The following is a 144179-nucleotide window of genomic DNA, read 5'->3' as shown; positions in this document are numbered from 1 at the left end:
CTAAGACAAGCATTCTCAACAAATGTATTTTTAGCTTAGGCCCCTTGTTGCATTCCTGCAGGACAAAGGAATTGTAGATCTGCTTGCAAATATTATGTTACTTCTTTTAGTTGTCTTTATGCAATTGTGGATTAGGCTTTCAGTATCTACCTGCAGGGAATTCATGCTGAGCCATAAAAGCCTATTACAGCAGTGACTGGTGAGGCACTAAAAATACCTTAGTCAGAAACAGCTTGTTTCAGCTCTTTATCAGGCACTAAGAAAAGTGTGATGCGTAATACCTTACTGGAGAAGGATGATTTCCAGAGGAGAAGCACAATACTGGAAGTTCAGAAGGAGAAGAAAAGAGATTGTGACAATCTAGGCACTGGATGTTCCCTTCTACATAAGAGAAAAGTCTTCTCAAAGTAGCTCAGAACACTTAAGAGAAGCTACCCTGAAAAAAGGTAGTCCTAGTCCCAGCTCAGTGCTCTTACTCGTATCAACCATTGCTCTTACTTTTTCCCTAAGTCATCTTCAGGTAAGTCCTTCCTCCCTCTGCATCTTAAATTTCAGCTCTCCATAATTTCCAACACATTTTGTTTGCCATTTCATCTGTTCTTTCTCACCTTCCAACCCTCTCTCCTACTAGCTGATCAGTGATGCATCAGGTTTCAATCTCTAGCCTTGTCTTGTCTGTCCTTCCCTCCCATTATAAGACCCTTCCCTTCTAACACATTTTCTTTCTGATCCCATCCTCTTGAATGCCCCTAAGACTAGCATATCTTCCTCCACATGAATTTGCTCAACCTCTTCTTCTATATTTTAGCATTCTGTATATCTCTGTTTCTCTAATATAGTCAATAACTGGGTTAATAGTTTCAGGTACCAGTCCAGCATCACCGTTGTACTTCTTAAGCCCACTGTATGACTTTGTCTTGCTTGCTTTCCACACCAGTTCTCTTTCTCCCTTTGTGTAATTGTTAGACATTCTTACATTTGCACTCTGCTGTGAGTCTTTGTCTCATGGTGTTTATGCAACGTCAATAGCAGGTTATTTGTAGAGGCTGAGGTGTAGTGAGTCACAAGATGACTGGGAACTCAAGATGCTCTTCCACACTAACAATCCTGTTGCCCAAAACACAGCTGGAGTTTTCTGACTCTTCTTTTCCGTTCACAACCCCCTTTACACAGAACTCTTGTGTGTTTTCTTTGCTTCATCATTTACTAAATCTTGAAGTCTGTGTGTGAGTACTGATGAAACATACAGTCACAGGGTTTTCATCAAAAACAATGCTTTAAAGTTTTAGCCATTTAGGAATTATAATAACTCCTGTCTATACTTTTAATTCAGGTCTTAAGCTTGGGCTTGGAGTGAGATTAAATATCAATCTATCTACTTATTTCTGCAATTATTCCTTCCAGGTGTCAAGTAGTGGATAAAAAATAAGAGTAGCCATGAAGATCAATAATTCTGATACAGCATCATTTTTACCTGTTATTACATTGCATGACATGATTTAAACCTGAGTTTCTGGCTATGCAGAAACTATTCTCCTCATTTTTTTCCTGTAGCGTGATGTTCCTACACTTCAGAGGCAATGCATTATGTAACTGATTTTTCACAAGGAAATAAAGTTGACAACAGCAAAAAGGATATCTGATGCATTGACTGTAATAATTACTCAGAAAGACTATTTTAAGCTGCCTAAATCAGTGAGCACTGAAGGACTGATGCTCTAGCACGTGCCCACTCATAGGAAGAGCTGCCATGGTGAGTTGTAGGCCTTCCACTGAGGAAAGAGAAAGTTCTGTAATCAACATGCTTACTATGCAATTATTATTAATAATTATTTTTTCAAGTATTTCTGGTCAGACAAGTGTCTGGGAGATCAAGTCAGTCTGCTTGTTGTCACATTTCCCTGAAGCTCAAGCTGTGATTTCTAGCTGCTCCCTTGTGGTCATTCCTCCAGCAGTGGAGCAGTTGCCTATCAACCTTTCATAGGCTCCATCTTGAGTAATACTCAACTGCACTTGAGTTAGCAGGACTTAAAGGGAAGAGGGATCCCTGAGGGTCCAGGACAGCATGCTTTTAAAGATATGTCTATGCGTTGAAGACAGGCCTTAATCAACTTGTCCTTTGGAAATTGCTGAAGGTCTTCGTGAAGGGTGACTGACCCTGGAGTGAAAGAAAGAATAATAATATGAGGATCAGGAGTTTCTTAATGCTCTGAGTTCCATGAACTGGAAGCTATTAAAAATCATAAGAAAGGAAATGCCTGAGCCCCACACAAAGTCCTCACAGAGTTCAGAATATACAAGCTAGAAATTGTGGAACACCAACAGCACAGAAGTGTAAATAGAATTAGTTCATTTATTAAGTGGAGCCTTCCTTCTCTACTATGTTTATGTGAAAACATCTTGTTTTCTTTATAAATGAAAAGTAAACTACAATCCCTCTATCACTTCCTTACAATTATTTTTCCCTCTTCCAAGAAGCAACTCCTGAATACAGACCAATTCAATAGAGCAGCTCATATAAAGCACATTAATGCAGTAAACCTGTTACATGGTGCTAGCATGGGGCAATAGTGGAAACTCTGATATCAATAAGTAAGTTTCACATTATCCATGGAAGAGCTCAATAAAATGCAGAGACTCAGGCTTCTTTGTTCCTGCTTACAAGGTGACAACCCCAGAACTATCTATATTTAATGCTGCTTCTAACTGAAGTAAGTGGAAAATCAAATTTGAGGGAGTTTTGATGTTTGAATGAACATCAGAACTGAAAAAATAAGGCAGGAAAAGAGCTGACTGGCATTGTGCCGCCAGCCTGGAAGCCCAAGATATTATACAGTCCTGAACAAAATAACTGAAGAAGAAAAAATATCATAGAATATATTGTTATCAAACTTGATAAATATTTATCTCCTCTTTGAGTACTTCTACATTGCAGCCTTTACACCTATGAGCACAATTAGAGTAAGCTGGAAAGCCAGCAGCATCCAGAAAAAGCATGAGACTTTGCCAAGCTGTGCTGAACCTAATGGCAACAATCATATTATTATCTGATATTGGTATTAAAGAAGCCTTTACCACAACGAGCACTTTAAAAATCATCAATTTTGTCCTCAACAGTCTGCTCCATGTTTTTAATGTGAAGATATCTAAAGGGATCCTTGCGACGGATCTCATCTGTAATAGTTCTTATTTAAAAAAAGGGTTCCTGTGAAAAGACACGTCATTTGGAGTTGAGTCTGACTTCTCTGACACACTTCTTCCAGTTCAAGCTCTTGTCACTGATGTTTAACTGACTCACTGGACACTCAGTCCTGCTTGGCAGTGACTGATGGCATTCACTATTAGGAAATTCCCATAAGCTTGCTTTAGCACATCTCAGGCTTTGCCCATTGATCAGAGAATGAATCCCTGGACACTGCAGTCTCTGTGGAGGCAAGAGACTTTAAGTTGCTGAGCAGCTGTGAAAATGAAAAATTAGCCCTTGTTCAGAATCTGATCAGGATCAAATCTTAAGCTGCAGAGTTCAAATGAATCCAAGAATTCCCAAGATATTTATTGGACTGAGAAAAACGAGCCTACACATTTGAGGGTTTAGGGGTTTCTTCTGCTTATTGAGTTCTGTTTGGTTTCAGGAGCATTTAAAAAAAAAAAAAAGATTTTATTATAAACTGACAAGTGGTGCTAATCCATGGTCGCTGTGGCAAAGCCTTCTTGAATAAACAGCTAAATATCTAACTAGTTCCTAACTAGGAGCTCTAAATTTGAGTGTACATATCATGAATGATTCCTGGAGGAGGAGGATTTGTCAAAACTCTGAGCCATAGCTGATGAGGACACTGAAATCTTGCAAAAAAAAAACTCCTTCAGAAATTGTTTTGCCAGAGCTGCTGTACAATTCAAGAAACTACCCTGAGAAGAAGAATTTACTGTTGTAAAAATCTCTAGCAGCTACCATTCAGTTTAAAATGGCATATAACCATACATTTTGTCTTAGACCTTTTGCTTAGCATTATATACTACATCTGTTGCTTCATTCTCATAAACCTTACCTACTCATGATGAAAACCTTCATAGAACATCCTTAGCAGGAAATGACTTATTTTACCTGCATTGGTCAATGCTGTCACTTAGTGTCTGGCCACTTTCCAAGTATGGCTTGTTCAGAAGATGAGAACTGATCTTTTGTGAAAATTATCAACCATATGAAAAATCTTCAGGATAAAATAATCCAAAGGAAGTGCCTGCAGATATCGGTCCTTTCATCTTTCTGATTGTTTTGTTCTGTTTTGTTTTAAGTACATATTGTGGACCTTCAGCTAGACAGGAACCAACAAGTTCACTGAAAACTGAGTGAAAGATGAACAAGGCAGCAAGAACCATCTACCTGGCATTGCTGGCAAACTATGCCACATTTCATGCAAGGTTTCAGCCACCTAGAGTACTGATGTATGGTAGATGTACCATACATGTACACTGATGTATGGTACTGATGTATGTAGAGTACTGACCATGGAAAACAGCTCTAATAAGGCCACTGCAGACTACATGTTTAACAGCCACATTTTTCCAAGAAAATAAGAGAAACCATTAAGAAGAAAGGAAAATGCAAGAGCTTCCTCAGCTCTGAGCCAGTCACACCGCAGGAATTACATATACTCGTGTACTGGTCAAAGAGATTCTCTTATCTCTGAGACTGTCTTCTGCTGATTTACTGTCTTCTCTATAGAAACCACATGTTGCCATGTTTTTCATCAAGCAGCTGAGGGGACTGTTTAAACTACTGGTGTGGGAGAAGAGAGAAGAACAGAAGATCTATGTAAGAATTTATTTTATTCACCCTACCTATACAGCTTATCTTTGCAAAAAAAAGAGGGAAATGCTGCAGGAGCCACGTGTCAAAAAACAAACAAAAAAAAAAAAAAAGAAAAAAAACAAGCTGAAAATGCAAGGCTAGAATGAATGTGGTGACAAAGAATCGTTTCTGTGTCTGGTTATATATGAGAGCTTTGAAAGATCCAGTTGGGCTGACATCTTTTCAAAAAGGATGTGCTCTGGATCTTTTGAATCTACCACAGAAAAAGAGAAGGGGGTTCTTTCAAGCTGAGGAATGATCTGAAGCCACAAGCCATCTTGTTCTTCCTTTGATCTTCTTATTAAGTGGTAGAATTTTCACTTAGATAAAATAAGACTGAAACCTTTGTCTGCATTTGTCTTACCTTGTTACAGAAGATACACAGAGATTTCAGTACTGCACAAAGACATGGCTGCTACGTATTTGGCAAAACTGATCTGACTGTCTGTCTCACAATTCCTTAAGGACAAGCTCCAAGAAAAACATTTATGAGTGTAAAGAACTACTCAAGCAGAAAATCTGAAGGTCCAAGATAGGGATTCAAAAAGAAAACAATCTTACCTCCCTCCCCTCCTCCGATGCCTGGAGTCTGTCTGTACCTAGCCTTATCCAGAAGACTTATTTGGGTGCCAAACACTGTGCTCTCCCAGATGGATGGAGATACTACTTTCTTGCTTGAACTTAACATCTGATATGAACATATCTCCCATCTCAGATTCCATGGAACTCACGAAATAGGCATCCTAAGAGACCCATATGCAGGCCTGATCTGTGTGCACTACAGTCACTGAATTTAATGAAAAGCACAGTGTCAGTGGTAACTGTGGTGACAGGGATGGCTGTTTATACAGTGCCTTAATGATTAGGCAGTTGCCAAGTTAAGAGGAGGCCAAGGACACAGCACTGTATTTTGCCTCCAGGAGCAACTCGTAGGTCAAGCACTCCATTGCATCCTGCCAGCAGACTCCTGGGGGAATGCAACCTGGAGCAAAGGTGGCTCAGGAGAGAACACAGCTGGTGAGAGCTCTCAGGCTGTATTCACCTGTAAACTCTTTCTTTGTTTCCATCTTAGATCACTACCAGAACTTCGAATTTTGGAGTACTCAGAAAAGATGTGAGGAGTTACGGCCATGGGCAGCTGCTGTGGTACCACAAAGGACAATTCTGTAGCAACAGGAGATATGAAACGAGCCTTAAGTTTCTTACATTGGCAGAAATGTGTTGCCAGAAACAACAGGCCTGTGAAAGCCCTGGTGGAATTAATGTGTCAGGAACCATGGCACTTTCAATATTTCTGATTTAAAAAAAATATACTTGCAGGAAATAATACAGAAATTGCCAAATATTTCAGGCCGAGTCATGTTTCCATAAAAAGTCAGTGGGAGACTTGCCATGGACTTTTAAAAGACAAGGATTAGACTCTAAATAGCTCGTTTATGAGGAACAGGCGATATTTTAATGTAGCAGTATTTTTCCAAACTGTTTTAGGAAACTTATTAATAACTGAAAAAATCTTTAAAACCCCAAACCTTGAAAAATGCTTAATTACCATAGCAACGCCTCTATTACATACTGTCAGATATCATAATTCGAATGAGACGCAGAGCTGCCATGAGCAGACGGCTCCTTCTAAAATTCCCTGATTACTAAAATCAAAGAATTGCACTGCGTAATCCTCTTTAAACACAATAACAAAATCGGCTTCTTTTGCCATTAGTCACAGTTAGCAAACAGGTTTCCACACCTTTCCATAAACAGAGATCACCTTTACTTAATGCTCTTAAAGATCTTTTAGCTACAAAACTAAATGTGGAATTGAGTTATAATGAATGATATTGCAGCATCTGTAGGGAACTTTTCCTTGCGTAACTCAGTCTCACTGAGGGAGGCAAACAGTCTGACTCCTGTCAGCATGGAAGTTCATCATGTAATGTAAGGTTGGAAAATTTGTCTACTTGGTGTTGGCGTGCCTGACCTACATCACTGTTCGAGGGGGAAGACCACAAAAAGTCCTGGTGTTCATACACAGCATTCATGTGTCTGTTTAGCAACATTAGCCCCACTGAAGCTAAGGATACACACTGCAGGTGACAGCGGAGGGTGAAGGTAGCAGGTGGGCTGAGGGGAAGCAGCATGGCCATGATGGAGCAGGGCCATATTTGCACAGCATGCTCTCCCAGCTCAATTCTTTCCAGTTGTTTCTACCTGCTGAAGAGCAGAGACCCTGTTATAACAAAGGAATCTCCTGATAAACACAGAGTGCCATAGGGAGCAAGCATGCAACTTTATGGAGGAAGCAAGCCATACTCTTGTTTTACTTTATTTCTGACTATTTATAGCTTACTTGAACATTCTGACAACTGCAAACAATGCTGTAGGCTAGCTATTTAAACCCCCTGCTGAATGAATCCCGGCAGGAATGAGAGGGCTTTATTAATTTTCTAGCCAGAGAGAATTAAGCTTGTGATTCACTGCACAATATGCCAAAACAAGTCAGCCACTGAATCTTTAAACTTTTACTTTTTAAATATGATCTTGTAGACTGTTACCCCAATTGCTTCTCTCCTTTTTGTGCATGAGTCAATCATTTTAGACACACACACACACACACTCAAATCCAAATAAACACCAAAACATCCCAAAGCTCTCACCATTTCAGCAAAGAAAGTAATGTATAATTGCAGAGGGGAAAAAGAAGAAAATTGCAATGCTGAGCTATTGGATCTTTGCTGCACTGGAAATCTGTGGGTTATTGAGCAGCAGGTTAAAAGAAATAATGCTTTGGAGGGGTGACACCACAGAATCATAGAATCATAGAATCCTTAGAGCTGGAAGGGACCTCTGCCGGCCATCTAGTCCAATCCCCTGCAGTGAACAGTGACACCACAACTTGCCCAGGGCCTGATTCAGCCTCACCTTGAAAGTCTCCAAGGATGGAGCATCAACCACATCTCTGGGCAGCTTGTTCTAATGCTTCACCATCCTCACTGTAAAAGATTTTTCTTGTTATATCCAACCTAAATCCACCTCTTTGAGCTTGAAGACATTTCTCCTTGTTTTACCACCACAGACCCTGTCCCCTTCTTTCCTGTAGCACCAACTTCATCACGCTACAGGGAAACTTTAATTCTGCCAATTCTGTAACCAGGGAAATTGAAGTTAATTCTAGCTACCACCTTCTCAGACTTATGGTAAAAATGGTATAGCCTATTTTTGAAACCTCTGTAAATAACTCTAATGACTTTTACTGCTGCCTATATCAATTTCCTGACTAGCACACTCTAGATAGCCTAAATTAAAATATGTTCGATATTATGTGTCATTAGAAAGTGAGCACTCTTACCTTTTTATATACAATACATCATTTGCATTTGAAAAGAATGAGCTATTTTCAGCTCTGAGAGAATTTAATCCACATTATTTCTTCGTAATTTTGCATTCACCTTAAAAATTCTCTTTCTCCTGCACACCTGTCCTATCTCTTATACTGCCACTTAGTCCGTATCTCTCATGAGTACTGCTTGGGAGCCCCCAAAAAGGGAGATGAAAGCTCATTTCTGCTCTGTTTTTCATTACAGCACTTCATTGTCTGCTGGAATTATCCATGGATACTAATTTAAGAATATATTTACTACATATAAGGCAAAGACAAAATAAAATTGATCTTCTGCTAGATTAATATTTATGCTAATTTAGCTCTCAAAATTTTTCTTTCAATCAAATTTTCATCCCCCATCTTTTACAGAGCTCCACACAACAAAAACTAGTTTTTCTAGACCTTCTCATCTTCATTTTACTTTTTTTGTAGTAGATTTGTTGTCTGCTTCTTCTCCATCCCTTCTTAGTCTGTACATAATGTCCTAAGGCAAATAAAGGCAGTGTATATGATCTGACAGTGAACATGTTTTTCAGTCCTATCTTTATAACTGTTTGCACCGGTGAGCTTATCATTGTTTACATAAATGACACATACGTTCATTTTTCTCATATTATCCAACTGCAATTCTTCCTGATTTCTCAAAACTTCATGTTAATTGTTAAAGAACAAGCTGTGGTTTGAAATCTCCAGAAATATAAGTATACAGCACTCGAGGCCATTGAAGGATTGTTTTCATTACCTTGAGAAATTAAAGGCACAATTCAACCCTATTGCTTGGGCAGCTCTGTGCCTCCAAGGGCCTTACGGTTTGATTCCTCTGAATGATGTTCAGGGTTACTTTACAAACTGTGTCTTCAGCTTCCATGCACATGTATGCAATGTAAGCACACACAGAGCCTGCTCCTGGTTAAGCCACCTAGGTACCATCACATTGAGCCCCATGCTCCCATGAGGACATTTCTGCAGGTGGTAGCAGTCACAGCTCATCTCTATCTCCATTGTCTCACAGCATCTGCTTGTTTTATTCTGTTGAGACTGAAGCAAGCTTTAGAATGGTTCTTTGCATCATTTTCCTCTTAAAATTTCCCATAAGTTACACCACCCAGTAAAGAAAAAGAGTTCAAACCCATACATTCTATCAGGCATGTGCAACCTGCAGCCCAGTCCAGCCCATCCCAACCACAGGATGACTCTGCCATGCAGTCACAGCAGCAGCTCTTCCTGCTGAGCAGCATCCCCCAAAATATACAACCATCACTCAGCATCGACCAGACATTGCTGTTTGCCCCATCTGGGCTGAGAACAGGGCACAGGCTGCAGTTTATTCATGCATTTTTCTCAGTTCTCATTTATCTGTGTGTATGACGTGTATATATGTGGTAGGAGAAGGAGTTCCATTTTTACTCTTGCTTTATGCAAAACCTTTTGATGTCTTGTGTGCTGCTACTTCAGAGTTGTGGATCCTGCACTACAATAGGCCACGTGGAATCTTTCTGCTGCACCACCCAAACCTCTGTAGATTTGCTGTTCATAATTAATAAATGTTAGTGACCTTGTCACTGAATTCCTATAGGAATGGTTTGTGTTACTACCCCATTGTCAGAAATACCCACTGCTTTTAGACAGCCAGCTTGGAATTCGTATTTCAGAGCACTTAACCTTTTCATAAAATGTAATGCATTGGGAACTGGCTCCAGCTGGAGTACTCACTATGACTGCAAATCATCCCCAGATGTTTCATGTTAGATACCCAAACAGTAAGGAATGCATAACTTGTGGTCACATTGAAAACTGTGGTTTGGGTGACGTTCTCAGCATCAGACAGGACTTGAATAGAGAAGCAAGGACAGAATCCCAGATCCCCCTGTCCATGTACAGATTTGGAAGAAAATAGGCAGGTGTCTGGAGTAGCACAGTCTTCATTTAACATAGGAAAACATTGACCTCATGCACTGAACGTGTCAGAATTCCTGTGGAATTGATAGTAATTGACTCCATTGTCACACCTTTTTCATAAAATCAAAATACTACTAGAAGCAGTGGTAATCCAGGAGTAGTCCATCTTGTTCCTTCTGAGTGCTAGGTATTCCTATGCATGGCAGGAGCTGTGACACACAATCAAATATCAGCCTACCAACCAAGCTGATAATCTAGTTAACTTTATAGCAATTAAGGGGATGTGATAGATTAGCCAGACACAAGTCCAGTTTGTGTATTCTGAACCTTAGAATCTAAAGCCTTTTGGCTTGCCTGGTTTACACTGCACTCAGAAGAATTGCCTAGGGCCACATCTATGAAGGTTGCTCTGAAAGTAACACCTCCTAATTATTTCAATGGATACTACAAGTAATACGAAGAGCACAATGACACCATTTGATAGAGCAAATTCTCAGCTACAAAACACTTTTCAACACAGTCACCACCAGCAGCGCATTCTTGCCAGTGATGAATAAAAGCCTGCATGCTGAGCTCATGAACAATCTGTGGAGGTAACCCACTGTTGCTGTTGTCACTGCTGTAGCACACCTTCCACTGCCTCTTTGTGCTCACATCCACCGTTTGATCTCCAAAAATGTTCAGCAAGTGACAGTGCTTGTCAATGCATGCCATTTTTTACACATGGAGGAATCCAGTGAAAAACAGTTCCTTCATATGCCCTTCCATGTCAGATGCCATTCTGTCTGACTGCCCCTCTGCTGCCATCTGTCACATGGAGACAATGTGTAATGGGATACTGGTGAGAAGGTTCAACCTGCCATAACTCCAACATCCACCTCTGACACTGTGGGCCAACATCATAAAATAGGAGGCGTTATTTTCTGAGTGACCCTCATTAAATATATATTATAATTAATGTGTATAAATGACAAAACATTTTAATTTTACATTCTTTTTAAACTGAAACATATAAAAAAGAGAGCAATGAAACCATCAAAGCAGTGGGATATGTGACTCTGTCATGGTGAAACTACCACATCAGGATGGTTCAGTGGCAGTGGTTGCCATTCTCTGTGAGCTCTCAACGTGTTCATTAGAGAGTTTTGATGAAATTTTGCTCTTCTGCACTGTTCATAAATGTTCATAGTGCCAAAATGGGGTGACATAAGGAAGGTGTGACTGCAAAGTGAGGGGTATTTGTCACTGGTGAATGAAGGCTTATTACAGTCTGGTAAAGGTCAGGTTTTGGATTTAAAAATTCACAAGTAATGTATTAATGTTGACTGAAAATAGAGTCACAAACAAACAAAAAACTCAATGATTTTTTTTTACAACCTTGAAATCTATTCTCAAATTTCATTATCAAAACAGAAAGTACATCTGTATCTTTTTTGCTGTTCAAAAGACTGTGCTTAGCAAGTGCATCAAAATCCATGGCCTTATTTGCCACCCCTTGAGTCTAAACTACACGCAGATATACATAAATGAGAACAATTACTGCAACATTGCAAGACAGGCCTCTTTCAAAAGTTTGGTGTTTCTTCAGTTCTAAAAGTTCATGATGCTCTGCCTCCCACAGGACAAGAAGAAAGAGAGGCATCTTCCAGCATATCCAGGTTACCTAAAGCCAGCATCCAAACCATCAAAACAGGGACAACTTGCACATTTCTGGGTCTGAGTCCTACTTTGGTGCCTGTGTCCCCCACAGACAAGACAAGAGGCCCAGCTCTTTGAACCCTGATTTCCATTGAGAGGAAGCCCAACTGAGCACCACAGAGGCAACCATGATATGTTATAAATGTCTGGTGTTAGTAAAGGGATCAACAGTTACACATTGACATAAGACCTATCTATCTCAACTAAAACATGGCAGGTCTGCATTAAATTCCTTCTACTGCTGCCTGAGGGAATCTGATCTGACATCTCCCACATCTGGGCAAATATTCTATCACTAAGTTGGCTATTTTAAGGCACATAGGTGAGGAGTCCCATTATTTCTGTTCCAACTGTTTCACTTTGCATGCAATGAATATTCATTAGGCTCACCAGGGAGTGAAAGGATGAAAGTAAGTCTCTGACTGGCTTGTTAGGATGTTCAGCAGGGAAAGGCAGGTAAACAATAAGAAGGGATGCAAAAAGTGAGGAAAAGTGAGTCTAGTCCTTGCTTGAATTCCTGCAACAAAAGCAAAAAAAGCTGTTCTCTTGAGCAAGAGCACTCCCCTAGATGAATGCACGGACCATTAGCTTTCTTCTTCTTTTTTCTTTTTTATCTAATCAGTTGTTAGTTCTTGTGTGCCCAGAAGATCTATTTCACCAATATAAGCTTGTACCATGACATGGTGAACACCTTCATCTCCTGCTCTCACTGCTGGAGTATTGGGCAGTGGACACGTGCAGGAAGAAAGGCCACTCATTCCCTGACTGTGGGTTAAATAAGCAATACAGCTTAAATGTGTCCGGAATTACCTAGTTAGGCAATAGCAAGGGGTTTTGGTGATCAGTGTTTTGGCCTGAGATGCTCATGCTGGCAGTAAAATAGAGCTTGCATGCTTGAATCTGATTGTTGCAGCTGCCCTTATAGTACTGACACAGCTTCATCAAAGTTAATAGCTGTGTATTTAGTGCTGGATAATGTGAGGAAAATGCAGTGTGAAGTTAGTCACAAAATGATGAGAGTGATACTCACAGTGAGAATCAAAATTCTCCTTCTCAACTACCCATATATATAGATCTAGGAATAAAAATGATCCTGATATAGAAGTAATTAAATGACTACAAAGGTCTGATGATAGATGGTCCTAACTTCAGTGCGTAGCCCTTCATCCAGATGTGCTGAAAATTAGATTAAATAACCGCTCATAGGATCTTGTCCATGAAGGTATTTTTTTGCCTTTAGACTTCTGCTGTAATGACTATGTAATTATTGGAGTGAATTGAGTTTGAAGGAACATTAGCACTTTTAACACAGGTTTTATCAGACAGAAAAGGTATGTTTTGCCTTACTGTAAATTTTATTTTGACCCTTTGACACCTTCCTGCTGAATCAACCTTTTCATTTGTGAAGAAGGAGATAAATTCATCCCTGGTAGAAAAAGATTCATTTCAGATTGTTTGCAAGGGCTGCTCCGAAAATAATGCCTCCCATTAAACTCTGTTGGCCAGTGACATCAGAGGAGGATGGTGGAGGTATGGCAGTAGAGGTTGAACCTTCCCACCAATATCCCACTACTTTTTGTGGCTGTGTGACAGGTGGCAGCAGAGGGTCAGTCTGACAAAATGGCGTCTGACATGGAAGTGCATAAGATGCAAAGATGTGTCAGTAGATTCCTCCATGCAGGAAGAATGGTACCCACTGACACTGATGCTTGCTGAGTGTTTACAGAGACCAAACAGTGGATGAGAGCACAGTGAGGCAGTGGGTGGTGCACTTCAGCAGTGGTGGCAGCGACAGTGGCTCACCTCTGCTGGTGCAGATGTAATGAGCATGGCACGAAGAGCACAAAGGCTCTTTTTCATTGCTGGCAAAAATGCACAGCTAATGGTGGTGAGTGAGCTGAAGCTTTACCGGTGTGTGTGTCACTCCAGTTTTCAGATTTCATTTCAGATTTATGTCAGATCTTCTGGCTACGAAAACCCTGTAGATTTTCTTACGTTTGCATGTTTGTAGCTGATTTGGGACTGCAACTTCCTTTCACATATGGTGTTTGGTGGTCGTTTTTTGGTGTTTGTTTTTAAAAAATGCAGATTGCCAAGGAATAGAATGCAACCAGCAATTAGACGAGGAACAGCAGTAGCAGCAACTGTCTTCATATGAACTTTGCTGTTTTATTAAGCTTTACCAATAAAGATTGGAGGCATCAATCAACTCAATAACTTCTTACTTATCTTGCAGGCTGGTAAATTAGAGTTGTGTTTCTGTGTTTCTTATATTTTTTTAAAAAGTTCCTACATCCAGATCACTGTTTTGATGCCTTTAATACACCTACAGAACTTTTATGCCATTCATCTTCAATAAACTGTACCTTTTAGCTAATAGTGATGCCCTGATTTACATCAGCCAATGATCTGGGGACTGCGTAGGAAGAATTTAGGTTGGATTTTTCCAGGACACTTGAGAATAAAGATCTGGGGCTTGGTGTGCTCTCATATATTCCAAAAGAAATATTTTGAATGCCCAGAGAGAACACATCTCTAGCAAGAATTATTTAAGGAGATTCAGAAAGAAAGCATTACATCAGAAGAGGGAGATCGCTCAAAGTTTTCTATTTGCTGCAGAAGTCTGGCCTACCTCAGGCCTACCTCAGTGACTGACTTCAGTGTGGCATCAGCAGGTTTTATAAACTGCAATTATGCATTAAGAAGTATTTCTTTTGTTCCTACTTATAGATCTTTGTCCCATGTAGAGGTTGGTTAAAGCGAACTTTTTCTCTTAAGAGAGAACCATATTTTTATTTATATTTGTCTATGCTGGAAAAAGGATACACTTATTTCACTGTAGAGGTTCTTTGTCCTAAAATAAGAATCTGAAAAGGACTGCAGGGAGCTACACTGCTATGGCCCTGCAGTGTCCTTAACAGGTATTGGTATGAACTGGTATTAAACATACTCAGTAACAGACGTTCAGCTGTATTCTTGAGACCTAAATCCAGTATTTCAGCAATGAGAATATTCCTTCTTAAAGGGTTTATGGTAAATATTCCCTGCTCTAAACTGTACTGATTTCTTCTTGTTCTTCCTCGTTGTTCTTGAAAAACTGATCATTATTATTTCTATAGTTATCTACTTTACATACTAGAAGACTGATCCCTTTTAATCGTTTCTTTTCTAGCCTAAAGGATCAGAGATACCCTTCCTTATAGACTGTGTTTTCTAAACCCATTACAATTCTTTTCACCCTCCTCTGGATCTTCACCAAGTTATCATCTTTTTTAAAATTCAGTGGATACAGCGGTCTGAGATGCATTTGGCTCCCAAGTAGAGCAGAATAATTACTTCTCAAGGCTTGCATGCTGTATTCCTGTAAACACATATTAGACTAAGAAGTCTTTTTTTTTTTTTTAATATAGTGTTGTTACTCATGGTCAGTTTGTGATTCACTACAACCTCCAGATCTTTTTCTGTGTAAAGTAACTTGTGTTACATTTGTCTGTTTGCATTTGTCTTTGCTGAATTTCATCCGCTTTTAAATGGTAGATATTATTATTTGATATTTATTAATTATAAATAATAAATATTAATCCATTGATCAATGTATTCATTTCATTATTTGATGATTAATGATAATACTCAGAAGAAATGAGTCTCCATGTGAGATGCCACTCCAGCTCAACACTAATCACTGCAAACTATTCTTGTCAGTAACAATGACGTGCAGAGGACAGGGTTCAGCACTTACTTTGTTCAGGTGTGGGCAAACCACCCTGGTGGCTGGGGTAGTTCCCAGCTCTTTTGCAGAGCAGTGACATTTATCTGAACATCTGTTAACTCTTATTCCCAATACATAACCTTTCCAGAAAGGTTACACAATGGAAGAGATGGAGCTGGGCTCTTCTCATTGATACACAGTGACTGTCAGAGAGGTAATGTGTGCATGAAATGAAATACAGGAAATTCCATTTAAACATAAGGAAACAAACAAACAAACAAACAAACACATTTTACTTTGTGAGTGGTCAAAAATTGTAATAATTTTTTTGGAAGCTTTGTGCAATTTTCACCTTGGAGACACTTAAATCCTGAATGGGCACAGCGCTGAGAAACATGCTTAAACCAACCTCATTTGAGCAAGGGGACTGGATAGAATCCTTCTGAAGTCTCATTTAACCTCAATCATTCTGTGATTATTTGAATTTATGAGAAAACTTTTATTATTATTATTATTATTATTATTATTATTATTATTATTATTATTATTATTCTACACATTCTTTTTTTAATTTGAACACTGACTTTTACAAGCAGTTTTCACTTCTTAAAATAGTAATTTTAAATAGCCCGGAGTCACAGTTTAATCTGCAGTCATTCTGTTGAAAAAAAATCTGGAGGTGAGTCTGAGGATTAGACTGTATGTTTTGCTTGTCTCTGCAATACTCTGAATAAGCTATAACACTTCAAACAGCATTTGAAACTATAACTGACTCCTCTGGAGACTGAATGCATGTCCTTTTTTAACTCCTGATCTAAGGCTTTCTCCCAGAAATTGAGCGCTGGTATCAGACAGCTTCTCATGCAACCTCCCTCATCCCACCATTCCACCTTTAAAAAGCAGCATGTTATTTTTAAGGAAGCTGAAGCCCAGTGCCAGCACTATTAGTGAAAAATCTACATTCATCTTTGTGACTCATTTGACCCAGCATAGGCCTCTACAGTCAACTGGGAGTATTGGCAAGTATTACTTGTGACCTGGACTCTGTCCCCTGTGTTCCCAGAACCTCGTAGTCATTTCATTAGTACCCACATGGATGAGTAACATGAATAGCATGAGTCACAGTCAGGGACTGGATATGCCCCAACAGTCTTTCCGCTGTGCCTAAGGTTTTGGATTAGACAAGAAGCCCAGGTCCTGGCAGGAAGGTCAGACTGGCAGATGGGTGTCTTGGCCCCGTTACAAGAGCTTCTTCTAATCACCTGCTGAGAAGTTTATCACCAGAGCAGAGAATACAGCAGATAACATGATTGTACCTTACCAAAGAGCTGAGCCAAAATGTATTTGTCTTGAAACTGAATTTTTTCAACACTTATCCCTCCTGAAATATGTTAATTTTTCATCCCTAGTGTGGTGGGGAACCTCAGGCTTCTGATTTCACAAGGTATGGAGCCTTACACGTAATGAACAAGAAGTTTTCCTGATTACTGATTTACAAAACTCCTGGACTGGTCAAAATACTTTCAGCTTCTCTTATAACTTGATTTTGATATTTGGCAGAAATTTAAGAAGAGTTTTTACTCCTTGCTTTTCTATTTACCAGATTGTTCTTCAGCACTGTTCCTTTTTCACATCAAGTTTTCTGATTGTGAATCTAAATATAATGGAGAGTTTTAAACAATCTGTTCAGATGGGTTTCTAAAACATAAAACAAGAGCATGTTCCTGTATACCAGTGCAATAGCAGGGAGTGGTGAAGCAACACTCAGCACATCTCCCTGTGTACAGTTCTCTTAGTTACACAGTTGAAATCCACACCGTGTCAGCTATGATGTAACACTGCCAAAGTGCCTCTTATTTTTCTCATTTGCGAATATTATGAACACCATTGTTTTCTCACTTATTGGTAAAGCTGACTAATCATTACCTAAGACAGATAACTAGAGTTTCCTAAATCCACTGGGATTTAGGTATTCCAAAATACATTTCTTCTACTGACAGAATTTCGCATTTCCTCACCCTAGAAGATTACTGTACGTAAAGATATCAGTACTTCTGTCCTCTGGCTGAGATACAGATGGGAAGGCCTCATGTGGAAGTCTTGCCAGAGCTGGTTTGGAGACACAGGCTAGAAGGCTGAGCATCAATTTTTCCCTTTTTTTTCCCATTTTTTCCATTACCACTAAGATACCAAGGGACTGTAGATACATACAGAAACTCATAAGAGTTTTAGGAAACCCTTAATGATGTATGATTTGGGCACCTTGAAGAATAGTTAGGTAACAAGTCCTCCAGTGAATCCAGCCTTTTATCCCAAGTATTTTATCATACCAGAAAATCTTGAGGTATGTGGGGAGATGGTGAGGAGGTAGCCCTGCCTGTGAGGAGAAGCAGAAATGATGTAGCATTCAAATATAGCGCTGGTCACTTCTAAGAATTAATTCTGACCTTATTGTCTAACGCCACTGAAACTCCTATGGTTCTTATGAAAGACACTTGAAATTCAGCCAAAAAAATTGGCTGCCTAGAGTTTTGTTTCTTTTTTGCTTGTCAGAATGACCCTGTAGCTAGGCTGTTCCATGTGACTCCTAGCTGACCTTAGGGCATATAGATCCACATTCCTAATTAGTATCATACACATGGCTAGCTTACTAGGAGCTGGAAATTTCAAACCTGCAAAGACAAACACAAAAGCAAGTACATTTGTTGTCCTTTCCCTGATAAAGCTCACAGTAACCATGCAGACTGAAGGATGCAACCCACAGGTATGTGTGAAATAACATAAAGAAAATGGATTAAGAATCTAATCATAATTCCTAGAAATTTCCTGCTTTCTGCCTTGGTGCAGTAATAAATACTGATACCACCCTCCTGCTTCCAAAAAGAGCAAACAGTTTTGCACATTTATAACAGCAAGTCTTGATTTCCATCAGCCATGTCAGCTTGAATGCTTTTACTCTATTGGCTTCTTAGAAGTTATATTGGGCCAAAGTATTTGCACATTTCTAAGATAAATCTACTGTTACAGCACTAAGGACACATCCCCATTACAACATAGTTCATAGCTATTTCAGGAATGAAGAGTTTTAAGAGCTCCCCAAGGTTAAATACAGCATCCTATGTGCAAGCTGAGTTGCTATGGTGACATTGCTTCATACTTGCATCGCTCACTTGTTTAATATGGGCCGATGGCCTTCTGTTTTCTAATTGTTGATAAACTAACAAACTGACTTAGGTTAACTGTGCAAAGGTGATATAAAATGTATTTCAGAGCTCCAAGCTGAATTAAATCTGAGGACAATTCAGCACCATAAACAAAACTCTGTTACGATAAGTTGTTGGTTAAAGCTGCACAATGGAAACAATCTTTGCAATCTAACAGACACAAAACATGCTCTGAGAGGTAAAGATGGAATTAGGAGCCCCAGTTACAAAAGTGAACCATCACACATTATATTCTTGTCATTAAAAAAAATCCTACCATGGGAAAACCGGAGATTTCTAGGCTTCTGATGTCAGTATTGTTTTGTCCTCCATTCACCAGCAGTTGAAGTTCACCGCCTACCCGTTGGAAACAAAAACATATGTCCCAACAGACGTGAAAATTATTAGTAATCATTTCATTTGTTTGCACATTGTTTGTTTATATTTTTATTTACAACTCAAATTCTGTATCAGTGCTGTTACAGCTTTCTCAGCAAGCAATATATGAAGCACAGCCTGTAGCTCTGATAGCGATCTTATGAGACAGCAATTAACTTTAGGCATTAAATAAGTACACATTTTCTTGAGTGGGATCTTGACAGGGATCACAGCTCTTTGCCCAGTTGTAACTTAAGCTTTGTTTCACTTCTAGTTAGAAATAATCAAAATAAATGTGAAAAGTTAAAATTTTAAGTGAAACTGTTGTGTCATTTATTATTTTATTTTAGGAATGGCACTGAAATATTTATGTTGTGCTGGGGAGACAGAATGTTTTTAGGCAGCTGGTACAATCAAATGGTTTTGGTGCATCATTAGCAGGAAAAATATAACTGATTGGATTTCTTACAAGCTTCAGAATATGCTGGAAATGAAAGCTTTTTTGTTTATTCTTCTCAGCATTTGGTCTTTTCCCTTAAGATTCTGTGTCACTGAGCATCCTTTGCTAACCAGTGACTTCTGGTCAAACGCAGATTTAAAAGGCACAATCTGAGATGCATACTTCATCCCCCATCATTGGATGAAAATTCTTCTGGAGCAACACTTTTTCTTTTAACTGGCAAGATGTGTTGCAGTACAGTTCCCTCCATGTGAGTACGTAGAACCATTTTGTGTATTTTTGTTTTATTTATTTATTTATTTTTGCTTTACCTGATAAAACATATCCAGGCATGTTTTTTATTTTAGCAACAAGCCTAAACAGTAATGCTAAATACTTTTCAAACAATCATTACCTTTCTTCTGAGGAAGTCAGAATTTAGGCCTGGAACAAAACATGTCAATCATTGGCAGAGGGATAAAAAAGAGATAATTTACTCACACAAACAAATCTTCAAAGATCTCTGAAGTGAGAAGGACCCTTAAGTGTGGATGAGGTCAGTGTATTCTTGTTACTTTCACTGGGAATATTAAGCTAAAGGTAACTTTTTCTTTCCTTTCAAAATTTCTGCATCTAATAAAAGAATAACTTAATACTCTCTGTTCTGTTATGCTGTTGAAAAAGTCTCTAATGTATTTGGAATGTAAAGTTCCCATGCAGTAAGTGCAGAATGGATAGACTGAGATATGTGATTCACAATAGGCTGAGAGGTGTATTTATGGAAAGCCATTCTTTAAGAAACTGCAGATTTCAGCTTTCACAAGAACATCTAGTTCCATCCTTTAATGCGTGTTCCTCTGGAGACCTGGGGAGGCTGTAGTTCAGAGGCTAAGGTAGAATGCCTTCTGTGAAATATGTAGATGTATATCCTAATCAGAAATTAAGGAGGGATTATGATATGAGATGGGAATAAAAATTACTGTTGTTAGTTTTAAGCTGTTGCCTTCATTGATGCTTATTTGTCACATGCTGAAGTCTAACAGCCAGATTTTTGAAAGACTGATTCATAACCTTGGTTGCATGTATCTTGCAGCAATTCAAAAGGGGTTCTTAAGAGAATTGAGTCTAATTAGCAGAGAACTGTGGCTATTTGCTGGGCAGGAAGGGAGGACATGTATGCAAATGAAGGAGTATCACTGTACTCTCTAAGGACAAGGTTTGGAAATCAGCCATTTCCCAATTAGACCTGTTGATTCCCAAGCCTTTGATTCCCGAGAGAAAGCTGGTATCTAGCTAATCCCATGTTTGCAGTAAATCCCATGTTTGCAATAAAAATAAGATGCTGCACACAAAGAAGTTTCAGACTGAATTCTACACATTGACAGTGGAGAAAGAGCATTTTATCTCACTACATTAAAGATATGCTAGTAGTTTAGACAGGCCATGACAAACACGATACGTATTCTTCTGGCAGAGAGAACGGACATAGGCAGTATTAACATTTCCACACGCAGGAAGGAAATCTATGAGGATAAGCCTCTGTCTTGAGCAACTGTGGGATAAGTACTCAGGAAGCGGGGTAGAAATCTCAATGAAAACCCCAGAGCCAGTCCTTCCCCACCCATTTTGGACAGGATTAAGCAGAAATGCATTCACACTTCCCTACTCTATCAGTACTCTCTCATCTGCCATGAATGCAACCTGGTTTTAGACATATACAGTGTGTATGAAGTGTGCACTGCTGACTGTGTGGATTAGATAACCATCAGTGTATACAGCTTATTAGCTAAATGACTCAGATATAAGCCTAGAGTAAACTGATGGTTTTCTTTAGTTTTTGTCAGTAGGCTTTAACTGAACACTGAATGATAGTGTTTACTGGGCATTTTATAAGTGATTTTTTTTTTCTTTGCTTTAAAATTAATCTGGCTTGGAATATATATTCAGTATAGTTTAGTAAAATTAAAATATAACAATCCTGTAAGATGTACTACAAATTAGTGTTGGTAATCTGGACAGTACTCAGAGAAATCCAAATATTTTGCTCTAGAACATCCAGAAAGTATCAGTGGGTTTTTCTGATGGGATGTTTTAGGAGCTGGAACAAGGAAAGTGTTCTCAGGATAAGCATTTTCCACACAAATTTTCTGTTGTATAGAAGTTTCCTGGTAAGAGAACTAGAGACTTGAGAACTTAGGAGAGCGTCAGGGGGGAGAATGTCACTTACCAGGCTAGTAGGGATAGTGGAATGAGTTACAAGTCTCTTGTACACTACCTTAGGCACATTAATGAGGGATGGAGAATGACAGCATGGATTTGCAGCATCTCACTTTAGTCAACTTTGGGGGTCCTGTTCTGAATTTTCCTCTGTCAGAACTGACAATTATCTATTAACTGCAAGAAAAAGGAAAAGAAAAAAATAAATAAATGGAGGGAGAAAATCTTGTATTTTAGTGGACTTAGTTTCCAGTTCCACTGGTACCAGTCAAGACTGAGAAGAAAATGAGTGTAATGACTTGTGTGGCATTTTGGTAGTGGATTTTAGCACTGAGGAGCCAAAATGCAGTAAGGTTACTGCTTTTCAGTATGAAATCATGAAGGCTTGCTCTCTTGTTAAGAATGGCTTTTCTACATCTGGCTGGAATAGATTGCAAAGAGATACAGGGTGAGATATGACCGACAGATAAATACAGGATGGCAACCTCCAGAGCTGTCAGCCTTATAACTTTCAAAAGCATTTCAATCCCTGACAAAAGAAAAAATCCAAGAAAACAGAATTCTTCAGGTTACTGCCAGAAATCTTGCATCATGGTAAAGCTAGTACTAAAATCAGACTCCCTGCTGCCTTCCAGTGTAAAAATAACTCAGTACTTCTGAGTACACTAGAGAAGACAAAGCATGCTAACAGTTTTTTAGAGCTAATGAGGCAATTACTGAAGCTAGAAAAGATGTGTTCCTAATAGTGTATCTAAAAGATGAGCCGTGGGATGGATGTGTACCTGTTCTACACCTTATGTTTCACAAGAACTACTTCTAAAAATTATGTGGACCTAGCTGATAAATTCCTCCACACAATAATTTATTAAACAGGTACATCTTAAAGCGAAACAAATAATACCATTTAAGATTTATGAATTAAACTATCACAAACAGTGCATTAAGATTCTATAGTGGGGACTGCAATTCACAAAGTCTGAAAGATTATGACTTTTTTTGTCATTTCTAACTTCTCATTTATAGAAGCTTAAGTAAAAGTGGGCCCTTCTATACTGGTTATGTTGGGGAAAACTCTGGAGACTGACTCAAAGGCAACAAGAAGCATCTTTGAAGAACACTGTCAGGAAAGCAGCACTTTGAAGTAACTACTGTGTACAGAGATAGTCACTGCTGGAAATAATTCCTCTCCCAATGAACCTGAAACAGGAAAACAGATCAACAGTATTTACAGTGAAATTTGCTGAGGTCACAGAAGAAGGCTGGCAAAGAGCTGGGAATGAAACTTCATTAGTTGTTCCACCATCCTTCATCTGTGATTATAAGTTTCTGCTGAGAAATGCCTGCTATAAAATGAGTTTCGAGTTAATTAGCTTTCAGAAGGCTGACTCACATAGTTCAGAAGCTGTAGACCACCAATTTGAAAAAGAGCTCTTTGACTTTGGGTATTAACTGTAATAGAGAAAGGAGGGGAAAAAACAACAACAACAAAGCAAAAAAAAAAAAAACAACAAAACATCCAAAACCCAGATTCATCTCTTCTTTTGAAAGAAATCTTTTACAAATCAAGACATGTAACTAGTTTCCAAAGCAACAGTAACTAAGAGAAACCAGTCATGCTTTTTTGCCGCTGTTTGACAATAGAGTTAATACATTTAGGTGTGAAACATCCGATCCAAATACACAGCAGCATTGTTATGGCTGATAATTAAACATTTTGTATTACAGAGTTGCAAGAATGTCATTAGCATAAGAAAATGTAAAGAGCATCATGCAAAATACCTCTCAATTGAAACAAATGTTAAAATAAATAACAATGGTAGTGCATACTTTTCTTTGTAGCAGAAATAAATGGTGAATTGGGGGATCAGTTATATCTTAGTATTGACAGTAACATCTTGTTAATGAAGCATAAATGGCTTCTTATTACCTAACTGAGAGATCAGCCAAATGGAAAGCAGGAAGCAGATCCCAAGCACTGCCAGTGACTAACAGTTCAAGGGACTGACACACTGCATGGAGACAAACTTCTGCTGAAACTCGGCTTATGTCTTCAGAAAATATCCATGCACACTCTTACAATCCAGAGCAGAGCACTATGTTCAGTCAGCAGGGGGGCTTATGCTTTTTACAGCTTGATGAAAATATTCCTATTAGAGCTGCCTTTTTGCAGAAAACTGGGGCTTCGTTTAATTTTTTTATATCTGTTTTTCATGCTTTATTTATTTTTCCTGAAGACGTGAAAGAAAAAACTTTTTCTCTGAAACCTCAAAATTTTATGCTTTGAAATGCAAGCAGGTGTCCTCTGAATTTCATTTTCTCCCCATCTCCACCATCTTCTCGGGTTCCTCTTCTGAGCTTCTCTCTCCTACTGGCATCAGGGACTCCTAGGAATTTGGTAAGATGTGGATGTTCAGACACAGAATAAATAGAGAAACTGGACTTGAAAGAGAATTAACTATGACTTGTAAGGTATAGATGGTGGTAGCAGTCCCAAATACATTTCATTTTTAGTCAAATACACACATAGGTGTTGGTTTTAAACATTTCTGACAAATGCAATAATTATATACATCTCCCAGGCAACAAACAGGGCCCGAGGAAATGGCTGCAAGTTGTACCAGAAGAAGTTTAGATTAAACATAAGGAAAAACTCTTTCTCTCGGAGAGTGGTCAGGCACTGGAATGGCTGCCCAGGGAGGTGGTGGAGTTGCTGTCTCTGGCAGTGTTCAAGAGGCATATGGATGAGGAGCTATGAGATATGGGTTAGTGGCTTGTGGTAGCAATGGTAATGGGAGAACGGTTAGATCAGATGATCTTGTAGGTCCTTTCCAACCTTGTGATTCTACAATTCTGTGATTCTATGATGCTTCACTCAACTAGCTGTAATGTTCATACAAATGTTCCCTTTGATGGGAATGGGACCTCATGCATGACCTTGGGAAGAGCTGTAGCCACTTCTGTGCTGCATGTGATCTGCTTAGCCTTAAGGGCTCCATCCTGGAGCTTTACTGAGACCTGAGCCATGCTCACAAGGGACCATATTCTCAAGTGGCTTTGTGGCCAACAGAGTGTAGGAAGTTGATCATCCTGCTGTCAGTTGCTCATTGTATGGCACTGCAGAGTGGAGGCTACAGGACCCAGCTGGGTGGAGTGGGACAGGCAGGGCCTGCACACAGGGACCCTTCAGACATGGAAGTCTAGTGCCTTTCAACATTACACATTAGGCTGGAGATTTTAAGGGTGTCTGTGCAGGAGACAAGCTGGGCCAGTCATGCAGAATGAGATGAGATCTTTAGGATGTTTCATCAGAATGCAGGCACCAAAACCACCAAAACTTGTGTTGAAATTCAGATTTTCTCTCCACAGACACCTTCAGTAGAATACATAAGACTGATCTAACCCAGGAGAATACTCCAGAGCCTTGTGCTTGAACTTGCTCTGAGAAGCAAGCTGAGCTGAGGCTCTCCTCCAGGCCTAGGAGCTGGCTCTCCCTAGTCCTGGGTCCTGAAGCAGTCCTGTGGCTCACTCAAGTGAAGACATAGAAAATCTGGGCTCACAAAAAGCTGGATAAATCCAACTTAGTGCCTTTGTCCGTTGTTCTCTTAACAGTTCTATCTTTTTTCCAAGGTTTAATGCTTATCTCCTGCAGTAGGAAATCCCTTTATAACGTATCAACTTGCTGTATGTCTGACAACGTGTGTTTAGAAGACTGTAAAGCAAAGAATGCTGTTTTTTAAGAAGTGCAATCACAATTATGTGTACTTGTGGGACAAAATTAAAGACAAACGATTGAGGTTGAGGCCACAGTAACATGGTAATTGAAATGTTATCCACAACATCCTTTAAACAATAAGCCAGATGCTAGAGACCTTATCCCGAACTCTATTATTTCCTTTGAAGTTTTATGGAAGTAATGTTTAGTATAAAAATGAGCTTGTAATTCAGGGTTTTTCCCACTCTTTGTATACAATTTTGTTCTTTAAAATGTAAAGAGAAAAGGAAATTTCACAATAAGAATAAACTGAAATACAAGAACTTCTGTGAGAGACTGAAATAGCAGCAGGATTAAAAGCAGAAAATGCACACATCCCACAGGTTCCTTTCTTGCCTTAGAGGCCTCCCATTCAAGTACTGACCAGGACAAATGTAGCTTAGTTTATGATATCTGACAAGCTCAAAGCCTCTCTGACTGAGACAGCATTAAGTAATTTTTAAAACATACTTTGAAGCTCTAGGCATCAATAAAACAGTATTAGGAATCAAGTTCAGCTCTTCTGTGTTTGCTCAGCACTTCATCTGTACTTCCAGCATAGAGGTAAATTTTAATCTGTGTATATGTTGAAGGCATGGACATGTGTGTATATATAACTGTTGAAGTATTTATTAACTATCACAGAACTGGAAAGATATGCTGCTTATTTTGGAGAACATGAGATAATTTCAGAAGGATGTATTATATGATACTCCTATTTTCTTATTTTATGCAGCTGATTAATAACAGACATCATCTTTGTTAAGTACTTTTAACAGTTATATAGAGTGTGTTAGTTTGAATTAAAGAGATTCTTCTTAATTTTTAAGGATATGGGGGAAATTCCAACTATTTGTGGAAGAGAATGGATTTTACGGCTTGTTTCAGCACTGCTAGAGTAATAATTTCTCATTAACCTCGATGTCTGCAGGACCAAAGCCCTAAAATCCAAATGGCTAACAGCTGTCATCTTGCCCTCTAGTGGCACCACTGAATAAAAACCACATGACTGCAGTAATCTACGTTTATGAAGAAAATAAAATTGATTCATGTTGAAACTGGAGAAGAAAACGGATAGGAAAAAAATGCCCAACTACTCTAATTTCCTCTAGCATAGAAGGCAAGATAAAGCTATTACAAAAGGTCTTAAAACGTCACAGGAAGGTTTGCAACAGAAGATCAGGCAATTTGGATAGCTTGGTTTGTTTTATCAGTAAACAATAGCCCACATTTTCCCAGTTTCTTCTGAAGCTTCCCATTCAGGGGCTATGATGTCAGCCTTTTTGATCACTGCATATCTCCTAGTTTTCTAAAGACTGTGAGCTAATGATTAAATAAAACATCACGACTGCAGGAATTTCTGCCTCCAAGTTTTGCTGGCAACCCTATGGTCTGTTTATAGGATGCAGAGTTGCTATATGCAGAGACCTGGGAAGCTGATCTAGCAGAAAAGTGAGCCAGCACAAGGAAGGGATTTATTTTTAGCTAGATCAGCTCTCCTACTGAGTTCATCAGGTGAATCCTAACACTAGATCATGAGAAGGAAGAGCTTCCTAGGGAAACTGAAATACCAGCTCACAAGAACTTCTAAAAGCAAGAAAAAAAGTATCATTTCAATAAGTCATTCCTTTGTAATGTTGAAAGTTTCTATTTCACCATGCAGAAGCTACCAAATAATGATGAATATCTTTCTGATTTTCCACTGGGCCTTAGTCTTGAAATCCTTAGCTGGTATTTAATCATATTGACTCTGGCATACACCCTTAAGAGTATAAGTACACAGCATCATACCAGTAAGAGCGTTTATCATTTCAGTAGGAATTTTTCTGTGCCACACTTTCTTCGATTACTCAACAAATGGAAAAACATTACTAGAGATGATCCTAAGCCATGAAATCCTGATGTATAAGTAAAATTGGTTAATTGGTTCTCACTACGTGTTTTGGCTCATTTTGTAGCAGAGGAATCAATAACATGAAGAAACAGAAACCAACACAAATGTATATTGATACAGAAACCAAGTTTGGATTCAAGCTGCCCTCCAGCTCTTCGTTCTGTATTCAGAATTTACCTGAGTTGTCTGTTTACATCCTTAGTGACTCCATCAGTGATGTCAGCAGTGTATTGAGTACTATAATTCATACACTCTTTTTCTGAAAGCAGAATGGCATTTTCTTTTTATATAAAATAAAACTATTTCTAAGTGCAGGCTGTCAGAGCAATTTTTAGAATGTTCAGACTTAAGGCACCTAAATGAAGCAGTTGCCTTCCTTATTTCCCCTTGGAGTATCTCACTATAGGTCACTTTTTCTGAAGGTTACTTGAATCAAATATTTCTAACTAACTTGATTCAAACATTGGAAAAGCCTATTGGTGTAATGGCTACAAGTGAAGCTCAGAGACATGCCCCCTACTTTAATTTCTCTGATTTCCTTAAATGTCAGATGAAATAAAATGTCGATTTCATTTTTAACCTGAAGCTTTAGCACAATTATCATTTTAAAGATAGTGTTTTAAATTAGAGAGAGGTGCACTAGGACTGTTCTGGTACTGGAACACCTACTCTAAACTGACCCTACTAAAAATGTTCCCAAAGACGCTAGCGATTTGCGTGCAGTGCAGACAGGAGAGAAAAATCTTCCTTTAATTGAAAAAATGAATTAATTGTTCAGTTCATTCGATCAAAAATTATTAAAAACAATTCACTCCAGAAGATGGAATTCAGATCTGTTCAAAGCATCAGCAAAGCTACCAAACTGATAGATGATTTACTGAATGTGAAGCTTAACCACTATATTTCTGCAGGTGACTCTGGAAATAAAACCTTTGCTATAATACCTGATCAAAAAGATGATATTCTTATAAATTTCAATGAACATCTACGTATGTCCTCCCTAACTTAACATACGTTCACTTCAGAACACAAGTTTAAACAGTCCATGCTTTCAGAATCAAAATTTACAAGATGAACAGTTTTAAAAGTGTCTACTGAGCTGTGATATTTCCATTTGTACAGACTGAACTCGGGATCATTAAATTTTGATCTTTACAGTGCAATAAGCATGAATGCATAAAATGTCCCCATGCTGGCAACTTCAATCACGAACCTTTCCTAAAAATTTTTGTATAGAGTGCATCTGAAACACATTTCTGTTGGAGGCAATGATGATGTAGGAGTTTTATATGTAAGTACGTGCATTCTTTTTTTATGTTTAAGGAATTTACGTACACACATATATATACTTAATATATAAATGAGCAATTTCTTCAGATGTGACACAGATGAACTATGAGAAGGTGCAGGTTCACTGTTAGTTTCTGGGTAGTGCTAGGATATTCAGAACATTTTCAAAGACCCATTCAAATGTTCCTCCTGCTGTGAATCTGGGACCGGTAGTATAAATGGAGAAAAACAGTTCCCACTGCTAGTGCTGTGGACACTGCACCGATCACAGATTCCCTTGCTCATACTCTGAATGCACTTGTGTGGTGCTAGTGCTAATTATACTAAGAGATAGGAAGCTATCGCACAGTTTGGCAGAGATTCAAGAGGAGAAATATTCTTGATCAAACAAGCGTGGACATAACTTTATATTAACAAGGAAAGAGAGGATAAAAAGGAACGGGAGCACTAAGCTTAAAATGGGAGATGCAAAAAGGAGATTTAGAAAAGGCTACAGTTATGTATAATTGACTTCAGGAGGTACCTTAGTGATGGATGTATTTTCTAAAGATTTTCAATGAGCTGAATTTCATTGAAAGTGCTTAGCATATTTCCTTTTACATGCACTGCTTGTGTAAGTCTTTCTTGATTCCATCCTGACCCAGGCAAAGTCTCCAGAGTCAGGTGAAGCTCAGAGCTCCATGGCAAGCTCTGTAGCTCCAAGGCGAAAGTCAAGGCTAATGGACTTGCCTAGGCTGAGCCACAGGTCTGAAAGGGCAGCAGTAATTCTCACATATCTTGGCCTGAAAAGAGGAGACAGATATAACCTTTGGCAAATTGAATTCTCCAGGGACCTTTGTTTCAGCTTTGTGGGCATTATTTCCATGAGCAGTAGAGAACATTATACAGCACAGAAATATAGGACAAGTGATTACAGTGTGCCAGATCTGTGGAGAGCGGGTGGGAAGTGTTCATCTGCATATGCTGTAACAGTTCATTGGATGCAGTAAACTACCTGCAAAATTTACATAGTGGAAAGAGGGCATTTCATTTCTTCTTCCTTGATTGAGGGAGACAAAGAATGCTTTATGTATCTCATCAGTCAATCAGTCATAGTCGTAAAAAGATTCCATTCACTACAGGGGAAGTATCTGGTATCACTTCAGTGGGGCTAGGATTTTGCCTTGAGTTCATCAGTTGCCCCAGTATTCTTAATGTTGGAGATCAATAAAGTGCATTCCCAGACTTGGAAAACATTTCCTCCAATATTTTATGCTAATCTTAGTCGTTACATTGGCTCTACGTATGTTAAACTTTTGCAGAATCATTTAATTGCACAAGAAAATATCAGAACAGAGACCTTCCATGTGATTGTGAAAGGAATGTTTTAATTCAATTATCAAAACGCAAGATTTCATTATAAATCTATATCATAAAATAAAGCTTTGCCATCTAACTTGGGTGATCCTAGGTCACCTGTCCTTAAGCATTTAAACCATGTCAGAAAATGGAAAGATATGTCTATTTCCACTAGAAGTTACTTCTCCAGAAAGACTGCTAAGAAATTTGCTTTCTCTTGCATGTATTTACAGTATTAAATTATTTTAAAGCAGAAAGAATTCTAGTGCCTTTGCACATCCCCTTTTGACAGCAGTCATCTTGGATTTTAGTAGCAATTACTCAGAACGAAAGGGATGCGTTATTGTAATTGACTCCTATTTATATGCCCCAAAATATCATTTGGTGTGGGTGGCGGAGGAACCTCCACCAACATGCTGATTTGTTCCGTTACTACATGTTCTTTGAGATTATCAACAGCGTGAAAAAAAATGAACCTGCCATATGTCTATACTCAGCCATTCTCCTTTTGGTTGAATGCAGGATGCCCATTTTATGGAGCTCTGGCTTTTACACTCCGGAATCATGCTGAATGGAGACTCAGCACTCAGGTTAATTCAATGATCTTAGGCCAAGCAGGACAATTATGATCATACATCTGATCTTCTGCACCACATACAGTTCTATCTAGTCAAGCCCAATCAGCTCCTGGTTAAAAGAGGCTACGTACACGTTTTAGGAAGACGTCAACCATTTGAGTCAGCAGCAGAATGCCTGAGAAGATGGGGCAGACTATCAACCGCTTTTCTAAAAATGATATGGAGCTACGCAATCTCATCAACAGAGAATTACACTTTGGGATAAAGTTGAGATGAATCAAAATGTATGCAGCCATTATATCCTTATATATGGTGAGGAATTGCTGGGAAAAATCATGTCCTCAACATGTCTTCTTTCCCATTTCCTTCAGTCGCATGAAGATGAAGGTTTTCCTGTGAAGTACAGGAAATAATGAGTACAATGGTTGTGTGTCACATCAACTTGTGTGGCATGACAGCTGAGGCCAACTGACACTCAGCAGCCAATTTGGCTGCCTGCAGGAATAATTTTAGTCCATTCACCAAGTCCTCGGGGAGAAGAATCCCTACAGTCAAAGTGAATATCTATTCTGGTTGGACATATTATATCAAAGCACAAATAAAAACACCATGGTTATCAACAGCTATGGGATATATCACATTAACTCTGTTTCCTATAAAATAAGAAAAGCTATAGCCTGGTAAGATTTGATAAGGTCTTAAGCACTGCCACAGTGGGAAATCCAGGTTCTGACACTAGTTCTCAGGTTCCGGTGCAATTCTTCAATTACATTGGGTTTTCTTTTCCACTGTTTTTCTTCTCTTTCTTTGTACCCCAGCAGTCACTACATGTTACAAAATTAGTTTCTTCTATTGATTTGGGACTTTATCATAGTGCTGCTGTCACTTTGCATTCTCTGCTGCTCACTTGTGTCAGAACTGTCTCACCCTAGTTCATACTGCCACTAGGCTATTTCAAGGCAAGCAGTATTCTTGGTTACAGCATCAGATTCTCTTTGTTCTTCTCTTCACAAACATAATTAGCCTTCCCTATTACCTGAATAACAACGCCTACCCCTGCTCTCATAAAGTGCTTTTGTAACTCACAAAATGCTGCAAATATTTCATGAATCTCCACCTACAGGAAGAGACGTGTGGGCCATGGGCTTCATATTGATTTGGGCCGAGGTCTATGAGAACAGTGTCTGCTATTTAAGCGCGCAAATCTTTCCTTGAATTGTCTCCTTACTTAATGTATCTGGTATGTATGATGCAGCTTATATCAGCTCCAGGAGCAGTGCTTCTCCCTGATGCCCACAGCAGAGCAGCTCCCAGGGGAATGAGCTGGGGACAGCCGGGAATAGGGGAAGAGATAGGTGGTTCCTCTTGGGGATTGTGTAAAGCACAGAAAGGGGGCCCCAAGGAAGGACAACAACACCTGAATTACAGGGAACCTGTGGAAGTCTGCTGGTGTAAAATGCTAGTCCGGCAGTGATAGGCACAAGGAAGTGAAAGCTGGATACAAGAAAGGAAAAGTTAGACCTTTCCCAGTGGGGGAGTGGGGGAGTTTTTGAGAAGAAGATGCAGAGGAATCATTCTGACAGACAACAGACAATGTGGGTTTGGTGCAGGTCAAAACGTATGTCAGTCTATATTATTACAGCAAAGTAGGGGTAAGAAAACCTGGGAACTGATAGTGTAACAGTCACAGCATAAGATTTTGACATACCCGAGCTTTAACGTTGGCTTAGATATTGACTCAATCTATTGCCTTGGGCAAGAAATTGGTTAGACTAGATTAATTATGTCCATCTACATATTTCAAAGGGCTGCTCTGAGGATTAATTAGTCATTGTTAGTACATTTATTTGCAGATGCAAATGTAGAACTGCATAACTAAATGAAATAATTACACATAAGGTTATGTGGCTTTGATCTTTTCCTAAAATACATAGATTAATAGCATAACATCTACTTCTATTTTATTTTCAGGGATAATCATAATCCTGGGTAAGGACTTAGTGCCTTCAAAATGTGCCTATGCAGTGGTTATATCAATGAAATCCATCAAGTAAAGATTAAAGCAATAAAAATTAGGTTTACTGTGGATATCCAAAGACTTGGTGAATCTGAGTACTGACAAACATTATACCTATGGCAGCCAACAGATTTTGGTGACAACAATGGAAGTCTTAGCGTAAATCATGGCAAGTCGCAGCAGAAAGTTTCTAGACTAGACTTGTTATTAGGAGATTTTGTATTTTCTTTAATGAAATTTTATTAAACATTCCTGAAAGGACACAACAGCTCCACCACCACACAGTCTGCTCCTTTGTAGCCGTCACTTAGCATTTATGTAACAACAAAACTAAGTTTTATTTTAAACTGATTGTTCTCCAAACAGCTTTTTTTGTTCTCTCTTACTGAACGTGGTGGGGAGGGGAAAATGCGAGGGAGTGTTAGATTCCTTTAGGGTCCAATCATCACCCCGACTTTTTCACAACTCCTAACACCCATACTACCCCTGGTGGGACCCATCTGCTGGCAGGAAATGGTGCCTAGGGCCTTCTATTTCTCATTTAAAGTTTCTGAATAGAAACAAAGGTTGGCAAAATGGCTGAACAGAAGACGACTATGTTAATATTTACCTACCTTCAGATTCCATTCAGAAAGCTTCCCATATTCTATTAAACTGTCAAGCCAGTGCATTTACTGTGGAGCTAACAATGCTGTCCTTAGGCTAGCTGATCATATCCTGCAAAAGCAAACTGAAAGACCTCAACCAGGGGATGCATGCTTCCTCCCTCCTTTATTATTTGCTTGTAATTACTTGGGTTAATTCTTTCCTCTATAGCCTCTTTTGCTTTGTTCTTCTCATCTTCACTCTATACCCCTGCTCATTCACTCTCAAGAGAACTACTAATTCATAATATATTCTGGAGGTGATGTCAATTCTCATTCCCCCAGTCTCTTCACTTTCACCACCACAGAAAAGGTCCGTGCCTCTGTTGATGTCATCTTCAGGCATCCCTCTCCAGACTGCAAGCATTGCCTGTTAATGAGGCCATCCCAGACTCAACTGAATGTTAAAAATATCATTAGCTCACCTTAAGACAAAATGTTCTCTCTCACTTTGTAAGGGACAGCTCAGATCTCACCAGGAAGCCTTCCTGTATATTGAAAGTTGCATTACATGTAAGTGTATAGATATGTCTGAATACCCTGCCACTCCTTGCACAAACATATCTCTGTGTTACTGGCTTGTATGTGAGATTTGCCATGGCAGCAATTAATCAAGTGAAAGCAGTGAGGTTTGGTGTGGCAAAGCTTGAAGGGACACCGTGATTGACTTATTGTTTGCAAGATGCATATTTCACAAAACTCTTTGCTTTCATTCTACAACTCTTTGTGAAAGGGGTTTTCCTCAGGAGCCTGGTGAAGAAAGCAGGCAGTACCTCCTCTCCTCATCCAGACTGCTTAGTTACAGTTCATGTGCTTGTTCCCCAAACCCAGTGTATTGCAGACAATCTCAGTTCAGAGATTTCATGGTCAGACAACCACAGCAAGAGAAAAGGTCTGTTTTATAGAAAAGATATACAAGAGGGATGCTGAGTATTCCAAACACAGCGTCTGATTTTCCACCATTTTGTGAGCTTAGAGTGAGAAAAAAAGGTAAAAAGCTGGCAGGTGAAAATTTCTTATTTATTTGTACATCATGTACTATCTCTGCAACTCACTCTCTACACTTTCACTGCAAATGCAAAACACTGAACCTTGTCTCTATGGAGGCTGAGGAGAATGGATAGCTAAACTAAAACACTGACTTTACAGAATCAGAATCAAGCCTACCCTGCATAGATACAAACTGCCAAGAAAAATGGAAAGAATTGGCTTTAGCTGAGTCTAGGATTTGGGCTCCACTTGATCCCTCCCGTAGCTGCCCCCAGGTCCTCTTTTCTCTAGTTGTTTCCTTCATTGACAAACATACAAGTGGGTCTGGTCTCCAACCAGTTCTACAGTAACTTTTGTGCAAACCCCCAATGCTCTTCCCCTGCCATCCATGATTGTGTCCCATACTCCAAGACAGCGATCCTTCTCAGTTTGTATGATGCTATCGAGACCCACTTCCATTTTGTGGACAAAACTGTGTTATACAGCAGACCATGGATCCTGATAAAATCCAGGAGGAAATGGAAGCCTCTGCCCTCTTGCTGATTCCTCTGTCAGGACAGCTTCATCCTGACAGCTAAGCTGCTGCATCCCTGTTCTCAGTTGCTCTATGGATCTTGCACTACAGTACTTGCTTGCATCTGACATATTGTAATACATTGTTTTGCAGTCCTTGCTAATGATGTGGGGAAAAAAAAGGTAAGGAACCACAGGAGGAAAAAAAAACCAACAAAACAGATCTGATATAAAACATCAGGGTTCTACTACACCCAACTCCTAAATCCAATGCACCAGCATTGTTCAAATGCATTAGCTGGTGTAATCTTGTTGCCAGCTTCTTTCACGCTCTTTTTATTTCTGTGTTCAAATATTTGCCTTTGAAATCCTTGTATTGCATAGAGGCCCCTTGCTGGACAATGTCTAAACCCAGAGCAGCAATTGTACCCTTCTGAACTCAGGCTTTCTTCAGCTGGAACATTACAGATTAATCACCAATTTAGCACAATAATGCTTTAAAGTGAAAAATAGACCTGCTTCAGAAAACCTAGCATAATACTTGGCATTGTGTGTTACAATATATAAAAGCATGGTCCCAGGACGTGCAGTTTCTAAACCTAGGCATTTTCCTGGTAAGATTTTATCCCTGATATGCAAGTAATGCATGTTTCAAGAGTTTATCCTACCTTTCAGCTAGTCATGTATATCCTAGACATATACCTTCCTGTAGAAATAAGGGTGCAGGGGCGGTGCAAAAGAAAAAGGAAGTCTGGACTCAAGTCTCTAAGCAAGTTTTCATCCAGTGACTGGAGATAAGTTACCAGCTTGGCTTTCTCTGGGAACTGAAGACAATTAGGCGTCCCTCACCAAACACATTTTCAGAATACAAACACATCGTGTTTATATTTCAAGATTTTCAGAAAGTCTTGAAATGCATTTAAAAAACAGCCACCAGGCTAAGACTTTGAAAGGCATTTTGTTTTTAATCAAAGGCAACGCGATGCTTGTCATACTGAGTGCATTTTGGGTATTAACAATATCATGAAGTTTTATAAAAAAGGTCTCCATTATTTACAACAGTTCCTATTCAAGTGGTACTGCTCATTTCATCTCATTAAGCACAGCTCTTAGGTTGAAACAGGGGACCAATATTATATAGAAGCTACAAAAGAAACAGACAAACCTATATGTATGTAAAAGCTTTCCAATTTAACATTATGCTTGCATTTCTAACACAGTGATAATGCTCCCCAGGTAGAGACCAGAAATCAGATTCAAATCACCATAGATTTGTACTGAAAATAAAGAACATTGGGTATATTCTTTGAAAACAGTCATAACACCCTCTTGCCAAAACCCAGCAACACTTTATTATTTCCTCTGTAACATAGTCCCTTTTCCATGTGCAGAACAGATCACCTCCTGTTTAAATACCACAATCGTGACTACAAAATACTGGAGTCAGCCAATACTGAAAACACTTAAGTGCTGTATATGTTCATAATAAAGAACAAAAGTATGAAATCATTTGCGAAAACAGATTGTGCTCATTAGCTCCAGGGCAGCAGAGACTTGCACAATGACAGTCTTATCTTGATCTTGTGCTTCAGTTTGTGACAGCCTGTTTTGCTCAGGAGACAGCTAACTTCCACACCTGCCTCATCACTTGCCTGGCATAAGAGAAGACAGACCACTTTCTAAAAGATATATGAACACCCTAATATATCATGTCAGTGTCAGCAAGAATGGCAACGACTACTCTTTCCACTCTAATGATCTTGTTTCAGGTGCATTTAATTCTCCATTTCTTTATTCATTTTTTAAAATTTAATTCAAAGACAAGAATGTGAGACAGATGATAACAGTGCTTTTACCTCATGTGTGGTGGTGTACTGAGGTCCACATCCCAGTCTGGAACTCCTCCTCAGGAACTGAAGGAGAATGAAATGAATATGGAAATGAATGTGGATATCAAAGCAAATGGAGTCTCTGGAAAGTGGAAGAAGCCAGATGGGAGATGTTCATACATGTTCATTATCACATGAAGATGCACAGTAGAGGGAAACCAGGGGAACCTTCCTCAAGCATCAAAAAAGCACTGTAAAATGAAATAAGACAAACTGCATGCAGTCTAGAAATCTGAATTTTGTTTCTACTGCTGGTACACAGCAGCCTTAGCAAACTAATTTGCTTTGCTTCCTGTCTGTAGTGAACATCTCCTTCATTCAGCACTGTATCTTGGCTATTCACTATGTAAATTCTTTGCATACAAGACTTTTTGTCCTTCTTTGTATGTACCTGCACAGAGTTCAGCATAAGGAGGCCCTGATACCAACTGAACTCTTTTGGTGTTATTTATAATATCAATATTTAAAAAATACCTAATTTCTATTTGCACTTCCACCACTGACTTTAGAAGGAATTCTGCAGTTTCAGTGATGTGCAATTTCTGTGTGATTCAGCTTACACATTTAGTAACTGATTGGAGTAACGCTTTACCAGTCATTCTGAGATATGGCAGTACTTCAGATGTGCAGAATACTTTCAGTCCCCGTGTAAGTGAAACATGTAAGTCCAGAGAAACATTAGTAGTAGCAGCCTTTCTAGCATTAGTTGAATAAAATATTAACAAGTCAGGGTTGTATCTGGAAATTTGATGCCTTCAGGATGCTTTCAATATTCAATGACATACATACTTTTGCCAATGACTATAAAAGGAAGGAGTGCTGATGAATGACATTTCACCCACTCTTCTTGCTATTCAATTAGATGTGGCTGATACGTTAAGTGGTTTTCAGTAAGAACATAAGGGACCAGCAGGAATAGCTTTCAACAGCATTAATCAATAATGCAATAGCACAGTGGTTGATAATGAAAAGGCAGCAGTTACCAACGGATAGCACTGTGCTCTCTGTGACACAGCTCTTCTATCAGGTGCAGTGCTGCGGAGTGGTGGTATCTCTTCCACATCCCAGCTAGCTATGCATGGACTCTAACACAAGGACATGTCTGAGGGCCTTTTATGCTTTTCCTCACTGCTTCTCAAGCACTGTTAACTTGCAAAACTAACTCAAACATTCAGACATTAGATAAACTCACCCAAGTGCCCCAAAAATTTTGGAGCAACACATCACTCCAGAGTGGCCTCAAACACATGATCACAGTAATCCAAGAACAACTTTATCAGAGCCTAAAAGGAAACAACAACAACAGTGAACAGCAGACAACTTCTTGCTGTAAAGGAAATCTGTTTCAAACAAAAAGCTTTACCACTGTAAAGGCTTTTCAGACAAGGGATATATCTTGTCACGTCCCAAAGCCCTGTTGTTTCTGTGTGTGCACATATGTGTGTGTGTGCCTGTCTGTTTTGTTTTCACAAGTGTCTTCTTCTTCCAGCCATTCTTACCCCACCATTTTCTGGAGCTGTGATCCTCCCTCTCCTCCCTCTTCTCCAGATCTCCTTGTGCTGGCTGCAGCCCAGGGTAAAGAATGTGCAGGAATCCTATTCACAACAAAAGGCCTGACACTATGCCCAACGCTGATGCCAGCTGACTGGCCTCAATATCTGAACACTAAGCTAAAAAAGACTATACAAAATCTTGATGCCAGTAGAAACACTGAATGGAGGATGTGAAGAGAGTACCTGAAAGTACTGCATGAAACCACTAGCACTGTGTTCACTAGAACAAAGATGCCGGCCACCATTACCAAATTGATTTTGGGGGCTGTATGAGAAAATATCCAGCTGGAGCAGTAGTTTGCAAAGTCCTAAGCTAGAAATGATGACAAAACAGACAGCCTTCTTCAAGGGCTGTGAAGACAGCATAGCATCTGCCATCCTCATGTGCCACATCTTTTCACTGCTGTGGGTGCAATTGGCTGCTTGTGTTTGAGCTTTGCCTTTCAGAGCACAGTCTAGTGGTTAAAAAATAGCTTCCTCCACGCCCTTTGTCCTTATGTCTTTTGTTAGATAAAACACAGTTCAGTGCCTGTTAAAGGAACGGCAGCTTCTCCTATTTATCCTCCTTTTCTGTTGATCATTTTTCATTTACATGTTTCTAACAAGAAGGTTTTCAGCACCTGTTCTATGCAACATCACATTCACACAATGTTCTTTCTCCACTTCCATAACTGCTTTAAAGGTCCTGGCACCAGAAGACTGCTCTGTGGTACAGTGAATAACCTTACTTCACAAAATAAAGATACCATCTAAATTACAAAGCAGAATTATACTGAATTTTTGATCCAATCTACATTATATCTGGCAGCAGACAGTGTGTAAGGCAGGCTGAACATGAAACAAGAAGTAGAATGGGGTCAAACAGGCATCACCACAGGGAGTGTTACAATAAAAACCCTTAAACTTAAACCTAGAAGATCTAGTAATCTTAACAGAGGCTAAGGATTAAGATCAGTGCTTTTACAAGAAGATGAATTATACTTTCAGAAGGAGGGAATCTATCAGAATGAAAAGCCTGAGCAATTTAGCAAATGCAATTTCATCTACGACTGTAAAAATGATGAACTTGACATGCTGGTAAATGTCAGTTACTTGAAGCATATTACTCATCTTATGTACAACAGCATTGTCTTAGTACTCTGCTTAGAGCAGATGAAAACAACAGTCTACTTGCTCTGTCTTTCTGCACCTGTAGGTACATGACCCATTAGCAATCAGATTTTTTCTACCAATCGTTCACAACACCCCCTGAAATTACCATCTAAATGGAAAATAGTACTGATTTTCTACAGATGTTTTCAGTTTCTTCAGGGGGGAAAAAAAGGAAAAGAAAAAAGAAAAAGCAGATAAGAGTTTGTTTTCTTGCAAACAGAACCATGCACTGTTATTTTTCATGCTAGCATATTAAATGGGGATGCTGTAAAGTCATTAAGACTGGTATCGTATTTTTCTGTTAGCAAAAATGGCTGGAAAAATACACAGTTTGTAATATAAAGGAGATCTGAGTAAAATTAGGTTTTTTATGTAACGTTTCCGTTGAGAGCAGCAGTTGCTATCACAACAAACAAAATTTATATCAGGTGCTGGCTAACTGTTTATAGAAATAAATTAAAAGCACTTTGGGACCGCTCATGTGACAGGTTTGCTTCTGATGCATTGCAACTTATATTCTGTGTCTACTGGCAGTTTTCAGGCTGCGATCCTTTTATAATATTTTCCAGTTGTCTTGTTGCAAAAACCTGCTGTTTAATATAACAGCATACAACATGAAGCATGTCTCCACTTAGATCACAGCTAGTCATGCAGGTAAGCAAGATCATTCTAGTTTTCCCCGGCCAACAGCTATAATGTGTCCTTGCACTCCTGATGTTGTATCCCCAGTGTTTCTACAGACTCAGAGGAACAAAGCCAAGGTGAAGGGATGTCTCTGTTTATCCTGAAGACACAAGAGGGCATCAATCATGTTTAGTCAGCCTGGGTTTGTATAAACTAAAGAAGAACTAAAGGGTTAGGCCAGGGACATTCTGGGAATACAGATAAAAATCAAACATGTTTGAATCTTTGAGTCCCAGAATGTATGAGAAAGGCTGTAAGATGTATTAAGTAATGAAATGTATGAGATCTGGGGATGCTTAGTTTTCTTCTGCAGGATGTGCTGTCTGCTTCCTCTTTTCCAGCATGCACCACTCCATTATTTCCAGCCTCACGTGCAATTATTTCTGGATGCAATTAGTGCTGAGCAGATGGACAGATGTTGCCAATTTGGGAGGATTTTTTACAAGGAATTTCTTAAATCTCCTCACAGTCTGAGCATCACATTAGAGGTTCAGCTTTCAAGGAAGAGTAGGTGTTGTACCTTTCTCCACCAGATCTGACAAGGTTTGAGCACAGTAGAGTGGTACTGGGCTGGCCTTTCACTCCCTGACAACTCCACAAAGCCATTTCAGCCTTTAGCCTGGCTGGGTCTACAAAACATACCTATTCTTGATAACTAAGGAAAGCAAAGCCACCAGAAACTGTTGTGTTTGAGGAAATATAAAAGAGATAAACAATACACAGCAGCAACAGCAACAGATCATCCACTCATCTGTTCTGCCAGCTCGAGGCTAGATAACAAGTTTACATACAGTAACTGCTTGAAAATACACCCTACAAGTATTACTGCAGGCTTTCCTTCCTGCCCTTGCAGAGTATGAGGAAGCAGGAAAATAAGCAGACGCCCCAGGGCACAATTAGTTAGATATATTTTCTGTGGAAAGCATAAAATACAGCAATCACTTGCTGCAGAAACCTTAAAGTATATCGACTCAATTGCAGGAAAAAAAGGTTTTAATTCCAAGAGTAAATGTTATTACCAAGTGATAGGCTGGACAAGGGCAAGCCTTGTTACAAAGATGCCTTGTTTCTTCAGCTATCTGAGAGCACAAAGGCTGTTATGCTGACATTAGAATGGCACGCTAAGACACAGGTACCACATTTCCACACCTAAAATCAGGACTCAAAGGATCCCAACCAGTGAGAGAAAACAGATGGTCAAGGCTGCTTATTCAATGCATCTTAGACACCGGATTCCTGTTCTGAGAGCTCGTAATATAAGCAGAGGCTACGAGTTCCCTCTGCTGGACACGCACTTAAAGCACAGTTTCAGTCTCTCGGTGGCCTCATGAATGATATGTCCTCTGTTCGTGGCACAGAGCCAGGTTTTAATGTAAGGTCCAAACCTGCTACTAAGAGAGGTGGGGAACCTCTGATTTCTTCAAAAAGACGGAGTCAGACCACAGCTTTTCCACGAGTCCACAGCCTCGGCAAGAAGCTGCCTTTAACGCGCAGGCGCAGTAGCGCTGCTCCGCTCCCACCCGCCGCTCTGCGGACGGAGCTACGTGCTGCCAAGGGGAGGAAAAGCCAGCAGCAGCCCCCTCCCCCCCCCAGCGCGCAGCACTTGGTACATCCCGCTCAGCCCTCCTCGCCGCGCTCCCTTTGAAACCCATTCCCGCCGCAGCGCTGCGCGTGCGCAGTAGCCAGAGCGCGCCCTTCCCGCCCTCCTGCTGGGGTCGTGCGGCTGCGCAGAGGGACGAACGTCATCGGAGCGCGACGGAAGCGGTGCCGGAAGTAGTTCCGGAAGTAGTTCCGCCAGCGGTGCCGGGAACGTCGTTGCCGGTGTGAGGAGAAGCGCGGGAGCCGCCGCCATGACGTCGGCCCTGGAGAACTACATCAACCGTATCCTTCTGCCGAGCGGACGGCCCGGGGGTGGCGGAGAGGGGGCAGGCTGGCTGCCAGTTGGCGGTACGGTGCGGCCATGCCGCATCGCGCTGCTCGGCTCAGAGGTTCAGAATGAGGGGTGCTGAGCGCCACAGGCGGGATCCGGGCTGCTGTGCTGTTTGCAAGCCGATAGTCTGAACGGGCTGCCCGTCTCCATGATAAAGCTGCTTTCTGGAGAGCTGAGCTCTAAACTGCGGTTTGCTTATGTCATGTTCGTGTTTGTGCACATCTGGCACAAGTGAGAGTTTAAAGCAGGTTGTCGGGACTTACCGTCAGATGTTCGGATTAAATGTAAACGGGTGTTGGTTTTTTGTTTTTAAAGGCCTCTGGGAGTCTTTTCTGGCTCTTTTGAGCTTATTACACGTGGATGTTACAGAGAATGTTAAGGATTCTATTTCAGTTATCTCTTATTGCTTCCTTAATGAGCTCTGCCAGGTACTGTCGCAGTAATAACTTCTGATGGAAGAATGATTGTGGTGAGACGATTATTTTGGGGTCTCAGGACACTTAGCAGTTTCTTGGGAGAACAGGCAATTTCACAACAAAATGCTTTCTTCTCTTGCCATTTCCCCAGCTTTTATGGCTGAGCATAACGTCATGTGCTGTGGAATACACTGTGTTCGGTTTGGTTCAATGCTGTGTTCCCCCTTGTCCCTTGCTGCCCCAAGTCTGCTGGCCTCGGGTGGCTTGGATGCTCCCTTGGTGCGATGTTGGTGCTGCTCAGCCACAGCCAGTGCATTGAGGTGCTTTCAGCGCTGTCACAGTGCCAAGTATCACAGTATCGTGCAAGTTGGAAGGGACCTTAGAGATCATCGAGTCCAACTCCTGGGATTCGAGCCTTTCTGTGTAGCAGAGCAGCATTTCTGCCACTTGCGCCACAGGGGGGATTCGAACCCCTGGCCTCTGGTGTTGCAAGCAGCACCTCATACCACTGCGCCACCAGGGCACACACAGGGCAGAGCACAGCCCTGTGTGAAAGGTTAACCTCCTGCTGTGAGGAAGGTTAACTCCAGCCCGGTAAAACGACTCTAAATTTCATAATCTGCTAAATGACACAAATGAATTTTTATAATTTTTCCAAACTCTTGTTAAAACAGCACAGACGTTTTTCCCTTTGTGTGTCTTCCATTTTTGTTGAATAGTTTTGTGAAACCAATCTAACCTCCTTTAAAGAGATGCTACTTAAAATTGCATGTTACAAATGGCTTCAGTACTGTTTAGCATGTAAGAATGTAACTTTTCTGTTCCTTGACTTTATTTTTAATGTTGAATTTCTGGAGGTTTTGGGGTTGTGGATGCCCCATCCCTGGAGGCATTCAAGGCCAGGCTGGATGTGGCTCTGGGCAGCCTGGTCTAGAGGTTGGCAACGCTGCACATAGCAGAGGAGTTGAAACCGGGTGATCATTGTGGTCCTTTCCAACCCAGGCCATTCTATGATTCCATGAAGTTTCCGTACAAGGAAGACTAAAAGCTGTAAAATCAGTTGTCTAGAGGAAAGAAATAAAACTTCATCTCATGTACCAAATAGTGTAGCTTTTAGTATGAGCACTGTATACTTTTTGCTTGAATTGATTACCATTTTCAAAGTTTTCTTCTCCAGCTGTGTGTGTTTAAGACTAACATTAGAACCTAAATAGAGCATCTGTTCTCTAGTATCTTAATATTGCCACTTTGCTGTTTAAGGTAATGGTGAGAGTGAAGATATAAATTTAAAAGGCAGTTAACAAACTTTATTATTGTGTGCTTATCTTTTTCCCCTCAGGGAACCCTCAAAGGTTTTGATCAGACCATTAACTTGATTTTGGATGAAAGCCATGAACGAGTGTTCAGTTCTTCACAAGGAGTTGAGCAAGTAGTGCTGGGATTGTACATCGTAAGGGGTGATAATGTGTAAGTAGAGCATGTTTGTGTTTAAACCAATAAAAAAATTCACTGTGTGCATATATATACATATATATATATTTACGTGTGTGTGCAGTCATGTGTCTTATATCTTCCTATCTGTGGGTAGCTCTGATAGAACTATCAAAGGTGAAGCATATGAAGTAGCAAATAACTATGCTTCTGTTGCAAAAGTGATTGCATTGTATTGTTGTGATACTGTTGGTCTAGAATATCTGGGTTGTAAATTAACCAGGTCACATAGTGATAACAGTGTGAAGAAAGGTCAGTATGAAGCGCAGCATTTTTCTTCTTTAAGTCTAGGCATTGTGTAGATGTACTTTATTCCAGTCTGTGTGTGGCAGAATCTGTTAACAGATGAAGAGAGAAAAGAGTGTACATATGATAAGACAGATCTTATGTGCAACAAATTAGCAATCCGGTACACAAAGTTAATTTTTAATAGGATTTATTTAGGAACATTGAGGAAGAATTAAGATAAGCATTAAGGGAAAAGGGAATGCTTCATATTCTGAAAAAATGCTCCAAGTTTTAGGCTTGACAGTATAGCAACTGATAGTTAAAGCTGATGTAGCAGCAGATTGAGGGGATAAATTGACATTTGATGTCAAATGCCATGACACAATGAGCAAAAAAGCTCATGAAATGCAGAGGTGATGATATGGGGCGGCCACGAGAGCAGTGGCAAGAACCTCCAGTAAATGGGCTTGCTAGGAAGATGAATCTTGCAGCAGAGAGGCTGTGGATGCCCCATCCCTGGAGGTGTTCATGGCCAGGTTGGATGTGCCCCTGGGCAGCCTGGTCTAATACTAGATCTGACAGTTAGTGGTGCTGCCCGTGGCAAGGGGGTTGGAACTTGTTGATCCATGGTGGTCCCTTCCATCCCTTCCATCTCAAGCTGTTCTTTGATTCTATGAAAACACATTAAAAAAATTGATGAACAAGCCAAGGTAGCAAAGAAGCCAGATCTTTTTTCTTACTACTTGATTTCTTTTTTCACTTTATCAAGCTGCCACATTATTCAAATATACTCAATATATTCTTTTGTAGAAAAAAGAAAATCTATATCTGTCTATCTATATATATATATATATTTGTATACTTAACACATTCAGAAATATATTTATTAGAAGGAACATTTCTGTATTCTTGCAAATACTAACACACTGATGTTTGCTGTTTGTATGAAAGAGGAGACAGACTTTAGCTTCATTAAAGGAGACTCTGAGGAGGTAGGGAAGCTATTGAAAAATAAACAGTCAAAGGATAAAGTGTTTCCAGGCATTCCAGTGTGGTTAAAGGTGCACACTAGAGGCTTGCACTGAGTATGTACCATCCATCAGAAAAATGCAGCATGTTTCAAAAGCAAGTGGAGACTGTTTAAGGGAGAAAGACTGTTGAACTGGGAAAATTAGGAAATATATTTCTGCTAGGTAGTTACATGTCTTTAAAAAAACAAATGACTTAATATTAACAATAATAATAACAATAACATCTTAAATGCATGTGTGTTTTTGCTATGAAGCAGACTTCAAAAGTGGCAGATTTTATTTCATAGAATCATAGAATCACAAGGTTGGAAAGGACCTACAAGATCATCTCCTCCAACCATCCTCCTTTTACCACACCTACAGAAAACCACTAAACCGTATCTCCTAGCTCCCTATCCTGACGCTTTCTTTTATATCTAGGAGAATGAGATCTGATGGAAAATCTGTATTTGTTGGGGTGACATTTATGCTCTGATGCTACAGCCAGCTTTTAATCTAAGGAAATGTTTTAAATTGAGAAGTTCTTGTTGAAAAAAAAAAGCTGTTAATAGTGATGTTGATCCAGGATCAGTTTTTTTTCACCCAAGAATTCTAAAGGGTTTCAAATATGAAATTAGCATTTGTGCTATCAGTACTTGAACGTTCAGCTGAGAAACACAGTTTGTGTTGTCTGAGTTGCCAACATGCTGAAGATCAAGTCAGTGATAGCACTGAGAAAGCTGCTTGGCATTCTGATCTGCTAATCATCATGGGAATCTCTCTACCCTTGTGGAGATGTCTTGCTTTTGAACTCAGTTCCGTCCTGTCTCTGTCTAGTTCTTCGTAAATACTGATGCATCAGGAAGGAGAAATACTAGGGATTACTAGGAAGAACAATAGAACAGCAGGCATCATTATGTCATTGCGTAAATACCTGGTATGCCATGACTTTCGGAGGGCTGCAGTAGGAAAATGCACAATGAGCAGAAGTCAGAATAACCAGAGGTATGAAATGTTATATGTCAAGGAAAACCTGAATAGACAAAGGCTTTTCAGTGTGGAAAAGGCACAGCTGTAGAGTCAGCTGATTGCTGAAATGGTACAGTGAGGTGGGAGATTACCATGAGAATTTGGCATTTAAGTGATAGAGCTCTACAGTTAAATTTAAACAATAAAAACAAAACTAAGTCTTCACTTCCTAGGTTTGCATCAGAGGATTTTAACAATTGGTACCTTGTTTTTTATTACAGTGCTGTCATTGGTGAGATCGATGAAGAGACAGACTCAGCTCTTGACTTAGGGAATATTCGAGCAGAACCCTTAAATTCAGTTGTGCATTGAAAAGAAGAGAATGCACAGGGACTTTGTAAATCTTTGGTTGTACAGACCTATTTAACAGTGTTCAACAGTTTTTACAAATTGTGCGTAACTTGTTTAGTCACCAGTTTTTTTTTATTATGAATATGTTGTAGTTTCACTTGTAAATTAAAGTTTCTACATTTTACTAAGTATGTTTTTGTTGGATTTACTTTGGAGATTTCATGCTGTGTAATTTCACTGCGAATAACAGGAAACTCAACCAATATCAGGACAGGGGGCTCTGGTATAGAGTTCAAAGAAGGTAATGCATCTCTGTTCACAGGCTGACATGGATGTAGGTGCTAAAGCATTCTTGGAGAAGGTGAGAAGGGTGATTTCAGACTCTTTCAGAAAAGACTGCTGACAGAAACTGGCAGCACAAAGCCCTGTTAGGTTGATAGGCTGTGCATTGTTGAACTGACTTCTTCAACAAGGTAGGCAAAGGATGGCCTGCTCATAGGTCTGGTTAGGATGTGCAATAGCAAAATTAGATAGCAATTCAGTGCTGTCAGGAGGGAGCCTACTCAGAAGCAAAGTTCTGTGTGACAGCTTAAACTATCAGCTGTGAAGTTTGGTTACCTACACACACAGACAGCAGCGATGTTAAGATTATTTTTATACTTTTGGATTGCATTCAAATTTTGTTTCTGTTTCAACACCAGATTTTATTTCCGTTTTGATGCACTTGTTTTGGTTTGGATTTGACCAAAGACCGTGCTAGTTATACTGGTGAAGAGATCAGAGACAGGAGAAGTGGTCACAAAGGGGTTCTTTAAATCAAACTGAAGGCCCGCTACCCTTCTAAAAACTACAAAGGTGAAATCGTAGCCTAATAAGGTTACACTCTACAATGGAATGTTAGGTCTTAAATAGAGCTTAATTTTGAGAGGAGAAGTTCCTTTCTCAGATGTTGGAAGAAGTCTGGAAGAGGAAAAAGAACCATAATCCATTATTGTTTTGGACAGGGCTATGCCAGTTGCTGTGTGCCATTTGGCTGCTAAGATTCCTGTGGTTTCCCACTCTGTACAGATGTAGAAAAGAAAGTGTTTCTTAGGAGATAAGTGGTATTTTCTGCAAAAGAAGTTTTTTCTCTCACTGGAGGAAAGAAAAAAGCACTCAACAAAGAAGAACGATCCCCTTCTCAGGCTTGAAGGTACTCTCAGTACTGACTGCTGGTCTTAAGACTGTCAGCTGGTTCCTCAGTACATGGAGAGCCCTACTGAAACACATATAAGGTGTCAGTTCACAGTGTTCTTGAAAACCGGCTTTTCCTGCCAAGAGCCAAAATCAAGAGTATGATAAATAACAAGTAACTGAGTAAAATTCAATGTGTCCTTGCAAATTAGCAAACTGATTTTACAAAAATGAGCAGGACAGAGAAAGATGATGCCGAGGACAAAAGGAAGTAACACTGAATTGGAGGTAATCGTCATAATCCACTACGTTTCCTGTGTTGCCTGGCGTTGGTTGCTTCCTCCTTTTGTGTATTTAAAAGACATCTTGGAATTAAGGGTCAAATCTTGGCTAGCACTGGAAAAGGATGTCTCCAGTGAAAGGACTGAGCTGACTTATAAAAAGATGTGTTGAATTCATTTGGTGTGCTTGAAGCAAAACAGAAGCCATCTTTGTGGTCAAAGAGCAAGTTCCTTAATTGCAATCCTTAATTGCAGAGCCTCCGTGTCCACACATCTGCAAAATTCTTCAAACATTAGTTGGTCAACCCATAGGTTGAAGGAATGTGGATTCTGTTTTGAGGACTTAGTCTGATATGGGAGGCCTTCTGTCCAGCTCATCCCTTGCTATCAACTACAGCCTGTTATCTTTACTTGCTGAGTATCAACCATGCTGAGCTAGATCTGGAGATTCAACAGGTAGTGTGATATATCTAGTACGATTCCATCAGTATACTGCCTTCCCAACAAACATACCAGTTCTGTATGTGTGAATAGATGCTTTTCCACCTATTAGCTTCTGATGGGTGAAGCTGTGCTCCACTGAGAATTGTACTCTGCCTCAATGCCTTGCTGAGAAGTGATTTAGTTGATTCCATGGCTGACAGTTCATGGCTTGGTATTTGTCATGTTCCTTTAGGAGCTGAATGACCATGACCTTGAAAGCACTTCTCAACACAATGAAAGCCTCTCAGAAGAGACTCAGACTCCAAGTGGGAGTAATGCCACTGAAACTACACAGTTTGTGCTTGCAAGGTTTATAGTATTCCTAAACACATCTGCCTCTTTTGCATCCTTCAGGCTGTGGGTTTAAGGAGCCACAGTGACAACCAAGGGAAGTGCGAGCTATGGAGCCAGATGTAGCAGCTCTGCCTCCATGTCTGGCAGCACCGTATGCAACTTGGCTAATTTTGAGTAATTGTATTTTCATTCCTGCCTTCCAGCTGTGTGTTCTGCTTAGTGATTAGGACCATGAAAGTCCATGAGTTTTCTTTGAGTGGAAGAGGGTTCTTCAGTCTCAGTTGCTGTCCTGTCAATGAACCTCAGCTGTCCCTTGCTTAAAGCAGGCATACTTCGTGTACCAGGTATTCACAGGCAAAAAATCCACAAAAGCCATATGTGACAGAAAGTGGTATCTATACAGACGAAGCTTTGAGCTGAGGTGGAGGAAACTTGTACCAGGTTTAGTTTAACTACATGTGGCAGAAGGTAATGAGTCAGGTGTTTGCCTTGAAAATCCCACACCTGCCTGTAATACTCTCTTAAGGATTTATTTTTTTTTACAGTAATTTTTACAGCAATTACATAAATGGTGACATTTCTTCCAGTAGTAGAATCCTCCCTGAAGAAAATAAAAGCTCTGCTGACGAAGGTAGAAATCAAAGGTGAAAACAATAGCAGTCAGACTCCTGCCAAGAGCCACTTGCCTGCACTGTGAGCCTGACCTTATCCAGGCAGTAATATCTTCCTTCCTGGACCTTGCAGCACGTTCCAGGAACTCGGGGACTTGTGCTGAACAACGTGTTGCTGCTGTTAGTCTGACATCAGTAACGCTGGCCCTGAATGGATGCCAAGAAATGTCACTCCACAATGAACTCCTCCACTTGCACTGTTATATAAATGGTGTTGGTTACTCCTGGGGACACGAGGGCAGGAGGAGGGCAGTCCCTGTATGATTTTTGTTCTCTGAAACATCAGTAGTGGTCGTTCCCCACAGCTCCTTGTTATCATTGTTTTGTTTTCTACTCTAGATTTATCTTTTCTTGACATCGGTGTAAATTTTGCCTGTAGCGATGATTGCAATGCGTTACATGGAAACCGGAATGGAAATTGCACGGGTAGAAAAAATCAGAGAAACAGAAGTCCATCAAAAAGAAGGAAGAAGTGGGACAGCATCCTGTTGGAGGTGGACAGGATCCAGCTGTACGGCAGCACGGATCAGAGCTAAGTTCTTGTGAACAGACACAATGTGCACGTTACGTTACGAGAAGCACAGGGAAAATTCCTAAAGTGCAGTCCTTGCTTTGGGATCGTTGTGCTTAAATGTGTGAGAATTCTCACCTGTATAGTTTCAAACTTAGCTCAGCTTACGATGCAGATAGAAACCTGTATGTGGATACATGCTGCAATGTTTCTGCTAACCATCCAACCTCTGGTAGGTTACAATGAGCATCTGCACTGATGGAACATGCAGGTGACGCAATGTCCTCAGTGACAGGTGCCCAAAATTACTTAAAAAGCAACATGAGTGCAAAAGACCAGCAAAAACACACAGCTGTATGTAAAGGGGGGAAAAAAAAGCTATTATTTCATGCTGAGTTTCCATTTCATTTCTAATAATTAAGAACTCTTCTTACCAACTGCAACCCAAGTGCCATTTTATCTATACCATTGTGTTGACGCGTACAGCTCGTGGACGCTCTGTTCTGCAGTGAGGTGCAGTGCAGTGCTGAGCAGAAGCCAAGGAGGAAGTGATTATGGCTGAGGAGTTGATGCTGATTGAAAACGTGTGATGCTATAGAGGAAATATCACACAATGGAACCTCAGCTCGCTTGGAATTTGATTTCAAAAACAGGGCACATGGAGATGTAAACAGTCAATGGCAGCGGGTCCCGCCTTTCTGCTAACAATCAGCTCATTAGTGGTAGAGGCACACAGAATGATTTCCATGATCAAGTTTTAGGGCACTGCTCCTCGTCCTATCACTACACACCACAGAGAAGAGCCTGGCCTCATCCATTTGCCTCCCATCTCCCTTAAGATATATATAAGCATACATCAAATTCCCCCTCAGTCTTCTTTTCCCCAGGCTGAACAGATATGAGTTACCCAGCCTTTCCTCCTACGTGAGATGCCCCAGGACCTTTATTATCTTTGTGGCCCTCTGCTGGACTCCTAGGAAATGCCTGTCTTTTTTGAACTGGGAAGCCCAGAACTGGACAGGGTATTCTAAATGTGGCCTCACCAGAGCAGAGTACAGGAGGAGGATCACCTCCCCCGACCTGCTGGTCACGCTTTTTTTAATGCACCTCAGGATACCATTGGCCTTCTTGGACACACTGTTGGTTCATGGCCAACCTGTTGTCCACTAGAACACCCAGGTCCTTCTCTGCAAAGCTACTCTACAGCAGGTTATCCCTAACCTGTACTGATGCATGAGGTTATTCCTCTCCAGATGATCTGGCAGCAAAGAAGGCATTCAGTATCTCCACCTTCTCAGAGACCCGTTGCCAGGGCACCCATCTCATTTAGTAGGGGACTCACACTTTCCCTAGTCTTACTTTTAATGCTGACATGCTTAAAAAAAGCCTTTCTTGTTATCCTCTACCTTGTTTGCAAAATTTAATTCCAAGGGGGTCTTAGTGTTCCTTATTGCATTGTTACAGACCTTGACAACATTCCCATATTCTTCCCAAGTGGACAGGCCATTTTCCCACACTTAGTGGACATTCTCCTTTCCTCTTAGTTTATCTGAGTTCATTGCTCATTCATGCCACCTTTCCCTTTTTTCTTACTCTTAGGGATGCACCAATCTTGAGAAGTGGTGTTAGTGTTAGTGGTTTAAGTAAGTGTTAACCAGCTCTCATGGGTCCCCTTACCTTCTAACACTCTAGCCCATGGGACACCTCCAAGTAGGTCTTTGAAGAAGTCAAAATTGGCTCCTGTGAAGACCAGGGTAGCAATCCTACTTATTGGTTTTATTGCTTTGTTTCTTCCACACAAGATCCAGAACTCCACCATCTCATGATTACTGAATCTCAAGCTGCCTCCAGCCTTCACATCCCTGACCTTGTTAGTGAGAACAAGATGAAGCAGCACACCTCTCCTCGTTGACTCCTCCACCATCTCCATCAAAAAGCTATCTTCAGCACATTGCAGGAACCTCCTGGACCATGTGAGCCTGGCCGTGTTGCTTATCCAACAACTATCAGGATGATTAAAGTCCCCCATAAGAACCAGTACTGGAGACTGGAAGACTACTTCCAGCTGTTTGTAGTAAGGCCTCATCAACTTTCTCCTTGTCACCCATACTAGCCTGCCCCTTAATTCTTACCCACAAGCTCTCCATTTGCTCATCGTTCACCCCCAGATAGAACTCAATACATTCTAGTTGCTCTCTCACTCTACCACACTGCTTTGCCAGCCTGTCTTTCCCAAAGAGTACATGGCCATCCATGGCAGCATTGCAGTTACATGAGCTGTCCCCCCATGCCTCTGTGACTGCAATGAGATCGTTCCTCTCTGACCACACACAGATCTCCTGTTCTTCCTGATTATTTTCCATGCCATGTGCATTGGTACACAGGCATTTTGGGGAAGCAGAGGGTGCAAGAAGATTTCAACCAGGCTATTAGCAATGTTATCTTCTCTGAGGAGTCCTCACAAGATCCTATGGGGAAATCGAGGTTTTTCCCTGCAATTTCACAGAATCACAGAATCACAGAATTGTAGGGGTTGGAAGGGACCTCTAGAGATCATCGAGTCCAACCCCCCTGCCAAAGCAGGCTCCCTACACCACGTCGCACAGGTAGGCGTCCAGGTGGGTCTTGAATATCTCCAGCGAAGGAGACTCCACCACCTCCCTGGGCAGCCTGTTCCAGTGCTCCATCACCCTCACTGTAAAGAAGTTCTTGCGCACATTCGTGCAGAACTTCCTATGCTGAAGTTTCAGCCCATTTCCCCTAGTCCTGTCCCCACGCACTACTGAAAAGAGACCAGCCTCGTCACTATGGCTCCCACACTTCAGGTATTTATAAACCTGGATCAAGTCCCCTCTCAGCCTTCTTTTCTCAAGGCTAAACAGACCCAGTTCCCTAAGTCTCTCATCATAGGGGAGATGCTCCAAGTCCTTCACCATCTTTGTGGCCCTCTGCTGGACTTTTTCCAAGAGATCCGTCCTTTTTTGATCATACTAGTACCAGGTTGCCCCACTGTATCTGCTCCTAACTCCCTTTATGCTAGGTACCAACACTGAGTTTCTGTGCTCCTTCACCTCTAGACAAGAATCTTCCCCTCTTACTGACAACCAGCAGCACAGAAGCATATTAGGGAAAAAAAAACCTTAAAGAGCTCATATCTGAGTTTGCTAAAACAACCTTGCAAAGTGAAGGCCGCCACTTTCTGCACTTGCTTTCCCTGTGAAGAAATGCTGAACTGTACCAAAATGTGAGCTCCTCTTTGATCGCTGTGGCGCAGGCTGCCAGAGAAGGTTCTTAGCACCTCTGCCATCGGCAGGCTACAAATTGTTCAGCTCCTCGTGAGATCCAAAGCTGTGGGATCTGCTGGCCTCCGTGCCTACTGGAAGCTTGCCCACCACCTTCTGCTCAGGCCACAGAAAGAACTGCTCTACACCGTACGAGCATGGAAAGTGATTGTTAGCAGTACCTTTACTCCAGTCCCTGATCTTTACACAATGATGTCTCAAGTACCCCAGGAAGAAAAGGACACAAATGCATGCTGGCCATTTGTCTGATCTCAGGGCAGACTGAAGGCACCAGAAGGAGAGACGGAAGTGAGCAGAGGGCTGTAGCAAGCCATAGAGGCAAGGAATGAGGTGGAAAGCAAGTCAAGAAAAGGCCAACAGAATAAAACAAAGATGTACCAGATATGAAAGTTTATTAAATACCACGTTGGAACATAAATATCTGGAATTAAATATAGCATATTAGTGTCACAAAATACATTCATATAAAAAGGTGCAGAGAGCTGCAGCAACAGTCATTGCATCCCCCCATTGCTTGTTAACTCAAGTTGTTGAATTAGTGGGTAAAAAATGAATTAGTGGGTAAAAATTTTTCCAGTTTCTGTTTGCCTCAGTACAACCTTTCTCATGTCTTTGGAATGTTGAATTCATTTGTTGTACAATATCCCAGGAAACCCTGTAGACAAGGAATGAGCACTGCAGAAATTAGCAAAACTGCTCGTCTTAGAGACACCAAGTCCCACAGCATTACCCTGCACCTGAGTTGCAGCTATTGTATCACCAGCTGTTAGCAGCAACTAACAGCTGCCCCATCACACAAATAGTGTTAAGTACCAATTGGCTTCCAGTGGCTTCCTACTTCCACGCGCAGTTCAGGTCTATGTGGGATTGATGCCGCTATCCAGAATTTTTAGACAACAGTAACAAAACTAGGTTATATTGATAAACTGCAGACAATCCACCAAAAGGCACAAAAGTTTATTTTTCTTATGGTTTTAGAATGAGCACAGTGAAATGTAACCAAATTAATTAGGAATGGAACTGCTTAATTCTGAATTATTCCGCATTGTTTTTCTTGTCTCTTCTTCCAGCTCCTTCAGTCTCAACAGGTGGTTGCTCAAAATTCCTTCTTGCAGAGCTCTAGCACTCTTTTCCTGAGAGAGCTGTCTCTGTGCTTCATCACGCTCTTCTTCAACCTACAGTAACAGAGTTGAACTTGTGAATCTTGAGCAAAAGCAGAATTAGCAATACCTTCCTATTTCATTCTTCTTTGCATTCTTACATTCTATTAATTCTAGTAAGAGCCATTTATCATAAAATCATAGAATGACCTGCATATCAATTTAACATGTTTGCAAACAAACATCTTTAGATTTATCTGAATTGAAAGTTATAAGGATAATGCAAGTCCATTGCACAAATCCGCATTACAGAAGTTTTATACTTAACGAATCTCTGTAACTAAAGAAAAAACAAACAAACCAGAACTACTATTCTGGGAACATACCGTGTTTAAGTAGAAACGCAAGTTATCTTCCTAACAAGCTATATACATACACTAAAAGCACAGATAAACGCTCACATGCTTACAGTCAAAGATCTGAAAACATCTATTCATCAATATGAGCACTAATATTAAGAACAGCATAAAACAAACGAGTAAGATTTCCAAAAGCACAATAATTACACTGACTTTACCTCACTGCAAGGTCTTAAGTCTCCACCTCTCCTAGTAATATTTAGAAATGCTTCAGAAAATGTGCCAATATATTTTCAGTTTACCAAAATCTAGCAATACTGATGGATAAATTCAGTTGTATGAGACTTCCAAAGGCTACTGATGAAGTGAGACACAGAAGAGAACTGACCAGCTGAACAAGTGAATAAGAGAGCCCGTGAAAAGACCCTCAAAACTGTATGTGAGAACTGAAAAATTCATGCAGGTTGTGTACAGTGAGAACATCATCATCTCAATCGCATTAAATAAGGCACTAACTTGTAATAAAAATAAAGGTGAGAGTTTTTCTGGATTCAGTCTTGATTGTAGGCAACTGAGGCAATTTACAGATTATCAGGTAAACAGTAACATTTAGGCCTAAATTTAAATTCATGTAAGTATACTTGAAAGAGTACTACAAATAGTAACTGCAATTTCCTTCTGAAGAAAAATCAATCCATCAGTCAATCAATAGACGTACATCTACACACACATGCGCGCAGAGTTCTGTAGTAGTAATTAGGAAAAGTAACTCAAAGTGCAGCTTTGCCTGAAGCACAAACCAAACTAGAATTCTGAAAAATGAGAAAAGGTATCACAAACTTGTTTGTTCATTCTGGTTTCAGGACAATGGCTCTCAAAATGTACCAAGATAATTATCTAATGCCTCTTTCACAAACAAGATGAACATACTAGCGTAAAATATCAATTTGAAAGAAACAGAAAAACAGAAGATGTATATTTAATATACCTGTTTCTTGAGCTGTCTCAGCGTTATTAATTCCGTTTCTAAATTCCTTGCACGCAACTCAAGTTGTTGTTTCTCCTCTGTCTCTCTAGCATATTGATCCTCTTTCCTCTTTAGTTGCTCTCTTGTTTCTTCATATTGTGTTTCAGCTCTACGTCTCTTTTCCTCTTCTCGTTTCAAAGAAAATCTGGGATTTAAAAGAGAATATTTGAGGAATTAAAGCACTGACAAAAAAGTAAATATGCCACATCGTGAACCTGGAGAAACAACTTAAACTGTAGAAATGTCACACCTTTCCAAATACAGAAGTTTTGCTGCGATTTTAAACTTTTAACATAACTCTAATTTCATTCCATTAGTGGTGGAAGACATCTTATACATGAGCTGTACAAGACTGACAAATAAGCCATTAAGTGATGTACAAAATTCAACATGTATTTCCACATCAACATAGGTAAACGTGAACAGTAAACCATAAACATTTACTAACAAAAATGCACTGTTTTCAATAGGTTGATCATTATCCATATAGTACAGATTCATAATGACTGCAAGTAACACAAATAAAACAGCACATCACTTATCCAAGACGAATCAAAAACTTTTGAGAAGCCTTCCCTAAGACTATAACAACTGCTTAACACGTGTGGAGTAACATTTTCATTTCTTTCAATAAATTAAAGGATAAGGGCAGTGTTCCAAAGAGATTTTTAGACACGTTAAGATTAACATGATTAAAAAAAAACAAAAACAAAACAACACAGTTTATGTGCCCCCAGAAATTTGCTTTACTAATTCTGGAAAATGAATATCAGCAACCGCTAACAAGTAGTTCAAAAGATTGGCTGTGACATCAGTATTTAAGCTGCTTATTCTAAAGGAGAAAGATTTACGCATGTATAGCTAATACTGTTTTGAGATTTTACAGAGAAAGAAAACATGGATTCCTTGTATTTACAGATGTTTGGGAATTTTGAAAAATGTTGAGAATCAAATCCAGGCCAAATCAGGAATGGCTTTGTCTTACTCATAATCCATTCCATGTTCTGGGAGAGTGTTGGCACATCTTGAAGTTTATTTCCCTCAGCTTATTCTCACAGAGAAAGTGTTTCATGCTCTGTGATCAGCCTGGAAGGCCTCTGCTGAACTCACACATGTTGACTACGATCTCTTGGAGGCCACAGAAAGAAATGCACACAAGTACTTGGAGGCCAAAAGTTGGACCCAGTGCTCCAGATACAGACCAACAAGAGCTAAGTAGGGATGGACTCCTCCCTTCAGCTTCTTGACTCTGCAACCCAGGATGCTGCTGGCCTTCTCAGCTGCAAGATCATTCTGGCTCATGTTGCATTTAATCTCTGTCAAATCCCCCAGAGGCTTCTCAGCAAATCAGCTCACCAGCCAGAGCATTTCACTGTGCATGCCCACAAGGGGTTCCTCCATCCCACGTGCAGGGCTTTGAATTCATTCTTGATGAATCTGACATAATACCTGCTGGCCACTCCTCTGAAATGTTGTAAACAGTGACTAAGAACTATCTGCATCTAGCTCAGAAATATGAGGACAAGGGAACAAACTCAAATTTGACCTGCAATCAAACACACACCCACTAAACTCTTTCAGTGTGCAGCCCGTGGAGTTGCCGTAATTCCTAGTTTCATATAAAAACAGAAGGTACAAAGACAAAACCTGTGAAGCACAACTCTTAAAGATGCTTGTAAGTCCCACTCCCTAGAGGTACTTAAGAGATGCGTGGATATAGCACTAAGGGACATGGCTCAGTGGTGGGACTCGGTATGCTGTTGATAGCTGGACCATCAGCATCTTCTAAAACGTGGCCAGGACAACACACAGAATCAAAATGTAGGATTACATACTCGAGGCTTTGGATATCATTTTTCAATTCCATTTCTTGTTGAGATAATATGGATTTCAAGTCTTCAGACTGTTCTGCAACTAACCTTGACTCCTCTTTTTCACTTTCTAACTTCCTGACTTCTCTCCAGAGAGCTGTATTGCGGCTTCTTTCATAATCTATTCTCTGTTCATACTCAAGAAGTATGTTTTGAATTTTCAGCAAAATAGCAGGATCTATATGGAGTCAAAAAATACACAAAATTGCACATATGCAAAATAGTTCCCAGTGTACAATCTATTTAATTCTTTGCTGAATTGGGTATAGGTGGCAAGGTTTTAGTCATGGGTAAGTCTCTAAAAGAAAGACCCAAAAGACTGTGCCAAATGCAGATAAATCCAGCAGACCCACTACAGGTTACAACTCAGCCCCTCAGCCGATCTTACAGCACCTCCAAGAAAGCATATTTTGGAAAGGGCAAAAACACCAGGTGGGCAGAGAAGGAGGGAAAAAAGAATGTGAAGAGCAGTGGAAACAAAGGTAACATGAAGGAGGAAGAGGAAGGAGAAAGCACTCCAGGTGAGGGAGCAGATTCCCAAACAACCTGTGGAGCACACCATAGTGGACCAGGTGTTTCCCTGCAGCCCGTGGAAGGGCCACACTGGAGCAGATGTCCACCATGCAGCTCATGAAGACTCCACTGTGGAACAGATTGGTAATTTCTAAAGGATCTTAGCCTGTAGAAGGACCTATGTTAGAGCAGGGAAAATGTGTGAAGATGTAGAAGAGGCAGAGAGGAACTGCCATGCATTGAATGGAAAACCACCATCCTCCTTGCACTGCTCAGGAAGTTGGAGTGAAGAAGCAAATTTACGTGTGAGAAAGTGGTGGGTGGAAGGTGTTTTATTTACTTATATTTTTATCTTTCTCACTCCCCAATTTAATTGGCAAACAATGAAATTAAGTTTCACCAAGTGGAGCCTGTTTTGCCCGTGACAAAAATTAGTGATGGCCCTGTCTTAATCCCATTTCTTGAACTTTTTCATCTCCTGTCCTGTTGAAGAGTGAAAGTGAGAGTTCAGGTGGGTGGGAATACGGTCTTTGGCCAAAATTAATCCATATTTGCCTAATGAAGTTTTAGCAAACATTAAGAAAATTAGTATTGCTTACATTTATATCAAGCTACGTGTATATATGCAAGCATATTACAACATTTTATTACAGATTTTTTTTTTCTTTTCAGCAAAAACTGAGAAGCAATTTGTTGTTACTTATTAGGGGGCATAAACAGGAAAAAGAAAAAAAAAAATAAAGACTGGTCTTGCTAACTTTTGATCACTACATTTGAATGAATTTGTCTGTACCTTACAAGAACCTGCCTTTCCAAGTCCGACTAGAGACACAGCCAGTGGTAGGTAAGGTGTGTTTGCTGACAACGTGGATGGACATCTGAGGTTAGCTGAGGTAAATCCTGCATTCAGTGCAAGAGTCTGCACTTTTTGGGGAGCAGGGTATGGGCAATAGTCATTTTTTATTATAAATATTGGACCAAAATAGAAAACTAAGGAACTGTGAAGGTACACAAGGAAACAAGAGTTTTAAAAGAGGAACTTTTAACAGAAGACAAAGTGATTTAGAAACTTACCAGTACAATCCACGCTAAGCTGTTCTAACAGCAACACAGCCTCTTTGTAAGATGAAGTTAGCAACTGAGCATCGTCTGTAGTTGTATCAGATGACCGTGTTGAATCAGTGTCATCAGTAACATCCATTTGCATGCTGACCTATAGACAATACAGTGTGTTACATATACAACACTATACTATTACAGATCACAATAAACATAGAAACAGTTCATACTCTCACTCACAGCCCATCTATTTGGTTCAAATACTACAAAACTGCAAACTAGCAGTTATGAAAGAAACAATAAAAGCATTACTGATGGATAAGAAATCAGATGGACTACACAGCTGGAAATGGACCTGGACAATGGTATGTATCCATCACAACTGCAAGCATTTTATACAACCATAAGAAGACAGTATCTAACATCAGGTGATACGAACTTCATGTGCAAGACTCATTTTGCAGAGCCGTTTCCTGACTGCCAAGATTTCTTTTCTTTTAACTCGTAATACAGTTTATCAATTCAGATTATAATTCGCAATATTTGGTTTCACATACCTGCCTCCCATAGTTTGCACTGGCATCCTTGACCATCTCTTTTTCAGCTGATGATGACACATGAATGATAGATTCCAAGCACTCACCTACAGTGAAAAAATTACATCTTTATAACGAACATGACTTATTACAAAGTATTTATACCTAGAGTACATCCTTTTGTACTTTTTGTGCATTTGTGAGAAAACAGCACAAACTAACACAGCCTCTCAAGCATATGATTTACAATTTGAACATAATATTATAATACAGGTACTTCACTATTCATTCTTGTTGGAGACATGTTTGTTATGTTCTCTTGCAAACTTTCGTAACGTCCATCTATAAAAGACACAGGAGTATCAGCAGACTCTTCAATCTTTTCTTCAGTTTTTTTAAGTATTTTCTGAGAATCACTGGAGACGCTTCCAGCTCCACACTGGGCATCCCCTTCATTCTCAACATTACTAAGATAACCCAATTTCTGATCAACTTCTTCTTTAAGTTCTATTTTACCTCTCTGCTCCTCTTCCATTATGTCATTAGACTGAGTTTCTTCATCTTCCTCCACTACTTCCACTTCCGCAAGCTTGCTTGAATTTGAGACATCTTGTTTCAACAAATCTTTGCATTGTCCTCTGTTCAGATTTGCACCTGTTGGTTCTTTTTGTTTGAGGCTTTTCTTCTGTGACTTAGGGTTTTCACTTCTAGAACAATCACCACCTCCTTAAAGCATGAGAAAAGGAAAGAGGAATATGAATCAAATGGGTTATATAAATAGCAACAGGCATTTTACCCATTTAAAACACAGGAAAGTAGTCATCTGGGACTGTATGGAAAAGAAGCCAGGTAAGGGCAGGACGGGGAAAGGACACATCAGACACAAAGGCTTAGGAGTGGACTCGGTATCGTCATTTTCATTATCTTACTTGTTTTACTCTGAAATGACCATCTGTTCTGTTCTTATAACACTACTTTCCTCAATTATTACAGCCAAGTGAAAACAACAACAACAACAAAAATCCAAATGAAATTACTTAGCAAGTTCACTTTTGTATGTCATTGTATTATATATCCAAATAACTTACCAACATTCCTGAACTTTTGGAGAACATTCTTTAACATCCTCAACTTACGTTTCTGTGGTTTCTGCAAATAAAAATGCATTTTAAAAGAATTATTTGGTCTGTTTTTGTTTGCTTCTTTGTTCTAAGGCAAATCCCTTACTTACATCAGATCTTGAACAGTAAATTCAACCAGGCTGTCCCCTTTTGAAAGGACTCAGATGCTTGCTAGATCCTTCAACTTTAATTACACAAACATTCCTCTTGTATACAAGTCAGTGACTATTCAAAACTATCTGTAGATGCATAGCAATTCTAAGAAAGTATTAGAATCCATAGGTAAACTACAACTACACTTGGCATAAATTAAAGTTCCTGAAGCTTGAAGAATAAATTAGTTACTACAACTCCACTTAGTGAAATGTCTGTAATTTGTAGATGTATAACAATTCTAAGAAAGTATTTGAATCCTTCTAAGAAAGTATTTGAATGAAGTCTTGATTGTAGGCAACTGAGGCAATTTACAGATTATCAGGTAAACAGTAACATTTAGGCCTAAATTTAAATTCATGTAAGTATACTTGAAAGAGTACTACAAACAGTAACTGCAATTTCCTTCTGAAGAAAAATCAATCCATCAGTCAATCAATAAACGTACATCTACACACACATGCGCGCAGAGTTCTGTAGTAGTAATTAGGAAAAGTAACTCAAAGTGCAGCTTTGCCTGAAGCACAAACCAAACTAGAATTCTGAAAAATGAGAAAAGGTATCACAAACTTGTTTGTTCATTCTGGTTTCAGGACAATGGCTCTCAAAATGTACCAAGATAATTATCTAATGCCTCTTTCAGAAACAAGATGAACATACTAGCGTAAAATATCAATTTGAAAGAAACAGAAAAACAGAAGATGTATATTTAATATACCTGTTTCTTGAGCTGTCTCAGCGTTATTAATTCCGTTTCTGAATTCCTTGCATGCAACTCAAGTTGTTGTTTCTCCTCTGTCTCTCTAGCATATTGATCCTCTTTCCTCTTTAGTTGCTCTCTTGTTTCTTCATATTGCGTTTCAGCTCTACGTCTCTTTTCCTCTTCTTGTTTCAATGAAAATCTGGGATTTAAAAGAGAATATTTGAGGAATTAAAGCGCTGACAAAAAAGTAAATATGCCACATCGTGAACCCGGAGAAACAACTTAAACTGTAGAAATGTCACACCTTTCCAAATACAGAAGTTTTGCTGCGATTTTAAACTTTTAACATAACTCTAATTTCATTCCCTTAGTGGTGGAAGACATCTTATACATGAGCTGTACAAGACTGACAAATAAGCCATTAAGTGATGTACAAAATTCAACATGTATTTCCACGTCAACATAGGTAAACGTGAACAGTAAACCATAAACTTTTACTAACAAAAATGCACTGTTTTCAATAGGTTGATCATTATCCATATAGTACAGATTCATAATGACTGCAAGTAACACAAATAAAACAGCACATCACTTATCCAAGACGAATCAAAAACTTTTGAGAAGCCTTCCCTAAGACTATAACAACTGCTTAACACGTGTGGAGTAACATTTTCATTTCTTTCAATAAATTAAAGGATAAGGGCAGTGTTCCAAAGAGATTTTTAGACACAGTAAGACTAACATGATTAAAAAAAAACCACAAAAAAACAACACAGTTTATGTGCCCCCAGAAATTTGCTTTACTAATTCTGGAAAATGAATATAAGCAACCGCTAACAAGTAGTTCAAAAGATTGGCTGTGACATCAGTATTTAAGCTGCTTATTCTAAAGGAGAAAGATTTACGCATGTATAGCTAATACTGTTTTGAGATTTTACAGAGAATGAAAACATGGATTCCTTGTATTTACAAATGTTTGGGAATTTTGAAAAATGTTTGGGAATTTTGAAAAAGGGTTATTTTATAAGTTTACCCTTTTACTGGCATTTCAAGTAATTTTGGTCTCTCCTCGGATGAAGAATTCTTTGTGTGTTTTTCTTCTATCATTTTTTCGTTCTTCCTTAGAGCAAGCTTTTCTTTTACTGGTTGATCGGTAATATTGCCCGCTGGTGTATCTGATTTATCAAGACCTTCCTGTTTCTCCACTGCTTGCATTTTGAAATGTTTCTGCTTCCTTTTCTCCTGCTCAACCTACGAAGAGAAAAATTCAGCTTCGTATATTTTTCTGATTCTAAAGGAGATCCAAGACCAAATAACGTAAGCTTGACTTTTAAAAGAATGTAAAATAAAAAAGAATTTTCACAAACATTACTCTACAAAATGTACCTAGTCAACAAATATACTCCGAATTCACTCTTGATTTGAAGTATAACAAACAAACAAACAAACAAACAAACAAAAAAAGCAAAGCAGCCCTTAGGAAAGAAACAATAAAAGCATTACTGATGGATAAGAAATCATATGGACTACACAACAGTAGTTGTAGAAACACAAAATATGAGTGGATGTACGATGTGGTACTTCCTTGATGATGAGGAAAAAACCAAACTGAACTCAAAAGCAGAAACAGCTTCACAGCAATCAGGAGTTCTAGTGAGAGGCACACCATGCACAAACCACAGCAAACGAAGAGATGAGTCAAGACCCTGTTCAGAAGCTATTTTCATTTCCTGATCGACAATCAAAACTGGTGAACTTGTATGAATTTCTTTTCATGGTAATGAGGTGATGACTACTTACACTGGAACTGACTGTCACCTATTGTCAAACTGAAACAATACATTTTGATTTCTCAAAACCTTCTGACTACATTATGGGGAAAAGCACAATTCTCCACTGCTTTCCTTAGTTATGAGTAACGTTCTTCTCTTAAAACAAAAAAAAACAATTTGCACAAAGCAACTTCTTTTAATGATCAATAGCTAACATGAACAGGACCATTGATACTGAGAAAGACTAAAGAATAAGGAGCAGCAGGTGAACTTCTACCTCTTTTTGTAGCTGTACCTTCTCTTTTTCCAAAGCCAGGAATACCATTTGCAGCATTCCTACCTTACTCTTAAATCTTTCCACGTCTTGTTTTAGTTCTTTGTCCAGATTCCTTTCCAGCATGCCACAAGGTTGCTGAGCATGTGGGAAAAGATTTTCGATTCCTGTTTCTCCTATTTCCTCGTTTTTGATAAGGCAGTCTCTGGAAACACTGTCACTAAGACAGATGTCCTTGCCAGTTTTCTTCTTGCTTACAGAACCAAGTGTACTTTCATCATTTGTGGAAATAGGTCTTATTTGAGGAAGAATATTAGAGATGTCATCCAAACTATTTGTTTTTAAACAATGTCTCAGGGAATATTCAGGACTTACCTCTACGTTCCTACTGATCCCATTCTCATTTTCTTCCGTTTCCTCTGCTCTTGCTAGATGTTCTTTTGAATTATCTGTGTAATTAGTGCAGCCTTCTTCATCTGGTATTCTCTCAGTAATTTCCACGTTTGCACTTAAGTTCTTGTGATCAGGAAGGACACCGAGACTCGGAACAACAATTTCTGTATTGGGTTCTTTTAGGTCTTCGTTAAGTTTCACATCTCCAAACTCTCTTTTACTTTCTAACTTATTACTTGACTCTGTCACACTAGATGAAACACAAAAACTCTTCACTTCTTCCTTGAAGTCATCTCCTGACACTTCTGCCACAACGGATGTAGTTTCCTCAGATTCATTAATTTCACCAAACAGCTGCTTCAACTCTGCCATAACGCTTTTAAAATTTGTTTTCAGCTCCCTTTTCTCTTCTTCAACCCACATCCTTTCGTATCTCTCTTCCCACGGCTTTAGATTTAACTGCTTGTCAGCACTGTGGGATTCCTCATTTTCTGCTAGGGCTTCCTGATGAGAAATTTCTGCTTTGTCAGTCTGCTTTTCTTGTGCTGTATTTTCTATCAAGTTGGTTGTTTCCAAAACATATTTATCCTTAAGGAAGCAGGTAAAGACAGAAGAATTGCCAAGAAAAATGAAATGACGGTTAAGCCATATAATTTACATTGCAAACTCATCCCATCATACAACAACAACAACAAAATAAAGATACCTTATTTATTTTTCCCTCAAAATAGAAGGATCTAGTTTAGAAACAATAGTTTTTCTTCAGCTGGAGTTCTCCGAACACAAGCATTGCTTTTACCAACTACAGAGAGCAGGCAGGCTAAAAGGTATCACCAAGCAGTTTATGTTTTAGTACTTTACTTTAAAAAAACACCACCACAAACAGAAACCAACAAAACAATCGGTAACAACGTAAAACACAACTGCCCAAATTTTCCCATACTCCATTACTTTCTACTGACTGTCACTTTAAACCCCCTGCTAGTTGAGTTAACATAGCGGGAGTGATCATAACAAGCTTTTTTACTATCCACCACAAGGGACTGGCTACATTACAATCACTTATGCTCCCCAGAGTCAGAAGTATTAAATTCCATTCCAATCTCCCAAGACCAATATTTACTAGGAAAACCTGTTCATTCCTGCCCTTGGCCCAAAATCAAGAACTGAGACGTCCATCAAAACTGTACCATGCCTCAAGCCCACTGACCAGCTCCTCTCTCCAGCCTTCTCATTATCTCTGACTTCACAGTCCCTGCAACAGTATCCTTGGTTTGTGTTCCCATCTGAGCAAGGATATTACTTCCTCCACTTCCCTTGAGGTATTACAGAAGACTCCAGACACTCACGGAAGATCCCTACCCAGTCCCGTATGCCCAATACAAACAGGATGCCTAGCTTATATTCCTCCATAATGGCCTTCAAAAAAAAAAATATTTTCAAACACTTACTAACTTGATCAGACAAGAATATATTTGTCTGCAGGGGCAGAGAAAGCACTGACAGACCATATTTCAGGTCTTTACTTGATCTTCCTCACATGCAGAGGAAAAGCTGGCATGCTTTGTCAAAGAAATAATCGCATGATATAAAATTTTGCTCCCAACTGAGTATGCATTTTGCACGGGAAAAAACAAAAAACCATCACATGACTGCACTGTTTCTCAGAATTGCACACAAGGAAAACCAGTGGTCAGTGTTTAAGCAAACCAGCTGGAAATGGACCTGGACAATGGTATGTATCCATCACAACTGCAAGCATTTTATACAACCATAAGAAGACAGTATCTAACATCAGGTGATACGAACTTCATGTGCAAGACTCATTTTGCAGAGCCGTTTCCTGACTGCCAAGATTTCTTTTCTTTTAACTCGTAATACAGTTTATCAATTCAGATTATAATTCGCAATATTTGGTTTCACATACCTGCCTCCCATAGTTTGCACTGGCATCCTTGACCATCTCTTTTTCAGCTGATGACGACACATGAATGATAGATTCCGAGCACTCACCTACAGTGAAAAAATTACATCTTTATAACAAACATGACTTATTACAAATTATTTATACCTAGAGTACATCCTTTTGTACTTTTTGTGCATTTGTGAGAAAACAGCACAAACTAACACAGCCTCTCAAGCGTATGATTTACAATTTGAACATAATATTATAATACAGATACTTCATTATTCATTCTTGTTGGAGACAGGTCTGTTACGTTCTCTTGCAACCTTTCGTAACGTCCATCTATAAAAGACACAGGAGTATCAGCAGACTCTTCAATCTTTTCTTCAGTTTTTTTAAGTATTTTCTGAGAATCACTGGAGACGCTTCCAGCTCCACACTGGGCATCCCCTTCATTCTCAACATTACTAAGATAACCCAATTTCTGATCAACTTCTTCTTTAAGTTCTATTTTACCTCTCTGCTCCTCTTCCATTATGTCATTAGACTGAGTTTCTTCATCTTTCTCCACTACTTTTTCTTCCTCAATGTTGCTTGAATTTGAGACATCTTGTTTCAACAACTCTCTGCATTCTCCTCTCTTCAGATTTGCACCTGTTGGTTCTTTTTGTTTGAGGCTTTTCTTCTGTGACTTTGGGTTTTCACTTCTAGAACAATCACCACCTCCTTAAAGCATGAGAAAAGGAAAGAGGAATATGAATCAAATGGGTTATATAAATAGCAACAGGCATTTTACCCATTTAAAACACAGGAAAGTAGTCATCTGGGACTGTATGGAAAAGAAGCCAGGTAAGGGCAGGACGGGGAAAGGACACATCAGACACAAAGGCTTAGGAGTGGACTCGGTATCGTCATTTTCATTATCTTACTTGTTTTACTCTGAAATGACCATCTGTTCTGTTCTTATAACACTACTTTCCTCAATTATTACAGCCAAGTGAAAACAACAACAACAGCAAAAACCCAAATGAAATTACTTAGCAAGTTCACTTTTGTATGTCATTGTATTATATATCCAAATAACTTACCAACATTCCTGAACTTTTGGAGAACATTCATTAACATCCTCAACTTACGCTTCTGTGGCTTCTGCAAATAAAAATGCATTTTAAAAGAATTATTTGGTCTGTTTTTGTTTGCTTCTTTGTTCTAAGGAAAATCCTTTACTTACATCAGATCTTGAACAGTAAATTCAACTAGGCTGTCCCCTTTTGAAAGGACTCAGATGCTTACTAGATCCTTCAACTTTAATTACACAAACATTCCTCTTGTATACAAGTCAGTGACTATTCAAAACTATCTGTAGATGCATAGCAATTCTAAGAAAGTATTTGAATCCATAGGTAAACTACAACTACACTTGGCATAAATTAAAGTTCCTGAAGAATAAATTAGTTACTACAACTCCACTTAGTGAAATGTCTGTAAATTGTAGATGTATAACAATTCTAAGAAAGTATTTGAATCCTTCTAAGAAAGTATTTGAATGAAGTCTTGATTGTAGGCAACTGAGGCAATTTACAGATTATCATGTAAACAGTAACATTTAGGCCTAAATTTATATTCATGTAAGCATACTTGAAAGAGTACTACAAACAGTAACTGCAATTTCCTTCTGAAGAAAAATCAATCCATCAGTCAATCAATAAACGTACATCTACACACACATGCGCGCAGAGTTCTGTAGTAGTAATTAGGAAAAGTAACTCAAAGTGCAGCTTTGCCTGAAGCACAAACCAAACTAGAATTCTGAAAAATGAGAAAAGGTATCACAAACTTGTTTGTTCATTCTGGTTTCAGGACAATGGCTCTCAAAATGTACCAAGATAATTATCTAATGCCTCTTTCACAAACAAGATGAACATACTAGCGTAAAATATCAATTTGAAAGAAACAGAAAAACAGAAGATGTATATTTAATATACCTGTTTCTTGAGCTGTCCCAGTGTTATTAATTCAGTTTCTAAATTCCTTGCACGCAACTCAAGTTGTTGTTTCTCCTCTGTCTCTCTAGCATATTGATCCCCTTTCCTCTTTAGTTGCTCTCTTGTTTTTTCATATTGTGTTTCAGCTCTACGTCTCTTTTCCTCTTCTCGTTTCAAAGAAAATCTGGGATTTAAAAGAGAATATTTGAGGAATTAAAGCACTGACAAAAAAGTAAATATGCCACATCGTGAACCTGGAGAAACAACTTAAACTGTAGAAATGTCACACCTTTCCAAATACAGAAGTTTTGCTGCGATTTTAAACTTTTAACATAACTCTAATTTCATTCCATTAGTGGTGGAAGACATCTTATACATGAGCTGTACAAGACTGACAAATAAGCCATTAAGTGATGTACAAAATTCATCATGTATTTCCACGTCAACATAGGTAAACGTGAACAGTAAACCATAAACATTTACTAACAAAAATGCACTGTTTTCAATAGGTTGATCATTATCCATATAGTACAGATTCATAATGACTGCAAGTAACACAAATAAAACAGCACATCACTTATCCAAGACGAATCAAAAACTTTTGAGAAGCCTTCCCTAAGACTATAACAACTGCTTAACACGTGTGGAGTAACATTTTCATTTCTTTCAATAAATTAAAGGATAAGGGCAGTGTTCCAAAGAGATTTTTAGACACGGTAAGACTAACATGATTAAAAAAAAAAACAAACAACAAAACAACACAGTTTATGTGCCCCCAGAAATTTGCTTTACTAATTCTGGAAAATGAATATCAGCAGCCGCTAACAAGTAGTTCAAAAGATTGGCTGTGACATCAGTATTTAAGCTGCTTATTCTAAAGGAGAAAGATTTACGCATGTATAGCTAATACTGTTTTGAGATTTTACAGAGAAAGAAAACATGGATTCCTTGTATTTACAAATGTTTGGGAATTTTGAAAAATGTTTGGGAATTTTGAAAAAGGGTTATTTTATAAGTTTACCCTTTTACTGGCATTTCAAGTAATTTTGGTCTCTCCTCGGATGAAGAATTCTTTGTGTGTTTTTCTTCTATCATTTTTTCGTTCTTCCTTAGAGCAAGCTTTTCTTTTACTGGTTGATGGGTAATATCAGATTGTGTATCAGATGGTGTATCAGATTTATCAAGACCTTCCTGTTTCTCCACTGCTTGCATTTTGAAATGTTTCTGCTTCCTTTTCTCCTGCTCAACCTATGAAGAGAAAAATTCAGCTTCGTATATTTTTCTGATTCTAAATGAGATCCAAGACCAAATAACCTAAGCTTGACTTTTAAAAGAATGTAAAATAAAAAAGAATTTTCACAAACATTACTCTACAAAATGTACCTAGTCAACAAATATACTCCGAATTCACTCTTGATTTGAAGTATAACAAACAAACAAACAAACAAACAAACAAAAAAAGCAAAGCAGCCCTTAGGAAAGAAACAATAAAAGCATTACTGATGGATAAGAAATCAGATGGACTACACAACAGTAGTTGTAGAAACACAAAATATGAGTGGATGTACGATGTGGTACTTCCTTGATGATGAGGAAAAAACCAAACTGAACTCAAAAGCAGAAACAGCTTCACAGCAATCAGGAGTTCTAGTGAGAGGCACACCATGCACAAACCACAGCAAACGAAGAGATGAGTCAAGACCCTGTTCAGAAGCTATTTTCATTTCCTGATCGACAATCAAAACTGGTGTACTTGTATGAATTTCTTTTCATGGTAATGAGGTGATGACTACTTACACTGGAACTGACTGTCACCTATTGTCAAACTGAAACAATACATTTTGATTTCTCAAAACCTTCTGACTACATTATGGAGAAAAGCACAATTCTCCACTGCTTTCCTTAGTTATGAGTAACGTTCTTCTCTTAAAACAAAAAAAAAACAATTTGCACAAAGCAACTTCTTTTAATGATCAATAGCTAACATGAACAGGACCATTGATACTGAGAAAGACTAAAGAATAAGGAGCAGCAGGTGAACTTCTACCTCTTTTTGTAGCTGTACCTTCTCTTTTTCCAAAGCCAGGAATACCATTTGCAGCATTCCTACCTTACTCTTAAATCTTTCCACGTCTTGTTTTAGTTCTTTGTCCAGATTCCTTTCCAGCATGCCACAAGGTTGCTGAGCATGTGGGAAAAGATTTTCGATTCCTGTTTCTCCTATTTCCTCGTTTTTGATAAGGCAGTCTCTGGAAACACTGTCACTAAGACAGATGTCCTTGCCAGTTTTCTTCTTGCTTACAGAACCAAGTGTACTTTCATCATTTGTGGAAATAGGTCTTATTTGAGGAAGAATATTAGAGATGTCATCCAAACTATTTGTTTTTAAACAATGTCTCAGGGAATATTCAGGACTTACCTCTACGTTCCTACCAATCCCATTCTCATTTTCTTCGGTTTCCTCTGCTCTTGCTAGATGTACTTCTGAATTATCTGTGTAATTAGTGCAGCCTTCTTCATCTGGTATTCTCTCAGGAATTTCCACATTTGCACTTAAGTTCTTGTGATCCGGAAGGACACTGAGACTCGGAACAACAATTTCTGTATTGGGTTCTTTTAGGTCTACGTTAAGTTTCACATCTCCAAACTCACTTTTACTTTCTGACTTATTACTTGACTCTGTCACACTAGATGAAACACAAAAACTCTTCAGTTCTTCCTTGAAGTCATCTCCTGACACTTCTGCCACAACGGATGTAGTTTCCTCAGATTCATTAATTTCACCAAACAGCTGCTTCAACTCTGCCATAACGCTTTTAAAATTTGTTTTCAGCTCCCTTTTCTCTTCTTCAACCCACATCCTTTCGTATCTCTCTTCCCACGGCTTTAGATTTAACTGCTTGTCAGCACTGTGGGATTCCTCATTTTCTGCTAGGGCTTCCTGATGAGAAATTTCTGCTTTGTCAGTCTGCTTTTCTTGTGCTGTATTTTCTATCAAGTTGGTTGTTTCCAAAACATATTTATCCTTAAGGAAGCAGGTAAAGACAGAAGAATTGCCAAGAAAAATGAAATGACGGTTAAGCCATATAATTTACATTGCAAACTCATCCCATCATACAACAACAACAACAAAATAAAGATACCTTATTTATTTTTCCCTCAAAATAGAAGGATCTAGTTTAGAAACAATAGTTTTTCTTCAGCTGGAGTTCTCCGAACACAAGCATTGCTTTTACCAACTACAGAGAGCAGGCAGGCTAAAAGGTATCACCAAGCAGTTTATGTTTTAGTACTTTACTTTAAAAAAACACCACCACCACCACAAACAGAAACCAACAAAACAATCGGTAACAACGTAAAACACAACTGCCCAAATTTTCCCATACTCCATTACTTTCTACTGACTCACTTTAAACCCCCTGCTAGTTGAGTTAACATAGCGGGAGTGATCATAACAAGCTTTTTTACTATCCACCACAAGGGACTGGCTACATTACAATCACTTATGCTCCCCAGAGTCAGAAGTATTAAATTCCATTCCAATCTCCCAAGACCAATATTTACTAGGAAAACCTGTTCATTCCTGCCCTTGGCCCAAAATCAAGAACTGAGACGTCCATCAAAACTGTACCATGCCTCAAGCCCACTGACCAGCTCCTCTCTCCAGCCTTCTCATTATCTCTGACTTCACAGTCCCTGCAACAGTATCCTTGGTTTGTGTTCCCATCTGAGCAAGGATATTACTTCCTCCACTTCCCTTGAGGTATTACAGAAGACTCCAGACACTCACGGAAGATCCCTACCCAGTCCCGTATGCCCAATACAAACAGGATGCCTAGCTTATATTCCTCCATAATAGCCTTCAAAAAAAAAATATTTTCAAACACTTACTAACTTGATCAGACAAGAATATATTTGTCTGCAGGGGCAGAGAAAGCACTGACAGACCATATTTCAGGTCTTTACTTGATCTTCCTCACATGCAGAGGAAAAGCTGGCATGCTTTGTCAAAGAAATAATCGCATGATATAAAATTTTGCTCCCAACTGAGTATGCATTTTGCACGGGAAAAAACAAAAAACCATCACATGACTGCACTGTTTCTCAGAATTGCACACAAGGAAAACCAGTGGTCAGTGTTTAAGCAAACCAGCTGGAAATGGACCTGGACAATGGTATGTATCCATCACAACTGCAAGCATTTTATACAACCATAAGAAGACAGTATCTAACATCAGGTGATACGAACTTCATGTGCAAGACTCATTTTGCAGAGCCGTTTCCTGACTGCCAAGATTTCTTTTCTTTTAACTCGTAATACAGTTTATCAATTCAGATTATAATTCGCAATATTTGGTTTCACATACCTGCCTCCCATAGTTTGCACTGGCATCCTTGACCATCTCTTTTTCAGCTGATGACGACACATGAATGATAGATTCCGAGCACTCACCTACAGTGAAAAAATTACATCTTTATAACGAACATGACTTATTACAAAGTATTTATACCTAGAGTACATCCTTTTGTACTTTTTGTGCATTTGTGAGAAAACAGCACAAACTAACACAGCTTCTCAAGTGTATGATTTACAATTTGAACATAATATTATAATACAGTTTGAAGATGCATCTGTGTGAACTAATCTCTCTCAGGGCATTTTCCCTTTCATTCACAAGGGAAATTTGATGAAAAATCAGTACAAATGGTCAGAAATACACCTTTAAGAATCTCAAATGGTTTACTGTTTACTGAGTTCAGTTTTGGGCCCCTCACTGCAAGAAAGACATTGAGGCCCTGGAACGCGTTCAGAGGAGGGCTACGAAGCTGGTGAGGGGTCTGGAGCACAGGCCTTATGAGGAGCGGCTGAGGGAGCTGGGATTGTTCAGCCTGGAGAAGAGGAGGCTCAGGGGAGACCTTGTAGCTCTCTACAAGTCCCTGAAGGGAGGTTGTAGAGAGCTGGGGGTCGGCCTCTTCTCTCGTGTAATCAGTGATAGAACTAGAGGGAATGGTTTCAAGCTGCGCCAGGGGAGATTCAGGCTGGACATTAGGAAGTACTACTTCTTAGAAAGGGTAGTCAGGCACTGGAATGCACTGCACAGGGAGGTGGTGGAGTCACCGACCGACCATAGGGGCGTTCAAGAAACGTTTGGATGTTGTGTTGAGGGATATGATTTAGCTGGGAAGCATTGGTGATGGTTGGACTGGATGATCTTTTAGGTCTTTTCCAACCTTGATAATTCTGTGATTCTGTGATATGTAGAAATATATTTATACATACATGACACACTGTATGCTATACAGTAATTGGCTAGATTCCTCTAGCTATTTTCATTTCTCCTTGTTTTGTGCCACAAAGGGTCTCATTTAACCCTTTTAGAATTAGAAATACGTGTACCATAGGAATTATAACGCTTTGCAGAAGAAATACAGCTTGCTGAAACCCAAACCCAAATATACAAGTTTGAGAGAAACTTGCACGTCTACTTCTTAATACCTGATCTTCGAGAAAGTACATGGACTTAAAATAAAAGACACAAGGAAGGATGAACAGAAAATACATGAAATGCTGACATAAAATGAACTATGAAAAGACTGTTTTTCCTGTCTAACTTAGCTATGTCCTATATCATCATTGGACTACATTTCACATTACTGCATAAAACAGACAAAACTAGAACTCAGCTAGAATACACAGAATCACAAAGGATGGAAAAGACCTCCAAGATCATGGGTAAACGAGGTTGCTAAGTCACTATCCACCATATTTAAAGAGTGGTGGCAGTCAGGTAAAACCCTCAGTGATTGGAAAAATAGAAACACCACACTTGTTTTTAAAGAGCGTTAAGAAAGGAGGTACTTTCCAGGGTCTAGACAACCTTCTATTATGGAGTGACTAGAGTGGAGGATAAAGAAATAGCAACTGATGTTAGCTACCTTGAATTAAGACCTTTGACCTGAGCTCAAACAGTACACTCGTCTCACTACATTGGAGAAATATGATGGATGTATTCTTTGGTAGATAGGGAAGTGCTGCCAAGTGGTTTATCTGATATGTCAGTGAAAAGAGATCACATCCAGAAGGATACTGACAGCCTAGAGAAGCGGACCTTATGACGTTCAGCAAGGCCAAGTGCAAGATCCTGCACCTGGGTTGGGCAATCATCAGCATCAGCACAGACTGGGAGAAGTCCTGTGGAAAAGGACTTGGGGATGATGCTGGATTAAAGTTACATATAAGCTAACAATGCATGCCTGCAGTCCAGAAAGGCAATTGCACCCTGGGCCACAAAAAAAGAGGCCCTGCATGGCCAGCAGGCCAAAAGAGATGGCTGTCCCCTTCTACTCCACTCTTTCAAAACCCTACCAGGAGCACTGAGTTCATCTCTGGGGCCCCCAGCACAAAAAATCTCTGGCTAGAGCAGGTCCAGAGAAGGGTCTCAAAAAACAATTTGAGGATTGGAACACTTTTCCTATGAAGAAAGCTGACAGAGTTGGTGAATATAAGAGTTTGCAGAGACCGTATCATGGCCTTTCACTAATTAATGGGGGCTTATAAGAAAGACTTTTAACTATGGCCTGTACTGATAGAGCGAAGGGTAACAGTTTTAAACTAAAAGACAGTTCAGATTAGATATAAGGAATAAATTCTTGATGAGGGTGAGGAGGCACTGGAACAGGTTACCCACAGCAGGGAAGTTGCAATTAGGTGATCTTTAAAGGTCCTTTCCAGTCCGCTTCTATAATTCAATGATTCTAACCATCTTTCATCCATCTTACAGAAACACTATCACCGCAGAAGAGAATCTCCTTTTCTTTATGCAAACACGCGTACATTTTTTCTGGAGGGAAGTTTAACCTCTATTGTCGTCAAAAGAAACGGTACCTTTTTTCCCAAGACAAGGATGTCAGACAGCTTGGAGCAATTTCCATTCCATACTTAGAAGTTGCAATAGGTTTCTGAACTCTATCTAGTCATCTACTTCATATGCTTGCTTATATAGGCTTTCACCTGATTTGTAAATTTTGGGGGCTCGTTGTAGAAATTCTAAGACCTTAATAGGGAACTGTTTTGTATCTCGCTAACAAATACTTAAATTCACATATATCAGAATGAAGAAACTAAGAACCCATGAAGGTTAGACATACACTCTCCCATGTATAACGTACGATCTAGCTGCTTCGCTTTTATTCTTCTTTCCCAACCAAAAGGAATACCTGCCAACTTACTTCCACTCACTACCTCCCACCTAAACTCTCTTTCCCATGTCCTTCCCCTAGCTCTAAACTCAGCGGCCAGTTTAAACAAAACATGAGAGGATGGCTTTGGAAGAGCATATGCAATACATGTTTTCAAACAACTGCCACAGAGGTAGAGAAAAAGCCAGCTAAATAATCGATCATGCTAAATGAAGCATAAGCCTCTGAATCGCCCATTCTGTCCCACCTGCAGCTCCTGGACAGCTTCGTTTGAAGATTCCTAGCCTGGAATCAGACACAGGACATGATTCCTACTGCCCCTCTACAGATTGGTATATTTGGCAATGAGAAGGAAATGAGTTGCAGGAATGAGCAAGACAGGAGCAATGGCATCCACTCTGAAAAGCCATAACTGCCGATTCCAGCCTGGATGATGACTATTCATGTTTTTGCAAAAAAAAATCTCTTTGAACATAAAATGCACAAAGAGAAAAGAGCATGCAGCCTGAGTGCTTCTGCCAGACCTTCTGTGCAGCATCTGACCAATAGCTACACACGTTCTGAAAACATCTACAACAGCATGCTGTGCTCTGGAGACAGACAATGGAAATAGGATCTTCTGCTCTGACACCCTGCGGTGAGTACCAAAGCACCCAACTCTCTCTGAACCGGTCATGATCTCCTGCATTTTACAGCTGAACAAGGTTAGATACTGGAAAAGTCTTCTTGGAGTTTGACTCAGGTCTGCTCTTGGCTGAAGCCCTGAAAAACCAGTTTTTTAATCTGATAGTATCCATCAGAATGGGAAACAATATTGTCACACACGAGATACAGTAGACTAGCTTCTTGTTTGGTTCCGACCACATCAAGGCAAACACAGCAACTAAATTTATAAAGAAACTTGCATCATACACAATCATATGGAACCCAGCACCACAATTTGTGATTTTTAGGAATGAAGAAGAAGGAATAAAATCTGTAAACTTTCTCTACCACAGCAGGCTAGGGTTGACAGGGAACAGGAAAGTTTATTATCTTTGAGGATAATCATCATTTACTAAATTTACTGAGCACTTATAGAGGAGCAATCAGGATCAATACTTAATTAAACTCACTTCTCTTATTAGCAGTGTCTTCTGATGCTTTACAGACTTGATGTTTATTACTGCAAACAGAATGTGTCATACCCCCCAAAACTGCCGTTTGCAGCTTCCTTCCAGTAACTTCCTTCTCCTGTTCTTCTTCTTCGTTCCATTTAGGTGACTCCTTCTAAAAGAGATTGACCAAAACAGATGAAAAGCACAGAAATCAGTATCTACTTCACCACCCATTAACAGCTTGGAAAACGGTTTTCATGAGTAAAACTAAAATGAAGCCTAGTGCAACAAGGTTTCGAAAGGCCTACAATTTTTAGTGGGAATCTGCACAATTAAACTGCAGAGCCTCAGGCTGTAAACTTCATCTCTGGCTATGCAAAACTTCTGAGAAGCACTTCCTTGTGTCAATCTAACTGCAGTTTCATTGATATTATTCAGGAAGTCATTCCTTCTTTCTGCCTACCTAGCTCACAATTTTATTAGTTTCCTGCCCTCAATTTCATTCAAAACTTTCTTTTGTTTCTTCAGTTCCAGTCATTACCCCATGAATTCCACTAAATAGGTCCAACATTTAACGGGCATTATCCATTCCCTCAGTTTTACGTAACAGAAAGTCCACAGATTCCAGAAAGAGTGAAGTTTCCCATCTTTTTCCTTCAAAACCTCTGCAGTCTCATAGTAAAAGTATTGAAAATAATGTCTGAGTTTGGCTATGAGCAAGATATTTTCAGTATCAAAATACAATGATTGAAATACAGTTATGTGATAAGTATTAACAGGAATACAGTTTACTGTTGCTTGCCTGTATTGCCCTCAACAAACCCTTGCAATTGAATCATCCCTGTACACTTACTTTTGTGCTTGAGGAAAATGCTGCCCTTTGATTTTCCTCACATCTATCTAGGCCAAGGTTTACACATTTTTGTTTTAGTGCTACCTGGAATTTAATACGTATTTCTTTACGCTGCCCTTCTTCAGCATCTTCATCATTCATGAAGGAGCTTGGTCTTTGATTTCTGTTAAATATCTTCTGTAGCATGCTTTTCTTGTTGCAGCTTTCATCATGCAACCTTTCGTAACGTACATCTATAAAAGACACAGGAGTATCAACAGACTCTTCAATCTTTTCTTCAGTTTTTTTAAGTATTTTCTGAGAATCACTGGAGACGCTTCCAGCTCCACACTGGGCATCCCCTTCATTCTCAGCATTACTAAGATAACCCAATTTCTGATCAACTTCTTCTTTAAGTTCTATTTTACCTCTCTGCTCCTCTTCCATTATGTCATTAGACTGAGTTTCTTCCTCTTCCTCCACTTCTTCCTCTTCCTCAAGGCTGCTTGAATCTGAGACATCTTGTTTCAACAACTCTCTGCATTCTCCTCTCTTCAGATTTGCACCTGTTGGTTCTTTTTGTTTGAGGCTTTTCTTCTGTGACTTAAGGTTTTCAATTCTAGAATAATCACCACCTCCTTAAAGCATGAGAAAAGGAAAGAGGAATATGAATCAAATGGGTTATATAAATAGCAACAGGCATTTTACCCATTTAAAACACAGGAAAATAGTCATCTGGGACTGTATGGAAAAGAAGCCAGGTAAGGGCAGGACGGGGAAAGGACACATCAGACACAAAGGCTTAGGAGTGGACTCGGTATCGTCATTTTCATTATCTTACTTGTTTTACTCTGAAATGACCATCTGTTCTGTTCTTATAACACTACTTTCCTCAATTATTACAGCCAAGTGAAAACAACAACAACAGCAAAAACCCAAATGAAATTACTTAGCAAGTTCACTTTTGTATGTCATTGTATTATATATCCAAATAACTTACCAACATTCCTGAACTTTTGGAGAACATTCATTAACATCCTCAACTTACGCTTCTGTGGCTTCTGCAAATAAAAATGCATTTTAAAAGAATTATTTGGTCTGGTTTTGTTTGCTTCTTTGTTCTAAGGAAAATCCTTTACTTACATCAGATCTTGAACAGTAATTTCAACCAGGCTGTCCCCTTTTGAAAGGACTCAGATGCTTGCTAGATCCTTCAACTTTAATTACACAAACATTCCTCTTGTATACAAGACAGTGACTATTCAAAACTATCTGTAGATGCATAGCAATTCTAAGAAAGTATTTGAATCCATAGGTAAACTACAACTACACTTGGCATAAATTAAAGTTCCTGAAGCTTGAAGAATAAATTAGTTACTACAACTCCACTTAGTGAAATGTCTGTAAATTTCAAAATAATGCTAGAAATATGAATCACTTCCCCTAAAAATCAGTGCAAGAAAATAGAATAAATTTTAAAGTACACATGCTTACATCTCCAGCATTACAGAGTGCGCTGAACTACCAAACTAAAGTTCCTAACCACTGCAGAATCCCAGTTCAACAAACCAAATACTCCAGACATCACTGAAAAAATTGGTAATCCTTAGGAACTTTCATAAAAACAGCAGGATCAGCACATGGAGCTTATAAAGAGTAAAATCCAGGTATTCAAAAAAATGAAGAAAATCATGCAGTGTGAGATCATATACAAGCATGGAATGTCATCCCACAGGAGGAAGGAAGAAATAAAGAATAATTATTTGAGCAGCTCAAGCATTGAGCACTCAAGGAACCTAGTGAGGAAGGAAAGAGAACCAGGTGATACCAATTTCACTAGATTTTGATAAATAAATGTTCTTTTCCATTATCATGTTCTTTATCATTCTATCATTTAAATTAGGGGAAACAATAGTGAAGTTTGAAAGAGAACAGAATAGGTTAGTTATTAACTTATCAGCTCCTAGGGTTTACAAATCTCACTCGATGAACAACTAATACAATGGGGTAGTTTATCTAAATATCTACTCCTCTTTCGCCTCAACCCACAAATCTACTGCATGTTCTGCCAAAGCAACAAGTTTTTAGGAAAAACTTAGAGCGGAAGAAAGGTTGGCAGATGAGAGACTCTTCTTATACAGAAAAAAAGAAAAAAAAAAAAAGAATAGGATGGAAAAAGAGTTTCCTTCTATCTCAGAGGAAACTGCCTTCAAATCACTTATTTTATACAACTATTTTCCTCTAAAGGCATCATACCTTGGCTGTAAAATCCAGTTCTTCTTCCTCAGAAGTATGCCAACTGTCATTACTGCCCTCTTTTTCAGATCTTCTCCAAAAACAAAGCAAAGTAAGTACTGGTCCTCTCAAATCATCCCCAAATAAGCATTTGGTATTTTCAAAAGACTCACCTTGTTGAGTCTCCTTGGGAAATGTCATCCATTGCTGTTCAAATAGAAATCGATGTGTTGAAATTAGATCTTGCATACTAAACATTAACCAATACAGACATTTAACATGGAAAACAGTTCATACTAGTATGGAAAGCTGAAGTGGCCAATTCAATAAAAACAGCATGAAGGAAAGTGTTTACAAAACAAATACTTCTTCAAATCATACTGAATTGTAAAAATAAAATAATAACAAACAAATCAGAGATATCGACAATATCTACTTTTTTTTTTTTTTTTTTTTGCTGCCCTACCTTGCTATGGATTATAAATAGATATATTTATAAATATAAAGAAAATCAAAAAGCATACTCAGGAGCTATAGGTTCTCCCTAGGTAGAAGAATCACCAGCATTTCTCTACAGTGAATCAAAAAATGATATACGTGAGACAAAAGGAGCATTACCAGGGCATGCTATACTACAAGTTTTTACCAGTTCAGTGAAGGTAGTAACTCACACCTAAGACTATAGGATAGGTCAGGTCAAAAGGGATCTCCGGAAGTCTCTCAGCCAACTACTTAAAGCCAGCTCAGCTTTGAGGTCAGGAGAAGTCGGTCAGGGTTTTATTCAGTCTAGTCTTGAACACCTCCGAGAAGAGAAACTTCCCAGCTTCTCTGTTTTGCCATCCTTATCACGGCAACACTTTTCATCTCCCGTTAGAAACCCTCGTGCTTCCATTTACACCTCTTGCCATCTTCACTGCCTGTCAAGTATCACAGGGAAGCATTTGGCTTTGTCTTCTCATCTGCATGGGACGCTGCAGTTAGGGCCCTTCAAAGCTGCCTCTTCTTCAGGCTGACTAAGTCCATTTTCTCAGCCCCCTCTCACAGGGCAAATACTCCTTCACAAATATGATGGCTCCCTAGAGAATTAGCTTGCTACTGAAAGATCAACCGCTCCTTTAGAAGGAACTCAAATTACAGCCAAGGCACAGTCAAGCGAGTGCCAAACAGGGGCTGACCATCGCTTCTCTCAGTCTCCTGGCTTTGCTACTCTTAACACAGCCCAAGCTGCAGCTCTTAGCTGCCAGGGCACCCTGCTGGCTCATGCTCAGCTTGCCTTCTGCCACGTCTGTGTCCTTTCTCAGCAGAGCTGCTCCCCTGCCACGCAGTCCCATCATGTTTTGTAGGAAGGGGCTTTTTCACCCCAAATGCATCTTGCTATTCGCCCTCGGTGGATTTCTTAAGATGACTGCCAGTCCGTTTCCCTGGCTCACTGAAGTCCCTCGGAATGCCAGCTCTGTGCTGAAGCATATCCAACAGCCTCTCTTATTTCACATCATTAGCAACCCTGATGAGAGTGCCCTGCAGTATATCCCTCAGGTCACTGATGTACTACTGAAAACTGCAACCTAGGAACACAGCTTTTGAAGAGCTAACACCTCTAAACAACTAAGACATAACAGAAGGACTTTTTGATTCCCAGCACAGAAGGGAAAACAATCATATCTGATCTCCACACAGAAATCATAATTCCTGAAGTTTCTGAACTAACTGCTAAATATTATAACAAAATGAAGTGTTACTACTAACAACCTACAAATGAGTGTACAAATTTTCCCTTTCCTAAACGCAGTCCATGTGAGAGCATTCCCTCATCTGAACACAGCTTTCTGACGATGCAATACAGTATAAATGTTCAAACAAGTCTCACGTAGAGAAAACCTAGAGGCTGAAACTTCCCATCTGAGGGCATCTTAAGTGGTTCAAATGCTAACAATTTTGATATTTTCCACTACAGAAAACACTGAACATTCTTAAATGCTAACGGAATACTGCTGCATGTAAAGCTAAATAACTAACTCAGTACTATGACTCTATCTGCTAACTTTCCACGCAGAACAGAAAATTGCTGCTGCGTGGAACAGTTAAACTCCGGACGAATGACTTCAGTTACATCTTCAATGAGTACCACTAGGAGTAAGGAAAACAGCTCATTAAATTCTGCTTTCCACATATAATAAACATTGCCAGTGATCAAAACCAAGTCCCGCTATCCTTTACAAGGCGAGACAGGAATTAGATGAGATAGCTTTCAGCAACACCAAAATCACAGCCACGATGCACTGACACAGAAATGAGATCTAGTCTCCAGGGACCCGTTTCCACTTTAATGAAGCCTACATCACCATTTCTAAGCAAGAGGAGAACAGATTACAAAACAAACAACCCCCAAAACCAACACTATCACAAGTGATAAAAGCAAACGCCAAATTCAGTAATAAGGGACTCATGCAAAACATGCAAAAGGACAAAAGCTGCCCCAAATCCACTCTAACTCATAGAGCCTAAATCATCAAGATACAGATCTGCAAGATAATAAGCACCTATGATGTGCAAGTATTGGTGCATCACAAGACACGTCGTATTTAAAATACTACTGTGCAGAATGAATACCTTCCCTTGATTCGCCCGCCTGTTCTCAGTGTCTGCTCAGGAGACCGTTGCATTCCTACATCCATTAAGGGAAAGGCATGGAAAGGACAGACAACAGTGACATCAGAATAAATGTGGAATCTCAGAAGTTTGGAAAACACAAAAAGCACACAGACAAAGCTACAGCACTGGGAGAATGCACTGTGACTATGACATGCATCTATGTGCACATGTACATCTGTGTGCCAAAAGAGAAACTGAGGAACACCATCCTGGCATCAAATTCTTTCACAACAAATCTGTTACTTTTCTCTGGAGCAGAAGGTTGTCCTACTTACGTGGATTTTATCACATACACATGCAGTGGTGTGGAAAAACAGCTACTATCAGAAACATACACTTAAGAGACAGTTCAAAAGAATCATCGGATGGCTTGGGTTGAAAAGAACCTCAAGATGGTTTCTCATCCCTTCTGGCTTTTCTCCGTTTCCTTAAGAGGGAACGCAGAAAAAGTTTTGTCTGACCTCAGGAGATATAAATCACACAGAAGTGCTAGTTTACTTTTCTAAGAGTTTTGCAATGCTGAGACAATTCCTCTAATCATAGAATCACTCAGCTTGGAAAAGACCTTAAAGATCATCAAGTCCAACTGCAAAGGACTCAGGGAAACACTGAACAATACACCAGTATGTGCTGCAGTGGCTAACAATACCGTCACTGCAGACATACTAGGAATAGGAACAGCACAACTACTGTTATTCTCAAAAATAAACTCCCACTCAAAACCTAAGAGATCGGTCATTCAGTATGTTCTGGAAGCCAATTTGGCTGTGAGTAATAAAAAGGTTCATATTCTGACATCCAAATAATCATGGGCAAACTTGTTAAAAAATGCTGACCTGTTCAACATTCTTCAGAATCTTCTCTTCTAATTAGAAAGTACAAAAGGAGCAGAAAGGATAAGGTCAAAATTTTACATTGCGGAAAAATAATAGAGAAGAGCAAAAGCCAATAAAAGAATTCCAAAGTGGGTGTTTCTCTGGTCCCTCTCTCAGCATCCTGGCTTCTCCCCTAAACGACACTTTTAAGACTGTTACTGTGGCATATTAAAAGGACTCTCACGATGCAGGCTGTGGATGCAATCAGAGACTGCAGAATTAATTCCAATATTGTTTCTACTGTGCTAATAAACCTTCTCTCTGCGCCCTCCCACTCCTCTGCTGGGGTCATCCTTAAAAGACCGAGCACAGGAAGAATCACAGAATGCTTTGGGTTGGAACAGACCTTTCATATCATCTAGTTCCAACTCCCTGCTATAAGCACGGACACCTCCCTCTAGACCAGGCTGCTCAAAGCCCCATCCCCCCCTGGCTTTGAAGGGAGGGAGCATTTTCAACCTCTCTGGGCAACCTGTTCCAGTGTCTCATCCTCCTCACAGTAAAGAATTTCTTCCTGATATCTAGTGTAAATGTACCCTCTACTCGGAAGAAGAAACCCTCAAGTCACATATTTTAAATTAACCCAGGCCTGTTAGTCCTTACAGTGGGGAACCAGAGCAACTATCTACGTGCACGGAAGGTAGCAACTGACTGAAACAGTTTGGGTGAAAACAGTATTTCAATGATTAAACCAACTGCATCGAGCCCCACTGAAAAACAAGCAAACAAAACTTCAAAACCAACCTACGAAGAAACTTCTTCAACCACTGTCTAGTTCAAAGCAACTGCTCCTACGTCAAAGGCAACATCACATGGGTCTAGAAATCTATTCTTCCATCTGGGATAAGTCCGGGAAGAAAAAATATGCCATGTGTTCTTTGTTCATATTTCTCAGTCTTTATAATAAAAAAGCAATGAATTGTGTTTGAACAGTCTGCTGCCCATCTGACACGATTCTCACACAAAACCCTTAAAAATAAGGAACAAATAAAACCTCGTACGTTGGGGCCTGAAATGTAAATTGCAAGGCAATTTCTTTCATATTAAAATAGCAACTTTCTAAGATTCCTTTAGGGCAATGTGAGCTTATAAACGCTGCCTGGATTTTACAGACTCACTGAAGGAATGTAGTTCTTATATTTACATGGCAATGAGAAAATGTAACAGTTTTTCTGGATCACAAAGTCTTTTTTTTTGTCTTTTTTTTTTTTTTTCATTTTAAATAAAACTAATTGAAGAAAAGCATTACTTTGATTATAAATCAAACCATGTCCAAAAAGATACAGTACATACAAACACTGTACTGTTGTTGCTCAGGAAGTTACTTTTCCAAGACAATTTTTGTTCATGTCTCCACAGCACAAACAAAAGCAATTGTACCTGAAGGTGAGAAATTGTCTCTCACAAAAAAGGAGCTTTACACAGGTGCAACTATTAAAATTAAAACAAAGTGACAGAAATCCAGCGGTAATCAACAAAAGATGCATCTTCTTGCAATTCATCTGCTGCTTCGCCGCTACAGAAGATAAAACTACCATTTGGGATGAAACTACAGCTTCTGCAATTGGATGTTCTGAACAACAATCTAAACGAGCCTCTCTGAGTAAAATGGCACACCCAAAAAACACAATGCCACTTTAACCTAGTTTGTTCCTTCTCTTCCCTCCTCCCCCTTGCTAAAGGGAAAATTTAAATAAATGGGCAACTTGATGGGCTGAAAGCGACAACTGTATGAGCAGATGGATGTAGTGCACACAAATCACAACTGTCCCCACAGCCCGTGGAGATGCAGTGTAAACTAGCAGCAAGCAAACACATTCCTAACACTTCTTATGACAGTCCACCTGATGCTTTCACTGAAGTCCACACTGAGCACGGTAAATTTAAAAGATGCAAACTAACCTAAGGAAGGGGCCACCACGATTCTGCCCATTAGCTCTACCACAGTTAAGTATCCTACCTTCTCTGCTCAAAGCAGGTGCACCCAACATAAAGCCAGCAGGTCTTGCCTTCTGAGGAGTCATCGGCACTGGGATGCCTCCCGTGGCACCTGCACAAGCTTCCCCAGTGCTGTCATGGTCTTCATATTTAGTCAGGTCTTTACTGAGACTATGGAAAGCAAAAGAGGAAATGCATTTGGGAAAAATAATCCCACAGCTGCACACAACACTTAATGGAATAATAAGAGCCTTGTATTATCCATCCTAGACATAATCATAGCCAAAACAATTTGCATATTCACTAAGTGTAACATACTCTACTTTTTGCATAACCGTAACATACTCAAATACTCTGGACACGTCTATTTGATAGATGCACATCCAGATCTATGAGGTTGTTTACTTCTGCCTGGTACCCTCTGCAGTCCAGTTTTTACAAATACAGCCACTCTTATGAATGAACACCCATGGGTAAAATACTTATCCGTAGGAGGAGTAAAGCTGCTTAGTAATTTAACAAAGGAAATAACAGCCAGATCTCCTCTGAAACAAAACACAGGCGGTTCCTGGTCAGTGGAACTGAAGACAGGAATAACAAGGGTTCTCTTTTGAGAAGAGTTTACAAACATTTCAGTTTTTCAAGTTGAACTTCCGTGTCTGTGGGCTACAGACACATTTTAATAGTGTATACTAGGCAGACATCAGCTTAGCAACCAACACTTGAAATCTTACAGAGAATCTGGAGCAGAAGCCCTTTCCTCAACTTTCAGATTAACACCAGACACATAAACACATCGGAGCGGCCGCTACTGCCCGTCCCAGCCAGGTCAGGCAGCGGGGATCCCCGGCCCGGCCCGCCGCCCTTACCGCTGCGCCTTGTCGCGCTCGTCGATGTCGTCCTCCTCCAACCCCCGCCGCACCTGGGCCAGGTCTCCGGCGGCGGCCCCGCGGTGCAGCTCGCTCAGGTCGTTGCCGCTGAGCTCACACGCACCGGCGGGACGCGCCGAGGCGGTGCTGCCGGGCGGCGGATCCTTTTTCTTCTTCTTTTTGAAGAAGCTAAAAAACTTTTTCATTTTGGCCGGGCCGAGTCCCGAGCACTACGCGCAAAGGCGCCGTACGCTCAGGAAGGCATAGCCAATAAACAGGCAGCAGAGCAGCCTCCGACTCCCAGCAAGGGAGCCGCAGCGATGTTAAGAGCGTACGCGCCCGCGGAGAGCAGGAGCGTGCGGCCGTGCGGGCTCAGTCACAGCCGGAAGCGCCTAGCAACGGTGCGTTCTGGTGCCGATGCAATAGCAACGGGGATGACCGTCTGCAGGGTTCTGTTCCGCTGTATCAAAGCCCCTGTAGTTAAACTTCATTTACTTTTTCTTCCGGTAGAGGAGACAAGTGCAGTTCAGCTTCACTTGCATCTTTTGTGCACGAATCCTTGTTTCCAATACTTTTAAGATGACCTTCCCTTAGAAATAACTTTCAGGGTGCTTAGTATGAAATTGCAAGTTAAGCTGTATAAACTGAATGTGTACAATGATTTTTCCCTGCTGAAAAAGACTTGGGGCTGTGCTGGTGGAGGGCAAGCTGGACATGAGCCAGCAGCATGCCCTCACAGCCCAGAAAGCCAACCATATCCTGGGCTGCATCAAAAGAAGCATGGCCAGCCAGCCTCGAGTATGTAATCCTGCATTTTGATTCTGTGTGTTAAAACAGGAACTTAAACTGAGTGAGGAAATCTTAACACAAGCAGTATTTCAGTACAATGGACAGCTGAATTTACTCAAGGCAGAATTGGCAATGCTAACTACCAAGCTAGAACAGACAAAAGAAAGCAAAGACAGACTGGAAACAGAGCTTGAATCATTCCATTCCCACTTGAATGCAGTGCTCCAAGATCTCAAACGTCATCAGTCATTGAGAAGTGATGCCGAAAGACCATATCAGAGAGAACGTGATGAACGGCTTCGTTTACAAGACAAGCTCCATCATGAGCTCTCTGATGTGCGAGACAGCAACAAGAGCTTGTCTCAGCAGCTGAGTAAAATGGAAAGCAAAGGTAATAGTCTAGAAAATGAGCTTCACCAGTTGAAAGAAACACTTCAGGAAAAAACACTGCTTTTAGAAATGACGCAAAAAGACTTAAATCAAGCCCAGTGTCAAGCGAAAGAAAATGAGCATGCGCGACAAATTGAGAAAGACCAAGTCAGTAAATTTATGATAAAGCAGGAGTCTATGCAGGAACGATTGGCCCAGCTCCAAAGTGAAAACCTTCTGCTCCGTCAGCAGCTGGAAGATTTGCAGAACAAGGGGACCATCAAAGAAAAGGTTATGAATGATGTCCAGGACAGACTTCATGAAATGTTCAACAAACTCAGAGCTGATTGTGAGAAGCAGGTTTACCTCATGGAAGAGAGAAACAAGGAATTAAATACCAAGTGTACTGATTTAAGGGAACAAGTCTTTAAATATGAGACTGACAAAGTAGAAAGAGAGGTAAGCTATACAATTAGAAGAAATTAAAATGTTTCAATGCATAAAATGATTTTGTATTTCTAAAGCACATCAGGCATAAGTTATACACATAGGACCAAATCATGTTGTTTTGTTGTGCTTCACTGTTTTTTCTCTTAGAATTAAGGAGGATCTGTAAATGGATGAATTGTATAATATGGTCAGTTTAAAGGGGTAAAGTCAAGTTTCACGTTTTTCCTCATGTTCTTCTGTTTCCTTAGGGTGTGATCAGACAGCTGCAGCAGGAGCTTGCTGATGCTCTTAAAAAGCAGTCTATGTCAGAAGCTTCCCTTCAAGTCACTACACGCTACCGCAGTGACCTTGAGGAAGACAAATTGCGCTTGCAAAAGGAATTGGACAGGGTGAAAACCAAGGTACAGAGATGCTGTAACTTATACATATAAATTTGAGGGCGATTATTCCCTGTTTCTGGTGAAGAAGAGAAAAATAATGTTCTGACAGCAAGTATCAGAGAGAGTTAAGGAGGTTAGCAGTGATACCCTGTCATAATTCATGAAGCTGGTGAAGTCCTTGCCAACTGGCCTCCTCCTCTGTAGTGAAAGATAAGTGTTACTGGAATCATCACAAAGCCAACTAGTTTCTTTTGCAAGTAGGAGACATTCTTCAGCCCCACAGCATAAGTTCTTCTTGCGGCTCCAGGCTATTGCAGCAGTGTTCTTTCTTAACTTCTCATCTTGCCCCTTGTCATCTGTGATCACAGTCAAACCTGTGCCAAATCAGAGCAGAGATTGCAAAGTATAAGCAAATGTCCTCCTATCCTAGAAATAAGTTCAAGGGGATAGATTTAAAGGCAAGTATATGAACTGCATTGTTCTGTGCACTTGGTGTTCATGACTGGGTGGTCTTTGACATGAGGTCACTATGTCTTTAACTGGAGAAGATCTGTATTTGAGAAGCTGCTTTGCAAAATGACCTGGTGTCTCAGCAGGTTATTGCTTTTGGTTTGGCCAAGTATGGTGTCTGATTTCTGAGAAAAAGTAGAAGTACTGGACAGCTGAATTTGAGTTTTGCTTTTTTGTTCTCTATGAGAGCTGTGTTTTTTGTTTTTGTTTTTGTTTTTTTTTTTTTCTGAAACATCTACCATAATAGTGTACTATTGAGCTGTGAATAGTTGGTTAGTATTTTTGATAGAATAGCAAACAAGTAGTTACAGTATGTCACTAGTCACTGAGAAGGTAGGATTGGCAGTGTCATTGCTCATAATGGTGTTATAGAAAATCCTTTGTACAGATGGGAGAGGCCAGTGTCACAGATGATGAAATATCATCTGTTACCGTTCATTTGCTCAGAGAAATGAAGGCTTGACTGAATTGGAAACGATTCCAGTACTCTGGGTAGAGGGTTTATGTAGATACATGCAATATTCAAATTCTTCAGCGCTCACTGAGTTCTCTGTACTGAACCTAACCTGGCTGCTGAGGATTCTCACTGCTATTTTACAATTACAGGAATCTGAAGAACAGCGTATTCAGTCTGAGCATTGTGTTCATGACTTGAAGACTGTCCTAGATAGTAAGGAAAGAGAAGTATCAGCTTCTACACAGAAACTGCAGGACCTTCTGTTAGCAGCTTCTGGAACCAGTACTACCATAAAACAACTGGAAGAACACGTGCAGCGGTAAGAAAACAGGAGAGTGAAGCAAGGTTTTGCTTTCTGGGATTCTCTGAAAACGTCAGGATTGTCTTGTTGCATCATCATGGTAATACATGATTTTGGAAGCAGCTCTTGCTTTAAACTGCATTCTTTCACACCATTTTTTTGCAGTTGTTGTAATAGGCGTTCTCTAAAATTCGGGCCGTGACATTATAGGCCCCCCTCGCTCTGTGATAGGCTGTTAGCAGTGAATATATAAGGAGAGGTAAGACACAACAGAGAATCCATTTTACCCATTTTTGAAGCACTTCACTCTCAGACTGATGGTGTTTTATTTGGCCCTGGACAAGTGTGCGACAGTATTCACCGAGACGAGCTCACAATACTAGTAATCAGTGCAACAGATAGTTCATCATTTAGATTCTAGTATTTTTGGTGTCTGAGCCCTCTCGGAATTCTGTACAATCTTAATGATCTAAAGTCATCAAGTCATCAACACTGAGTTTCTGTGCTCCTTCACCTCTAGACAAGAATCTTCCCCTCTTACTGACAACCAGCAGCACAGAAGCATATTAGGAAAACAAACAAACAAACAAACAAACAAAAAAAAACCTTAAAGAGCTCATATCTGAGTTTGCTAAAACAACCTTGCAAAGTGAAGGCCGCCACTTTCTGCACTTGCTTTCCCTGTGAAGAAATGCTGAACTGTACCAAAATGTGAGCTCCTCTTTGATCGCTGTGGCGCAGGCTGCCAGAGAAGGTTCTTAGCACCTCTGCCATCGGCAGGCTACAAATTGTTCAGCTCCTCGTGAGATCCAAAGCTGTGGGATCTGCTGGCCTCCGTGCCTACTGGAAGCTTGCCCACCACCTTCTGCTCAGGCCACAGAAAGAACTGCTTTACACTGTACGAGCATGGAAAGTGATTGTTAGCAGTACCTTTACTCCAGTCCCTGATCTTTACACAATGATGTCTCAAGTACCCCAGGAAGAAAAGGACACAAATGCATGCTGGCCATTTGTCTGATCTCAGGGCAGACTGAAGGCACCAGAAGGAGAGACGGAAGTGAGCAGAGGGCTGTAGCAAGCCATAGAGGCAAGGAATGAGGTGGAAAGCGAGTCAAGAAAAGGCCAACAGAATAAAACAAAGATGTACCAGATATGAAAGTTTATTGAATACCACGTTGGAACATAAATATCTGGAATTAAATATAGCATATTAGTGTCACAAAATACATTCATATAAAAAGGTGCAGAGAGCTGCAGCAACAGTCATTGCATCCCCCCACTGCTTGTTAACTCAAGTTGTTGAATTAGTGGGTAAAAAATGAATTAGTGGGTAAAATTTTTTCCAGTTTCTGTTTGCCTCAGTACAACCTTTCTCATGTCTTTGGAATGTTGAATTCATTTGTTGTACAATATCCCAGGAAACTCTGTAGACAAGGAATGAGCACTGCAGAAATTAGCAAAACTGCTCGTCTTACAGACACCAAGTCCCACAGCATTACCCTGCACCTGAGTTGCAGCTACTGTATCACCAGCTGTTAGCAGCAACTAACAGCTGTCCCATCACACAAATAGTGTTAAGTGCCAATTGGACGGAAGGTTGAAATATGAATTTTCCTTCTTCCCACAATGAAGGTTCATCACGTGTTCATCTACCAACTGTGAATATCTTAAGACAAATCAACTTCTAATGGAAAATCCAACAAGGATACCAAACCAGAAATATCAAAAAGGTCACATTCAAGCTTTCTTGGCACCGCTACACACTCGCAGTCTTTTTAAACCCAAGGTGTGTGAAAGTGACAGCAATGTAAAGTGCATTCTTCTCCACCTTAAACACTGGTAAAACTTCCACTTAACCAGCAGAAATATTCAAAGCATCAGGACTGAAACAGCTGGCAGGAATCCAATCAAAACCTCTTATGCATTAAAATAACACTGGAAACACGACCACAGACAGTGGAAGGGTTAAACAGAACCAAAGGAACGCTTCTGGTAAGACATGGAACAAAAAACGTGGAGCAAAATCATGCCTCAAAAACATTTTGACAGCTCCGTCAAGTTCAAGAACCAGCATTACTCAGGCTGATAGTAAGAAAAAATAGATATGGTTCTTATCCTGAGTGCAAAATAAACCGACTACCCCTCGGTGACCAACAGGTAAGTGCAGAGTGTCAACCTACTTAATACATTTAGAATTTATATTCAAACTGCAATAAAGATGTTTCCACACCTAAGCTACGGGATGGGAAATCACAGACCTCCTGTGTAAACAAATGATCTCCAGTACTTTTCCCTTTGCATTTTTATTTAGATCAGGTAATTTTGGTTTAAAACATCCCGGTACTCCTGTACCGCTCTGCAAAGGGGATCCTGGTCAATAATGAGATTTTTTGAAGATCCATCAGTTGATACCACTGGAGAAACTCTAGCAGATCCAGTTTCAAGTTCAGCAGTGGCTGGAAAGAAAAGAAACAAGATTCACGCTGTTACTTTTACAGTAGATTGAGTCAAATCAGTCACTGTAAAAACATTACTGATAACTGATCAGGCTACGCTCTAGAGAGATATTTAAGAACTTCCAAGGAAAACAGAAATCAAACAGGACAGGCATAAAGGAAGAAACATTTTTTCACATTCAATTATCAGCCAAAACAATTTTTAAAGCTAGAGAAAGAAATTCCAGGGTTTAGAAACAGAATGGTTTGGGCTGGAAGGGACCTTTTAAGATCACCCAGTTCCAACGCCCCTGCTATTGGCAGGGACAGTTCCCTCTAGACCAGGTTCCTCAGAGCCCCATCCGGACTGGCCCTGAATGCCTGCAAGGTGGGGCTACGCACAACCTCTCTAGGCAAGCTGTTCCAGAGTCTCACCACCCTTACCTTAGGAAGTAAAGAATTTCTTCCTAATATCTAGTCTAAATCTACCTACATTTACAGCCATTTCTCCGCATCCTGTTCTTACATGCCCTTACGAAAAGTCTCTCCCCAGCTTTCCTGTAGGCCCCCATCAGGTACTGGAAGGCCACTGGAAGGCCCCTGCAGAGCCTTGTCTTATCCAGACTGAAGAGCCCCAGCTTTCTCAGCCCATTCCCTTAGAGGAGGTGCTCCAGCCCTCTGACCATCTCCATGGCCCTCCCCTGGACCCTCTCCAACAACTCCATGTCCTCCTTGTGCTGGAGGTTCCAGAACTGGACACGATACTCCATGTGGAGTCTCATGAGAGCAGAGCAGAGAGGCAGAATCACCTCCCTCTTCCTGCTGGTCACACTTCTCTTGATGCGACCCATGACATGGTCGGCCTTCTGGACTACAAGCACACACTCCACTGCTGAATCTTTCATCAACTGACACCTGCAAATCCTTCTCCTCGGGGCTGTTCTCAAGCCATTCTCCACCCAACTATATCTTAACTTTCCCTGGCTAAACTCTCTTTCCACCACGGAAACACATCTTCAATGAAAGTAGAAAAAGATTTTCTGTACTTCCATCCATCAACCTTTTCTAGACAAGATCCCCAGACCAAGCAAATACTACGGCTCCTACTACACATGTAATTATGTTTGAAAATGCAAATGGGCACATGGCAGTGGGTTTCTGCCTATTCAAGAAAATTGGAAGAGCTGTGAAGCAACAGCTGGACTCTCAAGGGTTTCCTGCTTCAAAATAACTCTAGGCACAGCAGCAGTGACTCTGGCAGAATGAGAATTAGGAAACAGTACGAATTCTTCTCTGAAGACCTGGCCTTGTATTATAGAACAGACTTTACACAGCATATTAAAAGCAATCAATTCATGCTGTGCTTGCCTATACATTACTGAATGATTTTTACCTAAATAAAGGCTATCTTTTCCACCGATTCTTCGTTGTCCAAAGACAAGTACGACAACATGTCAGGTACAAACAAAAGCAATGAAAAAGAGAGCAAAAATCAAGAACACCAGAAAATGTATACGGCATACTTGAAGTGCTGAACGCAATGAATGTATGCAGAAACAGAAGTAGTGACAGAAGTCTAAAAAATCTGATTTCCGGGCTTTTTTTTACATTTGATGTTTGTGCCTGAGGATGAAAGGAGACTTCAACTTAAGCCAATGTATCTGTGTGGGGGAGATGGTTTGCTCCCTGTGCTTTCTCTCAAAAGTAGCAGCAGAACATTCTGAAGAGTATATTGGTTAGCAGGAAGTTTTCCATTAGAGTTTTTAGAGTTAAAAAAACCCTGTGCTTCAAACAGCACAAATCTTGACAACTTCTGAAAGTAATTACGTAGAAGTTACAAACAGTCATCATCTTCCTTAAAAACACTGATGTCAGAGTAGCACGTTACCTTGTTCAAGTTCTTTACTGATTTTTTCATCCAGTTCCTTCTGAATCTAGAATTAGAAATAACACATGCATTATAAATAACGCTGCGCATTTTATTAAGTAACAGAAACCACCTTGGATCGCTAGGAAGGAGCATTTACCCCTCGCTCCCCCAGGAGCTGTTTATTTACTGTCATTTATTCTCAACGCAAAGTTTTCATAAGGAGAAATGAGACCCTTTAAAGCGCTACAGTCCAAACACGTACGCGATCCTTTACATTTCACAGAATCACAGAATGACCCGGGTTAGAAGGGACCTCAAGGATCATGTAGTTATAACCCCCCTGCCTAGCAGGGCCACCAAATATACACATTTACTAGATCAGGTTGCCCAGGGCCCCATCCAACCCGGCCTTGAACACCTCCATGGACGGGGCATCCACAACCTCCCTGGGCAGCCTGTTCCAGGGCCTAACCACTCTCCTAGTAAAGAACTTCCCCCTAACATCCAACCTAAATCTTCCCTCCTTCATCTTGGATCCATTTCCCCTAGTCCTGCTATTGTCAGCCCTTTCAAAGAGTTTACTCCCCTCCTGGGTGTAGGTTCCCTTCAGGTATTGAAAGGCTGCAATGAGGTCACCCCGCAGCCTTCTCTTCTCCAGGCTGAACAAGCCTAACTCCCTCAGCCTGTCCTCATAGGGGAGGTGCTCCAGGCCCCTGATCATCTTTGTGGCCCTCCTCTGGACCCTTTCTACCAAAGTAGGTACGCCCATTTTGGCCTGTCTCTTTTGGCCAATGTACCTGTAGAAGGTTTTCTTATTGTTTTTCATGTCCCTTGCCACGTTCAGTTCTGCCTGCGCCTTGGCTTCCCTGATCCCACGTCTGCAAGTCCGGACGGCAGCCCTGTATTCTTCCCAGGTGACACAGCCTTGTTTACAGAGCTTGTACACCCCTTTCTTCACCCTCACTTCTCTCAGCAGGTCCTTGCTGAGCCATGACGGTTTCCTACCTCGCCTGCCAACTTCCTTATTCAGAGGAATGGAGACCTCTTGTGCTTCGAGGGGGGCATCCCTGAAGAGCAGCAAGCTCTTGTGACTCCTGCATTATTTTCCATCAGGTCTTTAACACATAGAAGTAATTGTCAAAACAGACAGCATGTATCTTCCAGACTTATGTCATTAGCAAATACAGTTAAGTGCTCGGAGCATGTGGCTTATGTGGAGAGGCTGAGAGCACCAGGACTGTTCAGCCTGGAGAAGGCTCGTGGTCTCACCTACAGGTGTAATTATCTGATTGTGCGATGCAGTATAAAGAAGACAGAGCTAGTGGTGCCAAGTAAAAGAACAAGAGGAACAGGCAGAAGTCAAAAGAGAGGAAATTCGTAAGACTGCTACAAATCAGGAGTGCAGACAGGAAATAAAATCAGAAAGGAAACTGAAACTGAGATGGAATGGGAAGTAGGTGTTCCCTTTCTTATGCTACCAGTAGGAAAACTGGTTTCATGAATCCATGCACTCACGCTGGTTGCAGCTAGCAGAATTCACCATTATTTCCTGCACCCACTTTTCAGAGCTGCATTTCTTTCTCTTGTTTGTAACCGGTGCAATTTGTTGCTTCAAACAGTTGCATGGACAAAGTAATTGATACCAGCATTTTGAATAACGGTGGGGTGAAGTATTTTCAGCTTCTTGTCCTTGAAGCTACATCAAAGCTTTTGCACAAATCAAAGCCAAAATCTACACGAGCTTCCTTTTCCCAGGAGATGCTCACACTTTACTTCAGATAACCTCCCTTACTTTGAAAAACACCAAATGTGCAGAGAGCTTTAAATAAAAATAAAAGTGCAAGATGACTACACGAGGCAAACTGCAATTTAAGTTACTTAGTTCCCAGTTATTATGAGCTTTACTTGTAATCTCCTCCATCCAAGAAGGCAGTGCTTAGTCTGAATTTAATGACAATACGAGGTGGTTTTTTTTTTTTTGTTTTGTTTTTTCCCAATTGAAGGTAACAGATTGCTGGAAAAATCTGTGGTATAACTGAAGCAAAGACAAGGCTCAGAGTCAGGTAAACTCTTGTCTTTTTAAGCAGCCTGGTGAACAGGCCAAGTACTAAGCAGCACAACTGGCAAAGTACTTCAGAGCTATTGCAGAAGTTGCAATCGTGTATAAATTGCTGCAAAATATTATAAGCTGTGAAGACTTGAAGATAATAATACATAGCAGTAGCACAAAAAGAAATGTTTCCTAGGCACAGCATGCATCCCACAGCAGACTGTATAGTAAGAAGCAAAGCAATCACATCATCCTAGTTTTAAAGGATGTCTTAGTTAGTATTAATGTACTAAAAGAAACTAAAAAGAAGATCAGTAAGGAAAAAAAATACGTGGCTTGACCAGAGATGTCTGATGGGCTGAGCAAAGATGTCAAAGTTATCCATTTCAAGTATGTCATACACTTATACACATGCTATACATTAAAGTTTAATAAACAGCTTAGCTGGGAACTTCCAATGCCACAGCAACGCTTATTAAACTTTCTCTAGTTGAAAAAAAAAACAAAAACAACTAAACCCTTATATAAGTACATAGTTATGTATATATAGTTAGATAGTTCATCATTTAGATGTCAGTATTTTTGGTGTCTGGGCACTCTAGGAATTCTGTACAATCTTAATGACCTGAAGTCTTCACCACTGAAGAGTATTTCACAATGCTTACCTTACCCATGTAGACTTCAACCTTGTTTCTTGATGATAACGCATTCCCAGCTGTGTCCAGGAAGCATCCACCTAGGCTGAGACTTCTGTTTATTGATGAACTGTTGCCAAGATATCCCAGTTCAGTAGAATAGAGACCTGGACTTGCAGAAAGCCCTCCATTTACAATGCTGCTGGCAATTAAAGATTTGCTTCTGTGGCGCTCCTCTAGGAGCTTAGCATTGGCTTCCGCTAGTCTCTCACTGGTTCTGAAACATTTAAAAACACACAAAGAATTATCTTTGGTAATATTTTTGCAGAGTCACTTCTTCCAGGTGTTTGACTACTATTCAGCTTTTGAAAAGAGAAGGCATTAGAAGTCCAAAATGAGAGGGGCCCAAAGGCCACGTGTTAAACTGCTATCGACTTCAAACACAGGCTAATGATGCCATGACTAGAGGCATGACTGCTAGAACACATAGAAGTGAAATGATGGTGGTTCCAAAATTAAAGGGGAAAGGTGTTAGAGGGTTACGCTTACATCCATAGTACTGACAAGACACAGAAAAAGGATTTTAGGAAGAAAAAAGCACAAGGTTTTTCATGCAAGCTATTGCTACTTCATGTCTTGTTACCATTCCAAAAAAGCACGCACTTACCTTTTCAGCTTATTTGCTAGGCTTTTTCTAATTTTCATTTCTTCCCGATGCAATTCTTTGTATTTTTCCACTTCTGCTTGCATGGATTCTTTTTGAAAAATATTGTCTTGAGTATTTTTTATTCTGTCCAACACAAATTCGAGATCTTTAATTCTGCGCTTTAGTTGGTTTCTCAGTGAGGTATGATGACTGTCTCTGATTTGTTCTAACCTGTCCTGGGAGGCTGCCTGTGTCTGAAGCAGATAATACAATTTCAGCCTTTGCAAAGAAAAAGTGAACTGCCTCTCCCCATACAGTTGCCCATAACCAATTTAAAGGGCCCAGTTTTACTCAGCTGAGACAACTGGACCTCCTCACTACCATCAGCAATCAAGGCGGAACCCTGGAACCAACATGTTGAATAACTGTTTTCATCCAGACAGAGATCTGCCCTTAGCAATAGTACTTATGAGAGCAGCTACTCAAAGAACGCTATGGCTGTAGGACAGGGCACACAAAAAGGATTCTACAAAGAAATCATGAGAATCCCATCCCCACTCTTTCTGCCCCATGGTAACTTCAATGACTTCTTCTCTGAGCATTTTATCCTGTACAATGATTGTACAATGTACACAACCTGTACGTATGGCCAAGCCATCTCTAAGTTATAGTATTCATGTGATGAACAGCAATAACAAGATGACCAGATGCAAAACAGAAGTCTGCCAAGGGAAGGCTATCAGCTTGGGGACCTGCAGGCAAATTACACACACAAAAGCACTTCTGCCCAACAACATTCCATTCTTCCACTTCCCTTCGGGAAGGACAGAAGTATGGCACTAACACAAAAAAACCAAATACGAACAAGAAAGGACAAAAAGAAGCTACATAATAAAAACTACAGACACACACAACAAATTCATTTACCTGCAAAAACAAATTGACTTCTTGTAGTTTTTGTCTGATTTCTTGTCCGGCTCGTTCTTCCATTTCCTTCTTGTACTGTTCTATTTGGTTGCGAGTCACCATATTAGCCTCCAAATGATGTCTGAGGTTTGCCACCTCTTCCTCCAGCTGGCATTTGCTCTTCTCCAGTTTTTCATGGTTCCCACGTAGAGCAGACAGCTCTTCTCGCAAATCCTGGTTTTGTCCCTCCAGCTGGATGCATTTTTTAGACTCTAAATCCAGCTGCTGAGAAAGTTCAGTAACCTATAGACAGTAATAAAATGAACTTAGAGGGGTATAAAATTATTCTCTGAATATTTATGAAGGGGAAGACCATCAAGTCTGTAACTGTCATCTGCTGACTCAGTACCTGAATGAAAGGAAAGACAAGATCATCTTTTAAAAGAACAACAACTTTTAAGTTCTTGCCAATAGGATTCCTCAATTTCCAACCTTCCTCAGTTCTTCTGCAGCAAGTGAAAGATCAGCAAGTAGCAAACTAGCAGAATTTCACTTATGGGAGTGTGCTGAAAGGCACTAGGGCCATTCTTTTGTGCACTGCTCTACTGCTCGATGGAAATCCAACAACTCTACCCAGGTAGCAGAAAGAATGCCTATCATGCTTCAGGGGGAATGTTCCAGTACGGAGTTAACTGGGCACAGTACTCCTCCTGCCTTTGCTCTTGGAAGCTTTGTAAACAGTGCTTTGAAAAGCAGCTTCCACAGCAGTGGTAAAGGAAGGTGTTTTCTCTCTAGGTCAAATCCAGTGTCTGGTTGCAAGAATATGGACGAAATATGAGATGTTTCAGTAGTCTCCAAGGTCAACTGTGAAGCCAGTTTTCTCTCTCAGAAATAGAACTTTTCTATAGCTACTGAAAAGAATATTACAAGTCTCTAGAAATTAACATGACCCAAACAAAAAAAACCCAAAAAGAAACAACAAGAACTTGCCTTTGTTCTTAATTTGCCAACTTCATTCACCATTTCAGAATACCTGTTCTTCATTTCTCCCTGGAAATTAAACTGGGACTCTCTTTCTTTGGCCTCATGCATCCTTAGTTTCTTCCCAGCTCTGTTCAGAAGCCTCTTGTACCTGCACAAGAAATCAGTAAAGAAAATAAGCAAAAGAACTACGTATCTATTTGTCACGCTTGTACGTGGAAAGCATAGCTATGGCTTGCTTCATTTTTAACATGCTCAACAGACCAAAAGTTATTAAGAAAATCCAGCATTTCAACGCAATAGGTCACCTGGAGGGTCCAAATTTCACCTCAACAGAGGAAAAAAAGACCTCCCTCCCAGAAGTGCAGGGCAGCCTGCATTTGCTCTTCTTATGGCAGCTACAGAAAACCATAGACTCACGTACCAGAACTGCCTTGCAAGAACTGATGTGAGATCTGAATTTGTTCAGAGGGATAAACACACCTGCTTTTATAGTCAAGTTCCTTAAAGCCTGACTTCTAACCTACACGAGCTCTCTTTCTCTAGTACTAGTGAACCATACCTGTGACATTCCTTCTGCAGTTCAGTATTTCTTTCCATTTCCTGGTCAAGACGTGCTTCAACTGGTCGTTTCAATTCTATCAGCTTCTTCACTTTCTTTCTTTCATTTTCACACTTTCAAAAAACAAACAAACAAAAATACATGACACACTCAGCACGGGACAGTACACATAGCAACTGCAGATAGCACATATCCATCCCTTTGCCACATTCAGCAGAACACTGAGGCACAGGATTCTTGTGAACATTTAAATCACTTCAGGTTTCACACAAGCAGGCCAGTACCTAGGGATTCCAATTAATGCCCCTGCGCCCCCTTATTGGACTTTGTCCCAAAAACCTGGAAAAAAGATGCTAGAGAACAGCTTCTGCAGTTCCTCTGCTAATAGGTCAGCTTGCACAGGTAGCCACAGCCCTGGAGAACACTGCACACTCTACAGCATTCATGGAATCTCCAACGACCAGCAGGCTCTTGTGGAAGAGTCTGCTTTTCTGGAATTCATCAGTGTCTTCTCAGTCATTACCTCCATATCTTATTTCTGGGTATTTACTACCTTAGGTGCTGTTCCTTGTGGTGTTTATTCAGACAAACCACAGGACAGCTGGCAACCAGTTCTGTAGTTTGCACTTGTACCTTATTTATTCTGCAAGGGTTTTAAGCTCCTGTTATTCTGAAAACATGCAGCAGTTCCATACACTGCACTGAAAATAAGGGGTGTTTTAATCCTGCTCGGAAATCAAGGGGTCAGACAATAACCAGAAGGAAATCAAATAAGGAGCACAGGTACTGCTGCCTTGCTCCATGTGCTCAACTGGTATCAAACCACACTGTCTTCCTGATAGCACAACTCTGTTGGCTTTTATTCAATTTCTTCCTGACTCCCAGAGCACAATAGCACTCAGGGCCTGAGAAGCAGGGATATAAAATCAGAGTATGTAAGAACTCCAGAAAATGTCAGCATCGCTCTGGGTACTGGCTAGGTGTTAGGGACTGTGTTCTGGGCTCACCTGTTCTAAGAGCTCAGCTTTTTCCCTACTAAGTTGAGCAAGACGACCTTCAAGGTGGGCTCTTGACTTCAGTTCTTCCTCCCACATCATGCGTGAGTCTTTTGAGGCCATAGCCAACATATTCTGATTTTGCATCTACGGAAACAACAATGACAAAGGGAATGCCAAGATAACCAGAGAGACAACACTGCACATGAACTGCGTTATAAACTAGCAACTCAAATGGAGGCAGGGCTAAGCTCTCACCACTAAGGATCTATAGTGAATGTTACGCAGAGTTTAGAAAAGACGCCTTGAGAAGCACCGTCAAGAACAGCAGTTAATGCTAGTGGAAAAAGTGAATGCTCTCTATACGATAAAATGAGGTTACATCTTTTGGAGATAAGAAGACACACATACAACATTACCCCACAGTTTTCTTCATAAAATTCTCCAGATTTCATAATGATACAAAAATGACTACATTTATAATTGTGCCCACCAGTTAAAATTCCCTACACTCACTGACTGTGAAATAACTGCAGATCTTCTCAGAGCAGAAAATGTTTTCAGAACAGCAATGTTACTTGTCCTTTTACACAAAGGAGCAAAGATTTGCATCATAAGATGCATTTGTGTGTAAACAAGTTTGCTTATTCAGTTCGCTGTGTAAAGAATGAAAGTTGCCTACATGCTTCGGATAGTACATTTTAAGAAAAAAAGAGACCTCCCTGACCTACAGAAGGACATAAAAACCTGAGCTTAACGGCTTATACAACAAACTCATAAAACTTCCTCATGTGTCCTTACAGAATATGTTAAATGTCGGCTCTCAGTATGTGACAATGCGTAGGTAAAATACAGAAGTGTTAAAAATGCTAAAAACCTTCTAAATGGTATGTCACCAAAAGAAGACAACAGAAAAGGAACCTGGAAAAGAACTCAGTCTTTTCTGGGGCAGATAATCAACAGCTTTTCCCTTCTACTAGATCCTTCTTATTCTCCCTACAGCAGCTTAATTTTCCAACAGCAAACTAATTAAAGAATATTCCAAGGTTACACAAGATGCTAAGCCATGCATGTACACCAGCTACTTCCCAGCTGCCTGCCACTGACTGCACAGCATCACTTCACCTAGTTGTCCTTTCCTTACCTCAGCCCCCTGTGGGGCAGTACAGTACCAACACATATTCACAAATGGAAAAAGAATCTAATGAGCTCAGGTGGAAACTATGACAAAACTCTGAAGATAAAACAGATTTCCCATGTCCAGTTTCCCCTCCCAGCTCTCAACCACACATCTCCCTCCTGCTGACATTGTCCATCCTATCCATCAGAAGAATCATGCTGATTAACACAAACATTTGCATACTACTGCAAAGATAGAAAAGGCAGCAGGGAAAGGTGGAGATTTACAAACTTTACCCTGAAGGTGTCTTGCCCTGAAACTTATTTTGTCAGTTTATTTGTACTTTACAGCACACCCAATCTTTCCAATCAATTACCCACACGCAAGAAATAAAAAGACTAAACCAGTTCTTTGCAGAAGTCATTGAGATACCTGCTGATGTTGGTATTCATTTGCAGCTGTCTGTACTGTTCGTAAGCCAGTTATCAAGTCCTCTAGGCGATCATGAACCTAAGAAAGCATCAAAAGAAGGAAGAAGACACTGTCTTTGTAGACTGAAGTTCACATTTCATTATCAAAAATCAAATTTACGCATATCTTTCCATCTCCTGACTCTTTTCATACCTACCCTTGTCATTAGTCATGAGAAATAGCAATGCTATGATAAAACTGTTAGCAAATATCACCTCTGCCATTTGGCTTCAAGGAGGGAACTATGTAGAATACAAAGAATCTCCAATCACAGGATCATAGAATTGCTCAGGTTGGAAAAGATTTTCAAGTCCAACCACAAGCTAACCATACTACCCTAACTCTAACAATGAACATACAAAGTACCTTCTCCCATCCACCATACATTTGAAAACCACGCTTTCTTAACCAAGGGGGAAGAGTGAGCACTTCTTTCTTCTTCTGCCAGTGTCGGTACAGCACAAAGTTCAACTTTCATGTATAGTTATTTTCAGAATCTCTTCAACATTAATTAACATCCACAGGTATAACAAGGCCCCAGTTCATTGTTTAGATAGAATACAAAAATAATCTGCCTCATATAAACCACAGGTGAAATAATCTTATTTATTCTATTACCAATCACCTTACTTATGGTAATACCACTGAATAGGGGCAAGTTGCAAGCCTTTCACCAAGCTCTGCAAATAATACCACAGGGATTCCTCTTTACCCCTTCAAAGAAACAAATACACATCGAGCAGCCAAAGGAAAAGCAATTCCACACAGCAAAATCTCTGGGGAAGATAATTCTTGTCCCACAGCCTGATGATGTCAGACAGGCCTCTGGCATGAAGCTCTTGGAACCGTCACACACGTAAAGTTTCCCTGAAGAAACCTGCAGAAAGCCTTTCAAGGTACACATCCCAATACGCATCTGCCATTTAATGCCACGACTGGTACAAAGAATGAAATATTTAAACCAGCACACTAGTGTCAAAACCTCACCATATATATATATATGTATATATATAGGGTTAAGTAAGACTTGATAAATTATTATGGGAAAACTCTCAAAACTGGAGAATGGACCAGCAGGATTTTCAGAGTACCCTACAGTCACACCACAGCTCAGGTGACTCAGCTCCCCTATGCTCCCCAGGAAAACCATATAACTTCCCCATGAAAATTATCTAACTAGGCTCAGAAAAATTAAAAAATAAATAAATAAAAAAAAGTTTGACTGGCTTACTGAGGCTGAGGCTTGCATGTCCTTCTGAAGAGCTTCAATTCTCTTGGTCTGTTGTTTGGCTGCAGCTTCCAATCTGGCATTTTCAATTTCAAGTCTTAAAGAGAAACACAGATCTTATTAGAGAAATCCATAAGAGCACACACTGCAAAAGAATGGTGTAAAAGAATGCAGTTTAAAGCAAGAGCTGCTTCCAAAATCATGTATTACCATGATGATGCAACAAGACAATCCTGACGTTTTCAGAGAATCCCAGAAAGCAAAACCTTGCTTCACTCTCCTGTTTTCTTACCGCTGCACGTGTTCTTCCAGTTGTTTTATGGTAGTACTGGTTCCAGAAGCTGCTAACAGAAGGTCCTGCAGTTTCTGTGTAGAAGCTGATACTTCTCTTTCCTTACTATCTAGGACAGTCTTCAAGTCATGAACACAATGCTCAGACTGAATACGCTGTTCTTCAGATTCCTGTAACTGTAAAATAGCAGTGAGAATCCTCAGCAGCCAGGTTAGGTTCAGTACAGAGAACTCAGTGAGCGCTGAGAAATTTGAATACTGCGTGGATCTACATACACCCTCTACCCAAAGTACTGGAATCGTTTCCAAATCGTTCAAGCCTTCATTTCTCTTAGCAAATGAACAGTAACAGATGATATTTCATCATCTGTGACACTGGCCTCTCCCATCTGTACAAAGGATTTTCTATAACACCATTATGAGCATTGACACTGCCAATCCTACCTTCTCAGTGACTAGTGACATACTGTAACTACTTGTTTGCTATTCTATCAAAAATACTAACCAAAAAACCTCATCCATTTCCTAAAGTGATTTCACAGCTCAATAGTACATTATTATAGTAGATATTTCAGAAAAAAAACCCAAAAAACACAGCTCTCATAGAGAACAAAAAAGAAAAACTCAAATTCAGCTGTCCGGTATTTCTACTTTTTCTCAGAAATCAGAATCCATACTTGGCCAAAAGAAAAGCAATAACCTGCTGAGACACCAGGTCATCATCTCTGTACCTTGGTTTTCATCCTGTCCAATTCCTTTTGCAAGCGCAATTTGTCTTCCTCAAGGTCACTGCGGTAGCGTGTAGTAACTTCAAGGGAAGCTTCTGACATAGACTGCTTTTTAAGAGCATCAGCAAGCTCCTGCTGCAGCTGTCTGATCACACCCTAAGGAAACAGATGAACATGAGGAAAAACATGAAACTTGACTTTACTCCTTTAAACTGACCATATTATACAATTCATCCATTTACCGATCCTCCTTAATTCTAAGAGAAAAAACAGTGAAGCACAACAAAACAACATGATTTGGTCCTATGTGTATAACTTATGCCTGATGTGCTTTAGAAATACAAATTCATTTTATGCATTGAAACATTTTAATTTCTTCTAACTGTATAGCTTACCTCTCTTTCTACTTTGTCAGTCTCATATTTAAAGACTTGTTCCCTTAAATCAGTACACTTGGTATTTAATTCCTTGTTTCTCTCTTCCATGAGGTAAACCTGCTTCTCACAATCAGCTCTGAGTTTGTTGAACATTTCATGAAGTCTGTCCTGGACATCATTCATAACCTTTTCTTTGATGGTCCCCTTGTTCTGCAAATCTTCCAGCTGCTGACGGAGCAGAAGGTTTTCACTTTGGAGTTGGGCCAATCGTTCCTGCATAGACTCCTGCTTTATCATAAATTTACTGACTTGGTCTTTCTCAAGTTCCCGCGCATGCTCATTTTCTTTCGCTTGACACTGGGCTTGATTTAAGTCTTTTTGCGTCATTTCTAAAAGCAGCGTTTTTTCCTGAAGTGTTTCTTTCAACTGGTGAAGCTCGTTTTCTAGACTATTACCTTTTCTTTCCATTTTACTAAGCTGCTGAGACAAGCTCTTGTTGCTGTCTCGCACATCAGAGAGCTCATGATGGAGCTTGTCTTGTAAACGAAGCCATTCATCACGTTCTCTCTGAAATGTTCTTTCAGGATCACTTCTCAATGACTGATGACATTTGAGATCTTGAACCACTGCATTCAAGCGGGAATGGAATGATTCAATCTCTGTTTCCAGCCTGTCTTTGCTTTCTTTTTTCTGTTCTAGCTTGGAAGTTAGCATTGCAAATTCTGCCTTGAGTAAATTCAGCTGTCCATTGTACTGAAATACTGTTTGTGTTAAGATTTCCTCACTCAGTTTAAGTTCCTTCTGAAGATCATCATTCTTTTCTTTCAAAGACTCATTTTCCTCTAAATATTTTCCTTCATCCTCCTGGTGCCCAAGTTTTACTTGATCGAGTTCTAGTCTCAGCATAGCAATCTCTTCTTGCAGTAACTGATTTCTGTGCAGCAGATCCTTTTCTCTGTCATTAGGGTCAGATTCCTGTGTGATAAAGAACATTAATGAATAGTCAGTTGGGAAATAAATTCAGGTTTAACCCATCAGGCAGCTAGGCACCACACTCCTCACCACTAAGTGGGATGAGGGAGAAAACTGGAAACAAAACAGAGCTCATGGGTTGAGATAAAAATAATCTATCAAGCTAAAAGATGAAAGAAATAGAAAAAAGAAAGTGATGATAGTAGAATAACAAATTCAAAAGCCAAGCAGTAGGATCACAAACAGCCTCAGCCAGTTTCTTTCCGAGTTAAATCTCCAGATATCTGAACATCACACTGGTAGAAACCTTAGAAATGATTGGAGCAACTATACAGTGAAGAACAGCAGGTAGCTAAAGAGACTGGGAACACAATGTCTTATTTTCCAGTGGCTTCCTACTTCCACGTGCAGTTCAGGTCTATGTGGAATTGATGCTGCTATCCAGAATTTTTAGACAACAGTAACAAAATTAGGTTATATTGATAAACTGTAGATAATCCACCAAAAGGCACAAAAAGTTATTTTTCTTATGGTTTTAGAATGAGCACAGTGAAATATAACCAAATTAATTAGGAATAGAACTGCTTACTTCTGAATTATTCCGCATTGTTTTTCTTGTCTCTTCTTCCAGCTCCTTCTGTCTCAACAGGTGGTTGCTCAAAATTCCTTCTTGCAGAGCTCTAGCACTCTTTTCCTGAGAGAGCTGTCTCTGTGCTTCATCACGCTCTTCTTCAACCTACAGTAACAGAGTTGAACTTGTGAATCTTGAGCAAAAGCAGAATTAGCAATACCTTCCTATTTCATTCTTCTTTGCATTCTTACATTCTATTAATTCTAGTAAGAGCCATTCATCATAAAATCATAGAATGACCTGCATATCAATTTTCCATGTTTGCAAACAAACATCTTTAGATTTATCTGAATTGAAAGTTATAAGGATAGTGCAAGTCCATTGCACAAATCCACATTACAGAAGTTTTATACTTAACGAATCTCTGTAACTAAAGAAAAAACAAACAAACCAGAACTACTATTCTGGGAACATACCGCGTTTAAGTAGAAACGCAAGTTATCTTCCTAACAATCTATATACATACACTAAAAGCAGAGATGAACGCTCACATGCTTACAGTCAAAGATCTGAAAACATCTATGCATCAATATGAGCACTAATATTAAGAACAGCATAAAACAAACGAGTAAGATTTCCAAAAGCACAATAATTACACTGACTTCACCTCACTGCAAGGTCTTAAGTCTACACCTCTCCTAGTAATATTTAGAAATGCTTCAATCAATGTCCAATATATTTTCAGTTTACCAAAATCTAGCAATACTGCTGGATAAATTCAGTTGTATGAGATTTCCAAAGGCTACTGATGAAGTGAGACACAGAAGAGGACTGACCAGCTGAACAAGTGAATAAGAGAGCCCGTGAAAAGACCCTCAAAACTGTATGTGAGAACTGAAGAATTCATGCAGGTTGTGTACAGTGAGAACATCATCATCTCAATTGCATTAAATAAGGCACTAACTTGTAATAAAAATAAAGGTGAGAGTTTTTCTGGATTCAGTCTTGATTGTAGGCAACTGAGGCAATTTACAGATTATCAGGTAAACAGTAACATTTAGGCCTAAATTTAAATTCATGTAAGTATACTTGAAAGAGTACTACAAACAGTAACTGCAATTTCCTTCTGAAGAAAAATCAATCCATCAATCAATCAATAGACGTACATCTACACACACATGCGCGCAGAGTTCTGTAGTAATTAGGAAAAGTAACTCAAAGTGCAGCTTTGCCTGAAGCACAAACCAAACTAGAATTCTGAAAAATGAGAAAAGGTATCACAAACTTGTTTGTTCATTCTGGTTTCAGGACAATGGCTCTCAAAATGTACCAAGATAATTATCTAATGCCTCTTTCACAAACAAGATGAACATACTAGCGTAAAATATCAATTTGAAAGAAACAGAAAAACAGAAGATGTATATTTAGTATACCTGTTTCTTGAGCTGTCTCAGCGTTATTAATTCCGTTTCTAAATTCCTTGCACGCAACTCAAGTTGTTGTTTCTCCTCTGTCTCTCTAGCATATTGATCCTCTTTCCTCTTTAGTTGCTCTCTTGTTTTTTCATATTGCATTTCAGCTCTACGTCTCTTTTCCTCTTCTTGTTTCAAAGAAAATCTGGGATTTAACAGAGAATATTTGAGGAATTAAAGCACTGACAAAAAAGTAAATATGCCACATCGTGAACCTGGAGAAACAACTTAAACTGTAGAAATGTCACACCTTTCCAAATACAGAAGTTTTGCTGCGATTTTAAACTTTTAACATAACTCTAATTTCATTCCATTAGTGGTGGAAGACATCTTATACATGAGCTGTACAAGACTGACAAATAAGCCATTAAGTGATGTACAAAATTCATCATGTATTTCCACGTCAACATAGGTAAACGTGAACAGTAAACCATAAACTTTTACTAACAAAAATACACTGTTTTCAATAGGTTGATCATTATCCATATAGTACAGATTCATAATGACTGCAAGTAACACAAATAAAACAGCACATCACTTATCCAAGACGAATCAAAAACTTTTGAGAAGCCTTCCCTAAGACTATAACAACTGCTTAACACGTGTGGAGTAACATTTTCATTTCTTTCAATAAATTAAAGGATAAGGGCAGTGTTCCAAAGAGATTTTTAGACACGTTAAGATTAACATGATTAAAAAAAAACACAACAAAACAACACAGTTTATGTGCCCCCAGAAATTTGCTTTACTAATTCTGGAAAATGAATATCAGCAACCGCTAACAAGTAGTTCAAAAGATTGGCTGTGACATCAGTATTTAAGCTGCTTATTCTTGTTATGGTTTTATAATTTGGTTGGTGTCGGTATTCCACATCAAAACATCATGTAGGATAATGGGAGTTTAGGGGACAAGTTTTTTTTTTTCTGTGGGCTGCCTTAAATGGGCATGTGGGGAGCGGCACCGGAGGGGAGGTCGGGAAGCGACGGGCTCTCTCTCTGCCCGGCGCCCAGCGAGGAGACAGCGTGGTCGCAGTTTCCCGCCTCCCGCAGCCCGTCGGTGAGATTAGGATTTGGTTTTCTCATTGTTGAAACTCTCTCGTTGTTGTTTAGTGTTACTGGGTTTATTAAACTCCCGTTCGTTCTCAGATCATCCTTTCTTCATTTTTTTTTTCCCTCCTAGACCCATTTGCGGTCTCCCTTCCCGTCTCCTCTCCCGGAGCACACGTGGCCGGGCCGCGCCGCGCCGCGCTGTTAGTGAAGAGAGGTACTTTTGTTCCTGCTCCCCTGGGTTTGTTCCCTTGTCACGAGGGAGCTCTAGAGAGAACCCCGTGACATTTTTGGTGGAGAATGCGGGCAACGTTCTGGGCAATGTTTTGGGCAGTAGTGAAGTTGCTTATTTCAGCAGCTCTGTATGTAGGACTGCAGGTCCTTATGTTCCTGTGGTCCCGGCTTCAGAGCATAGTGGTGTGGGGGTTAGTTGTACAATCATTCTGCCCATGGAAGCCAGTGATAGGGATACCTGACTGGCTCCCTTTCAGCCTAACAAACATCACAGACACTGCTCAGACTGGCTTATGAATGCTCTGAGTTCCTTAAGTATGACTGGGGTGTCAAATGGGATATGGTGTTGTTAGTCTCTCTGATTATAACAAATATAGTAACTTCCTATAAAACACAGAGAGACTGGCAAACAGTAGTGAGAAACTTAGGAAAAAGGCTAGAAGCATCGGGACCCCTGGTGTCAGGTAATCTTACTCCTGAACACCAGAGGGACCTTGAGAAAGGGTGTAGCTCAGGGGAATCTCAGAACGAACGGATTATGATGGAGATAGAGAGTCTCAAAAATGAGATCCAAACCCTAAAGGAAAACCTCCAAGTCAATCCCAGCAAACCACAGGAAGCACCAGCATCAGTGTCAGTCGCCCCAGTGGAAGGCCAGAGATGGGAATGTGGATCTTCACGTCTGGAACGGAAGGAGGAAGTAGAGGAAGATCCCGGCGAGGGGCCCTCCCCAAAACCACCAAAGAAGGCAACTCAGAAGACTAACAGACATGGAGAGGATAGTGATGATGAGGGGGAAGTCACCATTTCCTCTACTCGTAAACCTATGAAAATTACTGAAATCCAAGGCATGAGAAAGGAGTTCACCCGAGTCCCAGGTGAAAGCGTCGTCACTTGGCTGCTTCGATGTTGGGACAGTGGGGCCGGCAGTGTGTCCCTAAGCTGCAACGAGGCTCGTCAATTAGGAAACATCTCTCGAAACCCATCTGTTGATAGAGGGATCAGCAGATGTCTGGATGGAGTCGCCACTCTCTGGGACAGAATACTATCAGCTGTTAAGACAACTTTTCTTCTCAGAAGTGACTTGGAGCCTGTACTGAAAAAATGGAATACGGCTGAGGAAGGCATTCAGTGCTTGAGAGAAATGGCTGTGGCAGAGATGCTGTATGATCCCATGTTTGTCCCTGAGGACCCACATGATGGCCATGACCCGGAGAAGGTGAGCACTACTCCTGAAATATGGAAGAAGCTCATACGGTCAGCACCGGACAGATATGCCAGTGTACTCTTAGCAGCCGCTAACCGGTATGAAGAAATGGATAGAAGACCTCAAATCTTTGAGCTTATCCTTGCACTCCAAAATACGGAGAGCACACTAGCGCCAACCCGTGCCTCCATTGCAGCCATCTGCCAAGTGGGGGACAGACTGGACCAAGTAGAGAGAATACTAGACGGCTTGCTGAAGAACTGGTCCACGGCAAGGAATAATAGTGAACCTGTGGCAGTCTCAGCCATCAGACGCAAACGCCCACCTGCTCGAGTGAATGACCGCAGTGAGCCTATGTCACGTGGTGCCCTGTGGAATTACCTGCGTGAGCATGGAGAGGACATGAGGAAGTGGCACGACGAACCCACTTATGCACTACGAGCACAAGTGAAAGAATTACAAAAGAGGTCAGCCAATACTGCAATTGCCTCTGCTGCTGCAGGTAACCAATAGAGGGGCCCTGCCCTCAGCCAGGGGGGGGAGAGGGATAATAGAGTGTATTGGACTGTGTGGATTCGGTGGCCTGGCACATCCGAACCACAGAGATATAAGGCACTGGTGGATACCGGTGCACAGTGCACTCTGATACCCTCAGGCTACAAAGGGGCAGAACTGATACATATACATGGAGTGACTGGGGGTTCGCAGGAACTATCTGTGTTGGAGGCCGAGATAAGCCTCACCGGTAAAGACTGGCAGAAGCATCGTATAGTGACTGGCCAGGGGGCTCCCTGCATACTTGGGATAGATTACCTACAAAGGGGACATTTCAAGGACCCCAGAGAGGATCGAATCAGACAACGGGTCTCACTTCAAAAATTCACTGGTGAGCACTTGGGCCAAAGAACATGGCATAGAGTGGATCTATCACATCCCCTACCATGCACCGGCTGCTGGTAAGATCGAGCGCCACAACGGTTTGCTGAAAACCACGCTGAAAGCGATGGGTGGTGGAACATTTAAGAACTGGGAGAAACATCTAGCAGAAGCCACCTGGCTGGTAAACACCCGAGGATCAGCCAACCGAGACAGCCCTACGCAGTCCAACTCCCTGCATACCGTGGAGGGAGACAAGGTCCCTGTGGTGCATGTAAAGAGTATACTGGGAAAAGCGGTTTGGGTTCTCCCAGCCTCTGGAAAGGGGAGACCCCTCCGTGGAACTGTTTTTGCACAGGGACCTGGGTGCACTTGGTGGGTGATGCAGAAGGATGGGGATGTTCAGTGTGTGCCACAGGAAAATTTGATGCAGGGGGAGTGCAGCCTGTGATTCCATGTGTGTATATATATCTATGTATGTACATATGCAATGCATGTTAACTACTGTTCTGTTTATATGTTGATTAAGCATGATGTAGTGATGTGGAATAAGGGGTGGAATGTTATGGTTTTATAATTTGGTTGGTGTCGGTATTCCACATCAAAACATCATGTAGGATAATGGGAGTTTAGGGGACAAGTTTTTTTTTCTGTGGGCTGCCTTAAATGGGCATGTGGGGAGCGGCACCGGAGGGGAGGTCGGGAAAAGGACGGGCTCTCTCTCTGCCCGGCGCCTGGCGAGGAGACAGCGTGGTCGCAGTTTCCTGCCTCCCGCAGCCCGTCCGTGAAATTGGATTTGGTTTTCTCATTGTTGAAACTCTCTCGTTGTTGTTAAGTGTTACTGGGTTTATTAAACTCCCGTTCGTTCTCAGATCATCCTTTCTTCATTTTTTTTTTCCCTCCTAGACCCATTCGCGGTCTCCCTTCCTGTCCCCTCTCCCGGAGCGCACGTGGCCGGGCCGCGCCGCGCTGCGCTGTTAGGGAAGAGAGGTACTTTTGTTCCTGCTCCCCTGGGTTTGTTCCCTTGTCACAAGGGAGCTCTAGAGAGAACCCCGTGACAATTCTAAAGGAGAAAGATTTACGCATGTATAGCTAATACTGTTTTGAGATTTTACAGAGAAAGAAAACATGGATTCCTTGTATTTACAGATGTTTGGGAATTTTGAAAAATGTTGAGAATCAAATCCAGGCCAAATCAGGAATGGCTTTGTCTTACTCATAATCCCCTTCCATGTTCTGGGAGAGTGTTGGCACATCTTGAAGTTTATTTTCCTCAGCTTATTCTCACAGAGAAAGTGTTTCATGCTCTGTGATCAGCCTGGAAGGCCTCTGCTGAACTCACACATGTTGACTACGATCTCTTGGAGGCCACAGAAAGAAATGCACACAAGTACTTGGAGGCCAAAAGTTGGACCCAGTGCTCCAGATACAGACCAACAAGAGCTAAGTAGGGATGGACTCTTCCCTTCAGCTTCTTGACTCTGCAACCCAGGATGCTGCTGGCCTTCTCAGCTGCAAGACCATTCTGGCTCATGTTGCATTTAATCTCTGTCAAATCCCCCAGAGGCTTCTCAGAAAATCAGCTCACCAGCCAGAGCATTTCACTGTGCATGCCCACAAGGGGTTCCTCCATCCCACGTGCAGGGCTTTGAATTCATTCTTGATGAATCTGACATAATACCTGCTGGCCACTCCTCTGAAATGTTGTAAACAGTGACTAAGAACTATCTGCATCTAGCTCAGAAATATGAGGACAAGGGAACAAACTCAAATTTGACCTGCAATCAAACAAACACACCCACTAAACTGTTTCAATGTGCGGCCCGTGGAGTTGCCGTAATTCCTAGTTTCATACAAAAACAGAGGGTACAAAGACAAAACATGTGAAGCACAACTCTTAAAGATGCTTGTAAGTCCCACTCCCTAGAGGTACTTAAGAGATGCGTGGATATAGCACTAAGGGACATGGCTCAGTGGTGGGACTTGGTATGCTGTTGATAGCTGGACCATCAGCATCTTCTAAAACGTGGCCAGGACAACACACAGAATCAAAATGTAGGATTACATACTCGAGGCTTTGGATATCATTTTTCAATTCCATTTCTTGTTGAGACAATATGGATTTCAAATCTTCAGACTCTTCTGCAATTAACCGTGACTCCTCTTTTTCACTTTCTAACTTCCTGACTTCTCTCCAGAGAGCTGTATTGCGGCTTCTTTCACGATCTATTCTCTGTTCATACTCAAGAAGTATGTTTTGAATTTTCAGCAAAATAGCAGGATCTATATGGAGTCAAAAAATACACAAAATTGCACATATGTATAAATAGTTCCCTGTGTACAATCTATTTAATGCTTTGCTGAATTGGGTATAGGTGGCAAGGTTTTAGTCATGGGTAAGTCTCTAAAAGAAAGACCCAAAAGACTGTGCCAAATGCAGATAAATCCAGCAGACCCACTACAGGTTACAACTCAGCCCCTCAGCCGATCTTACAGCACCTCCATAAAAGCATATTTTGGAAAGGGCAAAAACACCAGGTGGGCAGAGAAGGAGGGAAAAAAGAATGTGAAGAGCAGTGGAAACAAAGGTAACATGAAGGAGGAAGAGGAAGGAGAAAGCACTCCAGGTGAGGGAGCAGATTCCCAAACAACCTGTGGAGCACACCATAGTGGACCAGGTGTTTCCCTGCAGCCCTTGGAAGGGCCACACTGGAGCAGATGTCCACCATGCAGCTCATGAAGACTCCACTGTGGAACAGATTGGTAATTTCTAAAGGATCTTAGCCTGTAGAAGGACCTATGTTAGAGCAGGGAAAATGTGTGAAGATGTAGAAGAGGCAGAGAGGAACTGCCATGCATTGAATGGAAAACCACCATCCTCCTTGCACTGCTCAGGAAGTTGGAGTGAAGAAGCAAATTTACGTGTGAGAAAGTGGTGGGTGGAAGGTGTTTTATTTACTTATATTTTTATCTTTCTCACTCCCCAATTTAATTGGCAAACAATGAAATCAAGTTTCACCAAGTGGAGCCTGTTTTGCCCGTGACAAAAATTAGTCATGGCCCTGTCTTAATCCCATTTCTTGAACTTTTTCATCTCCTGTCCTGTTGAAGAGTGAAAGTGAGAGTTCAGGTGGGTGGGAATACGGTCTTTGGCCAAAATTAATCCATATTTGCCTAATGAAGTTTTAGCAAACATTAAGAAAATTAGTATTGCTTACATTTATATCAAGCTACGTGTATATATGCAAGCATATTACAACATTTTATTACAGATTTTTTTTTCTTTTCAGCAATAACTGAGAAGCAATTTGTTTTTACTTATTAGGGAGCATAAACAGGAAAAAGAAAAAAAAAAAAAAAGACTGGTCTTGCTAACTTTTGATCGCTACATTTGAATGAATTTGTCTGTACCTTACAAGAACCTGCCTTTCCAAGTCCGACTAGAGACACAGCCAGTGGTAGGTAAGGTGTGTTTGCTGACAACGTGGATGGACATCTGAGGTTAGCTGAGGTAAATCCTGCATTCAGTGCAAGAGTCTGCACTTTTTGGGGAGCAGGGTATGGGCAATAGTCATTTTTTATTATAAATATTGGACCAAAATAGAAAACTAAGGAACTGTGAAGATACACAAGGAAACAAGAGTTTTAAAAGAGGAACTTTTAACTGAAGACAAAGTGATTTAGAAACTTACCAGTACAATCCACGCTAAGCTGTTCTAACAGCAACATAGCCTCTTTGTAAGTTGAAGTTAGCAACTCAGCATCCTCTGTAGTTGTATCAGATGACCGTGTTGAATCAGTGTCATCAGTAACATCCATTTGCATGCTGACCTATAGACAATACAGTGTGTTACATATACAACACTATACTATTACAGATCACTATAAACATAGGAACAGTTCATACTCTCACTCACAGCCCATCTATTTGGTTCAAATAGTACAAAACTGCATACTAGCAGAAATCTTTGCATCTGACTGAACACAATGTAAAAGCTGTTACTGTTTAAGTGATTAAAAGCTGATGAAAAAAAAGTGATTTTACAGTACCTTGTTCTTTTTTCTCCCTGTTTTTGTTGTAGGTCTGGAAAATAGAAATACATTTCATTAATGGAATGCCTATACAACATTATGAATGATAACTAAAATTGCTCTGAAAACTTGACTTCAGAAGTGAATTGAACTGCAATGTAATACAATAACTTTGTTACATGTAGTCATGTAGGTTGATGGCAGAAAAAAATAAAAAAAAAAACACATTATGTGTACTGGAAGGCTATTTTTTCTGCACGATATTGGGAACTATAGAACAGACAAAGTTGAAAAGGTCCTCCAAAAAAGCTGCTCTCAGGTTTCCCCAGAGCCTTCTCCAGGCTGAAGAGTGCCAGCTCTTCTTAGCCTGTCCTTGTTGGCCAGGTGTTTCACCCCTTGGATCATTTTTGTGGGCCTCCTCCGGACACGCTGTAACAGATCCACATCACCTCCTGCTGAGACCTATACAGTGCAGAGTGGAGGGACAAAACCACCTCCCCTGACCGGCTGGCCATGCTTCTTTTGATGCAGCCCAGGATATGGTTGGCTTTCTGGGCTGTGAGGGCATGCTGCTGGCTCATGTCCAGCTTGCCCTCCACCAGCACAGCCCCAAGTCTTTTTCAGCAGGGAAAAATCATTGTACACATTCAGTTTATACAGCTTACATCTAGTTTTCAGGACAATTTTAGTAATTATTAAATGCATTTATAATATTCCTTATATTCAGTACCGTTTTTCATCTTGAGATGCTTCACTGGAAGTGCTATCATCCATTACTCGAATCTTCCAATTAGCCTTCTGCTTTGAAGACTGCCTTTTATTCTCATTTTTCTTCCAATCTTTTGCATTCAGAACAGATTTACTATATTGAACAAAAAGAAAAAAAAGTCACCAATTGAGTACGTTACATAAAACAAAACACACTTACTCTAGAAAAGTAAAAAAAACATAAAAAATCAAGACTAAAGACGCCTGTATTAAAAAAATAAAGGCTTCATTCCCAAGATCTTGGAAGATACTCAAGTCAACCTGAACACCTCTCTGTCCCCATTAGAGGATGTACTTAGATTCTCCTGAAGAGGATGCAGATAAAAAATCCTGCCTAGGGTTATAAAAAAGCACCTTTGTCTTCTTCAAACTTTTAAAACCTGTTTGGTAATATTACCGTTCCCTTTTTCTTGACAAAGACGGTCTGAGTTTAATCAAAACATCTGCACGAGGACAACTAATATCCTCTAGAAAAGGGAGAAACTAAATTAAATTCTTGCTTTTCTGTTCCGGGTGGCTATTTATGAAGAAAATAGCTTTTTCTCAATCTCCAGGTAAGATTCTAAAGCCACGATTAGCGTCAGTGTTAAGGAAGAAATTCTCTGGGCAGCCTGGTCTGGTGGTTGGCAACCCTGCACATAGCAGGGGGGTTGAAACTAAATGATCGTTGTGGTCCTTTTGAACCTGGGCCATTCTATGATTCTAAATGATTAAGACCTCTATCAGCTCCAGTGAAATCAATCTGAACCTCCACCGTGCATTTAGTTCTTAGAAAAATATATTTTTAAAACAGTTTGAGAAGCAGGGGACTACTCAGCATAGCTTTCAATACCGAGGAAAGTGCTTCAATTACAAGATTTAAAGCAATCTAATTCTACAAGTTATTTTATAAGTTTACCCTTTTACTGGCATTTCAAGTAATTTTGGTCTCTCCTCGGATGAAGAATTCTTTGTGTGTTTTTCTTCTATCATTTTTTCGTTCTTCCTTAGAGTAAGCTTTTCTTTTACTGGTTGATGGGTAATATTGCCCGCTGGTGTATCAGATTTATCAAGACCTTCCTGTTTCTCCACTGCTTGCATTTTGAAATGTTTCTGCTTCCTTTCCTCCTGCTCAACCTACGAAGAGAAAAATTCAGCTTCGTATATTTTTCTGATTCTAAAGGAGATCCAAGACCAAATAACCTAAGCTTGACTTTTAAAAGAATGTAAAATAAAAAAGAATTTTCACAAACATTACTCTACAAAATGTACCTAGTCAACAAATATACTCCGAATTCACTCTTGATTTGAAGTATAACAAACAAACAAACAAACAAACAAACAAAAAAAGCAAAGCAAAGCAGCCCTTAGGGAAGAAACAATAAAAGCATTACTGATGGATAAGAAATCAGATGGACTACACAACAGTAGTTGTAGAAACACAAAATATGAGTGGATGTACGATGTGGTACTTCCTTGATGATGAGGAAAAAACCAAACTGAACTCAAAAGCAGAAACAGCTTCACAGCAATCAGGAGTTCTAGTGAGAGGTACACCATGCACAAACCACAGCAAACGAAGAGATGAGTCAAGACCCTGTTCAGAAGCTATTTTCATTTCCTGATCGACAATCAAAACTGGTGTACTTGTATGAATTTCTTTTCATGGTAATGAGGTGATGACTACTTACACTGGAACTGACTGTCACCTATTGTCAAACTGAAACAATACATTTTGATTTCTCAAAACCTTCTGACTACATTATGGAGAAAAGCACAATTCTCCACTGCTTTCCTTAGTTATGAGTAACGTTCTTCTCTTAAAACAAAAAAAAAACAATTTGCACAAAGCAACTTCTTTTAATGATCAATAGCTAACATGAACAGGACCATTGATACTGAGAAAGACTAAAGAATAAGGAGCAGCAGGTGAACTTCTACCTCTTTTTGTAGCTGTACCTTCTCTTTTTCCAAAGCCAGGAATACCATTTGCAGCATTCCTACCTTACTCTTAAATCTTTCCACGTCTTGTTTTAGTTCTTCGTCCAGATTCCTTTCCAGCATGCCACAAGGTTGCTGAGCATGTGGGAAAAGATTTTCGATTCCTGTTTCTCCTATTTCCTCGTTTTTGATAAGGCAGTCTCTGGAAACACTGTCACTAAGACAGATGTCCTTGCCAGTTTTCTTCTTGCTTACAGAACCAAGTGTACTTTCATCATTTGTGGAAATAGGTCTTATTTGAGGAAGAATATTAGAGATGTCATCTAAAATATTTGTTTTTAAACAATGTCTCAGGGAATATTCAGGACTTCCCTCTACATTCCTACCGATCCCATTCTCATTTTCTTCCGTTTCCTCTGCTTTTGCTAGATGTGCTTTTGTATTATCTGTGTAATTAGTGCAGCCTTCTTCATCTGGTATTCTCTCAGTAATTTCCACATTTGCACTTAAGTTCTTGTGATCAGGAAGGACACCGAGACTCGGAACAACAATTTCTGTATTGGGTTCTTTTAGGTCTATGTTAAGTTTCACATCTCCAACCTCACTTTTACTTTCTAACTTATTACTTGACTCTGTCACACAAGATGAAACACAAAAACTCTTCAGTTCTTCCTTGAAGTCATCTCCTGACACTTCTGCCACAATGGATGTAGTTTCCTCAGATTCATTAATTTCACCAAACAGCTGCTTCAACTCTGCCGTAATGCTTTTAAAATTTGTTTTCAGCTCCCTTTTCTCTTTTTCAACCCACATCCTTTCGTATCTCTCTTCCCACGGCTTTAGATTTAACTGCTTGTCAGCACTGTGGGATTCCTCATTTTCTGCTAGGGCTTCCTGATGAGAAATTTCTACTTTGTCAGTCTGCTTTTCATGTGCTGTATTTTCTATCAAGTTGGTTGTTTCCAAAACATATTTATCCTTAAGGAAGCAGGTAAAGACAGAAGAATTGCCAAGAAAAATGAAATGACGGTTAAGCCATATAATTTACATTGCAAACTCATCCCATCATACAACAACAACAACAAAATAAAGATACCTTATTTATTTTTCCCTCAAAATAGAAGGATCTAGTTTAGAAACAATAGTTTTTCTTCAGCTGGAGTTCTCCGAACACAAGCATTGCTTTTACCAACTACAGAGAGCAGGCAGGCTAAAAGGTATCACCAAGCAGTTTATGTTTTAGTACTTTACTTTAAAAAAACACCACCACCACCACAAACAGAAACCAACAAAACAATCGGTAACAACGTAAAACACAACTGCCCAAATTTTCCCATACTCCATTACTTTCTACTGACTGTCACTTTAAACCCCCTGCTAGTTGAGTTAACATAGCGGGAGTCATCATAACAAGCTTTTTTACTATCCACCACAAGGGACTGGCTACATTACAATCACTTATGCTCCCCAGAGTCAGAAGTATTAAATTCCATTCCAATCTCCCAAGACAAATATTTACTAGGAAAACCTGTTCATTCCTGCCCTTGGCCCAAAATCAAGAACTGAGACGTCCATCAAAACTGTACCATGCCTCAAGCCCACTGACCAGCTCCTCTCTCCAGCCTTCTCATTATCTCTGACTTCACAGTCCCTGCAACAGTATCCTTGGTTTGTGCTCCCACCTGAGCAAGGATATTACTTCCTCCACTTCCCTTGAGGTATTACAGAAGACTCCAGACACTCACGGAAGATCCCTACCCAGTCCCGTATGCCCAATACAAACAGGATGCCTAGCTTATATTCCTCCATAATGGCCTTCAAAAAAAAAAATATTTTCAAACACTTACTAACTTGATCAGACAAGAATATATTTGTCTGCAGGGGCAGAGAAAGCACTGACAGACCATATTTCAGGTCTTTACTTGATCTTCCTCACATGCAGAGGAAAAGCTGGCATGCTTTGTCAAAGAAATAATCGCATGATATAAAATTTTGCTCCCAACTGAGTATGCATTTTGCACGGGAAAAAACAAAAAGCCATCACATGACTGCACTGTTTCTCAGAATTGCACACAAGGAAAACCAGTGGTCAGTGTTTAAGCAAACCAGCTGGAAATGGACCTGCACAATGGTATGTATCCATCACAACTGCAAGCATTTTATACAACCATAAGAAGACAGTATCTAACATCAGGTGATACGAACTTCATGTGCAAGACTCATTTTGCAGAGCCGTTTCCTGACTGCCAAGATTTCTTTTAACTCGTAATACAGTTTATCAATTCAGAATATAATTCGCAATATTTGGTTTCACATACCTGCCTCCCATAGTTTGCACTGGCATCCTTGACCATCTCTTTTTCAGCTGATGACGACACATGAATGATAGATTCCGAGCACTCACCTACAGTGAAAAAATTACATCTTTATAACGAACATGACTTATTACAAAGTATTTATACCTAGAGTACATCCTTTTGTACTTTTTGTGCATTTGTGAGAAAACAGCACAAACTAACACAGCCTCTCAAGTGTATGATTTACAATTTGAACATAATATTATAATACAGTTTGAAGATGCATCTGTGTGAACTAATCTCTCTCAGGGCATTTTCCCTTTCATTCACAAGGGAAATTTGATGAAAAATCAGTACAAATGGTCAGAAATACACCTTTATGTATCTCAAATGGTTTACTGTTTACTGAGTTCAGTTTTGGGCCCCTCACTGCAAGAAAGACATTGAGGCCCTGGAACGCGTTCAGAGGAGGGCTACGAAGCTGGTGAGGGGTCTGGAGCACAGGCCTTATGAGGAGCGGCTGAGGGAGCTGGGATTGTTCAGCCTGGAGAAGAGGAGGCTCAGGGGAGACCTTATAGCTCTCTACAAGTCTCTGAAGGGAGGTTGTAGAGAGCTGGGGGTCGGCCTCTTCTCTCATGTAATCAGTGATAGAACTAGAGGGAATGGTTTCAAGCTGCGCCAGGGGAGATTCAGGCTGGACATTAGGAAGTACTACTTCTTAGAAAGGGTAGTCAGGCACTGGAATGCACTGCACAGGGAGGAGTCACCGACCGACCATGGGGGCGTTCAAGAAACGTTTGGATGTTGTGTTGAGGGATATGATTTAGCTGGGAAGCATTGGTGATGGTTGGACTGGATGATCTTTTAGGTCTTTTCCAACCTTGATAATTCTGTGATTCTGTGATATGTAGAAATATATTTATACATACATGACACACTGTATGCTATACAGTAATTGGCTAGATTCCTCTAGCTATTTTCATTTCTCCTTGTTTTGTGCCACAAAGGGTCTCATTTAACCCTTTTAGAATTAGAAATACGTGTACCATAGGAATTATAACGCTTTGCAGAAGAAATACAGCTTGCTGAAACCCAAACCCAAATATACAAGTTTGAGAGAAACTTGCACGTCTACTTCTTAATACCTGATCTTTGAGAAAATACATGGACTTAAAATAAAAGACACAAGGAAGGATGAACAGAAAATACATGAAATGCTGACATAAAATGAACTATGAAAAGACTGTTTTTCCTGTCTAACTTAGCTATGTCCTATATCATCATTGGACTACATTTCACATTACTGCATAAAACAGACAAAACTAGAACTCAGCTAGAACACACAGAATCACAAAGGATGGAAAAGACCTCCAAGATCATGGGTAAACGAGGTTGCTAAGTCACTATCCACCATATTTAAAGAGTGGTGGCAGTCAGGTAAAACCCTCAGTGACTGGAAAAATAGAAACACCACACTTGTTTTTAAAGAGTGTTAAGAAAGGAGGTACTTTCCAGGGTCCAGACAACCTTCTATTATGGAGTGACTAGAGTGGAGGATAAAGAAATAGCAACTGATGTTAGCTACCTTGAATTAAGACCTTTGACATTACAGTACACTCGTCTCACTAAAACAGTTTTAAAATTAAAGACAGTTCAGATTAGATACAAGGAATAAATATTTGATGAGGGCACTGGAACAGGTTACCCACAGCAGGGAAGTTGCAATTAGGTGATCTTTAAAGGTCCTTTCCAGTCCACTTCTGTAATTCAATGATTCTAACCATCTTTCATCCATCTTACAGAAACACTATCACCGCAGAAGAGAATCTCCTTTTCTTTATGCACACCTACATTTTTTCTGGGGGGAAGTTTAACCTCTATTGTCGTCAAAAGAAACGGTACCTTTTTTCCCAAGACAAGGATGTCAGACAGCTTGGAGCAATTTCCATTCCATACTTAGAAGTTGCAATAGGTTTCTGAACTCTATCTAGTCATCTACTTCATATGCTTGCTTATATAGGCTTTCACTTGATTTGTAAATTTTGGGGGCTCGTTGTAGAAATTCTAAGACCTTAATAGGGAACTGTTTTGTATCTCGCTAACAAATACTTAAATTCACATATATCAGAATGAAGAAACTAAGAACCCATGAAGGTTAGACATACACTCTCCCATGTATAACGTACGATCTAGCTGCTTCACTTTTATTCTTCTTTCCCAACCAAAAGGAATACCTGCCAACTTACTTCCACTCACTACCTCCCACCTAAACTCTCTTTCCCATGTCCTTCCCCTAGCTCTAAACTCAGCGGCCAGTTTAAACAAAACATGAGAGGATGGCTTTGGAAGAGCATATGCAATACATGTTTTCAAACAACTGCCACAGAGGTAGAGTAAAAGACAGCTAAATAATCGATCATGCTAAATGAAGCATAAGCCTCTGAATCGCCCATTCTGTCCCACCTGCAGCTCCTGGACAGCTCCGTTTGAAGATTCCTAGCCTGGAATCAGACACAGGACATGATTCCTACTGCCCCTCTACAGATTGGTATATTTGGCAATGAGAAGGAAATGAGTAAATGAGGACTGCCTGACAAGGGGTGATGACAGCAGGTATGCTGGAGGAACCTTACACTGTAGAAGGGTGTTTACAAGCGTTGAATGGAAGTCTGGAGGAGAAAACACTCAAAGATAGAGACATATTTCATTAAATCTTCTGCTGAAATAACATCTTGCTAGCAAAACATTAATTTAATAGTAAGAATTTACAAGTACAGTGTATCTGCCCACAAAGGAACATGACAAAAAAAAAAAAAACAACAAAATTTTATAAATACCTTCAATATCATCTACACCTCCTACGCTCAATTTCTCCCGTAGATCTGCAAAACAAATAAATCAAATGCTCAATTAAATATGCTTATCAGAAATATTCTGAAGCTAAACTCCGAATATAAAAGTCACCACTTACCTGATTTTTGCCTTTCTTTTTTTGAGGATGTTTCAGTCATCTCTAAAACCGCAGAAACCTTCAACTATGAAAGACAATCCAATGAAAAAAAACACCCATACATTCAAAGTAACTACATACTCTTTAATGAGCTGGACAAGTAGATTTAAATGAAAATCATTTACCTGCAAATTACTGGGTTTCTCTGAAAAGCCTGGAGGTGAAAAATGAAAGCGTTATTTTATTTAATTGAAGATATATTTTATTCTCTACAACTTTAGTAGGCTCTGTACTTGTTGCACACATTACTTCATTGAGAGTGCAAGAGCTAATATCCAATTATCACACAGAACTTGTAGTAGCATGCAAGAAACACAGAGTAATTCCCATCATCCACCTTTAAAAAAAAAAAAAATAAAAAATCACAGAATGACAACAATTAATGCATTAAGTCATGTCTGTTAAGAGAACAAGATTAAAATATTTTGACCTTTTTGGAAGCTGAATTCTGCTTTCTGAAAAAATTAATTAGAGCAGATCGCTTCGGCTTCCTAGTGACCAAAAGAATCCAGCAACACTATGACTACTTCTATCCTACCAGTGCTTAACATTGAGGTTGCTTTCTCATTAACAGCTTATGGAGAGCAAAGGTACAGACACAGCAACCTCATACAAACGTCATTCAATGAGATACAAACAAGCTGGTTCTCAACTGACCACTCTGGTTTTAGTTTGCAAGGAGATAAATGATACAAACATTGCTCGGTTGTAATGCGCAACACACGCATTATTCCAAACATTTTTCAAGTTTAGCGTCCAATTTTATTTCCTAACTCACACAACCTACTGCCCTTGTATTTCTTGAATCCTGTTCTGCAGTCATCGTTTAGTTTATGAGTTTTCTCATGGAACAAGCATACAAAATACTTCTACGAATGGTTCCACAAAAGAATTTTTACATTAAAAAAAATACTAATAGCTAACCATCAAGATTTGATTTTAGAACACTTGCTGACCAAGTAACAAGGAAATACCTTAGGAAGATGAGCACAATCACCTCTTTCCCGCTCCCATATTGATTTCAAACTTAGCAGAATCATATGAAGTAGACATTAAAGACAACTGGTAAGTTGATTTAGGGATTCCAGAAGCTTGCTAAGATTTGGTGCCTGCTTACTAAACTAAAATTGGACTTGCCTCTAAGGCTATGTCACTGAATCCATATTACAAGGTGGATTGCCAAATCATTCTCAAAAAGATAAAGCATTATTCCAATAGCAAAACTTTCCTGCACTCTTATGCTCAATCAGGATGGTCATAAAGCAAATGACACAAGCTGCAGGTGGAAACCCACAGCAACAAAACAAGAATTTGCCCTCATATTTTAGTTCTTAAAGCAAAACAGAAAACTATAAAAAACAAAACAAACAAACAAAAAGATTAACCAAATGATATTTTTCTTCTGCTGAATAACCAGGAATGTCCAAATCGTCAAACAGATAAATCTGAAACCAGATACCACTCTTACCACTTAAAGCAACAACATAAAGCAAAAAAAAAAAAACAAAACAGAAACGCATACATGACCAAAAAACATACATAATGAACGCAAGAACCTCCTGGACTAATCCAACAGGCCAGCAAGTGCAGTGTTAACTGCTGTTCATTAACATCAGCCAAGCACTTCACTACTACAGCACATACTCACAACACAACAAGACTAAGAAGGAAAAAACAAGAAGAAGTTCACTCGTCTATAAACACAGGCAAATCCAATCTATGAGAAAGTTACCATTGTTGTGCTCCCCTGAAACACTCTGCAAGCATGCTCCATGTTCATCTGCAGCTGGGCACAACACATCAGGAGATGCTTTCCTCGGACTATCAGAACAAGGCTGTACAATACAGTACATACACATAAGAATTTACAAAAACATTATTTTTTTTAAAATAAAATCTAACAAAGGTTTTTGGATTTTAAATAAAAGGGAAGAAAATCCTCATAACTCATACAAACGATTCCATAATGATGATTAAGATTGGCAAATCAGAGAGCCACCAAAGAAATTAATACAGGAAATCAAGATGTCAATTGTGAACAAAAAGCTGCAGCTCTGTGTTGATACAACGTTTGATTCAAATTTGTGCCTGGCATTCAAATTTGAGCTTTCGTTCCTGGGGCACATATTCCACAGTGGTGAGTGAGTGCATCACTACGTTGCAAAAGCAAGTATGATTTGATTTGATTAAAGGCTAACAGGGCAAAGCTAACAGAGATTAAGCCATCTAGAAAATCTAGTATTTTTAAGAAAGGAGTGGGGAATGAGTTTTTTTACACACAACAAAGGCTAGAGAGGAAGTAGCTACCGACCCTGTTCAATCTCATCTTGAGAGTTATCAGACAGAATGGATAAACACAGCCAGCGCACTTGGCGTCTGCTGAACATGATTTCAAAATTGGATTAAATCTATCTAGAGATGACACAGGTTCTATACAGAAAAATCTGAATGTCTGGGTTGCTCAAAGTATTAGCATCCATTTAACTCTGAGTGGATCAGCAGAATACAGCCGTATAGTAGGAAAAAAACAATCCTTGCACTAGCCCCCTTGAGAAGCTCGTAAGTTTTAAAGCAGCAATAAACTATGCTGTATCAATACTATGCTAGAAAATCAACTCAAAAGCCTGCAGCCAGGATGCCTAAGCAAGTAGTTTGACCTATCTATGTATCAGTATTATCGCAATAGAGAACGTACACTACAACTATTTAAAGGACCCTCAGTTAGAGACATAGAGCAGCAGCAACATGAGGTAAATAAGCCTCATAACTGGCAGGGCTCAAGTCGTAGGCAGGCTCTCATGTAGTTCTCATCTTGTTCTCCCCCAGACTGGGGAGATGCACATTTCACAGAAAGTACCTCAGAATCCCAGGGAGATTCGGACTCTTCCTCTTGCTCTGCTCCTACTGCTGGCAGGGCACCTACATAACAATGGACAAAGACAGACACTGAGATTTTACTGCACTCCGCTTTAATCCCCCATCGGTCAAACAAAGGATCTGAAAGATGAGTAACAGTACTGCAGCAAAGGACAAACCAAGAAATGAGTTACATTCAAGGAAAACTTTACACACTCACATCACAGTATTCTCTTTACTCCCCTTTATCTGTTTTCCAGCAAAAAATGCCTAAGAATGGCAGATGATATGGCTATATCCATCGTGTTTAAACAATGTTTAGTGCAGCATCTGACCAATAGCTACACGTGCTCTAAAGAAGTCTACTGCAACAAGCTGTGCTCTGGAGACAGACAATGGAAATAGCATCTTCTGCTCTGACACCCTGCGGTGAGTTCCAAAGTACCCAACTCTCTCTGAACTGGTCATGCTCTCAAGCCCACAAAGGAGTAGCACAGGAGAGACCTCCTACATTTTACAACTGAACAAGGTGAGGCACTGGAAAAGTCTTCTCGGAGTTTGACTCAGGTCTCATCTTGGCTGAAGCCCTGAAAAACCAGCTTTTCAATCTGATAGTACCCATCATAAAGGGAATCAGTAGTGTCACACGCAAGACACACTAGACTACCTACTTGTTCTGTTCAGACCATACCAAGGAGAACACAGCAACAAAATTAATAAAGAAACTTGCATCTTACATAATCATTAGGAACCCAGCATCAACATTTGTGACCTTTAGGAAAGAACGAAAAGGAACAAAAGCTGCAGACCTTCTCTACCACAGCAGGCTAGGGTTCACAGGTAAAACCTAAACCAGATACCACTCTTACCACTTAAAGCAACAACATAAAGCAAAAAAAAAAAACAACCAAACACATACATATCCAAAAAACATACATAATGAACGCAAGAACCTCCTGGACAAATCCAACAGGCCAGCAAGTGCAGTGTTAACTGCTGTTCATTAACATCAGCCAAGCACTTCATTGCTACAGCACATAGTCACAGAACAACAGCACTAACCAGGAAAACACAAGAAGAAGTTCACTCCTCTATAAACACAGACAAATCCAGTCTATGAGAAAGTTACCATTGTTGTGCTCCCCTGAAACTCTCTGCAAGCGTGCTTCATGTTCATTTGCAGCTGGGAGCAACACATCAGGAGATGCTTTCCTCGGACTATCAGAACCAGGCTGTACAATGCAAAACATATGCATAAGAATTTGTACAAATTTTAATTTCTAATCAAATGTATCAAGGGTTTTTGTATCTCTAGTGAAAGAGCAAAAGAGTCCTCACAACTCATCTAAACTACTTTGAAACGATGTTTAAGTTTAGCAAACAGAATAGCCACCAAAGAAAGTAACACAGGATACCAAGAAGTTGATTGTGAACAAGTAAATGCAGCTCTGTGTTGATCCATCTTTTGCATCAAATTTGTGCTTGGCATTCAAATTTGACCTTATGTTCCTGGGGCACATATCCCACAGTGGTGAGTGAGCGCATCACTACGTTGCAAAAGCAAGTATGATTTGATTTGATTAAAGGCGAACAAGGCAAAGCTAATAGTGATTAAGTCTCTCTTTAAAATCTTGAATTTATAAAAAGGGAGTGGGGAATAAGTTTTTTACCCACCACAAAGGCTAGAGGTGAAGTAGCTACCGACCCTGCTCACTCTCATCTTGAGAGTTATCAGACAGAATGGATAAACACAGCCAGCGCACTTGGTGTCTGCTGAACATGATTATCAAAAATGGATTAAGTCTATTAGAGAAGACAGAGCTTCTATACAGAAAATTCTAAAAGTCTGGGTTGCTCAACATATTAGCATCCATTTAACTGACTGCATCAGCAAAATAGAACCGTATATAGAAAAAAAAAAAATCCTCATACAAGCTATCTTGAGAAGCTCATAAGATTTCAAGCAGCAATAAACTGCGCTGTATCAATAATGTGCTAGAAAATCAACTCAAAAGCCTGCAGCCAGCAGGCCTAAGCAAGTAGTTTGTCCCAGTACTATCTCAGCACAGGACATACACTACCCTCCGTTAGAGACATAGAGCAGCAGCAACATGAGGTAAATAAGCCTCATAACTGGCAGGGCTCAAGTCGTAGGCAAGCTCTCATGTAGTTCTCATCTGGCTCTGCCCCAGTCTGGGGAGATGCACATTTCACAGAAAGTACCTCAGAATCCCAGGGAGATTCAGACTCTTCCTCTTGCTCTGCTCCTACTGCTGGCAGGGCACCTACATAACAATGGACAAAGACAGATACTTAGATTTTACTGCACTCCGCTTTAATCCCTCATCGGTCAAACAAAGGATCTGAAAGATGAGTAAAAGTTTGACAGCAAAGGACAAACCAAGAAATGAGTTACATTCAAGGGTAACTTTACAACCAGTCACATTACACTATTCTGTAGAATAGTATAGTAGGATGTGAGGATGAAACTTCCTTCCCTAGTCCACCCCTCTGACTACTATCCCCTATTACTATTCCAAGTTGGTAGTGATGAGTTAGGCAGATTTTCTATGTGGATTCTGAAAAAGGATTTCAGAGCCTTGGGGCGACAGGTACAGGGTTCAGGAGCATAAGCTGTGTTCACCTCTATCCCTCCTGCTTCAAGGAAGAATGAGGGATTCAATATAATGGGCCAGCAGATCAACACCTGGCTCTGAACTTGGTGTGCCCAACAGGGATTTGGGTTTTTTGACCTTGGTTCCCACCGGTCAAAAGGGATCTTAAGAAGAGAATTGGGTAGGTTCATCCAGAGGGTTTTAAACTAGTTAGGAAGAGGGGTGGGGCTGTATCTGGGGCCACCAAAATGGAAACTATATGCAATGTCCCTGTGCTTGCAGGAGAGGGGTGTGCTTCTAAGCCCCCGAGGTCTTGGCCTTTGGTGAAGGAGAAGGATGACTTGCCCCCTTGTAGGAAAAACATGACGGCTGGTGTCAAGCTGGTGGCTGTGGAAACGCCTAATAGTAGTCACAAGGCTATTAGGGCTGCTGCTGATCGCAAGGAGGCCAAGCTCAGGTGCCTTTATGCTAATGCACGCAGCATGGGTAATAAACAAGAGGAGCTCGAGGCCATTTTGTGTTCAGAAAGTTTTGATATAGTTGCTGTCACTGAAACATGGTGGAATGACTCCCACACCTGGAGTGCAGTGATTGAGGGCTACCAACTTTTTTTAAAAAATAGGCTAGGTAGGAAAGGCGGTGGTGTAGCTCTCTATGTTAAAAAAGACTGTTAATGCGTGGAAATCAATAACAGTGATGACAGGGTTGAAAGCTTATGGATCAGAATAAAAGCCAAGGCCAACAATACCGATGTTATTGTGGGATTTTGCTACAGGCCACCTACCCAGGATGACAAGGTGGATGGGATGCTTTATAGGCAATTGGGGGAGGTCTCGAGGTCACTCCCCCTCGTTCTGGTGGGGGATTTCAACTTCCCAGACATCTGCTGGAATTACAATACAGCAGACAGGGAACAGTCTCGGAGGTTCCTAGAGTGTGTGGGAGATAACTTCCTGACACAGTTGGTGAAGGAGCCGACAAGGGGAAGCAAAACTCTGGACCTGCTGTTTGTTAACAGAGATGGTCTGGTGAGGGATGTAAAGGTTGGAGGCCGTCTAGGACAAAGTGATCATGAAATGCTAGATTTCTCGATCCTTGTCGAACCGTGGAGGGGAGTCAGCAGAACTGCCACCTTGGACTTCCAGAGGGCGGACTTCAACCTCCTTAGGACTATGGTTGAGAGGGCCCCCTGGGGGTATCTTTGGAGAGTGTGGGAGCCCAGGAAGGTTGGGAATACTTTAAGGAAATTGTCCTAAAGGCGCAGGAGCTGACTGTCCCAAAATCGCGAAAGATGAGCCGATGGGTGAGGAGGCTGGGCTGGCTGACCAGAGACCTTTGGCTTGATCTAAAGAACAAAAAGAGAGTTTACGGTCTCTGGAAGAATGGGTGAGCTACTTATGAGGATTACAGGTTAGTAGTAAGGCTGTGCAGGGAGAAAATTAGGAAGGCCAAGGCGCAGCTAGAACTGAGCTTGGCTGCTAAGGTTAAGGAGAATAGTAAATGTTTTTATAAACACATCAACGGCAAGAGGAAGGCTAGGGAAAATCTCCATCCCTTGTTGGATTCTGAGGGCAACTTGGTCACTGAGGATCGGGACAAGGCTGAGGTACTTAATACCTTCTTTGCCTCAGTCTTCAATAGTTACGCTTGTAACTCCCTGGGAACACAGCCCCCTACACTGGTAGATGGGAAGGGGGAACAAAACAAGCCCAGCGTGATCTGCGATGAGATGGTTCTGGACCTACTTAGAAAGCTGAATGTTTATAAGTCCATGGGGCCGGATGGGTTGCACCCTAGAGTGCTGAGGGAGTTGGTGGATGTGGTTGCCAAACCACTGTCCATAATTTTTCAGCAGTCTTGGCTGACTGGGGATGTCCCGGTGGATTGGAGGCTGGCGAATGTGACGCCCATCTTCAAAAAGAGCCGGAAAGATGATCCGGGCAGCTACAGGCCCATCAGTCTCACCTCGGTGCCCGGAAAGGTTATGGAAAGGATAATCTCAGGTATCATCATGGATGAACTAAAGGTCAGCCAAGGAATCAGGCCTAGTCAGCATGGGTTTATGAATGGTAGATCCTGCCTGACTAACTTGATTTCATTCTATGACAAGGTGACCCACTTAGTAGATGAAGGAAAGGCTGTCGACGTGGTCTACCTGGACTTCAGTAAGGCCTTTGACACTGTCCCCCATAACATTCTGGTAGAGAAGCTGGCTGCCCATGGTTTGGATGGGCGCACACTCCGCTGGGTGAAGAACTGGTTGGATGGCTGGGCCCAGAGAGTTGTGGTCAATGGAGTGGAATCCAGTTGGCGGCTGGTCACAAGTGGCGTCCCCCAGGGCTCGGTGCTTGGGCTGCTTCTGTTTAACATCTTCATTGATGATCTGGATGAGGGGATTGAGTGCACCCTCAGTAAGTTCGCAGATGACACTAAGCTGGGAGGGAGTGTTGATCTGCCTGAGGGGAGAAGGGCACTACAGAGGGACCTGGATAGATTTGATCGATGGGCCAAGGTGAACGGAATGAGTTTCAACAGGGCCAAGTGTCGGGTCCTGCATTTTGGTGGATACCAGGCAACCCTACAGGCTTGGGGAAGTGTGGCTGGAAAGCTCCCAGATGGAAAGGGACCTTGGTGTGCTGATGGACAGTCGGCTGAATATGAGCCAGCAGTGTGCCCAGGTGGCCAAGAGGGCCAATGGCATCCTGGCTTGTATCAAGAATGGTGTGGTGAGCAGGACTAAGGAAGTCAACCTGCCCCTGCACTCGGCATTGGTGAGGACTCACCTCGAGTACTGTGTCCAGTTTTGGACACCTGAGCACAAGAAAGACATGGAGGTACTGGAGCAGGTCCAGAGAAGGGCAACGAGGCTCATTAAGGGCTTGGAGAATCAGCCCTACGAGGAGAGACTAACGAAGCAGGGGCTGTTTAGTCTGAGGAAGAGGAGGCTGAGGGGAGACCTTATCGCTCTCTTCCAGTACCTGAAAGGTTCTTACAGTGAGAGTGGGGCAGGTCTCTTCTCACTAGTGACATGTGACAGGACAAGGGGAAATGGCCTCAAGTTGCATAAGGGCAAGTTTAGGTTGGATATTAGGAAGAACTTCTTTAAAGAAAGGGTGGTTAGGTACTAGAATGGGCTCCCAAGGGAGGTGGTTGAATCGCCATACCAGGATGTGTTTAAGACCCATTTCAATATGGTACTCTGGGATATGATTTAGCAGAGATTTTTTAGAGATAGGGTACTGGCTAGGCTGCGGTTGGACATGATGATATTCAAGGACTTTTCCAACCTGTGTAATTCTATGATTCTATGATTCTCTTTACTCCACTTTTTTTTTCGCCAGCAAAAGATGCCTAAGAATGGCAGATGATATGGCTATGTCCATCGTGTTTAAACAATGTTTAGTGCAGCATCTGACCAATAGCTACACGTGCTCTAAAGAAGTCTACTGCAACAAGCTGTGCTCTGGAGACAGACAATGGAAATAGCATCTTCTGCTCTGACACCCTGCGGTGAGTTCCAAAGTACCCAACTCTCTCTGAACTGGTCATGCTCTCAAGCCCACAAAGGAGTAGCACAGGAGAGACCTCCTACATTTTACAACTGAACAAGGTGAGGCACTGGAAAAGTCTTCTCGGAGTTTGACTCAGGTCTCATCTTGGCTGAAGCCCTGAAAAACCAGCTTTTCAATCTGATAGTACCCATCATAAAGGGAATCAGTAGTGTCACACGCAAGACACACTAGACTACCTACTTGTTCTGTTCAGACCATACCAAGGAGAACACAGCAACAAAATTAATAAAGAAACTTGCATCTTACATAATCATTAGGAACCCAGCATCAACATTTGTGACCTTTAGGAAAGAACGAAAAGGAACAAAAGCTGCAGACCTTCTCTACCACAGCAGGCTAGGGTTCACCGGTAAAACCTAAACCAGATACCACTCTTACCACTTAAAGCAACAACATAAAGCAAAAAAAAAAAACACCCAAACACATACATATCCAAAAAACATACATAATGAACGCAAGAACCTCCTGGACAAATCCAACAGGCCAGCAAGTGCAGTGTTAACTGCTGTTCATTAACATCAGCCGAGCACTTCATTGCTACAGCACATAGTCACAGAACAACAGCACTAACCAGGAAAACACAAGAAGAAGTTCACTCCTCTATAAACACAGACAAATCCAGTCTATGAGAAAGTTACCATTGTTGTGCTCCCCTGAAACTCTCTGCAAGCGTGCTTCATGTTCATTTGCAGCTGGGAGCAACACATCAGGAGATGCTTTCCTCGGACTATCAGAACCAGGCTGTACAATGCAAAACATATGCATAAGAATTTGTACAAATTTTAATTTTTAATCAAATGTATCAAGAGTTATTGTATCTCTAGTGAAAGAGCAAAAGAGTCCTCACAACTCATCTAAACTACTTTGAAACGATGTTTAAGTTTAGCAAACAGAATAGCCACCAAAGAAAGTAACACAGGATACCAAGAAGTTGATTGTGAACAAGTAAATGCAGCTCTGTGTTGATCCATCTTTTGCATCAAATTTGTGCTTGGCATTCAAATTTGACCTTATGTTCCTGGGGCACATATCCCACAGTGGTGAGTGAGCGCATCACTACGTTGCAAAAGCAAGTATGATTTGATTTGATTAAAGGCGAACAAGGCAAAGCTAATAGTGATTAAGTCTCTCTTTAAAATCTTGAATTTATAAAAAGGGAGTGGGGAATAAGTTTTTTACCCACCACAAAGGCTAGAGGTGAAGTAGCTACCGACCCTGCTCACTCTCATCTTGAGAGTTATCAGACAGAATGGATAAACACAGCCAGCGCACTTGGTGTCTGCTGAACATGATTATCAAAAATGGATTAAGTCTATTAGAGAAGACAGAGCTTCTATACAGAAAATTCTAAAAGTCTGGGTTGCTCAACATATTAGCATCCATTTAACTGACTGCATCAGCAAAATAGAACCGTATATAGAAAAAAAAAAAATCCTCATACAAGCTATCTTGAGAAGCTCATAAGATTTCAAGCAGCAATAAACTATGCTGTATCAATACTGTGCTAGAAAATCAACTCAAAAGCCTGCAGCCAGCAGGCCTAAGCAAGTATTTCGACCTATCTTTGTACCAGTATTATCGCAATAGAGAACGTACACTACAACTATTTAAAGGACCCTCAGTTAGAGACATAGAGCAGCAGCAACATGAGGTAAATAAGCCTCATAACTGGCAGGGCTCAAGTCGTAGGCAGGCTCTCATGTAGTTCTCATCTTGTTCTCCCCCAGACTGGGGAGATGCACATTTCACAGAAAGTACCTCAGAATCCCAGGGAGATTCGGACTCTTCCTCTTGCTCTGCTCCTACTGCTGGCAGTCCACCTACATAACAATGGACAAAGACAGACACTGAGATTTTACTGCACTCTGCTTTAATCCCTCATCGGTCAAACAAAGGATCTGAAAGATGAATAACAGTACTACAGCAAAGGACAAACCAAGAAATGAGTTACATTCAAGGAAAACTTTACACACTCACATCACAGTATTCTCTTTACTTCCCTTTGTTTTCCAGCAAAAAATGCCTAAGAACGGCAGATGATATGGCTATATCCATCGTGTTTAAACAACGTTTAGTGCAGCATCTGACCAATAGCTACACGTGCTCTGAAGAAGTCTACTGCAACAAGATTTACTCTGGAAACAGACAATGGAAATAGTATCTTCTGCTCTGACACCCTGCAGTGAGTACCAAAGTACAAAACTCTTTCTGAACTGGTAATGCTCACAAGCCCACAAAGGAGTAGCAAAGGAGAGACCTCCTACATTTTACAACTGAACAAGGTGAGGCACTGGAAAAGTCTTCTCGGAGTTTGACTCAGGTCTGATCTTGGCTGAAGCCCTGAAAAACCAGTTTTTCAATCTGATAGTACCCATCATAAAGGGAAACAATATTGTCACACACGAGATACAGTAGACTAGCTTCTTGTTTTGTTCCTTGACCTCATCAAGGAGAACACAGCAACTAAATTTATAAAGAAACTTGCATCATACACAATCATATGGAACCCAGCACCACAATTTGTGATTTTTAGGAATGAAGAAGAAGGAATAAAATCTGTAAACTTTCTCTACCACAGCAGGCTAGGGTTGACAGGGAACAGGAAAGTTTATTATCTTTGAGGATAATCATCATTTACTAAATTTATTGAGCATTTATACTTATAGAGTAGCAATCAGGATCAATACTTAATTAAACTCACTTCTCTTATTAGCAGTGTCTTCAGATGCTTTACAGACTTGATGTTTATTACTACAAACAGAATGCGTCATATCCCCCAACACTGCCGTTTGCAGCTTCCTTCCAGTAACTTCCTTCTCCTGTTCTTCTTCTTCGTTCCATTTAGGTGACTCCTTCTAAAAGAGATTGACCAAAACAGATGAAAAGCACAGAAATCAATATCCACTTCACCACCCATTAACAGCTTGGAAAACGGTTTTCATGAGTAAGACTAAAATGAAGTAAAGTGCAACAAGGCTTCGAAAGGCCTACAATTTTCAGTGGAAATCTGCACAATTAAGCTGCAGAGCCTCAGGCTGTAAACTTCAAGGAATTTATTACGTACTTCTTTACACTGCCCTTCGTCAGCATCTTCATCATCCATGACAGAGCTTGGTCTTTGATTTTCAAGATTTAGGCTTTCTGCTGCTGACCAAGAACCACTCCTACTTTGGAAGGAATCACGGAACCTTGACTTCTTCTCCCGAACATCACCACTATTTGAGAGAGGCTGAGGTATTCCGTTTTTCAAGCCTGTCGTTTCAGAGTCAGCAAAACAGGAGGCTGTATTTCTTTGAAATATCTTCTGTATCATGCTTTTCTTGTTGCACCTTTCATCATGCAAATTATTTATATTTTGAACGACAGCTTGTTTTGGTACTGACTCGTAAGATACTTCATTATTCATTCTTGTTGGAGACAGGTCTGTTACGTTCTCTTGCAACCTTTCATAACGTCCATCTATAAAAGACACAGGAGTATCAACAGACTCTTCAATCTTTTCTTCAGTTTTTTTAAGTACTTTCTGAGAATCACTGGAGACACTTCCAGCTCCACACTGGGCATCCCCTTCATTCTCAACATTACTAAGATAACCCAATTTCTGATCAACTTCTTCTTTAAGTTCTATTTTACCTCTCTGCTCCTCTTCCACTATGTCATTAGACTGAGTTTCTTCATCTTCCAGATCATCTTCCTCCTTTTCTTCTTGAGTAAGATCTTCCTCATCCTCTTCTTCTTCATCGTCATCTCCATCGTCATCTTCATCATCGTCTTCATCTTCCTCCACTTCTTCCTCTTCCTCAAGGTTGCTTGAATCTGAGACATCTTGTTTCAACAACTCTCTACATTCTCCTCTGTTCAGATTTGAATCTGTTGGATTTTTTTGTTTGAGGCTTTTCTTCTGTGACTTAGGGTTTTCAATTCTAGAACAATCACCACCACCTTAAAGCATGAGAAAAGGAAAGAGGAATATGAATCAAATGGGTTATATATATAGCAACAGGCATTTTACCCATTTAAAACACAGGAAAGTAGTCATCTGGGACTGTATGGAAAAGAAGCCAGGTAAGGGCAGACGGGGAAAGGACACATCAGACACAAAGGCTTAGGAGAGGACTCAGTATCGTCATTTTCATTATCTTACTTGTTTTACTCTGAAATGACCATCTGTTCTGTTCTTATAGCACTACTTTCCTCAATTACTACAGCCAAGTGAAAACAACAACAACAGCAAAAACCCAAATGAAATTACTTGGCAAGTTCACTTTTGTATGTCATTGTATTATGAAGTACTTTACAAATAACTTACCAACATTCCTGAACTTTTGGGGAACATTCATTAACTTCGTCAAGTTTGGCTTCTGTGGCTTCTGCAAATAAAAATGCATTTTAAAAGAATTATTTGGTCTGTTTTTGTTTGCTTTATTATTCTAAAGCAAATCCTTTATTTACATCAGATCTTGAACAGTAATTTCAACCAGGCTGTCCCCTTTTGAAGGGACTCAGATGCTTGCTTGAACCTTCAACTTTAATTACACAAACATTCCTCTTGTATACAAGTCAGTGACTATTCAAAACTATCTGTAGATGCATAACAATTCTAAGAAAGTATTTGAATCCATAGGTAAACTACAACTACACTTGGGATTACTTACTTGTAAGTGTGCACAACTCAAGCATAAATTAAAGTTCCTGGTGCTTGAAGAATAAATTAGTTACTACAACTCCACTTAGTGAAATGTCTGTAAATTTCAAAATAATGCTAGAAATGTGAATCACTTCCCCTAAAAATCAGTGCAAGAAAATAGAATAAATTTTAAAGTACACATGCTTACATCTCCAGCATTACAGAGTGCGCTGAACTACCAAACTAAAGTTCCTAATCACTGCAGAATCCCAGTTCAACAAACCAAATACTCCAGACATCACTGAAAAAATTGGTAATCCTTAGGAACTTTCATAAAAACAGCAGGATCAGCACATGGAGCTTGTAAAGAGTAATATCCAGGTATTCAAAAAAATGAAGAAAATCATGCAGTGTGAGATCATATACAAGCATGGAATGTCATCCCACAGGAGGAAGAAGGAAATAAAGAATAATTATTTGAGCAACTCGAGCATCGAGCACTCAAGGAACCTAGTGAGGAAGGAAAGAGAACCAGGTGATGAACAATTTCACTAGATTTTGATAAATAAATGTTCTTTTCCATTATCATGTTCTTTATCATTCTATCATGTAAATTAGGGGAAACAATAGTGAAGTTTGAAAGAGAACAGAATAGGTTAGTTATTAACTTATCAGCTCCTAGGGTTTGCAAATCTCACTCGATGAACAACTAATACAATGGGGTAGTTTATCTAAATATCTACTCCTCTTTTGCCTCAAACCACAAATCTACTGCATGTTCTGCCAAAGCAACAAGTTTTTAGGAAAAACTTAGAGCGGAAGAAAGGTTGGCAGATGAGAGACTCTTCTTATACAGAAAAAAAAAAAATAAAAAAAGAATTGGATGGAAAAAGAGTTTCCTTCTATCTCAGAGGAAACTGCCTTCAAATCACTTATTTTATACAACTATTTTCCTCTAAAGGCATCATACCTTGGCTGTAAAATCCAGTTCTTCTTCCTCAGAAGTATGCCAACTGTCATTACTGCCCTCTTTTTCAGAACTTCTTCAAAAACAAAGCAAAGTAAGTACTGGTCCTCTCAAATCATCCCCAAATAAGCGTTTGGTATTTTCAAAAGACTCACCTTGTTGAGTCTCCTTGGGAAATGTCATCCATTGCTGTTCAAATAGAAATCGATGTGTTGAAATTAAATCTTGCATACTAAACATTAACCAATACAGACATTTAACATGGAAAACAGCTCATACTAGTACGGAAAGCTGAAGTGGCCAATTCAATAAAAACAGCATGAAAGAAAGTGTTTACAAAACAAATGCTTCTTCAAATCATACTGAATTGTAAAAATAAAATAATAACAAACAAATCAGAGATATCGACAATATCTACTTTTCTTTTTTTTTTTTTTTTTTTTTTTTTTTGCTGCCCTACCTTGCTATGGATTATAAATAGATATATTTATAAATATAAAGAAAATCAAAAAGCATACTCAGGAGCTATAGGTTCTCCCTAGGTAGAAGAATCACCAGCATTTCTCTACAGTGAATCAAAAAATGATATACGTGAGACAAAAGGAGCATTACCAGGGCATGCTATACTACAAGTTTTTACCAGTTCAGTGAAGGCAGTAACTCACACCTAAGACTATAGGATAGGTCAGGTCAAAAGGGATCTCCGGAAGTCTCTCAGCCAACTACTTAAAGCCAGCTCAGCTTTGAGGTCAGGAGAAGTCGGTCAGGGTTTTATTCAGTCTAGTCTTGAACACCTCCGAGAAGAGAAACTTCCCAGCTTCTCTGTTTTGCCATCCTTATCACGGCAACACTTTTCATCTCCCGTTAGAAACCCTCGTGCTTCCATTTACACCTCTTGCCATCTTCACTGCCTGTCAAGTGTCACAGGGAAGCATTTGGCTTTGTCTTCTCATCTGCATGGGACGCTGCAGTTAGGGCCCTTCAAAGCTGCCTCTTCTTCAGGCTGACTAAGTCCATTTTCTCAGCCCCCTCTCACAGGGCAAATACTCCTTCACAAATATGATGGCTCCCTAGAGAATTAGCTTGCTACTGAAAGATCAACCGCTCCTTTAGAAGGAACTCAAATTACAGCCAAGGCACAGTCAAGCGAGTGCCAAACAGGGGCTGACCATCGCTTCTCTCAGTCTCCTGGCTTTGCTACTCTTAACACAGCCCAAGCTGCAGCTCTTAGCTGCCAGGGCACCCTGCTGGCTCATGCTCAGCTTGCCTTCTGCCACGTCTGTGTCCTTTCTCAGCAGAGCTGCTCCCCTGCCACGCAGTCCCATCATGTTTTGTAGGAAGGGGCTTTTTCACCCCAAATGCATCTTGCTATTCGCCCTCGGTGGATTTCTTAAGATGCCTGCCAGTCCGTTTCCCTGGCTCACTGAAGTCCCTCGGAATGCCAGCTCTGTGCTGAAGCATATCCAACAGCCTCTCTTATTTCACATCATTAGCAACCCTGATGAGAGTGCCCTGCAGTATATCCTTCAGGTCACTGATGTACTACTGAAAACTGCAACCTAGGAACACAGCTTTTGAAGAGCTAACACCTCTAAACAACTAAGACATAACAGAAGGACTTTTTGATTCCCAGCACAGAAGGGAAAACAATCATATCTGATCTCCACACAGAAATCATAATTCCTGAAGTTTCTGAACTAACTGCTAAATACTATAACAAAATGAAGTGTTACTACTAACAGCCTACAAATGAGTGTACAAATTTTCCCTTTCCTAAACGCAGTCCATGTGAGAGCATTCCCTCATCTGAACACAGCTTTCTGACGATGCAATACAGTATAAATGTTCAAACAAGTCTCACGTAGAGAAAACCTAGAGGCTGAAACTTCCCATCTGAGGGCATCTTAAGTGGTTCAAATGCTGACAATTTGAGTTTTGATATTTTCCACTACAGAAAACACTGAACATTCTTAAATGCTAACGGAATACTGCTGCATGTAAAGCTAAATAACTAACTCAGTACTATGACTCTATCTGCTAACTTTCCACGCAGAACAGAAAATTGCTGCTGCGTGGAACAGTTAAACTCCGGACGAATGACTTCAGTTACATCTTCAATGAGTACCACTAGGAATAAGGAAAACAGCTCATTAAATTCTGCTTTCCACATATAATAAACATTGCCAGTGATCAAAACCAGGTCCCGCTATCCTTTAGAAGGCGAGACAGGAATTAGATGAGATAGCTTTCAGCAACACCAAAATCACAGCCACGATGCACTGACACAGAAATGAGATCTAGTCTCCAGGGACCCGTTTCCACTTTAATGAAGCCTACATCACCATTTCTAAGCAAGAGGAGAACAGATTACAAAACAAACAACCCCCAAAACCAACACTATCACAAGGGATAAAAGCAAACGCCAAATTCAGTAATAAGGGACTCATGCAAAACATGCAAAAGGACAAAAGCTGCCCCAAATCCACTCTAACTCATAGAGCCTAAATCATCAAGATACAGATCTGCAAGATAATAAGCACCTATGATGTGCAAGTATTGGTGCATCACAAGACACGTCGTATTTAAAATACTACTGTGCAGAATGAATACCTTCCCTTGATTCGCCCGCCTGTTCTCAGTGTCTGCTCAGGAGACCGTTGCATTCCTACATCCATTAAGGGAAAGGCATGGAAAGGACAGACAACAGTGACATCAGAATAAATGTGGAATCTCAGAAGTTTGGAAAACACAAAAAGCACACAGACAAAGCTACAGCACTGGGAGAATGCACTGTGACTATGACATGCATCTGTGTGCACATGTACATCTGTGTGCCAAAAGAGAAACTGAGGAACACCATCCTGGCATCAAATTCTTTCACAACAAATCTGTTACTTTTCTCTGGAGCAGAAGGTTGTCCTACTTACGTGGATTTTATCACATACACATGCAGTGGTGTGGAAAAACAGCTACTATCAGAAACATACACTTAAGAGACAGTTCAAAAGAATCATCGGATGGCTTGGGTTGAAAAGAACCTCAAGATGGTTTCTCATCCCTTCTGGCTTTTCTCCGTTTCCTTAAGAGGGAACGCAGAAAAAGTTTTGTCTGACCTCAGGAGATATAAATCACACAGAAGTGCTAGTTTACTTTTCTAAGAGTTTTGCAATGCTGAGACAATTCCTCTAATCATAGAATCACTCAGCTTGGAAAAGACCTTAAAGATCATCAAGTCCAACTGCAAAGGACTCAGGGAAACACTGAACAATACACCAGTATGTGCTGCAGTGGCTAACAATACCGTCACTGCAGACATACTAGGAATAGGAACAGCACAACTACTGTTATTCTCAAAAATAAACTCCCACTCAAAACCTAAGAGATCGGTCATTCAGTATGTTCTGGAAGCCAATTTGGCTGTGAGTAATAAAAAGGTTCATATTCTGACATCCAAATAATCATGGGCAAACTTGTTAAAAAATGCTGACCTGTTCAACATTCTTCAGAATCTTCTCTTCTAATTAGAAAGTACAAAAGGAGCAGAAAGGATAAGGTCAAAATTTTACATTGCGGAAAAATAATAGAGAAGAGCAAAAGCCAATAAAAGAATTCCAAAGTGGGTGTTTCTCTGGTCCCTCTCTCAGCATCCTGGCTTCTCCCCTAAACGACACTTTTAAGACTGTTACTGTGGCATATTAAAAGGACTCTCACGATGCAGGCTGTGGATGCAATCAGAGACTGCAGAATTAATTCCAATATTGTTTCTACTGTGCTAATAAACCTTCTCTCTGCGCCCTCCCACTCCTCTGCTGGGGTCATCCTTAAAAGACCGAGCACAGGAAGAATCACAGAATGCTTTGGGTTGGAACAGACCTTTCATATCATCTAGTTCCAACTCCCTGCTATAAGCACGGACACCTCCCTCTAGACCAGGCTGCTCAAAGCCCCATCCCCCCCTGGCTTTGAAGGCTTGCAGGGAGGGAGCATTTTCAACCTCTCTGGGCAACCTGTTCCAGTGTCTCATCCTCCTCACAGTAAAGGATTTCTTCCTGATATCTAGTGTAAATGTACCCTCTACTCGGAAGAAGAAACCCTCAAGTCACATATTTTAAATTAACCCAGGCCTGTTAGTCCTTACAGTGGGGAACCAGAGCAACTATCTACGTGCACGGAAGGTAGCAACTGACTGAAACAGTTTGGGTGAAAACAGTATTTCAGTGATTAAACCAACTGCATCGAGCCCCACTGAAAAACAAGCAAACAAAACTTCAAAACCAACCTACGAAGAAACTTCTTCAACCACTGTCTAGTTCAAAGCAACTGCTCCTACGTCAGAGGCAACATCACATGGGTCTAGAAATCTATTCTTCCATCTGGGATAAGTCCGGGAAGAAAAAATATGCCATGTGTTCTTTGTTCATATTTCTCAGTCTTTATAATAAAAAAGCAATGAATTGTGTTTGAACAGTCTGCTGCCCATCTGACACAATTCTCACACAAAACCCTTAAAAATAAGGAACAAATAAAACCTTGTACGTTGGGGCCTGAAATGTAAATTGCAAGGCAATTTCTTTCATATTAAAATAGCAACTTTCTAAGATTCCTTTAGGGCAATGTGAGCTTATAAATGCTGCCTGGATTTTACAGACTCACTGAAGGAATGTATTTCTTATATTTACATGGCAATGAGAAAATGTAACAGTGTTTCTGGATCACAAAGTCTTTTTTTTTTTGTCTTTTTCTTTTTTTTTTCATTTTAAATAAAACTAATTGAAGAAAAGCATTACTTTGATTATAAATCAAACCATGTCCAAAAAGATACAGTACATACAAACACTGTACTGTTGTTGCTCAGGAAGTTACTTTTCCACGACAATTTTTGTTCATGTCTCCACAGCACAAACAAAAGCAATTGTACCTGAAGGTGAGAAATTGTCTCTCACAAAAAAGGAGCTTTACACAGGTGCAACTATTAAAATTAAAACAAAGTGACAGAAATCCAGCGGTAATCAACAAAAGATGCATCTTCTTGCAATTCATCTGCTGCTTCGCCGCTACAGAAGATAAAACTACCATTTGGGATGAAACTACAGCTTCTGCAATTGGATGTTCTGAACAACAATCTAAACGAGCCTCTCTGAGTAAAATGGCACACCCAAAAAACACAATGCCACTTTAACCTAGTTTGTTCCTTCTCTTCCCTCCTCCCCCTTGCTAAAGGGAAAATTTAAATAAATGGGCAACTTGATGGGCTGAAAGCGACAACTGTATGAGCAGATGGATGTAGTGCACACAAATCACAACTGTCCCCACAGCCCGTGGAGATGCAGTGTAAACTAGCAGCAAGCAAACACATTCCTAACACTTCTTATGACAGTCCACCTGATGCTTTCACTGAAGTCCACACTGAGCACGGTAAATTTAAAAGATGCAAACTAACCTAAGGAAGGGGCCACCACGATTCTGCCCATTAGCTCTACCACAGTTAAGTATCCTACCTTCTCTGCTCAAAGCAGGTGCACCCAATGCGAAGCCAGTCATCGGCACTGGGATGCCTCCCGTGGCACCTGCACAAGGTTCCCCAGTGCTGTCATGGTCTTCATATTTAGTCAGGTCTTTACTGAGACTATGGAAAGCAAAAGAGGAAATGCATTTGGGAAAAATAATCCCACAGCTGCACACAACACTTAATGGAATAATAAGAGCCTTGTATTATCCATCCTAGACATAATCATAGCCAAAACAATTTGCATATTCACTAAGTGTAACATACTCTACTTTTTGCATAACCGTAACATACTCAAATACTCTGGACACGTCTATTTGATAGATGCACATCCAGATCTATGAGGTTGTTTACTTCTGCCTGGTACCCTCTGCAGTCCAGTTTTTACAAATACAGCCACTCTTATGAATGAACACCCATGGGTAAAATACTTATCCGTAGGAGGAGTAAAGCTGCTTAGTAATTTAACAAAGGAAATAACAGCCAGATCTCCTCTGAAACAAAACACAGGCGGTTCCTGGTCAGTGGAACTGAAGACAGGAATAACAAGGGTTCTCTTTTGAGAAGAGTTTACAAACATTTCAGTTTTTCAAGTTGAACTTCCGTGTCTGTGGGCTACAGACACATTTTAATAGTGTATACTAGGCAGACATCAGCTTAGCAACCAACACTTGAAATCTTACAGAGAATCTGGAGCAGAAGCCCTTTCCTCAACTTTCAGATTAACACCAGACACATAAACACATCGGAGCGGCCGCTACTGCCCGTCCCAGCCAGGTCAGGCAGCGGGGATCCCCGGCCCGGCCCGCCGCCCTTACCGCTGCGCCTTGTCGCGCTCGTCGATATCGTCCTCCTCCAACCCCCGCCGCACCTGGGCCAGGTCTCCGGCGGCGGCCCCGCGGTGCAGCTCGCTCAGGTCGTTGCCGCTGAGCTCACACGCACCGGCGGGACGCGCCGAGGCGGTGCTGCCGGGCGGCGGATCCTTTTTCTTCTTCTTTTTGAAGAAGCTAAAAAACTTTTTCATTTTGGCCGGGCCGAGTCCCGAGCACTACGCGCAAAGGCGCCGTACGCTCAGGAAGGCATAGGCAATAAACAGGCAGCAGAGCAGCCTCCGACTCCCAGCAAGGGAGCCGCAGCGATGTTAAGAGCGTACGCGCCCGCGGAGAGCAGGAGCGTGCGCATGCGCAGGCTCCGTCGCAGCCGGTAGCGTCTGGCAGCGGTGCGTCCTGGTGCCCAACGGGGATAACCGTCTGCAGGGTTAATTCTTGGCCTCCTTGTGGGTATTATTTATTACGGATCTCAAAGCACGCGTTTTTCCTAAGCTTCGGAACTGCTGCTTGCATCTCAGTGTCTGAAAAATGAAGAGATGGCAAGCAAGTCTGTTTCAAGCTTCATCTTTAGAAGAAAGTGCTAAAAAGATACTTAAAAGTAAAAA

The 144179-nt window shown here is 40.3% G+C and overlaps 4 protein-coding genes across 6 annotated transcripts; 2 read left to right on the top strand and 2 right to left on the bottom strand.

Annotated features, from left to right (window-relative positions):
* The first annotated feature begins 41814 nt into the window (after positions 1–41814).
* LSM8 (LSM8 homolog, U6 small nuclear RNA associated) lies at positions 41815–46649 on the top strand. Its single transcript, XM_072354799.1, has 4 exons — positions 41815–41945; positions 42423–42463; positions 43750–43877; positions 46390–46649. Exons 1-4 carry the CDS (start codon positions 41915–41917, stop codon positions 46478–46480), a joined length of 291 nt encoding a protein of 96 aa, XP_072210900.1. The 5' UTR covers positions 41815–41914; the 3' UTR covers positions 46481–46649.
* A 7431-nt stretch (positions 46650–54080) lies between these two features.
* On the bottom strand, positions 54081–86186 carry LOC140247315 (uncharacterized). The gene is made up of 26 exons (XM_072326839.1): positions 86181–86186; positions 85645–85820; positions 84798–84946; positions 81940–81975; positions 80814–80828; positions 79484–79517; positions 79332–79404; positions 78076–78136; positions 77504–77713; positions 77181–77329; positions 76334–76415; positions 72314–72399; positions 70012–70971; positions 67050–67110; positions 66298–66687; positions 65983–66068; positions 63666–64643; positions 62650–62867; positions 61632–61815; positions 60728–60788; positions 59967–60365; positions 59661–59746; positions 59119–59257; positions 57496–57709; positions 55622–55805; positions 54081–54349 (listed from the first exon to the last, which is right to left on the bottom strand). The coding sequence occupies exons 1-26, from the start codon at positions 86184–86186 to the stop codon at positions 54179–54181; spliced, it is 5208 nt and encodes a 1735-aa protein (XP_072182940.1). The 3' UTR covers positions 54081–54178.
* A 379-nt stretch (positions 86187–86565) lies between these two features.
* LOC140247312 (ankyrin repeat domain-containing protein 26-like) lies at positions 86566–88922 on the top strand. The gene is made up of 3 exons (XM_072326835.1): positions 86566–87261; positions 87501–87653; positions 88749–88922. The coding sequence occupies exons 1-3, from the start codon at positions 86566–86568 to the stop codon at positions 88920–88922; spliced, it is 1023 nt and encodes a 340-aa protein (XP_072182936.1).
* A 1189-nt stretch (positions 88923–90111) lies between these two features.
* Positions 90112–143798, bottom strand: LOC140260902 (uncharacterized). Of its 3 annotated transcripts, XM_072353704.1 has the most exons (35): positions 143563–143798; positions 142737–142864; positions 137394–137427; positions 137242–137314; positions 135954–136014; positions 135278–135586; positions 134709–135103; positions 134346–134499; positions 133403–133464; positions 124334–124436; positions 122727–122755; positions 122563–122626; positions 122429–122473; positions 119613–119698; positions 117358–118272; positions 116273–116490; positions 115337–115468; positions 114625–114658; positions 114267–114405; positions 112644–112857; positions 107172–107355; positions 105757–105903; positions 104214–105170; positions 103822–103974; positions 103092–103267; positions 102803–102896; positions 101533–101610; positions 99993–100127; positions 98986–99098; positions 98433–98574; positions 97464–97745; positions 96558–96790; positions 95921–96167; positions 93224–93269; positions 90112–91356 (listed from the first exon to the last, which is right to left on the bottom strand). In XM_072353704.1, the coding sequence occupies exons 1-35, from the start codon at positions 143766–143768 to the stop codon at positions 91208–91210; spliced, it is 6537 nt and encodes a 2178-aa protein (XP_072209805.1). In that variant the 5' UTR covers positions 143769–143798; the 3' UTR covers positions 90112–91207. The 3 variants fall into 3 exon arrangements, with proteins under 3 accessions (XP_072209805.1, XP_072209786.1, XP_072209796.1); XM_072353685.1 differs by having other exon boundaries at positions 134709–135586; XM_072353695.1 differs by having other exon boundaries at positions 134709–135586; positions 137242–137311.
* Between the last annotated feature and the right edge of the window lie 381 nt (positions 143799–144179).

The sequence above is a fragment of the Excalfactoria chinensis genome, chromosome 1, assembly GCF_039878825.1.
Source record: "Excalfactoria chinensis isolate bCotChi1 chromosome 1, bCotChi1.hap2, whole genome shotgun sequence".
Taxonomy (NCBI): domain Eukaryota; kingdom Metazoa; phylum Chordata; class Aves; order Galliformes; family Phasianidae; genus Excalfactoria; species Excalfactoria chinensis.
This window is presented reverse-complemented; position numbering and strand designations above follow the sequence as displayed.

Bases quoted from the DNA above. Each gene is read 5' to 3' on its own strand.
- LOC140247315 (XM_072326839.1), bottom strand. The intron at 78,137-79,331 runs GTATGATGCCTT...TTTTATTTGCAG, and splicing joins AACTGGATTTTACAGCCAAG to AAGCCACAGAAGCGTAAGTT. The intron at 77,330-77,503 runs GTAAAATAGAAC...TGTCTTTTATAG, and splicing joins AATGGAAGAGGAGCAGAGAG to ATGTACGTTACGAAAGGTTG.
- LOC140247312 (XM_072326835.1), top strand. From the start codon at position 86,566: ATGCTAACTACCAAGCTAGAACAGACAAAAGAAAGCAAAGACAGACTG. The intron at 87,262-87,500 runs GTAAGCTATACA...CTGTTTCCTTAG, and splicing joins CTGACAAAGTAGAAAGAGAG to GGTGTGATCAGACAGCTGCA. The intron at 87,654-88,748 runs GTACAGAGATGC...TTACAATTACAG, and splicing joins TGGACAGGGTGAAAACCAAG to GAATCTGAAGAACAGCGTAT.
- LSM8 (XM_072354799.1), top strand. From the start codon at position 41,915: ATGACGTCGGCCCTGGAGAACTACATCAACC. The intron at 41,946-42,422 runs GTATCCTTCTGC...GAGCTCTGCCAG, and splicing joins CCTGGAGAACTACATCAACC to GTACTGTCGCAGTAATAACT. The intron at 43,878-46,389 runs GTAAGTAGAGCA...TTTTTATTACAG, and splicing joins ATCGTAAGGGGTGATAATGT to TGCTGTCATTGGTGAGATCG.
- LOC140260902 (XM_072353685.1), bottom strand. From the start codon at position 143,768: ATGAAAAAGTTTTTTAGCTTCTTCAAAAAGAAGAAGAAAAAGGATCCG. The intron at 133,465-134,345 runs GTGAGTTTAATT...ATTGTTATGTAG, and splicing joins AGACACTGCTAATAAGAGAA to GTGGACTGCCAGCAGTAGGA. The intron at 103,975-104,213 runs GTAAGCTATACA...CTGTTTCCTTAG, and splicing joins CTGACAAAGTAGAAAGAGAG to GGTGTGATCAGACAGCTGCA.